At 44.4% G+C, this 130,067-nt stretch overlaps 1 protein-coding gene, 3 long non-coding RNA genes, 1 other non-coding gene and 1 pseudogene across 7 annotated transcripts; 5 read left to right on the top strand and 1 right to left on the bottom strand.

Annotated features, from left to right (window-relative positions):
• Positions 1–11,668: 11,668 nt before the first annotated feature.
• Positions 11,669–19,961, top strand: LOC125362360. The gene is made up of 4 exons (XR_007213063.1): positions 11,669–11,729; positions 12,456–12,527; positions 14,289–14,406; positions 19,863–19,961. It is a non-coding gene; the product is annotated as an uncharacterized LOC125362360 (long non-coding RNA).
• Kdm2a (lysine demethylase 2A) lies at positions 15,629–120,924 on the bottom strand. Of its 3 annotated transcripts, none has more exons than XM_048361190.1 (21): positions 120,115–120,924; positions 118,543–118,670; positions 79,971–80,109; positions 78,284–78,362; positions 77,076–77,122; positions 61,664–61,842; positions 56,003–56,109; positions 54,759–54,852; positions 53,506–53,659; positions 51,293–51,408; positions 42,400–42,526; positions 39,306–39,700; positions 30,641–30,724; positions 28,350–28,619; positions 27,656–27,787; positions 26,143–26,232; positions 22,617–23,329; positions 20,608–20,771; positions 19,957–20,115; positions 18,376–18,591; positions 15,629–17,942 (listed from the first exon to the last, which is right to left on the bottom strand). In XM_048361190.1, the coding sequence occupies exons 2-21, from the start codon at positions 118,582–118,584 to the stop codon at positions 17,761–17,763; spliced, it is 3,489 nt and encodes a 1,162-aa protein (XP_048217147.1). In that variant the 5' UTR covers positions 118,585–118,670; positions 120,115–120,924; the 3' UTR covers positions 15,629–17,760. The 3 variants fall into 3 exon arrangements, with proteins under 3 accessions (XP_048217147.1, XP_048217148.1, XP_048217150.1); XM_048361191.1 differs by lacking the exon at positions 120,115–120,924 and adding an exon at positions 107,853–107,974; XM_048361193.1 differs by lacking the exons at positions 61,664–61,842; positions 77,076–77,122; positions 78,284–78,362; ... (1 more) ...; positions 118,543–118,670; positions 120,115–120,924 and adding an exon at positions 53,926–53,969 and having other exon boundaries at positions 53,506–53,634.
• Positions 38,300–46,847, top strand: LOC125362361. The gene is made up of 4 exons (XR_007213064.1): positions 38,300–38,321; positions 42,161–42,166; positions 43,372–43,377; positions 46,662–46,847. It is a non-coding gene; the product is annotated as an uncharacterized LOC125362361 (long non-coding RNA).
• On the top strand, positions 67,376–67,488 carry LOC125362796 (annotated as a pseudogene).
• On the top strand, positions 79,278–96,282 carry LOC125362362. The gene is made up of 3 exons (XR_007213065.1): positions 79,278–79,289; positions 87,423–87,428; positions 96,069–96,282. It is a non-coding gene; the product is annotated as an uncharacterized LOC125362362 (long non-coding RNA).
• LOC125362840 lies at positions 116,399–116,501 on the top strand. Its single transcript, XR_007213140.1, has one exon. It is a non-coding gene; the product is annotated as a U6 spliceosomal RNA (small nuclear RNA).
• Positions 120,925–130,067: the final 9,143 nt, after the last annotated feature.

The following is a 130,067-nucleotide window of genomic DNA, read 5'->3' as shown; positions in this document are numbered from 1 at the left end:
GGACTTTCCTTCCTGGGCTGGCTTCAAACTGTGATCCTCAGGTCTCAGCCTGGTGAGGAGCTAGGATTACAGGTGTGAGCCACCAGCTCCTGGCCCAAGAAACTTTCTGACCTATCTAGATCTCAGAACCCCCAGGGTTGCTTCCTGGATGCAGGTTCTGGCCAGAGATACTGTTCTATCTAGATCTGATGAAATTACCACCTGCTTAGCTCTTAGCAGAAGTTCCCTAGGCCTTCTGGAGCTCCTGGGGAGGATCTGAGCTCTCAGCCTCTGCCGCTGAAGGCAGATTAGGAAAAGGCTCCTTAAACTGTAAGTCAAGGTTTGCATGACTGAGCCCTGCTCCTCGCTCTGGCTTGCTATCAGCGCCCCCCTCCCTCCCCCAATCCTTTCACCACTGCTGTTCCCTAAGCCTGGAAGTCCTTCTCTATGCCTTCTTCCCTGGCCAACTCCAGTTCATCCTTTCAGACCCACCTCCTCCAAGTCGCCCTCCCTGACTGCAACTGTGTGTGCTCCCTCCCGACCAGGAAGGATTGCCTCAGATTTGAAAACATCACTTGCAACATGAATTGTTGCAAGTTTGTTTTTGGATTTGAAACAGGGTCTTGTTATAGATTCTAGGATGGCTTTGAACTCAAGATCCTCCTGGCTGCCCCACCGTGCCTAGACTCACTGCAAGTTTTGACAGTGCCTCACCCCCCCACCCCCACCCCAAGTGACACTCCATTATACTTCTGCAGCAATTAGAGAACTCTTCCAGATGTCAGATGTGCTGACACATGGGGACAAAAGGTACACACTATGTCCTACTGTAACTGATATTCCCTGGTTCGACTCCCTTACTTCCTTTTTTATTTTTATTTTTCATTATGTACGTGTGTGTATGTGTGCGCACGCGTGTGCGCGTGCACCAGTCCTGGGTCTTGAGCTCAGGGCCAGGGCACTGTCCCTTGTCTTTTTCACTCAAGGCTAATGCTCTACCACTTGAGCCACGTTCCATTTCCAGCTTTCTGGTGGTTAACTGGAAATAAGAGTTTCATGGGCTTCCCTTCCTAAGCTGGCCTCAAACCATCATCCTCAGATCTTCGCCTCCTGAGTGGTTAGGATTACTGGCATGGTCACCAGCGCCTGGCACTCCCTCGCTCCCCCCCCCCCCCCCCGCCCCAGGGTCTCCTGATGTAGCTGAAGGTGCCTCGGATTTGAGATCCTTCTACTTCTACCACCCCTCAAGCAGTGAATGGATGGCTGACGCAGTGAATAGTGGAAGGTTGGGATGGAGTAGGGCCAGATGCCACAGCAAGACCGGATGCCTCTAACTTCCCCTCACGCCTGGCCTGACAGCTCCACACTGGCCTGGGTTTTCAGAAACAGCCCATATTGAAAAATAAAAAAATCTTCCTGAAGAACTTGTCAAACCGGAGTCTGCATGTGGGTTGGAAATGCCAGCCGTCCTACTCTGCACCAGCGGCCCTGCCTTTCCACCTGCAGCCCAGCTTTGCCCTGTGCGGGCCTCCTCCCGGGAGCTGGTCTCCAGGGCACCCCTCCTGGATTCCTGGAACCAGGGAAAGCCACAAGGGGTTCAGAGGACCGTGCCTGGCCTGTCCCCCGAGGGCTGGCCTTTGGGACAGTGCTGCCCTCTGGTGGCTCTTGGAGGCTCTATTGCAAACTTGACCTTTCAAGCCAGCTTCAGTCATTTCCTTTTCTCAACCAACCTTTGTCTACAGCCCAGACTGTGCTGGGCTCCAGCCGGAAGGCCGCCAGTGCAAGGAGGAGGGGAGCCCCAGCCCCAGCTGGGGGCTCCCGCACCTATCACTACTTGGCATCCTCACTGGGTGACTAAGAGGTGCTGCTGCAATCTCAGTGCAGCCCACACTGCGCTCCGGCTCCCCCGCCAGCTTTGGTCCAACCTGCTCCCCTCCCACCTCTCAGCTCAGACTCCTCGGATACCCCATTTTCCTTTTTCTCTTCTGGTCCTGGGGCTTGACCTCAGGGTCTGGGTGCTGCCCCTGAGCTTTTCTGCCCAAGGCTAGCTTTCTATCACTTGAGCCACAGCTCCACTTCCAGCTTTTTGGGTGGTTAATTGGAGGTAAGAGTCTCATGACTTTCCTGTTGGGACTGGCTTGGAACCTCAGTTCTCAGCCTCCGGACTAGATAGGATTAAAGTGGGAGCCGCTAACATCCTGTGAAATCCCGTCTTAAACTGTTTTTTTCTGTTATTATAAAGGTGATATGCAAAGGGGCTACAGTTGCAGAAGCAATCCTGTCTTTTTGGATTACTCTCTTCTTCCACCCGTCCTTCCTGAGCTGCACATTCCATACCCTGGCCCATCTGCTGCCCTCCGTGCACCGGCTGAGTCCGATTCTTAAGTATTCCCTGTCCTTTGCTGTGCTCTCGGTCCCCACTGCCTCTCTCCTGGGTACACACCAGCCTCCTCGGTAGCACGTTCCTTGAATCAAACCCCAGCTTCGGGTAATAGGCGCCTCCATAGTCCAAGCTGGCCTCCAACTCACAATCCTCCGGCTTCCTCTTCCCAAGCACTGGGATTGCGAGCATGTGCCACCATGCACAGCTTTTGGTTCATATCAGGACCCCAAGTGTTCATCTCAGGATCAGACCCCAAAAAGGGATCGATCGGTCAAGGCAGACCAAGGGAATGAGCTGTTGGGAGTGTGTGGCCTTTGGGGCAGAAGTCTCTTCTCGTTGTGGTTACTGCCGAGTCCATCACTGCTGGCATGAGGCCTGGCACCAAGGTGGGGCTACACGGAGAAACAGGATTCAGTGTTGACTCAGTCTAGAAAGAAAAGCATCTCCAACTAACCTGCCAGGAGCTATAATGAAGGAAGCAGGGCACTTAGCTCAGTGGAAGGGCAGGGGAGGGGAGGGCCAAGTCTAGAACATGATATTGTATGTATGGAAATAGGGGGGGGGCGGGGATTGACCCTAGAAAAGTACCAGGAAGGCCAGGCACTGGTGGTTTACGCCTGTAGTCCTAACTATTCAGGAGGATGAGAGCTGAGGATTGCAGTTCAAAGCCAGCCCAGGCAAGAAAGTTCTTGAGACTCTTATTCCCAATTAGCCATCAGAAAAGCAGAAGTGGCACTGTAGCTCAAAGTGGTGGAGTGCTAGCAGGAGTTCAGGATCAGGAGTTCTCTCCTGACGAACCGTTCCCCTCTTTCTTTTGCCTCTCTAGACTGGGCTTGGAGAGTAGGAAGGTGGCTCAGAGCTTCCATAGATTGTTCTGGAGAAACTCCTGCCTCCCATGGCCAGCGCCTCTCTAATATTGGTAACAGATGGTGACAGGCTCCAACTGGGCTGTCAGAGTTCCCTTCCTTCCTTCACCCATTTAAGATAGTTGTTGAACTCTTGTCACAAGCCAGGCACTGGTGTGTAGCCTTGGGGATCTAACACAGGAAGCGACTAAAGGAGCACTCTGTGGAGTAATAACCACTGACATTTAAATCCTGGTATGTGTAGGGTGCTGATCCTACTAGAAGCAAGCTGGTGTCACTCAATGCTCCAAACATCCTTGAGACCCAGGACAAGTTAGTCCATCCTGGAACCTCCTTCAGATGAGGTCAGGGGATCCTAAAGCATTGTTAGGGTGAAGTGCCAGACTTTGAAGTCAGGCCCCACTTTACCACGCGAACCCCACTTTACCACGCGAACCCCACTTTACCACGCGAACCTGAGATAAGCAGGCCCTGTGAGCAAACCCAGGACAAGCCCATTAGGGCCCAGTCGGTCTAGAACTCTAACCACTGGGAATGCTTAACTCTGACTGCCCCCAGAATGCCTCAAGCCCTGCGCCAATCAGATTTGTACCTATGTCCTAATCTTGCTTGCTTGAACACCTGATTGTTGTAACTTTGTTCTTTGCCTTTATAAGCCCTGTGCAATCGCAGCTCGGGGCTTCCTCCTAACCTCCACTGTGTCGGTGGGTAGGATGAGGCCCGAGTTGCAGCTCGCTTGAATAAAGCCTTGCCTTGCTTTTGCATTTCGGAATGTCTGAGTCTCGGTGGTCTTCTTGGTGGTCGTCTCGCGACTTGGCACAACATTGGGGGTTTCGTCCGGGATCGCCCCAGAGACCCCCGAGACTCCAGACTCTGAAGGTAAGGAAACAGCACTGTTCATTTGTTTATTTGTCTTGTCCTGTAATTTGTCTGTCTGTTTTGCTTTTGCTTATTTCTTAAAGGGGTTCTTTAAGGGGTTGTCGAAGCGGACGCACTTACTCGGCAATCCCGTGGGAGACTGGGGGACGCCCCAGATTCTCCACCACTACTGAGTCCACTCGGGTCCACTCCTCCTGCACCCTTGCGGGAGGAGGCTTGTGGGCCAACTTAGGAGATCTCCAACTAACTTTTCTTATTCCCAGGCCTGTGTGTTCTGTTTTTTTTTTTTTTTATTAGCCTTCTGAACTAAACATCTGATCAGAGCTATGGGTAACATTCTATCTTGGGGATCTCCATCTAGCCCCCTAGATTTGACCCTAGCTCACTGGAGGGAGGTCAAGGAGATAGCTCAGAACCAAGGTGTGGCCCATAAGGACCTGCAATTCTCAAGATCTCAGTCTCTGACTTGCTAGGTTTACTCTGTGCAAGTCAGAATGGCCCATCCTTGAGAGAGCTAATTGGCCACCTGAGGGGAGCTTTAAATCGACACCCCTCTTTTAGGCTATCTAGACCAGATTCCTTATATAGACACCTGGAGGGAACTAGTTGACAGGGACGCTCCAGCTTGGGTTCGGCCTTTCTTTTTTTTTTTTTTTTTTTTTTTTTTGGCCAGTCCTGGGCCTTGGACTCAGGGCCTGAGCACTGTCCCTGGCTTCTTCCCGCTCAAGGCTAGCACTCTGCCTCTTGAGCCACAGCGCCGCTTCTGGCCGTTTTCTGTATATGTGGTGCTGGGGAATCGAACCTAGGGCCTCGTGTATCCGAGGCAGGCACTCTTGCCACTAGGCTATATCCCCAGCCCCTCGGCCTTTCTTAAAATGTTTCAGCTGTGTCCTCCGCTTTGGAGGGTCCCGACCAGTCCTGGCGCCAGCAGCCCAGGGCACAGAGGCGTCGGCCCCGGCCCTGAGTCCTGACCGGCAGCCACCGCCGACAGGGGCAGACACGGGGCCAGCCCAAGCCACCCGCAGGCGGTGGGGAGTGACCCCACCGCGCAGCGCTGTCATCTGTGTTCTGATAGTCTCTTTTGTGTCAAACCTGCATGAGACGTACAGGCGACAGCCCACAATCAGTGTGAGTGTCCGCAAAAAAGAACTCTAGGGGGACCCCCACCCAGCCTTCTTAAACAGAAAATTATTTGGTGTGCTAAAATGTTTTACTAAGACTAAAAATGTTTTACTAAAACTATCAAGCCCTGGAAAATGAGGCTGGAGAATGCTAAAATCATTCGTTAAAGGTTTTTGTCTTAAAATGTACGGCCAACGCTTATTCTGCGCGCTGTAAGGTCTTTTGAATATGTATGTGTGTGTGCATGCGCGAGTGTGAACATGTTCAAGACTGTTAGTATGATGTAAAATTGAGTAAGTTTAAGTTTAAATTCAAATGGTCATCAAGTTTGGGCATTACCAAATGCTTTAAAGGATTATTGCATTGTTTTAAAGAGGAACTATAGTTAAAAAAATCAGAGCTAAGTGTCAGAAATTTGGATTTAAAAGGATATATATATTAAACTAATGGGGATAGAAGTAAACTCTCATTAACTCTATGTATGGAGGAAGAAATGGCAAAATGGGCCAATGTTTCTCACTAACTTATTGGAAAGCTGAATGGATAAGTATTTCTAATTGTAATTCTTGCATTAAGGAAAAATTGTCATTTGAGTTCAAAGGTCTTCATGCCATGCAGTAACTGGGACTGAAGAAAGAAAAAAAAAGAGGCTCTTTTGAAACAAGCAGCCTGCAGCAAAGGGCGGCACCTGGTTTCAGAATGCCTGTGAGCTTCAGTTTTTCCAATGCAGATAAAAGCTAAAGTGTTGTGTTAGTGTTAAAAAGGCTTTGGAAATCAAGAATACATTTCTAGATAAGAAATTTGGAAGTAAAATTGTCCTAAATAATTATTGCAAAGTGAGAAAAGGAGAATTATGGCTACCAAAATGTTTAATTGCCATTCCAGCTTCTTTGTAGGTTTTTTTTTTTTTGTAAGTTTCCAGCAGGCCCACAGAGAAGCACAGGTGATTCCTACAAGTTTGTCAAGATCTAATACTGGCCCTTAATAAGTTCTAGGTAAGAGCATGCTTAAAACTACTTCTGTGTGGACCACCTTGTTGCTTTAATTAGAGTAAAGTGGCCTCTTGTAAGACTCACTGATCTGAAATCTGCAGTTCGAAGCCAGCCCAGGCAGAGAAAGGTCCCTGTGAAAGACTTGTTTCTAATCAGCCAGCAGAGTGCTGGGAATGGAGTTGTGTGGAGCTCAAAAGTGGTAGGGTGCTAGTCTTGAGCTGGAGAGCTGGGGGACAGCGCTCAGGCCCTGAGTTCAAGTCCAGTGGAAAGTCACTCCTCCTGGGACAAAAGTGATGGAGCATCCAGAGGCAGTAAGCCACTGCTTGGATGGCAGAGATGGTGTCAGATCCGAGAGTCACTCCTGTTTGGCCTTTCAAAAGAATCAAAGCTGGGAAGTCCTAGAAGAATAGTTTGTAATGCCCATGTCTGTCTACTGGGCAGGAACTCGCCAGTCATCTGTGATAGTGGTTAGTAAGGGTAAGTTTGTCAAATGAGAGGATAGTTTAAAATCTCAACCCCCACATCTACTCAAAGTTCTGACTGGCAGTGAGAATTTTAAGCTGATACATCTGTTCAGGAAAGAAAGCTTGTAGACCTGAGATTGTGTCCTTATTGAGATCTGTTAAAGGCCTGCAAAGGTAATTCTTTTAGGTCATCAGAGATCAGTTCCCCAGCCAGTCAGGAAAAAGCTTTTACAAACTAGAATGTTAAAAGGCACAAATTTGCAGGGGCTGGGGATATGGCCTAGTGGCAAGAGTGCCTGCCTCATATACATGAGGCCCTGGGTTCAATTCCCCAGCACCACATATACAGAAAATGGCCAGAAGTGACGCTGTGGCTCAAGTGGCAGAGTGCTAGCCTTGAGCAAAAAGAAGCCAGGGACAAAAAAAAGAAGCCAGGGACAGTGCTCAGGCCCTGAGTCCAAGCCCCAGGGCTGGCCAAAAAAAAAAAATTGTAAACCTGAAGTCACCTTTCTGGGCTTCATATTAAAAGAGGGCAAGCGTTGGCTGTCAGATGCACGTAAAGAGACTGTGCTGAAAATCCCTGTGCCTAAGTCAGCCAGACAAGTCAGAATTCCTGGGAACAGCAGGCTTTTGCCGGCTGTGGATACCTGGGTTCTTTGAGATGGCCAAGCTTCTATATGAAGCCACCAAAAACCTCGAATTTCATTGGACTGAGCAGATGCAAAAAGCCTTTGAGGCAATCTAGAAAAGCCTTCTGGAAGCCCCTGCCTTAGGCCTACTTGACATGAATACCAAGAGAGGGGGCTACTGACAGCCAAAGGAAAGGCCATTAGAAACAAGCAGGAGATTTTAAGCCTCATCCGGGCCCTATGGGAACCAGCAAAGATTGCCATTATGCACTGTCCGGGTCATCAAAAGGGAGTTGATTTGGTGACTAGAGGGAATAATCTGGCCGACCAGCCAGCCAAGGAAGCAGCCCTCCAGCCCAGAGCAGAAGTATTGACTCTAGTAGACCCAGGGCCACGAGCTCTGCCTCCTGTGCCCCAGTATTCCCAAGAAGACTTGGAGTGGATAAATTCCCATGGCCCACAAAACCCCGGACAGAGAAGGAAACAATGATTGGTGGGAAACTTATCTTACCACAAGGGCTGGGTAAGGGGATCCTTAAGAGAATCCACCGAGCCTCTCACATGGGAACCCGAAGAATGCAGGACTTGCTCCGACACTCCAAAGTGAAAATTAGACAAGGAGATCAACTTATTGAAGATATTGTTAAAAATTGTAAGGCCTGTCAGCTCACCAATGCCCCCAATCAACAAGTTACTAAAGGAGCTCGCCAGGCGTGTATTGGGAAGTAGATTTCACAGAAATTAAACCTGGAAAATTTGGATACAAATATTTGCTAGTTTTTGTGGACACCTTTTCAGGATGGGTTGAAGCCTATCCAAAAAAGCATGAGACTGCGAATGTAGTGGCTAAGAAGATCCTGGAAGAAATCCTACCCAGGTATGGCTTCCCATCCACCATTGGGTCGGACAACGGACCGGCCTTCATCTCAAAAGTAAGTCAGGGAATAGCCGCTGCACTGGGGACGGATTGGAAATTGCATTGTGCTTATAGACCCCAGAGTTCAGGACAGGTAGAGAGAATGAATTGGACTCTAAAAGAGACCTTAACTAAATTGGCCTTAGAGACTGGCACAGACTGGGTGTCACTCCTTCCTTTTGCTCTGCTTAGAGGAAGACATTCTCCCTATCAGCTTGGCTTTACTCCTTTTGAAATGATGTACGGGTACCCTCTGCCCGTTATCCCTAACCTTCAGACTGAATTGCTTGCTGATTTGGATGATGCTGAATTTTTGTGTAAACTTGATTATTTGCAGCTCGTGCACAAGAGTATGTGGCCCCAACTTAAGGTATTATATGATTCTGCTTCTGTCCCTACCCCCCATTTATTCAGACCAGGGGACTGGGTGTTCGTCCGGAGGCATAACCCCAAATCCTTAGAACCACGGTGGAAGGGACCCTACGTAGTGCTACTGACTAAGGTAGACGGCATCGCCACGGGTCCATTGCTCCCACGCCAATCCAGCTGACCCCTTTGCCCTGGACGACGACTACCGTGGTGGAACATGGGAGGTCTCCAAGCACCCGACTCAGCCGCTTCGCCTTCGCCTCAAGAAAAGAAACTTAGACTGAATATTGTTATAATTCTCTTTTTGCCTTCTTTCCTTGCTACCCTGGCTAATGTTGACGTTAACCCTCACCAGTCTTTCTAGTTATTTTGGCAGCGCACTCCAAAGTGGGGTGACCCCCTTATTTTAGCAACTAAGGAAGCCCCCTTAGGAACCTGGTGGCCAGACTTAGTAGTAGATTTATGTGATCTGGCCACAGGCAACTGGGATGTGCCAGATCACTTGGACCCGAACCTGAATAAGCGACTTCCCGAGTGTGATGAGAGGAGTCCTGTCCAGTGTGATGTGTGCAGTCCCTTGGTGAAGTAGACTAAGGTTATAGGCTCCTGGCTAGGTAAGGTCAACACCCCTGAGTCAGCCTGAAGACGTTACAGAAGATGGATGATCTTCACCCATCAGCCCCCCTTTAAAACCGAGGGACCAGAGTTGTTTTTGGGAAGATGAGGCAGGATAAGCTAGAGGCATGCAAAACAGAGGTACAGACTGTACTTGTGAGAAATGGTGACAGGCCCTTTGGTTACTACTTTGGGCCCTACTGGCCCATGCCTTATCTCTATATCATCCCCTAGATGTGCAAGCCATTGAAATGGACAGAATGGAGCCATGATTGGCTCCCAAGGTATCAAAGAGAAAAAGGGGGAAATGAAGTGCCAGACTTTGAAGTCAGGCCCCACTTTACCACGTGAACCCCACTTTACCACATGAACCTGAGATAAGCAGGCCCTGTGAGCAGGCCCTTTTGCTCAAGACTATTTAGCTTTGCCACTTAAGTTCCACTTCTGGCTTTTCTGGTAATTTATAGGAGGTAAGGATTTCAAGGACTTTCCTGCCTGGGCTTGTCTTTGAACCGAGATCCTCCTCAGTAGCTAGGATTACAGGTGTGAGGCCTTACTTAGAAGAAGTCCCTGGGGCTGGGAATAGGGTCTAGTGGCAAGAGTGCTTGCCTCATATATGTTATGCCAAGTCGCGAAACAACCTCCAAGAAGGCCACCGAGACTCACACGTTCCGAAATGCAAAAGCAAGGCAAGACTTTATTCAAGTGGGGCCGTGGCCCGGGCCTCGTCCTACCCACCGACACAGCGGAGGTTAGGAGGGAGCCCCGAGCTGCGATTACATAGGGCTTATAAAGGCAAAAAACAAAGTTACAGCCATCAGGTGTTCAAGCAAGCAAGATTAGGACACGGGTACAAATCTGATTGGCTCAGGGCTCGAGGCATTCTGGGGGCAGTCAGAGTTAAGCATTCCCAGCGGTTAGAGTTCTAGACTGGCTGGGCCCTAATAAGCTTGTCCTGGGTTTACTCACAGTTTAAACAGACAACAAAACGGGGGTTGCCTGAAAATGGGGTTTACTTTAACTCTTCATTTCCCCCTTCAATATACATGAACCCCTGGGCTCTATATAGAAAAGGCCAGAAGTGGCGCTGGGGTTCACGTGGCAGAGTGCTATCCTTGAGCAAACAGAAGCCAGGGACAGTGCTCAGGCCCTGAGTTCAAGGCCCAGGACTGGCAAGAAAAAAAAAGTCCCAAGTGCACGGTGCCAGGAGCCCTCCGTGACCTTTCAGGAGGTTACAGGGACCACGCTCAGGAAGGCTTAGCTCAGACAAGAGCTTTCCCTTCGGGCCTCCGCAGTCCCCGCCCGCAGCCCCGCCCCCAACACCAGCCCCGCCCCCAGCCCCGCCCCGACACCCGCCCCGCCCCTCCAGCCTCAGCACCGCCCTCCGCCCCGCCCCTCCACCCCGCCCCGCCCCTCCAGCCTCAGCACCGCCCTCCGCCCCGCCCCGCCCCCACCCGCCCTGCCCCCCAGCCTCAGCACCGCCCTCCGCCCCGCCCCTCCACCCCGCCCCGCCCTCCAGCCTCAGCACCGCCCTCCGCCCTGCCCCGCCCCTCCAGCCTCAGCACCGCCCTCCACCCCGCCCCGCCCCTCCAGCCTCAGCACCGCCCTCCGCCCCGCCCCGCCCCTCCAGCCTCAGCACCGCCCTCCGCCCCGCCCCTCCAGCCTCAGCACCGCCCTCCACCCCGCCCCGCCCCTCCAGCCTCAGCACCGCTCTCCGCCCCGCCCCGCCCCTCCAGCCTCAGCACCGCCCTCCGCCCCGCCCCTCCACCCCGCCCCGCCCCTCCAGCCTCAGCACCGCTCTCCGCCCCGCCCCGCCCCTCCAGCCTCAGCACCGCCCTCCGCCCTGCCCCTCCGCCCCGCCCCAGCCTCAGCACCGCCCTCCGCCCCGCCTCACCGCCGCAGCCTGAGCACCGCCCTCCGCCCCGCCTCACCGCCGCAGCCTGAGCACCGCCCTCCGCCCCGCCTCACCGCCGCAGCCTGAGCACCGCCCTCGCCCCTCCGCCCCGCCCCAGCCTCAGCACCGTCCTCGCCCCGCCTTCCCGTCCTTCTCCCACCCTCAGCTCTAGCCCCCGCCCCGCCCCACCGCCCCGCCCCGCCCCTCCGTCCCAGCTTCGGTCTCGCCCCGCCCACAGCTCCGCCCCCTCCAGCCTAAGGCGCATGCGTCCTGGCCGGGTGTCTGTGGCTTGCAAGTTTGCTGGTATTTGCTGTGGGTAGGGGGAGGTGCGGTGAAAGAGAGAGAGAGATGGAAAAGTCGGGGGGTGGGGTGTAGGGGTAGGGGGAGTGGAGGTGGGGGTGGGGGGGGTCTGTTCCCAGCGCCATCTTTTCCTGTTGTTGTTTTGTCTCTGTTGAGCCTCTTTTTGCTCAAGGCTAGCACTCTGCCACAGCGCCCACTTCCGGCTTTTTCTGTGTATGTGGTGCTGAGGAATCGAACCCAGGGCTCCATGCATGCAAGGAAGCACTCTACCACTGAACTCGTCTTTTTAGAGCGGGGCCTCATTGGATTGTGTTGATTAAGGTGCGTGAAGCCTTGGGCTGGAGGACAGCCTGCTAGGTAGCCATTGTCCCCTGGCGCATCTGGGCCTTGCTCGTTCCATTAAGCCTCCCAGCTCATGTCTTTGCCTTTCCTTTTCTGGTCTTCAGGGTGTGTTTCCTTCCCACTCCGCTGTGCTAGTGTGCTCGTGGCATATTTGGGTCAGTTCTCTTGCTCCTCAGCCTCTGGAGAGGAGGAGGCTAGGGGCTGGGTGACAGCCCTAGGAGGGAGTCAAACCTGGTGGGCTCTGCCTCCCCCTCTTTCAGAGGTTCCCCTCGGGGTGAAGGGGGCCGCTGAACTATGGCCTGGAAAGACAGTGGGAGAAGGCGGTGTCTCTGCAGCCTGCAAGTGCCAAGCCTGTGCTTGTTTGCCAGTCACCTAAGCCACACTTGGCAGAGGTGGCCTGGGATGCTGTCCCCACCCCCAGACCTGCTACGTCGTTAACATAAGCATGTTCTGTTCAGAAGGTGTTAAGTCTTTCAGAATGGCTGGAGCGGAGCTTAGGAATAAGCTCCAGGCCTTTCGCATACAGAACTGACTGCTCAGAGCACTTGTCCATCAAGCTGGGCCTGCTACTTCTCTCTCCCTTGACCCATTCCTCCCCCCACCCCAGCCATCTTATCTTTCCTCCTCCTCCCACCCCCCTTCCCTCCCCCTTCTCCTCTTCCTCTTTTCCTTCTCCTTTTTCTTCTCTGTTTTGTTTTGCTCAAGGCTGGCACTCTACCACTTGAACCACACCTCCACACCTGATTTTGAATGAAGAGTTTCTGATTCGCCTGCCAGGTAGGACTGGGTTCAGATCTGGATTCTCGGATCTCAGCCTTCTCAGCTAGGATTACAGGAGTGAGCCACTGTCGCCACATTGTCATACAGCTATCTAGAGTGGCTAAGGCTAGCACCGGCATCAAGGAAGTAGAAGTGCCATAGGGCGCAGTGTGGGCAAGCACGCCCCGGAACCAGGGTGCTCGGTAGAGTACATGAGATTGCCGTCAGGAATTTACCAGACTGGTCCTTTGTGCCCTGTAGGATGGGGTGGCTGCAGGTGAGACGGGGAGTCATGCTGACATCAGCCCCAATAGGGCAGATTCCAGAGCCAGTCTGTAGGTTTGGTTTGAGCTAAATAGCCCAGGCTGTCTTCAAACTTGTGATCCTCCTGATTTAGCCCCGAGTGGTTGGGATTAGTGGTGTGAACGACCACACCTGGCTGTCTCTGGCTTGACTAACCAAGTCATTTTGAGAAAACGGTTGAATGTGCAGTTAGTTATTTCTTTTTTCTTTTTTTCTTTTGCCAGACCTGGGGCTTGAACTGAGGGTCTGGGCACTGGCCTTTGGGCTACTTTTTGCTCAAGGCTAGCACTCTACCACTTGAGCCACAGCACCACTTCTGGCTTTTCCCGTGTATGTGGTGCTGAGGAATCGAACCCAGGGCTTCACGCATGCTGGGCCAACACTCTGTTTTTTTTGTTTTGTTTGTTTTTGCCAGTCCTGGGCCTTGGACTCAGGGCCTGAGCACTGTCCCTGGCTTCCTTTTGCTCAAGGCTAGCTAGCACTCTGCTACTTGAGCCACAGCGCCACTTCTGGCCGTTTTCTCTGTATGTGGTGCTGGGGAATCGAACCCAGGGCCTCATGTATACGAGGCAAGCTCTCTTGCCACTAGGCCATATCCCCAGCCCCTCACTTGCAGCTTTTTTGGTGGTTAATTGGAGATAGTCTCATAGACTTTCCTGCACAGGCTGGTTTTGAACTGCAGTTCTCAGATCTCAGCATGAGGTAGCAGACTGAAGAGTGAGGGTTGGGTGTGCAGGTATCCAAGCGAGCTACTTGCAGTGCTTCCTGGGCCCTGGTGATGTCCTCAGTTCTGAACCAGCTGATTGGCCTTGATGGTGAGCAAGACTGATCTTTGGAGTTCAAAGGGCAAATGAGCACACTGACCTTAGAGGCATCCTCAAGACCAAAGGTTCCAGAATTTTTTTTTTTTGCATTGGAATTTGAACTCAGGGCTTCACTCTTGCTTGCTCAGCTGGCATTCTACCACTTGAGCCATGCCTCTAACCTTTCTCTGTTTTTGGAGTTGGAATCCCCTCTCCCCTGCCCAAGGCTAGCACTCTACCACATGAGCCACAGCTCCACTTGGCAGCTTTTTTTTTTTCCCCCAGTCCTGGGCCTTGGACTCAGGGCCTGAGCACTGTCCCTGGCTTCTCTTTGCTCAAGGCTAGCACTCTGCCACTTGAGCCACAGCGCCACTTCTGGCCGTTTTCTGTATATGTGGTGCTGGGGAATCGAACCCAGGGCCTCATGTATACAAGGCAAGCTCTCTTGCCACTAGGCCATATCCCTAGCCCCTCACTTGCAGCTTTTTTGGTGGTTAATTGGAGATAGTCTCATAGACTTTCCTGCACAGGCTGGTTTTGAACTGCAGTTCTCAGATCTCAGCTTCTGGGGTTGGACCGCAGGCTGCAGACCGCTTAGGGCTGTGGCTTCCCTAGGGTGGCAGGGATGAGGCAAAACTGATACTTTCTGCCTTCTGTTAAACTTATCCATCAGCGAGAGACCAACGTCATCCCATCAGGTCATCCCAGCTCGGCCTCCTGCTGCTTTCCAGGATGTACAGCAGGACAAGCAGAGTGGCGTGTGACCAGCAAGCTCGCTCAGGCCCTCCCAGGTAGGAACTCACCTTCCTGGGACTGGGGGGAGGGGGCGCGTGGAAACTTGTTCTCCACCTGCCCTGCCAAACAAGAAATGCCAGCCATAGGGATGAAGTGGGGCAAATGCCAGGCACGGCTGGTCTGCAGCTTTACCAGGTTGCCTGGCCAGGGTGTGCCATGGGCGAGGCCCGGCCCCTTCTCAGGGGAGTGGGTCCTGGAGGCAGGGCCCCTTCTCAGCACCATCCTTCTTCTCTGGGAGGGGGTCCAGTAACATTTTTACAGAGTTCACCTGGATGAAGCAGGTGTGGTGTTTCTAGAAGTGTTTTTGGCTTTTTTGTCATTAAAAGAAGAAAAAGCTGGTAAGGAGCCATGGCTGTGGCCCGGACTCATTCTCAGACACACACGCCCACGCAGAAAAGGGTTCGTTTTTGTTTTTAAAGTCTTTTTATTTAAAAACAAAAACAAAACAAAAACCCAAATCAAAATATTTCCCATTGGAGGCTATTTCTTTTTTGTCTTTTAAAAATTTTATTACACAAATATCTCCCATTCCTATGTGTCAGAAGAAAGACATTCTTACTCTTTCTAAAACCCAAAGCGGAGAACTTTTAGAAAACAAAACAAAGTCCAACTAGCTTCCCTCCATCCCTGGCCCAAAATAACCCCAATGTGTTCAGATAATAAGACTTGTCCCCTTAATGCTTACATTTAATTTAAAAATTTTAGCACAACATTGGAGATTGACTCTAAATCAGCAACAAAAAAATATATATTTACAATATTTTTCCCCCAAAAACAAAACAAAAAAAACACAACCAAACCCTTTAAACATAGTGACTTTAGGAGTTTTATTTATGGAGCAGTTTTTTTTAAATCACCAAGTGATTTTATATTATTTATATATATGTATATATATATATAAATTTTCTTCCTTTCCTTTGTGGTTTTTTGCCCCGGTGCGTGGAAAGATGGAGGCAGAGGTCAGGCCCTACAGTCTGAGGGCGGGCTCTTCGGCACGGCTGGAGCTAAGAGCAGATGCAGGAATACGACAGAACTCCCCCGTTTCCCCGAGATGTCCTCTCTTCCCCACGGGCCACCCTCACCTCTTAAAACCATTCGTCCCTCACAGTCCCAGAGAAAGGGAAAAGCCAGCAAAGGTGTCGTCCGTCTGCCACCATCCTGGGCTCCCTTTTCGGCTGACCAATTTACGTGCACGGTAAAAATGCTTCCCCCCCCCCCCCAAACCAACCAACCAACAAACAGAAACAAAACCCAAAACAAACCATCAGTTTGGAAATTTCTGCAGATGAAATGTCCCAAAGTCAGAGGCACTCTCCCGGCACAATCCCTGCTCTGAAGGGGTCTCTCCACCTCCCCTCCTTTATAAAAAGACAACAAAACTTAGTAATTTTTTTCAGTATTTTCCACAGGAGCAACCAAAAAGGGAAGGGCGAGGGTAGGAAGTGTCCAATTATAGGTCATTGACGATAATAAGGTTTTTTGCTCAATACCCAGGGTTCTGTACACAAGTTCCCCTCACTGAGGCACTCTGGAATAAGTCACTGGGATCTCCTCAAGGTTCCGGCCCCAGAGTGCCAGGGCCTGGAGACCAATGGAAGGGGCGAAGGGGCGTGGGAGCAAGCGGCTGCTGTTCTTAAGGTGCAGCCAAGAGAATCACAGACTGGAAGAAACAGACACAATGCTACCAGTCCCAGTTTTCCCTAAAAATGGCTGTTTAATGCCAGGACCAAAGCTGGGCTGGGTGACAAAGAGGGGACCTCTCTGCTTCTATTGCTTTGGCAGTGGCAAGGGTGCAGATGGCATCTCTCCTCGGGTGCTCGCACTTCAGACCCCTGGTGCTGGGGCTCTGTCCCTCAGATAGGGCTTGGGAGGAAAACCGGAGACTGGGCTACAGGAAAGAGGATGGGAAGGGGCAGGACAAGGTTGTGCTATCAATCTCCTACAGATGGGGAGCAGAGTGCAAATTTGCTTCTATCATATAAACTTGCCACTGGCTGCTGCTACCGAGCATCTCCTCACACATTTAAATATTGACTCCAAATTCTGACCTTTCTTCTCCTTCTTCTCTTTCTAAAGTGCAAAAAGCTCTCTGCTGCCCTAGAGAGAGGATCTTTGGACAGGCCGTTCAATGCAAAGTACAAGAGGGCAGCTGATGGGGCTTGACCAAGGGTGGTGGAGTGGGGATTCCATGCTCCCCTCCCCTCTCCCTGTACACACACGCACAGCACACTCAGCCGCTCGCTCTCTCTCACACACACACAGAGGCACATGCACACCCCCTTTCCACATCTGCGGGCAGAGGGTGGATGACTGGCTTCCAAGCAAGACCCCTCTCCCCTCCAAAGGTAGCAGGTCAGCGAGCCGCTAGGCAATGCACAGACCTGCGCTCAGGGGCTACACTAAACCAGAGGCCCACAAGAGCCTGGCCTAGAGGCGGGTGGAGACTCGGCCACTCCTCTGCTCCCTTCACGGGGGAACAGGCTGCTCTCTCTGAGGACATGCATCCTAGGAAAACCCAATTCAGGCAGGAATAAGGACATGTGGAAAAGGGCAGTCAGTGGGAAGCAAGAGAGGGGGGACAAAGATGGTGCCTGTCTCCGAATCTGTCTGGGTAGCAGTGAGATAGGGGTTTCCCTGGGGGTGCAGTTCCATGCTCCTCTGAAGAGCTTCAACCCCAGTAAGTGCAACAAGGACCTCACAGAGACTGGTGGGAAGGCTGGGCGGGGCCGGTGGGAAGCAGGGAGCCACATGTGAATGAGCAAGGGTGCTACTAGTGCTAGACAGCATCAAGCTGAGGGACAGGAAATGAGGACGAGCACAGACATTGGTGCGAGGCTTCGGTCATCTGACAGCACCAGTGGGACCTGCCGGGCCTGGCATCCTGGGGCTGCCGGCCCCTCCTGCAGAAGCCGGGAGAGTGAGATGGAGGAGGCACGCACGGGACGCCATGAGGAGAACCTGGCCACAGGGGGCAGGGCCACTTTCTTCCCTAGAGTTTGCACAGAACCAGCCAATGCCGGGGACCATGGGTGGGAAAGTGGGGTCCTGGACCTGGTACAAGTGAAGGTTGCACAAACATCCCAAACTGAAAGCCGGGCCTCCAGACGGCACTGCCATGCCTTCCTCTTGGATCAACTGCTGTTCCTTTTTCCTTGGGAGGGAGAGGAGCAGGCGGGCGAGCCTGGCCGCCACCACTCTCTCTGCCCCACCTAGGTGAGCGGGGCTCAGGGCAGGCGAGCGGAGAGGGAGTGTGTCGCTGGCCTGGAGCCTGTGCAGGATCAGGGGAAGGCTCTCCTCAGTGGAAAGGCAGGGGAAGATTGCTTTCCTGATGAGTCCAGGCTGGCTGTGTCTTAGCTGATCTTCTGTATCAGCTTCTCATCAGACAGGCAGTACAGGCTGTTGATGGACAAGTCTGAGATGAAGTGCTCACAGGCTTTTCGAGTGATCTGCTTGCATCCTCGAAGGTCAATCAAGGTGACATTGGCTATGCGTCGTAGGTAGATCAGGGTCTGGTCTGTCAATTTATTGCAACCTGTGGACAAAATGGGCAAGAGAATCAAGTCACAAACGCACAGACAGATTCCTTCTTGCCGTTCATTTCCCTTAGCCTTCTCTAAAATGACAAACGCTTTCTCAGTCTCACAAATTCCCTTTCAAAGAGCAAAAGTGCTGGCAGCACTGCAGCCTCTGAAGGCTTCTTGCTGCCTCCTTTGCGGCACCATAGGAAAGCAGGCACAAGGACTGGTAGGCTAGATGGTACAGCTAGCTAGTGGCCACGCATAGGAGCACCTAACTGAATGAACTCCTCCAGTCTCAGCCTCCATCCATGATGTGAAGAAATGAGCTAACAGGGTTCGGTCAATTGACTCCAAATCATTCTGCTTTACTGGTCAAGTTCCAAGAATGGCTGGCTGGGTCTCCAATGAGCAGGGGCATGCTGAGCCTAAGCAGAAGCAGCCGCCTACCTGCCATATTGAGCTCTGTGAGGGAGTAACGTGTGGAGGACCCAACTGCGGTGAGGAGGTTGGAGGACTGGTCTGTAAGGTGGCTGCAATGGCTAAGGTCGAGTCGAGACAGGAGGGGCATATGGCGAATGATGAGCCGAAGGGTGGCATCCGTGATGTCAAGGCCGGCCAGCCGGAAGTCCGTCATGTTCCGAAGCTTGCTGCGATTGTCCTGACCTGCACAGGCAAGGAAAGAGCTTTGTGGTGCCAGTCCTGGGACTTGACCTCAGGACTTGGGCACTGCTCCTGAGCAGCTTTGTATAAGGCTGGTGCTCTACCACTTTCACCACAGCTCCACTTCTGGCTTTTTGGTGCTTAACTGGAGTAAGAGTCTCAAGGCTTTCCTGAGCCCAGGCTGGCTTCAGACTGTGATCCTCAGTTCTCAGCCTTTGGAGCAGCTAGGATATTAGGTATGGGCCACTGGTATTTGGCTCAAAACTTTAAAAACATTTGTTTCTTAGCCAGGCACCACTGGCTCATGCCTATAACCCTACTCAAGAGGCTGAGCTCTGAGGATCACAGTTCAAAGCCAGCCCAGGCAGGAAAGTCTGCAGAAAACCAGAAGTGGTGCTGTGGTAGACCACTAGCCTTGAGCTCTTCTGAAGAGCTCAGGGACAGTGCCCAGGCCCAGAGTTCAAGCCCCATGCCCCATGATTGATGCCCCCCCCGCCCCCCGCCAAAAAAGTGCCAGCATTGGAGCTTGAACTCAAGGCCTGGGTAATGTCCTTAGTTTTTCCATGCACGGCAACCGCTCTACCACTTAAGCTATAGCTCCCGTTCCAGGTATGAGGTGGTTAAATGGAGATAGAGAGTATCATGGACTATCCTGCCCAGGCTGGCTTTGAACCATGATTCTCAGATCTCGGCTTCCTGAGTAGCTGGGATTACAGGGTGTCCAACCTTTTTTTAAAGTGGCAAAGCAAATAGAAAGGAAATGTAGGCTCCAACTAGCTAGATGGCTCAAAAGCCAGCTTAAAGTAGGAAGAGCAAGAAGAGGAGAGAAACATTTCCTGCTCTCCAAGCAGGAAATGATAAAGACTCTAAAACTCTCCTGTAATCCAGCTCCAAAGCCCCAGGCCATCCTGATGAGGTTAAGCTGAATTGCCCATACCCAACTGTGCTCTAGGGAGTGAGCAATGTGTGGCAACAGCTTCTAGAAAACAAGAGGAATTTGCTTTCTTTGCAGCGCCAGATTATACCTCACTGACATGGCTATATGCAGATTGCTTCTTCCCTTCCCAGTCCCATGATTTTCTAGGCTGTCATTCAATGTTCCATCCAAACCAGCCTCATGAGAATTCTTTAGGCTTAGATCCTTTGGTCCTCAAACTCCAGTGACCCACAGATGGGCTTCATCCTTTGTGGCCATTATCTGCTCGTAAGTAAGTTATACTTGTGCACGGCCTTTTACTCGTATCTTCATCTTGCACGCTTCCCTTCTCCCACAGCTTCATTTTGAAATTACCTTGTTGTCAAGCAGTTCTGTCCCAAGACAAAGCTACCTTTCAAGACAAGCACGCAGAAGCCAGGCCCAGCGCATACCTGGTTTATCAGCTGGTGGAGCCAGCAAGTCTCGAATTTGAGGGTCCTTAATTCCTACTGCCCACCGAAGATCAAGGGTCCTGAGGAGGGGGCAGCTGGAAGTGCTGAGGGCAGAGACAGCAGACCAAGAACAGCCAGCTAGGAGGAGGTCTTTCAGTCCTGCAAGCAATGGAAACAGCGATGCAACACACTGTGTAAGAATACATTCAGAGCCTCAATAACCAGCTGATGTGAGTAAAATGAATAGTTTTCCAGTTTAGTCAAGTCTGAAGATTCCTATGGTATCCCACTTTATTACTTCTGCTTGGCTCCTTTCTGTCTGAGACCTCAAAATGCTCAAGGATTTACAAGGACCCAATCAAGGCAACATCTGACTCAAGTTACCTCTCCAGTGGCTAGGCTGAGGACAGAGGCCTACAGGGCTGGCAGCAACATCAGATCTTGTTGTCTACTGATTCCTCAAAGATGAGTAGTTAAGGTGGCCCAGGGTAAATCATGCCAGGCAAAAGGTAACAGTGACACGGGACCGCAGCCCTGAGCGGTCCGAGAGCAATGCTAAACAGTATTGCCAATGGATGGCCAGAAGCAACATTCCTCACTGGGCCTTTCTGGACCCTGGAAGGGCAGTAGCAGGGCTGGCAGCTCACCTACCTGGCAACCTATTGACCAGCCATGTCAACTGCTTTTTGGAGATGTTGGTCCAACTGAGGTCAAGACTAACTGGCTGTCTCTTGATGATGCCACTGAGAGCCTGGGGTACGATGGCCTTACACCTACTCAAGTCAATTTTTGTCCAAAGTCTCTTGTCACAGCACCTGTGACAGAAGGAAGAGAACGAGCTTTTAGTAACTTATAACCCTTGTCAGTGGAACTCCCATCACAGGCTGCTGGAAGGCTTCTGGAAAAAGCAGTTCATTTAGAAGGTTATTTTTAAGTTCTCTTATACAAATAGGAGGATCATACCGTGCAGAATAAACTGCCTTCATCAACTATTCTTTATAATAAATATACATTTCACAAACCCATATGTTAAATAGTGCATAACTTGACCAATAAACTTGGGACACACGGGGGCGTTACAGTATAAACCCTTCATTTGTATTAAAATGATACGGCTTCTATGAAGGATATATGAAAGAGCATTTAATAATTTCTGGACTTTATTGCCTGAAGCTACTTGGCTTGCTCTGCTCTCAGTCAGTCACTCATAGCTGAGAAAAATGCGGGGTGCTCTTTAGAACTTCCATAATGCACTCTGTCATAGCCAATTATTGTTTCAGGCCAAAGGAACCCACTCTATCAGGCCTAGAAGAGTCCTCTTCCGTCCTCAGTTTTCTGCATCAGCAGTAGCTTCACATTTTCTAGTCAGTCCGGGTCAGAACTGAAAGGAGAGGCTTGCCTTTCTACTGCAGTCTACAAATCCACATGCTACAGACAGCAATGCACCAAGCAAGCAAACTTCCATTTAGAATTGCACAGTCCCTGCCCCCAAACCTAGCTCAGTCTGCTTGGCAGGAGACGGTGAGATGCACAAAATGAGAATCTTATGGATCGTGGCCTGAAAACAAGGGGTAGAGGTAGACGGGCCCACAAACTATCAAAAGAATAGGGTATTCATTTAATGTCTGACAAAATTTGACCAATGGCACTTCAAATTTCTATGGTAGAAGAGCTTCTCCAACTTGAGCTCACAGCAGACCACTCAAAGAGGGCTTGGGAGTGTGCTATGGGCCTGCCCCAGAAACTGAGTCAGCAGGTCTGGGATGGGCTCTGAAAACCTCCACTTCTTTTCTTTTCTGTTTGTGCTGGTCCCGGGGTTTAAACTCAGGTCCTGGGGCAATGTCCCTGGGCTTTTCCCCCCCACCTCAAGGCTAGCGCTTTCCCACTTGGACCACAGCACGGCTTTTGTATTTTTGCTGGTAAACTGGAGGTAAGCGTCTCATGGACTTTCCTGCCCAGGCTGGCTTTTGCACTGTGATCCTTAGATCCCAGCCTCTTGAGTAGTTAAGCCTACAGGCGTGAGCTGCCAGTGCCCCACTGCAGTTCTTATAAGTTACCAGAGAGAATGTTCACCAGGGATTTCCTCAATGAGCGTCTGTTCAGCTTGAGAAGAAAATGGTTGGATTCATCAAGGACAATTAAGTCTTGAGAGGCTTGACAACTGGACCCCACTGGATGGAGGAATATTGACTCAGATTTTGGGGGATGAGAATTAAAGTTGTGGAGAATTATGAACATCTTCAAATTCATTTAGAAAGCATGCCTACCATTGTGGAGGGTGGAAAAATGACTGAGGCAGGGGCTTTAGGTGTCCCAGGCTCTCAATGAGTATGTGATATATTTAGGTAAGGGAGAGGTTTCCAGCCTGCAAGACCCTGAAATTTTAGCAGGAATTGCACAAACCCACCCTCCAAGTCAGTTCTCCTCCTTCCAGCACTGGTGGAGAAGCATATAGCAGGAAGGGGAGGCAAAGGCCCCAATTCCCCTAATGGCATCTTCGGCCACAATGGGCCACATCTTTAACAAGAGCCAGTCTGGGCCGCTCTGCTCCTTACAGGAACCCACAAGCCTTCAGATGCCAAGGTACATGCCACTTTTATGTGGAAGACCTGGCACCTATTCCCATGCCCCTACATCTGAACCCCTGTATCCCCGCTCACCATTTATACCACGTCTTGCACACTCGCATACATTCACAAAGTTCTCTGCGGCTGAGGTAGCGGAAGACAGACATCCAGACCTCCCGCTGCATCCAGCTTTCGTCTCCATCCTGAGCCCAATTGCCCCGGCCATTCAGCCTGGCCGCACCCCCCTCCTCTGCACTGTCATCTTCCTCCTCCTCCTCCTCCTCCTCTTCCTCCTCTCCCCCCAGCCCCTCCTCATCCCCACGTTGGGGCGTTCGGGCTGGGCAGTGCTGCACTAGCACGCGGGGGGAATGGCGGAGGTTGGCAGAGGAGGCCGTGATGGCCTGCAGCTTGGGCACAATGGATGTCCCGTGGAGCTCTTTGGTGGGCCTCTGTAGCGTGACAGTGAGGTACGATCCCCGGATCTTGGCTTTCTCAACTTCAGACAGCTCCTTTTTGCCGCTGGGATTGTTCTCCTTTTCCCGTACCATGGTGCGCTCTGTGGCCTGCAGCCGCAGCAACTGCCGCCGTTTGAAGCGCTCATCGCGGCTGGCACTGTGATGGTCGCTGGGGCCAGCCCCAGGGGACGACCGAGTCACTGTACCCCGGGGAGAGGCGGGGTCGTGGATGAGCTGCAGCATGGAGGTGGGGGAGTGAGGCGGGGGAGTGAGAGGCTCCTCGCAGCTCCGCAGGGGCCGCAAGACTTTGGCTTGCACAGCTTCTTCATCCGTTTCTTCCATTTTCCGCTTCTATAAAACACACCCAGAAAAGCAACATCAGCACTTCCTTTTCCCCAAACTTTCCAACGTGACAGGGTGAGCCTGAGAGAAGATAGGTTGCTGCTGCCAGAAAGGACAATTTTCTCAGAGCTCGTGTCTGTGCCAGAGAATCCCACTTATGGAACAAAAATCAGGTCACTAAGAAACTGATGTGTGACAAAAAGGTTTGTGTCCAAGTACGGTAAAGTGAAATCCAAAATATGAGCTGCTTGGTTTTAGACCCTGGAGCCAAGTTAAAAAACTAAAGTCCGGTCTCTTTAGATGCCGGGGTGGCTTTGGCCAATCACCATCCGAGAGCACGGCACCATGAGGGCCCTAAAGTGTTTCAGCCCTGAGACTGCCATTCCAGACTTTAAAGATGAAAGTCGGGCTAAGTGTACACCTGTAATCCCAGCACCCACAAGGCCGAGGCGAGTTCTCGTTTCAAAAAAGAAGAAGAAGAAAAAGGAACCCTGTCTCTCACACACACACCAAAAAAAAAAAAGGAAGGAAAAAGTTAGATTTTTGTCCCTGGCTTATTTCACTTAGCACAATTCCTTGTTGTTGTTGTTATTATTTTAATTAAACAGGCTACCAGCCATGCTCTGGTGGCTTATGCCTGTAATCCTAGCTACTCCAGAAGCTGAAATTTGAGGATCACGGTTCAAAGCCAGCCCCCAGCCTGGGCAGGAAAGTCCCTGAGACTCTTATCTCCAATTAACCTACTAGAAAACTGGAAGTGGCTCTGTGGCTTAAAGTGGTAGAGCATTAGTATTGAGCTAAAAAAGCACCCAGGCCCAGTTCAAGCCCTATGACCAAAAAAGAATAAACAGGCTACCAACCCAACTCCCGTGTAACTTGACCGTTGCAAATCTTGTCTCTTTTTATGGTCAGTCATGGGGCTTGAACTTAGGGCCTGGGTGTTGTCCTTGAGTTTTTTCTGCTCAAGGCTAGTGTACTACCACTTTGAGCCAAAGTACCACGTGCAGTTTTCTGGTGGTAATTGGAGATAAGAACTCTCCCCAACATCCTCCTATGATCCTCAGATCTCAGCCTCCCGAATAGCTAGGATTAGAGGTGTGAGCCACCAGTGCCTGGCCTCAGTTGGCTCTTTCATCCAAGTGATATGTCTGTCTGTGCCTGGTGTTAGACAAACCCAAGGGCCTGGGCACTGTCCCTGAGCTTTTTTGTGCTCAAGGCTTGTGTTCTTCCATTTGAGCCACAGTTCCACATCTGGTGGTTTTTTTTTTGTTTTTTTTGAGTAGTTTATTGAAGATAAAGAGTCTCCAAGCCTGCCCAGCTGGCTTTGAACTGTGATCCTCAGATCTCAGCCTGCTAAGTAATAGCTAGGATTACAGCCATGAGTCACTGGTGGCCAGCTTGAGACTAAAACTTTTAACTCAGTTCCCAAGTAGAAGAAATAAGATAAGGACATTTTATTATATCCACTTCCCTACTCAAGGGACACTAGGGTGGCCACCTCCTCTCTCAGCAGATCTTGCCTTGCCTATATCAGTAACCAGTCATTCTGGCCCATTGTCATTACTGGACTTAGACCAACAATTTTGGTTTACCTTGGCCAAGGTCACAGAGCTAGAGTCCCTACCTCCTTGGAGGCGGACTGTCTTTGAATGGCATACTGGAGCACATGGGGTAGGCAGGTCTTTTGTGAGGCCAGAGAGGTGAAGATGACAAAAATGTGAACTGGCTTAACTGGAATCTCTAGCACACATTCTGGACAACATCAGCAGCCTGCTTATATCAGTTACCCTCAAGAGAGAGCCGTGCATATTACCTACTTTTCCTTCTCAACAGCCCAAACATGGTTCCTCCCTCTAGGGCCACACAACATATGACAAGGACCTCAGGTATGTGTAGAACCCAGGTTGAACAACATTTAGTAATATAAAAAGCAAAAACTAGAAACTCTTAATATTTTGGTGGTTCGCTAAAGGTAAGAAACTTTCCTGCTCTGGCTGGCTTTGAACTGTGATCCTTACATCTCAACCTCCTGAGTAGCTAGGATTACAGGCATGAGCCACCTGTGCCTGGCTAAAAACTAAAAGCTCTTAAAAAAGATAAACAGAGGGCTGGGAATATGGCCTAGTGGTAAAGTCCTTGCCTCATATACATGAAGCCTTGGGTTTGATTCCTCAGCACCACATATATAGAAAAAAGCTGGAAGTGGCGCTGTGGCTCAAGAGGTAGAGTGCTAGCCTTGAGCAAAAACAAGCCAGGGACAGTGCTCAGGCCCTGAGTCCATGCCCCAGGACTGTCAACAAAAACAAAACAAATGAAAAACAACAAAAAAAGATAAACAGAAACACTACCCCCCTAAAACATACAGACAACAGTCAGGCTCTGGTAGCTCAGGCCTGTTATCCTAGCTATTCAGGAGGCTGATATCTGAGGAATGCGGTTTGAAGCTGGCCCAGGCAGAAAAGTCTCCAGAAGACTCTTATCTTCAATTAACCACTCAAAACCCGGAAGTGACACTGTGGTTCAAGTGGTAGAGCACTATCCTTGAGTACAAAGAGGCTTGCTCAGGGAGGATACCCAGGGCCTGAGTTCAAGCCCCCATAACTGACAAAAATAAATAAACAAATGACAACAAACATACAAACAACAAAAATCCCAAAACATCAAAAGAAACCAAAGAGAAAAATAATCAAATGAACAAAACAAACCTAATTTGCCTGCATCCCAGAACCCTGTGAATAGCATTAGAAAGGTAAATGCTCAGCAGCCCCCAAGCCTGATATTTACTTTTGTGTCACAAAGACAGTGTGAATACGGTCCTTTACCTGGGATTTCTCTGAGCTGTCCTCCTGGTAACACTTTGGACACTCCCAGCAATTTGGCAATTCCTCATTAAGCAACCCTTCTCCATCCATCTATAGGTAGATAGGGATGTTATAAAAAAAAAAAAAAAGTCAGTTTCTTTTGCCTTTACGACACAGCAACACAAAGTAGAAAAGAACTGGAATAGATACCATTTTGGTCCCCAAAGGAGGACAAAGTGAGAGCTAATTATCTCCAAACACCCATTAAGACCCACTCCCAGACACTAGGAAACTGGCCACTCTCAGCCAGCTTCAACCTTGGTTATTTGACTAAAATTAGGCTTCATGAAGAGACTTCCACACGCCTGTGTCAATCTGTGGTCTTCTCTCCTGACAGATTCTCTTGGAGGTCTATACCAGTGGCTTCAGACCTGATCTTAACAGTCAGATATATTTATGACTGCTTGACTTTAGCGACTAATGATCTAGTCTCTGTAAATCAGTGTTCTCAACTATACAATTGGGATACATGTAACAATGTACCAGCTCAATTGTTTGGGACATGACACATATCATAGTATAGGATTGTGGTAAGGATTAAATCATGTTGTATAAAGTGAACTAAAGTGCTTGGCATTTACTAAATGCTTTGTATTAAGCAGTCATCATACATTCTTAGAAGCATATCCATCTATACATCTATCTTATGTGATTCTCAGTTTTAAACTCAGGGCCTTCTTTTTTGTCCGTCGCGGGGCTTGAACTCTGGGCCTGGGTGCTGTCCCTGAGCTTTTCAGCTCAAGGCTAAAACTCTATCACTTTGAGCCACAGTGCCACTTCCAGTTTTCTGGTGGTTAACTGGAAGTTAAGAGTCTCATAGACCTTCCTGGTCAGGCTGGCTTTGAACTGTGATTCTTGTATCTCAGATTCCTGATTAGCTAGAATTACAGGCATGAGCCACAGTTGCCAGGCCATCATTACTTTTTTTTTTTTTTTTTTTGCCAGTCCTGGGGCTTGAACTCAGGGCCTGAGCACTGTCCCTGGTTTCTTTTTGCTCAAGGTTAGCACTCTACCACTTGAACCACAGCAACACTTCCAGCTTTTTCTATATATGTGGTGCTAAGGAATCGAACCCAGGGCTTCATGTATACAAGGTGAGCACTTTACCGCTAGGCCATATTCCCAGCCCTTCATTACTACTTTTTTAACAGTTCAGTTGTGTCCCAAACCTGATATAGACAGTTAAAACTATTATTCTCACATTCTGCAGGAATCAGCGTCCAGAGACATACTGAGAGATATGGCAAAGGCATCCTTAAACAAGAACCTGCAGTTTCATATTGTTTTATCCTCAAAGGTCTAGTACAGAGCCTGACAGTAGATATGTGAATTAAAGGGCAGGTGTTAGACCACTCTACTAAGAGACCTCAGAGTACAGGGCCCACAGTGGAGATGGCAGCAGCATTTCATGGCACATGTCCAATCCTCCTGTTATTCCAGCTGAGGTTTCAGAAGCCTTTAGGCCTTTCCTCACCTGCAGGCAGCCGGGATGCACGATCTCATTGCAGATACAGCATTCCATAAGTTTTTTCTCAAAGTCCTGTGTCTCTTCATTTTGATCTACCTCTCCACACAGGGAACATGTGACAGAGTGAGGCAATCTGGGCTATAAAATGACAAAGAAAAAAAAAAAAAAACAACACAGAACAGGCTAGATCCTTCTTACTTCCACTTCCCTTTAACTGAAGATGGGAAATTTGATTGCTGTAATTCTCTATTACAAACATGTGAGGAGCATGGAAACAGGGTAGAGAGGAGAGGTTTTGGTAGAAAACTAGGGAAGAAGATGGAGGACTCAGTTGTTTGGGAATAAAAGACCAACAGACAAGAGAACGACAGACCGATAAATCATTTCATTTGTCCTTGGACTATTTCTTGGCTTGTCTTTCGTCTCACAAGCCTCTCCTGGTCTACTTAAAGAGGGTACAGAAGGCAGTGAGTTTCTCTTCAAATGCTGGTTTGTGTTTGAAATTAAGTGAGGAAGTCTAGAAAACTAGACTATTTTCACTACAAGGTACCTTCCTGCGCCCAGGAAGAGGGGGACAAAATGAAGAAAGCCAAAGCATGACTGCTTCTTAACTCTGCAATCACACTCTCCCAAGTGTATGCCAGTTCATGCAGCACAAGGGCGCCCCGTCCCCTAAGTCTTTGCCCAGAACATTACTCACTGCTAAGCACTGTCGAAGGACACAGGACTGCTTCATGCGTCCAGGGCCCCCAAACTTCTTCATGTCCCTGCAGTAGTGGCAAACACCACATTCCCCCTGCACACAGGCTTTGCATTTCCGACAGCGCACTCTTCTCCGCCTGGCTCCTGACACAATGGGAGAGGCAGCTGCAGGCCGAACAGGTGTTAGCCGTGGAGCTGGCTTCATGGTGTGAGGTTTTGTGATGGGGATGGTAGGAACCCTCACCTTTGGCCTGGTGGGGAATTTAAGCTGGAAAGAGAAAGCAGTGAGGTCAACCATATCAGGTTGTTTGAGACTGGAGAGGATAGAAGATTACATGGCAGTGCACCTAGCCCAGGATTCCACAAACTCTGGTCCGTGAGAAAATCTGCTCATTACTTGTTTTAATCAATACTATTGGGACACAGCCGTGCTCATTTGTTTATGTATTGTCTATGGCTGCCTTTCATGCTATGGTAGATCTGAGAAGTTGTGGATATGTAGAGGACCAAACCTAAAATATTTACTATCTCAACCTTCACAGAAGTATCTGCCAGCCCTTGTCCTAGCCTGTGGACCTACCTACTTCAGCCATATCCTTTTCATTTTGTAGAGTGGTAAGATCTGACCCTTCCTGAAGCTTGCTGGGTAATATAATATAGTGAAGTCAGTCCAGGAGCTGGTGCTCCAATATTTCCTTATTCTGACTACTCAGAATCTACTCCAGTAGTACTGGACATTTCAGTAGTACTTGTCCATTTCTTATCATTCCAAATCCCAGCACAGGACCTGGCACACAACAAATATCCAATAACTTTTAAAGACTAAGTCTCTCAGATATATATTTATAATGTGGTACTTGTATTTACCTTGCTAATGACCTTTTCAAGGACAAGGACCATATCTTCTGCTTCTTTAATTTCTCACCATTTCTTAACACTTTCTGACACAAAATATTCAACAGCCATAAATGACTGACTTGTTTTGAGGTAGTCCCACGTGGCCAAGTGGGACTCCTACACCTGGGAAAGGGGAGGAGGTTCTTTAAAAGACATCATTCCACTCCAATCTGCCTCAGCACTCCTGGAATTAGGATGGTTTTCCAAGTTTCAACTAGGAAACTAAAATTAAAGAGGAGACTAATTTATCTACCAAAACCATGGCTAGAATCAGAAAGCTACCAAAGAGTACACTAATCAGGACAATAGGGAAAAATATACTAGCTGATAATCCTTCTCTTTTCAGTTCCACACAGAAAAGTCCCAATTAAGAGGAATCTTATGAACAAGGTTACAACAATAAAACCCTCTGGTCTCTCCACTATTTATGTACTTATTTTAATGAGTTGTGAATGCTATCTGTGAAGATAATTGACTCACTTGGGTCAGAAGGATAAGAGCTGCTCCACTATGGTCAGCCAATCAGCCAATTCACAATTTGGCATCTGAACTTGGAGGGAGGCCTACCTCCCAGTGTGACAGTCCTGTTAAGAAAGTCACCTCCAACACTAGGTATTGTATATATGCTTATCTGAACTAGGGAAAGAAAAATGAGGGAGGGTGTAACAAATAAGAAATGTACTTACTATCTTATTATGTAACTGTACACCCTCTGTACATCACCTTGACAATAAAATTTAATTAAAAAGAAAGTAAGTCACCTCCAGGGGCTGGGAAGGTGGGCTAGTGGTAGAGTGCTTGCCTAGAATACATGAAGCCCTGAGTTTGATTCCTCAGCACCACATATACAGAAAAAGCCAGAAATGGCACTGTGGCTCAAGTGGTAGAGTGCTAGTCTTGAGCAAAAAGCAGCCAGGGACAGTGCTCAGGCCCTGAATTCAAGCCCCAGGACTGGCAAAAATAAAATAAAATAAAATAAAACCATCTCCAAAGATAGTCAATTGCTCTGACTTAAGAGTCAGGACAGAACTAAGTGGTGATCTGCTGTTAGTTTGTGGTAATGTACCAAAGGCTGTCTGTCCTTAGTTGTCTTTTTCTTTTTTCTTTTATTTGTTTTGTTTTTGTTGCCATTCCTGGGGCATGGACTCAGGGCCTGAGTGCTGTCCCTGGCTTCTTTTTGCTCAAGGCTAGCACTCTAGCTCTTGAGCCACAGCGCCACTTCTGGCCTTTTTCTATATATGTGGTGCTGAGGAATCGAACCCAGGGCTTCATGTATACAAGGTGAGCACTCTGACCACTAGGCCATATTCCCAGCCCCTAGTTGTCTTTTTCTTCTGGGAATGGTAATAAGTTGGCAAAACAGCCTTGAGATCAAGCAGAAGAGTTTCTTACCTTATCCCTTTTTGGCCACTGTACTATAGGAACTCCAGTCAAGGCTAACTTGGGGTCACTGTTGGCAAGCTCCTCCAGCAAAATCTATGGGTAAGACAGAGGACAAAGAAAAAGCAGGACACGATGAAAGAGAGCTTACTCCTCCCACAACATCCAGACTCAGCCTAGGTCCCCTGCCTCTACCAGACTAGCAACTGTCTGCACTTTCCTTCATATATTCATTACAAAGCAAGTAAATCAAAGATGAAACAAAAATGCAGGCTACTATAGTACAATCAAGACTTCAGGGGCTGGGAATGTGGCTTAGTGGTAGAGTGCTTGCCTAGCATGCATGAAGCCCTGGGTTCGATTCCTCAGTACCACATACACAAAAAAAGCTGGAAGTGGCGCTGTGGCTCAAGTGGTAGAGTGCTAGCCTTGAGCAAAAAGAAGCCAGGGACAGTGCTCAGATCCTGAGTTCAAGCCCCAGGAGTGGACAAAAAAGCAAAACAACAACAAAAAAAAACAACTTCAATTTTTATCTGAAGAGTTTTTTTTGTTTGTTTGTTTTCCTGGTCCTGGGGCTCGAACTCTGGGCCTGGGCACTGTCCCTGAGTTTCCTTTTGCTCAAGGCTAGCATTCTACCATTTGAGCCACAGCGCCACTTCCAGCCTCTTCTGTTTATGTAGTACTGAGGAATCGAACCCAGGGCTTCATGCATGGTAGGCAAGCACTCTATCACACTTAGCCACATTCCCGCCCCCCGCCCCCAGGCAATATTAGGAAATGAACTCAGGGTCTTACTAGGCAGACATACTATCACTTGAGCCACAGTTCTAGCCCCAAGACTTCAAACTTATCCTTGCTTCTAACACATTAAGTGCATGTTCCTACTAACGCATCAAAGCAACTAGCTATTGCGGCAGGTGTTACTTGTCATGCATTTCTGTACAGGACAGTAAAACTTTATACTGTTTCTTCACTTTTCTATGCCAGCTGGTGATTTTGTCTTCATTTTGTAGATATTAGCAAAGGGGCTTCAAGGTAACTAGCTTAAAGGCTGGCACCATCACTCAAGTGGTAGAGTACTTGGTCAAGTGACAGCACCACCAAAAAATCAAAACAACAAAACAACCAAACAAAGATTGGCTAATACTGCACTGTATTAATAAGACAACAGCAGACCTTAATGTCTTGACTCAACACTGTTCTACGGCTGAGTACAGAAATAACTATAACCTGTCTTTCAGACAGACAGACAGACAGACAGACAGACACGCGCACACACACACACACACATTCAGCTATTTGCCTTTAATAATTATGCAGGAACAATCTTAGGTACAAGAGTTCTTATAACTTTAACTGATCAACTGATGACTTAGAAAATACTACAGTATGAAACTGTCATTTAAGGGAATTAATTATATCTTCAACTTGGGACAAATAATTTTTTTAATGCTAATACTGGAGTTTGAACTCAGGGCACTGTCTCTTAGCATTTTTGCTCAAGGCTGGCATTCTTCTGCTTGAGCCATAAACTCCAATTCTGGCTTTCTGCTAGTTAATGGGAGGTTAAAAGTTTCAGACTTTTTTTTACCTGGGTTTCCCTTAAACCATGATCCTCAGATACCAGCGTTCTGAGTAGCCAGAATTACACGCAAAAACCACTGCTTAATTGACTATATATTTTTAAGTTTTTGTAATTTAAAATATTCATTTACTTTTGTTAAGTAGTTATACAAAGAACTTTCAATTCCAGGATTATTTTTATCTTTATCTAAAGACCCTTTAACATCCTGAGAAGCTCCTTTACAAGATCTCCTTCCGCCAAGCCTCCAGATGTTCCCATGTTCCCCCAAACCAATCCCATTTACAGCCGTTTTATTTACTTCAAGTTGCTATGGTATCCTACTCTGGAGCCTCTGGGTAGCGCCACACTGCACAGGGGTATAAAGGCAGGGTGTGGTAGCATGTGGGACAACATTATCATCCAGGCTCCTAATTTCCCTGAAGTGAAAATTTCAGGTTCATTTAAAATGTGTGCCGAGTGCATAGCTCCCCTCCCCCACTTTGCACTGTGTAGAGTAGGACTCTGCCCATTTCCTCTGTCGGAGAGAACCGAGCTGTCCCCAAACAGGGACTTTCCACTTTCAGCCAAACAGATTACACAGAAAGATCTGTGATTGTTTGAGAGAGTAGAAAAGGAACTTCACTGCTCACCAAAAGCTGTCTAATAATTCTACCTGCAAGACTTTTTTTGGGGGGGGGGGCGCGGTGCTCAGGGAAAGGTAGGCGGAGAAAAACTGTGTTAGCAGCGTGGGGGGGGGCAGCTGTTCACACATGCACGGCTCAGTTACTGGGGTTATGTGTGGGAGTGGAGGGAAATGCAGATTTCCTTCCAAGCCTCATTTTACTGGGGCCATTCAACCAAGCACACTGCTTTCATCAAAAAAGGCAGACTCCAGCTGAGGCCCTATGAGAAACCATATAAAGAAGCCACCAACCTTCACCAGGGGAGGTTTGGGATGGGGGAGCATGGGTGGAGTGTGGAAACGCTGACGCCCAGTTAGGCTCCAGGCATTCGGGAGAACATTCAAACACAGGCCCACACCCCATAGAACACAGAAAAGGAAAGAGAACTGAGGGCGTCAGGGCAGAAGGGCGGGGGGAGGATTCCCCAAAGCCAAGCGACCCAGTTCCAAAGCACATCCCACCAGCGAGGGAACAAGTGCAACGACAGCAGAGCAGCACAAGTAACACTAAGTCCTGGACTCGCCTAGCAGCAGCTCTTCCGCCTCTTTGCGGAGACAAAGTCCCTACAGTTATACACACCCCAAAACCAGAAAGGGTTTGCCGACCGCCCGACCGCCTGACCTTGTGTTTCTCGTCGCTCCGGAGCTTCGGAGGCTCTTGGGTGAAGTTTCCCCAGCGTCTTTGTTTTGTTTTCTACGTTGGAAGTTGTACGGAAGGAGTTGGGTTTTCTGCCTCTAGGTAAATCCTGATTTACTTCAAAATCCTAGAATCTCCCAGAGCACCTAAGGCAGGGCAGTCCGGCTCTAACCCCTAAGGGTGCGGAGAGCAGCGTGCAGCGCTCGGAGCTCCTTCCCAAGCCCTTCAGCTCAGTCGCGGCTTCCTGTGCCTGTGAACAATGCTGCTGCGTCACCCACATGCAGCTCCCAGAAATGCTTTGCAACGGAAGACGGCAGGAGGGGGAGCTGAGCTTGAGGGAGCCAGCCCGGCCGGCAGAGGGCCCGGCCGTTCTGCTGCAGCACCCGGAGTGGGTGTGTCCAGGGTCTGCTCTCCTCCTCACCATTGGAGGAAGTACTGCTGAGGGAGGGAGCTTTGCTACCCCGCCTAGGCTCCCTCCCTCCAACACCGCAATAGGAGAACCCACAGCCAGTCCCCTGGGTGCTCCCCATAGCCAACTTAGAAGGCGCCAGCGTAAGCAAATGCTTTAACCCAGAGTGCCAGTTAAGCGTAGGCACCCTAGCCCATATCTGTCCTTGTCTCAGCCCACACCCTACTCCTCAGGGTCAATTCGAGTAGAAGCCCAAGCTCTCCCGTTGAATAGCTGCTCCCACACTGTCAACACAGTTTCTGTGCATACCCTTCACTGCATATGAACACACATGGGCTCGTGTGCGTGTGCGCTCTTTCTCTTTTTATTTTTTATTTTTTGCCAGTCCTGGGCCTTGGACTCAGGGCCTGAGCACTGTCCCTGGCTTCCTTTTGCTCAAGGCTAGCACTCTGCCACTTGAGCCACAGCGCCACTTCTGGCCATTTTCTGTATATGTGGTGCTGGGGAATCGAACCCAGGGCCTCATGTATATGAGGCAAGCTCTCTTGCCACTAGGCCATATCCCCAGCCCGCCCCCCTCTTTTTCTCCCTCTCAGCAAACACCTGGGATAGATAGCTCAGTTAGAGCTCTGAGGAGGAACCAGGCAGTAGGCCCAGCTCTCCTGGAGTTCTCTTATCCTGAATACCACTGCTTTACATATATGTTTCTGGAGAAAAAAAGAACCCTTCAGAAATAGCACCATTAGGGCCAATGCTGAGATAATAATCTACAACAGATGCCTGATTCAGATCTAGAGTAAAGCCCATCAGTATTCAAGATATGCTTTTTTGCTATTATCAGTGTTTGAACTTAAAAGCCTCAAACTGGCTCAGATGGTGTTTCTGCCACTTGAGCCACGCCTGAAAACTGGCTTTTTGCTGTTTATTTTTTTTTTAATTTTTGTCGGTTGTGGGGCTTGAACTCTGGGCCTGGGTACTGTTCCTGAGCTCTTCAGCTCAAGGCTAGCACTTTACCACTTTGAGCCACAGCACCACTTCAGGTTTTCTGGTGGTTAATTGGAGATAAGAGTCTTACAGACTTTTCTGCCTGGGCTGGCTTTGAACTGTGATCCTCAGATCTCAGCCTCCTGAGTAGCTAGGATTACAGACATGAGCTACTGGCACCTGGCAAGAATCTTTCTTAAAGATAAGGACTGTCTTGTCTGGGTTGGCTTCGAACCTCAGTCCTCAGATCTCAGTCTTCTGAGTAGCTGAGGACTACGGGTGTGAACCACCAGTGCTTGGCTTAAAAGTTTGGTCTCTAAAAGCTGGCTTAATGGCCAAGTATAGTGGCTAAAACCTATATAATCCTAGCTACTTAGGAGGCCAGCCAGGCAGAAAAGTCCATGAGACTCCATCTCCAAAACAACTAGTAAAAAACAGAGCTGGCATGGGTTAATTGGTAAAGCATCAGCCTAGAACACCTGAGGTCCTGAGTTCAAACCCTAATACCCCCCACCCACCACGGCTAAAAGCAGATTATACAAGGTTTTCTATCAGTCCTTAGTGTCAGATGAAAATTCTTGATTTTTTTTTTTCCCTTTGGCCAGTCCTGTGGCTTGGACTCAGGGCCTGAGCACTGTCCCTGGCTTCTTTTTGCTCAAGGCTAGCACTCTACCACTTGAGCCACAGCGCCACTTTCAGCCTTTTCTGTTTATGTAATGCTGAGGAATTGAACCCAGGGCTTCATGCATGCAAGGCAAACACTCTACCACTAAGCCATATTCCTAGCCTCCTTGATTAGTTTTTATAGATACTTGCAACCATAACTCTTTTTGCTTCAATCCTGTCATACTATTGGAATGGAATATAGAATAATTTTTAGATCATAATTAAAAAATAAAATGTTAGGATATTAGATAAGAGTAGCACAATGAACAACTAATTTATAAGTTGAGAATTATTATTATTCTATTTTTTTGGCCAGTCCTGGGCCTTGAACTCATGGCCTGAGCACTGTCCCTGGCTTCTTTTGCTCAAGGCTAGCACTCTACCCCTTGAGCCACAGTGCCACTTCTGGGCATTTTCTGTATATGTGGTGCTGGGGAATCGAACCCAGGGCTTCATGTATATGAGACAAGCACTCTTGCCACTAGGCCATTATCCCCAGGCCCGAGAATTATTATTTACATAAAATTATACCAAGCAGTTTATGTTATCTACTGGGAACAGAGAAGACCAAAGCATCTCCTTCCCTCTGCACCCTTTCAGAGTAGCTGGACTCTGCACCCTTTCAGAGTATTTGCCTTGTGCCCTGTGTCATGCATGGCAAATTCAGACTCACTTCCTTAGACCACTTAAAAGCTTGCTCTACCAGTAGACTATGAGGCCGTGGAGTATGAGTGGAGTATGAGACCGATGCTACTGGCATAATTTCCCCAGTACTCAGTTTGGTCTCTAGCACAAAGAAGGCAGGCTTTACTCATAGTAGTGGAATAAATTAACTTCATACATTTGTAATTCATTGCACTAGTGCTAACGATTATTAAGTACTTTACTAATATCACTAGGTTTCTGTTGTTTTGGGCTGGAGGCATGTGATTGGCTAGCAAGAACAAGGCCTTGAGGTCAAACCTTAAAATTTCAGCCAAAAATTAAATAAACAAATGGTGCCTCCCACTTTCTTTTGATGCTGGGAATCTAAAACCTTGTACTGGGCTAAGCATATTTTAGTCCTTATTATTAACTTCCAAGATATTTTTATAAAGGACAAAAGCAGGCTTTCATATATCTAGTAATTTGCCACAACTTACGATTGACAAGACTTATCAAAAAACTTATTTTATAAACATGAATGTATGCTAAGAATTCCTTTATTACCAAATTAGACACAAACAAAGACCAATGAAAATGTAAGGCCCTAAATTCAAACCCCAATACCACCAAAACAAACATCCCATACTTATTCAAACAAACCCTAGCAAGGCACTAGTGGCTCCTGCCTGTAATCCTAGCTCCTCAGGAAGCTGAGATCTGAGCATCAAGGTTCAAAGCCAGCACGAGCAGCAAAGTCTGTGAGAGTCATCTCCAATTAACCATCAAAAAGCCAGAACTGGGGGCTAGGGATATAGCCTAGTGGCAAGAGTGCCTGCCTCGGATACACGAGGCCCTAGGTTCGATTCCCCAGCACCACATACACAGAAAACGGCCAGAAGTGGCGCTGTGGCTCAAGTGGCAGAGTGCTAGCCTTGAGCGGGCCGGGGACAGTGCTCAGGCCCTGAGTCCAAGGCCCAGGACTGGCAAAAAAAAAAAAAAAAAAAAGCCAGAACTGGAGCTGTGACTCAACTAGTAGAGTACTTTGCCTTGAGCAAAAAGAGAAAGCTCAGGGACAGAGGCCAGGCTCTGAGTTCAAGCCCCAAGACTAGTAGCATGAGCGTGCGTGCGCACACACAACACACACACACACAACATACACACACACACACACACACTGCTCAGGGACAGTGTCTAGGCCTTGAGTTCATGCCCTAATGCCTGAACAAAAAAAAAAAAAAAAAAATCTCGAGCAGAAGAGGCCTGCTTCCCACCTTCAGTACACTGTGTTTCAGGAGTTGAGGTTACACCCTTTCCAAACAGATTTCATCTATCCTGATTCATTCTAGCAGTAAGTCAACAACTTTTATTCTATTATTTCTGCTTAATCTTCTCCTAATTTTATATTCTATGCTTCTTTTTTTTTTGGCCAGTCCTGGGGCTTGGACTCAAGGCCTGAGCACTGTCCTTGGCTTCTTTTTGCTCAAGGCTAGCACTCTGCCGCTTGAGCCACAGTGCCACTTCTGGCCATTTTCTGTATATGTGGTGCTGGGGAATTGAACCCAGGGCCTCATGTATACAAGGCAAGCGCTCTTGCCACTAGGCCATATCCCCAGCCCTCTATGCTTCTTTCTTCAACATTGTTAAAAAGGATCTTCCAAGTCCCTCTCCCCACCCTGTCCCCCCCTTTTTGTACAATCCTTAAGACATTACAATAGACTTTGGGTATCAGCAGGTATACCATTTTGAGGAGCAAGTGAGAATGCTCAGGATACATTGAGTTTAATGCTAAACTGCGGATACATAATTTTTTCCTGACAGTACTATCTACTTTCTTTGAAGACTAGTGGAGAAATCTCACTACTTTTACAGCTTTCCTTTTACTTTCAAATAAACCTACTGCTTACCTAAAACAAACAAAAACCATATAGGCTGTCATTCAAAATCCTCTCACCCACCAAAAAAAGGGGAAAAGAAATAATTAACTCTTTGGGTTTGGAGATATGGCTCTGTGGGCAGAGACTTAGCCAGTAGGAGAAACCATTAGGTATCCCCACAAAATTTATTTATTTGCTGATTCTAGGGGCTTGAACTCAGGGCCTGGGTGCTGTCCCTGACCTCTTTTTTTGCTCAAGGCTAGCACTCTACCATTTGAAACACAGCTCTACTTCTGGCTTTTTGAAGTTTATTAGAACTCATTCTCATGGAGTTTCCTGCCCAGGCTGGCTTTGAACTGCAATCCTCAGATCTCAGCCTCCTTACAGGTGTAAGCCATCAGTGCCCAGCCAGATACCAAGTTTCAGTTCTGGTCTTGGACAAACAACAACAAAAAACAAATTTTCACTATGTCACTTTAAGTACTTTGTTTGTATGTACACAACAGTACCGGGGCTTAAACTCAGGGCCTTTGCTGTCACTTGGCTTTATTGCTTATGACTACTATTCTACCACTTGAGCCACAATAACAGTCTGTCATTTTGCTGGTTGACTGAAGATGAGTCTTATAGATTTTTCTGCCCAGATTGGTTTTGAACTGAGATTTTCTAGGTCTAAGTCTCCTGAGGATTGCAAAGCGTCAGCCTAAAGAATGTGCTTTTTTTTTGTTTGTATATTTGTTTTGTGTCAATCCTAGGGCTTGAACTTGGGCCCTGAGCTTTTGTGCTCAAGGCTGCTAGTGCTCTAACACCTTGAGTCACAGCGCCATTTCCTGTTTTGTTTTGTCCTGGGCACTGTCCCTGAGCTTCTTTTGTTCAAGGTGAATACTCTAACACTTGAACCACAGCCCCACTTCCAGTCTTTTCTGAGCAGTTTACTGGAATCCCATGGACTTTCCTGCCTGGGCTGGTTTTGAACCACAATTCTCAGATTTCAGCCTCTCATCCTCCTGAGTAGCTAGGATTAGAGGTGTGAGCCATTGGCCTTAAGTCCTCATTAAAGACACAAATCCCACTCTAAGAACCAAAACACTGAAGGGCTAGCAAGCACATACACAAATTAACTTCTCTAGTTAAACCAAAGACTATTGTAAGTTTTCATACTTTCTCCTTCCAAATCCAGAAACCGACCATCCTCACCAAGTCAACAGTTGCTTACCTTTACATCAGCAATGAGAGCATCTTCATCTTCTATCCCTGTGGGTACACACTTCTTGTGCAGTGGAAGAGACTCCAACTTATCTACAAGGCAGCGAAGGCCTTCAAGCTCAAAATGGGTCAGATGCACTTGCCTGTCCTTTCGGGGACTACACTGGTGATCCCACACTTGGCCATTGTGGGAGCCCCGACCTGAGTCAGAGGAAGAGTCTCCAGACAACGGTTTCTTCAGACTTGGAAGACTTCGGCAGGTTTTGCCCAGTCCATCATAATCCAGGTTGATTCCATTAGGTACAGGGCTAGTGAGAACAGAGCGCCTACTGTTCAAGCGGCGGGATTCTCGATCCATTCCTTCCTCATCTCCATTCCCAGACTCTAATCCATTTAACTCCAAATCTACCAATAAAAGACAAAAATGCAGTGAGAGCATACCGGCTGGCCATGTGACAGTATAAAAATTGCCTTGGGGCTGGGAATATGGCCTAGTGGTAGAGTGCTTGCCTAGCATGCATGAAGCCGTCAGTTTGATTCCTCAGCACCACATAGATAGAAAAAGCTGGAAGTGGCGCTGTGGCTGAAGTCGTAGAGTGCTAACCTTGAGCAAAAAGAAGCCAGGGACAGTGCTCAGGCCCTGAGTTCAAGTCCCAGGACTGGCAAAAACAAAAACAAAAAAAATTCCCAAAACTAAGAGCAAGAAGCCTTGAATACAAGTCCCATTCCTGGCACTGGCTGGTACACACACACACACACACACACACACACACACACACACACACACGCGCGCGCGCGCGCACACACACACGCACACACGCACACTGAAGTGGTAAATTGCTAGGAAGAAAGGGAGAGCTCAAGTTCAAGCCCTGATACTGGAAAAACAAAACAAAAATCTATCAAGAATAAGGCCAGGAATGTGACTTAGTAGTAGAGTGAGTGGTTGCTGAGCATGGTGAAGCCCTATATTAGATTCCTCATATAAAACTATATAAAAAAGAAAATGCCGGAAGTGGTGCTGTGGCTTAGAGTGCTAGCCCTGAGCAAAAGAAGCTCAAGGACAGTCCCAGGCCCTGAGTTTAAGTCTCAGAACTGCAAAAATAAAAATCCAGGGCTGGGGATATAGCCTAGTGGCAAGAGTGCCTGCCTCGGATACACGAGGCCCTAGGTTCGATTCCCCAGCACCACATATACGGAAAACGGCCAGAAGCGGCGCTGTGGCTCAAGTGGCAGAGTGCTAGCCTTGAGCCGGAAGAAGCCAGGGAGAGTGCTCAGCCCCTGAGTCCAAGGCCCAGGACTGGCCAAAAAAAAAAAAATAAAAAATAAAAAAATAAAAAAATAAAATAAAAATCCAATAACGAAAACTCTGCTTATTTTAATCCATTTGTCAATTATAGAAACCCAAGCATGATTCTTAGTAGAAATATGATCACGGGCCAGTTGCTGGTGGCTCATGTCTGTAATCCTAGCTACTCAGGAGGCTGAGATCTGTGGATCACAATTCAAAGCCAGCCCAGGCAGGAAAGTACATGAATCTATATTTCCAAATAACTACTACCAAAAACCCAAAAAGTGGAGCTGTAGCTCAAGTGGCAGCCTTGAGTAAATATGCTCAGGGACAGTCCCCTGTCCCTGTGTTCAAACCCCAAGACCCGAGTGGGCGTGTATACACATACGCACACACACAGGCACACATATATGACAATAAAAGTAGGATCTTGTTTTTTTAAACTTTTTTGAGATGGTGTCACTATGTATTCCAGGTTGGTGTGTGTGTGTTCTGAGGCTCTGGGATTATCCCTTAGCTTCTTCACTCAAGGATAGTACGCTACCATTTGAACTGGAGCTCTACTTCTGGCTTTCTGGTGATTAACTGGAGAGAAGAGTCTCACAGACTTTCCTGCCCAGGGTGACTTAGAACTGTGATCCTCAAAATCTCAGCACCCTGAGTAACTAGGATAGAGGTGTGAACCACTGGTATAGCTGGCCCTGAATTCTTGATTTTTCTGTCTCTATCTCCCCACTGATAGGACTACAGAGGTTCAACTGGCGTGTGTGTGGGGGTGGGGGTGGTGGTAGTAGTAGTAGTAGCAGTAGTCGGGCTTGATCTCTATCTCTCCACTGATAGGACTACAGAGGTACAACTGGCTCAATTGTTGTTGTTGTTGGTGGTGGTGGTGGTGGTGGTGGTGTGTGTGTGTGTAGGTAGGTAGTAGTTGGGCTTGAATTCTAGGCTTCAAGCTCTTGCTCAGCTTTTTCCCTCACAACTGGTACTCTACTTCTTAAAGAAACACTGTCACTTCCAGCTTTGGGCTGGTCATAAAAATCTCCTGGGTTTGTCTGCCCCAGCTGGCTCCGGACATTGATTTTTTTAGATTTTATCCAACCAAGTAAGAACTTTAGGTGTGACCAACCAGCACGCCTGGCTCAAGTGGCAGAGTGCTAGCCTTGAGCAAAAGAAGCTCAGGGACATGAGAATTTGATGTATGTAAACCTTTTATTATAGTGCCTGGGAGAGTTATTTTGATGGTACACTTTTAAAACTTATTAGACAAGTTATTAGCTTTCTTGTTTTCCCTTCCCTCCTTCCTTTCTTTCTTTGTACCAGTACTGGGGCTTGAACTCAGGATATGGGTGCTGCCCCTGAGATTTTTTGCTCAAGGCTGGCACTTCACCACTTGAGCTGGCTTTTACTTTATTTTTTTGTGCTAGTCCTGATGCTTAAATTCAGGGAGCTTTTTTGCTCAACGTTAGCATTTTCCACTTAAAGCACAGCTCTACTTCTAGCTTTTTGGTAGTTAGTGGGAGATCAGAGTCTCATGGACTTTCTGGCCCAGCCTGGCTTTGAATTGAGATTCTCAGATCTCAGTCCCTTGAGTAGCTACGATTATAGGCATGAGCCTCAGGTGGCCTGGCTTACAAGTTATTAGCTTTCTCCAGGAGCTAAGTATTAGCAACCTAGATAAAGATCAGATCTACAGTACTTCATATGGTACTTCCAAGTAGGCAAGTAAAACCCCAAAACATAACTACTAAGCAACAATCTCCTGAATATTCCTGGGCAAGGGTTTCTTGAAAGTTCATGTAGGCAGAACACTTACCCATGCTGAGGGATTCTTTCTGAAATTCCTTGGTTAGGTGGGAGCGGTTGGTTATACAGTACACATAGCGCTCCAACACGTACCAACACATCTCATAGTAGAATGGATAACGGAATTTATTTGGAACCTGTATAGGAACAGAACAATGAAAGAAACAAGAAAAAATTATATATTTTCCCTTTTGTTGTCAGTATTGAGGCTTCAATTCAGGGACGTGAGACCTCATTCTTTTTTTTTAGGTCCAAGATAGAGACAAACTGGTACTTGTTGCTTTCACTCACTGATTAGCATTGTACCAACTGAGACATGTTTCCAACCCCTCAATCAGTGTACAACTTGAGCCATGCCTCCAGCCTGGCATTTTTAAAAATTTATTTTTATTGTAAAGGTGATATACAGAGGGGTTACAGCTACACAGATCAGGTAATGAGTACATTTCTTTTTGAACAGTGTCACCTCTTCCCTCTAATATGGCATTTTTGCTACAGATGAAGTTTCACAGACAAGTTTTGCCTGGGCTGGCTTTGAACTAAGATCCTCCAAGTCTCAGCCATCGGTAGGTAGATTATAAGCATGAGCCATCGGTACCAACTACGCAACTCACAATTTTCAAGGAAAGAGAATAAGGGCAAACTGAATCACTAAAATAAGACACTCAGGAAAAAACGTTTTTAAGTCAACATGCAAATTCAAGTTGGCATCTGAAGCAAGACTTTATTAACCTAAGAGAATGCTGGTCTTGAAAAATAAAAATAGACAATACATAAAAAGTCCTTTGGAAAACTATTCAGAGCCAAGTTTCAAAAGCTTAGCTTTTGAGATAAGGGTAAAAAATGTTAAATTAGATATTAACAGCTCAGAGTAGTAACACACACTTCCAGCTGTTGGAAGGCAGAGGCAAGGGGATTTTGAATTTAAGGGCAGGTTAGTTTGGCCTACAGCAAAACCATGCCACTAAACATAACAGGCTAGGTGCCAGTGGCTCACATCTATAATCCTAGCTACTCAGGAAGCTGAGATCTGAGGATCCAGGTTCAAAGCTAGCATAGGCAGAAGATTCCATGAGACTCTTCTGTCCAATTAACTCCAAAACTAGAAGTGGAGCTATGGCTCAAGTTGGTAGAGCACTAGCCATGAGTCCAAAAGCTCAGAGAGTGTCTAGCCTCTGAATTCAAGACCCAGGACCTGCACCAAAAATAAAAAACAAAAACAAGAAAAACAGAGTCTTTCCCCCACTATGCATCCTCCATTTCCCTTCTATGTATCATGTTAATGTGATTTATCAGCTACATACACACTCATGTGTATGTATGTGTATATATGTAGACACACACATACACACATATGAAATGTTATTGGGCTGGGAATGTGGCTTAGCGGTAGAGTGCTTGCCTAGCATGCATGAAGCCCTGGGTTCGATTCCTCAGCACCACATATACAGAAAGGCCGGATGTAGCACTATGACTCAAGTGGTAGAGTGCTAGCCTTGAGCAAAAAGAAGCCAGAGGCAGTGCTCAGGCCCTGAGTTCAAGCCCCAGGACTGGCAAAAAAAAAAAATGGTGGTGGTCATGGGGCTTGAACATGGGAGGGGGGAGGGTAAGCCCTGGGCACTGTCCCTGAGCTCTTTTGCTCAAGGTTAGTACTCTACCATTTGACCTACAGCAACACTTCCCATTTTTTTGGTGGTTAATTGGAGATAAGTCTAACAGACTTTCCTGCCCTAGCTGGCTTTAAACTGTGATTCTCAGGTCTCAGGCTCCTGAGTAGCTAGGATTAAAAGCATGAGCCACCAAACCACCAGCTTATTCTTTATTTTTTGCCAGTCCTGGGCCTTGGGACTCAGGGCCTGAGCACTGTCCTGGCTTCTTTTTGCTCAAGGCTGGCACTCTGCCACTTGAGCCACAGCACCACTTCTGGCCATTTTTTATATATGTGGTGCTGGGGAATCGAACCCTGGGCTTCATGTATACAAGGCAAGCACTCTTGCCACTAGGCTATATTCCCAACCCCAGCCTATTCTTTAGTTTTCTATTTCCTCCCCCCCAAACAAACAAAGAAACAAACAAACACCCAAGAGTTTTCTTCCTACTCTCCCCACAAAGAGCATTTTCAAAATCACTCCAGCTGAAGAACAATAAACGCATACCATAAACATGTCTTTAGATCTGCCATAGACAAGGGAAAGTCATAGCATGGATTAATCAATGAGGAAGATAAACGATTTTGCTACATTTGTTTAGAGGTCATTATTTCAAAAGCCAAATACTTCTAAGACTGTTTTGAAATCTGTTATTCCTGAGGATGCTGCAAATCTCTCACTGTGTAGTAAAAACTTCACTTGCCCCTTTCCAGAGCCCTCAACTGAAGTAATCTTTCAAATCCCCTGACCAGGTCACAGGGTCACAGTATCACAGTGGAACAAGATCACCTTTTCATAAGAAGGCAGGACAGGCATGTGCTTTTCATAATCAACCCCAATTAGCTTTCTAACTTGAGTACTCAAGCCTGAATCTCACAGTCTCATGTGCTTACAGCTTTAAAGTCAAATACATTTATTTCTGGAATAGGAGATATCCAGATTTTCTGTTTACACACATCTATCTATCTATCTATCTATCTATCTATCTATCTATCTATCTATCTGATTTATGTCATATGTCAGTTGTGGGGCTTGAACTCGGGGCCTGGGTGCTGTCCCTAAGCTCTTTTGCTCAAGGCTAGTGCTCCATCACTTTGACTTTTTGAGTGGCTGATTGAAGGTAAGAGTCTCACTTATGCCCAGGCTGGCTTTGAACTGTGATCCTCAGATCTCAGTCTCCTGAGTGGCTAGGATTACAGGTACGAGCTGCTGGCACCCAAATTCAAAATGACACATCAAGCTGGGCACAAGTGGCTTGCACTTATAACCCTAGCTATTCAGGAGGCTGAGATCTGGGAATCAATGTTCCAAGCACGCCAGGCAGGAAAGACTATAAGACTTTTTTTTTTTTTGGCCAGTCCTGGGGCTTGAACTCAGGGCCTGGGCACTGTTCCTCCTGAGCCGTTTGTGCTCCAGGCTAGCACTCTACCACCTGAGCCACAGTGCCACTCCCGGCTTTTTCTGAGTAGTTTATTGGAGATAAGAGTCTCAAGGACTTTCCTGCCTGGGCTGGCTTTGAACCACAATTCTCAGATTTCAGTCTTTCAGCCTCCAGAGTAGCTAAGATACAGGCATGAGCCACTGGGCCAGGCTCATGAGACTGTTATCTCCAATTAACTACCAAAAACGTGGGAAGTAGAGCTATGGCTCAAGTGGTAGAGCACTGGCCTTCACCACAAAGCTCAGAGACAGCATCTAGGCCGTGAGTTCAAGCCCATGACACCTGATGTTTCTCACTTGCCTTTGAAATGTGTTAACACTTTTGTGTTAAAAACTGGAAGAACCTTTAGGACTTGAGGACAACAATAAATTCTAAAGCCCTTTGGAAATCTGTTGAGAAATCAGTAATAGTGACAGGAAGAAGGAAGGAAAGAATGAAAGAGAATAGGGGAGGAAAAGGAAAGCTGAAGAGTAGTAAAACTGCACACTTGTAATCCCAGATACTTGGGAGGTAGATGCAGGATTGTGAGTTAGAAGCCAGTCCAAGCAATGACAGTTAAGACCCTATCTCAAAAGCAAAATAAGAACAAAGGGCAGGAGATGCCCCTTTGGCACAGTATGTTGCCGAGCAAATGTGAGGCCCTGGGTTCAATCCCCAGAATCATTCAAAAAAAAAAAAAATGAAGCCATGTGCTGATGGCTCATGCCTATAATCCTAAAGATTGAGGCATCCTGGGGAAGGCATCCTGGCTTGTATCACCAAAGTGTAGGAAATGGAGCTGTGGCTCAGAGATACCAACCAGGTTCTCAATTCAAGCCCCATGGGAAAGAAGGAAGAGAGGAAGAGAGGACAAGAGGAAAGGAAAGGGGAAAGAGAAAAGAAAGCGAAAAGAAGGTAAAAAGGAAAGGAAAGGGGAAATAAAAGGAAAGGAAAGAGCAAAGTGGGAAGCATGAGAAGAAAATGATATTCAACTTTATTTTTTAACAAGGCATGGTGTACATGCATGTAAGTCTAGATTACTTTGGGGCTAAAGGAGGGGATCCCTTGAGCCCAGGACTAGCCTAAACAACACCAAAATCTAATCTCCTGAATAAAAAATAAATTTATAAAATCCCTTTTTGGTGCCAGTCCTGGTATTTGAATTCAGGGCCTAGGTGCTGTCCCAGTAGTTTAAAGCTTGAGCCACAGTTCCATTTCTGGCTTTTTTTTATTTTTTGAGGGAGGGGGTGATTAACTGGGGATAAATCTTTTGGGTCTTCCTGCCCCCACTGGCTTCAAAGGATGATCCTCAGATCTAGGCCTCTTGAGTAGTTAAGATTACAGGTGTGACAATTAACACATTTTATGTTTCTTCTGTAAAGCATCCTCTGTACCTCTTTTTAAATTAAATTTTGTAGGCTGAAAGTAATGGGCTGGGAATGTGGCTTGGTGGTAGAGTGCTTGCCTAGCATTCACGAAACCCTGGGTTTGATTCCTCAGCACCACATAAACAGAAAAAGCCAGAGGTGGCGCTGTGGCTCAAGAGGTAGAATGCCAGCCTTGAGCATAAAGAGGGAACATGCTCAAGCCCTGACTTCAAGCCCCAGGACTGGCAGAGAGGGAGAGAGAGGGAAGGAGAGAGAAGGAGAAAAGGAGGGTGGGGGAGGGAGGGAGGGAGGGAGGGAGGGAGGGAGGGAGGGAGGGAGGGAGGGAGGATTATTAACATTAAATGGGTGACAGGTTGTTACTGGCAGATAAAGGTTAGTATAAAAAGCAATAAAAATTGTGTGTGTACATATATATATGAGATTCAATGATATTTTATACACAGATTTGTGAAATGAAGGAATTATTCCATACTTTAAAAAAAAAATAGAAAAATGGGACTGGGAATGTGGCTTAATGGTAGAGTGCTTGCCTAGCATGGCATGAAGCCAAGGGTTCGTTTCCTCAGAAAAGCCAGAAGTGGCGCTGTGGTTCAAGTGGTTAGAGCAGTGGCCTCGAGCTGAAGAGCTCAGGGACAGTGTCCAGGCCCAGAGTTCATGCCCCATGACCAACAAAAAAGAAGAAAAGAAGACAGTTAAGATCTAAAAGCTGACATTTGTAATAAACATGGTCTAGGAATTACATCAAGATCAGTTTTTACTTATCTTGTTTTTATTGTTTATTTTGTTCTTTGGTGCTGATACTGGGCTTGAAATCAGGGTTCTTGCTCAACTTTTTCCAACTCAGAGCTGACATAATACCATTTGAGCCATATTGCCACATCTGGCTTTTGCTGGTTAATTGGATGTAAGAGTCTCAGAGATTTGTCTGCTTGGCCAGATTTTGAACCTAGATTCTCAGATCTCAGCCCTCAAGTAGCTAGGATTATAAGCATAACCTTAACAGCACCCAGTTTGACCTTGTTAATTTTAAGAGCTTATAGGAAATTTTACTTATGTTATTGACTATATTCACTTTCTTCCTGGTAGCAAATCAACTAAGTTCATGATACAACAGTCATTTTTAGGTGCAAAAAAGGGCATGTGCTCAAAAATATAATTATCAGAATAACTCTTACAACAGGTGGTTAGTATTATGTCTTAGAATGGTTAAGAGCAAGGATATTTTACTACAGAACTACAGGATTTTTCTTTTGAAATGTCTTATAATTTTAATCTAAATACCTTTACTATAATTTCAAACTTACCAAACTACTTATCTCGTGTAGTTTCATTACTTTTAACAAACAGGCAGAAATTTACTGGTCATAAAAGTTATTTAAAAAATTGATTCCTGTTGCTCCAACAGTAGTATCAATTTTGTGTATAAACCAAAAGAGATCAGTATCTTTCCAAAATAGGAACCAGTAAGGGATCAACTTTGACTACATGGCCAATGTGACCACATTAAATAGGTCAATGCTCAGCCCTTATAAAAGTTACAACATCTGCTTACCTATCAAGCACAAGACCCCCAGCTCATCCTCTAGTAGTAGAGAAAACAAATAATAAGTAATATTAAAATTGTAATGCTTAAAAAATTAAGTTTCAAGAACAATATTTGGAATACTTCCATGCCATTCTCTGCAATTTACCAACTATGAAGTTTCTTGCATTTGCTAATCTGCATTCATATATGCTGTTAATTTTAGCAAAAGCTGAACATTACAACATCTAAATACCCTAGAGTTTAAATTAAGGTCAATGCTATTTGTACTATATAAAATTCAACTATAACCAATCAGAGTTCTGCTAAAAAAAAAAAAAATTTAAACCCTCATTTCCTAACATATGGGTAACCCAGAAAGTAATAGCTAGTAAATTTGATCTGCTGTATGTTCTTGTGAAGCTAATAAATGAAGAGGGCTTTTGTTGCTGTTCTTGTTTTGTTTTGTTGCTGATTCCGGGGCTTGAACTCAGGGCCTGAACTTTTTGTTCAAGGCTAGTAAATTTTTCCCCCATAGTTAATTGGAGATAAGAGTCTCAGGGACTTCCTGCCCAGGCTGGCTTCAAATCATAATCCTCAGATCTCAGCCTCCTGATCACAGATGTGAGTCACCAGTGCCCAGCTGTATTTTTTATATTTTTAAATGGTTGCAAAAACAGGAAAGACCTAGGGCTGGGGATGTAGCATAGTTGTGAAGTATTTGGTAGGCATACTTTAACTTGAGTATTTCATATTATATGGTAGGGTTAAAAAGTTACAATAAACTGGGCACCAGTGGCTTGGGCCTGTAATCCTACACAGGAGGCTGAAATTTGAGGATACGGGTTCAAAGCCAGCCCAAGCAGGAAAAGTCCATGAGACTATTATCTCCAATTAATCACCAGAAAACCAGAAGTGGTGCTGTGGCTGAAAGTTGTAGCACTAGCCTTGAACAAAATAAAATAGCTCAGGGACAGCAGTCAGGACCTGAGTTCAAGTTCCACAACCAACAACAACAAAAAGTTAAAACAAATACACTATGGTCCACAAAGCCTGGAATATTTACTACCTGGTTCTTTATTGGTGGTATTATTGAACTCAGGACTTGTTAGGCTGGTACTCTACCACTTGAGGCACAGGAACCAGTCATTTTTGCTTTGGTTACTTTTTGAATAGGATCTGCTATTTGCCTATGCTGACACAGGCAAATCATTTAGATCACAATCATCTACCCTTCTCTCCTAGCTGGGATGATAAGCACATGCCAATGTACCCACCTTTTTATTGGTTGAGATGGGGTCTTGTAGACTTTCTACCTGGGCTAGCCTTGGATTGGACTGCAATCTGAGTAGCTAGGATTACAGGCACTAGCCACCATGTCCAGCTGATTACATATATCTATTTTCCCCCTGCCAGTCCTGGAGCTTGAACTCAGGGCCTGAGCACTGACCCTGTTTTCTTTTTCCTCAAGGCTAGCACTCTACCTCTTGAACCACAGCGTCACTTCTGGCTTTTTCTATATATGTGGTGCTGGGGAATTGAACCCAGGGCTTCATGCATGCTAGGCAAGCACTCTACTACTAAGTCACATTCCCAGCCCTTGATATATATATATATATATATATATATTTTTTTTTTTTTTTGGTATACATTGTTACCCTTCCATATATATCCAATGTACCCAGATCAAACTCATCTTTTTATCTCTTGGCCTCATCCCCTTTCCTGTTCTTAAAAACAATTTCAACAGGTTTCACTGTTTCATTTTCACACATGCATATATAGTATTTCAACCATACTACCCTCATTCACCCACTTAGTAGCCTTCACCCACCTGATGGTACCTGCTCCTCAACACAGTCTGCTCTGCTTTCTATGATTCTTTTTTTAATGTTTCATTCTGGGAATCAACACGTGAATATATTATGCTGTGTCAGATTTATCTTAACTATTGTTCTCTTTTGCTATTCCTTCAACTGACATTGCATTTTCACCCCCCAAAAAGACTAGGAGCTAGGTGGGTGCTGGTGGCACAAGCTACTCAGGAGGCTGAGATCTGAGGATCGCAGCTCAAAGTCAGCCTGGGTAGGAAAGTCTGTAAGAATCTCCAGTTAACCAACAGAAAACCCGGAAGTGGCACTGTGGCTCAAAGTGGTAGAGCACTAGCTTTGAGCAAAAGAGCTCAGGAATAGCGCCTAGGACCTGAGTTCAAGCCCCATAACCTACCAAAAGGAAGGAAGGAAGGAAGGAAAACAGACAAACTAGGGTTTTTTTTTTTTTTTTTTTTGGCCAGTCCTGGGCCTTGGACTCAGGGCCTGAGCACTGTCCCTGGCCTCTTCTTGCTCAAGGATGGCACTCTGTCACTTGAGCCACAGCGCCACTTCTGGCCATTTTTTGTATATGTGGTGCTGGGGAATTGAACCCAGGGCCTCATGTATACGAGGCAAGCGCTCTTGCCACTAGGCCATATCCCCAGCCCACCAAACTAGGGTTTTGACAAACTATTATGAACTTCTTGTAACTACTTTTTGTTTATCAAGACAGAACCCTGAAAAATAAAAACGTAAGGTTGGAAGTATGATGCAATAGTAGAACACCAGCCTAATAAACACAGGACCCAAGTTCAAACCCAAGTGCCACTAAAAGAGAGAAGGAAGAGAGTAGAGAGGGGGAAGAGGAGGAGGTGGAAGACAAGGAAGACTGGGGGTAGGGGGAGAGAGAGAGAGGTGTGGGGGACAGAAAGAGAGAGACAGGGCTAGGGCTGGCTACGTAACCTAAATTGTCCTAACTCTCAACCTTTCTTCCTCAGCTTCCCAGAATACTGACTGAGATTACAGGCATACCTCCCCATGCCCCTACTAACTTCTACCTCATAAAATGGGGTAACCCCCCTTTACACCCAACTGTTACATAAAATTACTTACCCGTGTCCGATCTTCAATGCTGTATATCTTTAACTGCATGGGGATGTTAAAGCTGTGTAAGAAATTGCCTCCGAACACTAATGTATCTGTAGGAGTATACACAGCATGAATCCAGCCTAGAAGAAATGGAAGGGAAACAGGAGCTAAAGTCACACATTGAAGAATGCTTTTTCTTTTTGCCCAAGACTAGGACTTAAACTCACTACCTGGTGTTTTCACTCAATGGCTGGTGCTCCACCACCTGAGCCATGCCTCCAAGCTCTAAAGGATGCTTTTGCAAAGTAACAGCACAATGCTCCTGGATCATAGCCTTTTTTTTTTTTTTTTTTTTTTGAGACAAGGACTCATTATAAAGCTCAGGTTGGCCTCAGGCTCTTGAAGGCTGGCTGGGATTACAGGCATGTCCAAACATGTTCAGTTTAGATTATATTCTTTACTCTGACTCTGCTCCTTAGTGATTGCTCAAATTACATATCTCTCATAGCCTCAAATTTCTCTTCAAAGCCAGGACCTATTTTATTTCATATGTCAGTTGAGAAAACACATGTAAGAAACTCGTTATTGCTCTTTTTTTTTTTTTTTTTTTTTTTTTTTTGCCAGTCCTGGGCCTTGGACTCAGGGCCTGAGCACTGTCCCTGGCTTCTTCCCGCTCAAGGCTAGCACTCTGCCACTTGAGCCACAGCGCCACTTCTGGCCCTTTTCTGTATATGTGGTGCTGGGGAATCGAACCTAGGGCCTCGTGTATCCGAGGCAGGCACTCTTGCCACTAGGCTATATCCCCAGCCCATTGTTATTGCTCTCTTAACCAAGCTGATGATGAACTTGCGTACTCAAGTCATCCTCCCCAGAAGCTGGGATGCACCACCACACTCAGCATGATGAATTTTTTTGTCTGTTATTGCTGCCTAAACCCAGAGCCTTGGGCATGCAAAGAAATGACAAGTGCTCTAACCCAGCTGTTCTCCCGTCACTGCTGCCTACGAAACTGTGTGTGTGTGTGTGGGGGGGGGGGGGTGATGGTGGTGGCAATGCTGGGGTTTGAACTAAGGGTTCATGCTTTCTACTCTACCATCTGAACAATTCTGACAGTCCTGTTCCAAGAAACTTTTAATAAATACTGCTATCAATTATTAGAGTATCAACTATAAACTAGCTCAGTATAAAATAATTTACTCCTTACAACAAAATAAAATACAGATTAAATATTTGACCAAAGTAATACCTAGCAAGTAAATGCACGGTCAAAATTCTCAAAACAGTATGGTGACTCCAAAATCTGTGCTCTTCTTTATAAGCACTTACTTTGGAACTGGTGATTGTCAAGGACAATATCCTTTACCACTTTAGCTTTACAGTCAGATCGTTATCCAGCAGAGGTCTGGTGTATCCCCTACAAATCAGGTCCCTTCTGTAGAGATTCTCAACTACTTAGGCTAATATCAGGTCCCCAAACATTCTTTCTTTTTTTTGCCAGTCTTGGGGCTTGAACTCAGGGCCTGAGCACTGTCCCTGGCTTCTTTTTTGCTCAAGGCTAGCACTCTGCCACTTGAGCCACAGCGCCACTTCTGGCTTTTTCTATATATGTGGTGCTGAGGAATCGAAACCAGGGCTTCATGTATGCGAGGTAAGCACTCTACCGCTAAGCCACATTCCCAGCCCCAGGTCCCCAAACATTCTTAGCTTATAAGTCTCATGAGAACACATAGCAGACCAAGTTTACTAGCTATTACTTGCTAGGTGATCCATGTATATCTTTTGAAAAGCCTCCACTGGTAATTCTGACAAATTGTTAATTGAGTTTTTTTCTTTTTTCCTTTCCTAGGTCCAAGACTGGGGACTGCTTTCACTCACTGGCTATGACTCCACCAACTGAGCCCATTAAAAAAATTTATATTCTTGGGGGGGGGGGGTGGGATTACTGGGGGGAAGAATGGTGAGAGAAAGAAGAAGTAAAGGGTAACAATGTTTGACAAGAAATGTACTTATCACCTTATGTATGCAACTGTAACCCCTCTGTACATCACCTTGACAATAAAATTAAATTTCAAAAAACAAACGAAATTATATTCTCAGTATCTACTCCATAACAGTAAGAAAGGGTATCCTTGTTTGTTTCTCAGCTTAACATTATAACCAGTGTGGATCCATTATTTTCCTTATCTTTAAGAAAAGAAAATGGCAAGCAACAATCTACTTTTCCCTTCCTTGCTTACCTGAAGGAATGACGAAGGTATAGCCCTGCTTGAGCTCAATGCGTTGGCAATCTGACACCCGGTCACCCAGAAAGATGTCTCCCTGTTTCCCTGACAGCAGCCAATTCTCGTACAGCTCCAGGTTGTGGGCTGTAGGGGGGATGAGCCAGAAGACCTGTGAGTTAAAAAACTTCAGTCTGTTAACAGCCATTGACATGACCCAGTCGTCTCCCTCAACTGATAAACAGGTACAAAGTTAAGATCCCTAGGCAGAAGTCAGGCAAGCAATTCTCCCAGCCTACAGAATTTGACTATCTGGGTAACTCTCAGGGCTCAAGAAAGTAGATCTTTCTCATCAACCACGTTACCAAGACTTCTTTGAGGTGTAGAACCCAGAACCCATCCACAACTCAGAGAGAAAAGGAGCCTAGGGCTCATTACCTGGACAGTTCCTTATAAGCTCTGGATATCTTGCTTCTGGAGTCCTAAGGAACACCATTATTTAGGTTCACTACCTTCAAGAGACTGGCCTGAAGCTGCTTTGCTCCCAGGTAGTAACTAAAACTAGTAGGACAAGACTTAACATCTAAAGTAAACAAAGTGATTTTGAATTTGGATATATTGTAACTGTAGATTAAGACCTCACATTTAAAGCAAAACAAAATGTTTCCCATTCCACTTCTACTTTTGCACATAATGCATTCACATCTAGTAGGGGAAAAAAAACCTTACATGAAAAAGTTGACACATTATTAATTCTATATTTCATTCTCACATAGGTTTCAGAAATACTCTGAGAAGCCAATTTTCTTCCACAATCTATTTTTATCTTCAAAAAGATGTAAGGGCTTTCTTTTGCTACACCTCAGACTCAATACCTCCACACATAGGTAAAGTTAGTTTGTACTCTTATTTGCTGATTGCATTTGTGCTCCCTTCTACTTCCTATTATACTTCAAAGTACAGAAATTATGTTGCCCTCCTAATCACCTCCTTGACTTTCTTTGGAAAACTTTACTTTGGGAGCCTAAAAACAAAACTGTTAAGATTTCTTAAGAATTGGGCTAATACTGGCTTAACAGTGGGCAAGATAAATGCTACAACTCTACTGAACAATAGTCATGAAGGTAAATCAAATAGATAAATCTCTTCAGATGTGTATAGGGCCAATTATCTAGTAGATTCATTACTAGGATATAATAAGCATGCATTAATTGAAGTGAAGCTATATATAAGTCAACTTCAGATTTCAACCCGCACAAGTATGACCATACCTTTCCACCTTGGTGGATGTGATACCAAACAGAAGTACCACCAAAGTCCACATGGAAGTCAGTATAGCAGCCTCGAACACTCATTAGACAGTACCTGACCAAAAGAAAAACAGCAGCATTAGTGCTCTGATGGATAAAGAGAACCAAGCCACTCAATACCACACCCCTCCCAGCCTACACTCCCATCTTCCCTCTGATCCAATCCTAGTAGAGATTGAAGGAAGACAATTCTAAGTCATCATACTTTTCCTGTCCTTAACTCAGGGGATCATTAAAGCTAGGGCATTCTGTATGGCAAGAGGTGTCTTCTTTGAGGAGGTCTCTTTACTGACCAACTGAAGTATAGACTTACTGCATGGGCAACACTCCTCCCCCTCACTGCATGAACCCGAAAAAGGTGTACAGAGCCAAGGCTCCAACATTCATTGTCCCTCTCTGTGCTCAAGGAGTTCAGCACCTGGAGAAAAAGATCTATCCCCTAAGCAGATAACAGAGAAGATAATGAAGGAACAATTGGTCATAGCCTTGGTTTTCCTCAAAACAACTGTGCATATTTATCTGCACAAACATCTTCACTTTGAGGGGGAAAAAAAGGTGGTAGACTCCTATTCCCTAGACTACCTGCAGGAGTCTCAGGAATTGGAAGAAGAGGCAAAAAAAAAAAAAAAAAAAAAAAAGCTATGTGCTGGTACTTGGATTTAGCCAGGCTCCTCGAGTGCCTCATGCATGTCCCAGGCCCCTGGGCCCTAGCCCCTTCCTGCCCTGCAGCCTGCAGTGCCAGCTTGCAGATACCTTCACCACAGGGTTTGGTTTTGCTGGCTTGAAGACAAATGATCTTAGATTTCACTGAGACCCATAGCTTCCTATGGCTGTTCCAGCCCCACTTCTTAGCATTCTTACTATTCTGGGGTTAATGTCAGCATCTATAGATGATAGACTATTAAAAAAAAATCACCTTTTAAACAGGAAACGGAAGGCATTTGATGCAGAATTTTTGCATGATGACATAGAAATAATTTAAAACTAGTGTTTGTTCTGAATGTTGATAGAGCTTTCATAGCTTTGTTACGATGAAACCTTGAAGATATTTAATAAAATAACCTTTAAACAGTCAAAAAAATCATCTGTAATTCATCCATCTTTCTGATGATTTAGAACACAGCAAAACTTGAAAGGGAGGAAGTAGTCCTTGCTATCACTTAGCTAACATATAGATAGCAAGAAATATAGGGCAAGTCACTTACTTCTGCACTTTAGGATACTGCATCTCTAAAATGGCATTTGTTGATTCCGTCTGACTTTCCTTCAAATGCCTTGGCCACATGTTGTCTACCCAGTCAATGAAATCCACCTTTAAAGAGGAGGAAGAATAGCCAAATGAAGGAATCAGTAAAGGTGTCCAACAACATATAAAAGGACAAAGAAAAGACCTGATCTAGTTAGACTGCACATTACAAAACAAATGCAGACAAGGCTAAAGCCTCTTTTGTTGATGCTTGGGATAGAATACAGAGCCTCACACATACGAGACAAGCATTCTACCACTGAGCTCATTACTGAGCTCACTGGTTCCCCAACCCATCTACCGTCATGTTTTATCCACCTGGTTTTGCTAGAAAGGCAGGAATAAATGACCAATTTTCTCAAGCAAGACATCCAAATTTATGCTTGCTGCTACAATGGGCATGCCCACCTTACTTTTCCACAATTACTTAACCTACGCTATTCCTTCTGCCTATAATTCTAGTCTTTCTTTTCTTTGTCTCCTATTTACTTTGTATCAAGCTTAGGGGTCATTTTCTCCAAAGGGCTTGTACCTATTCTGTTCCAGCTTAGATTGTACAGTCCTTCCTAAATAGTAGGTATCTATTCATTCTTTTTCCTCTAGCACTTGTGGTTGAACTCAGGGCCTCATGCATGCTAGGCTAAATACTCTACCTCCTGAGTAGCTAGTATAACAGATGTGAACCACCAGTGCCTGGCCCATACTACAATTTATATAAATAAAAATGTATAGTTTTTTTGTCTTTCCTCTTTATGAATAAGCTTTTTTTGTTGTTGTTAGTCATGGGGCATGAACTCAGGACCTGGGCACTATCCCTGAGCCACTTTGTACTCAAGGCTAGCACTCTGCCATCTGAGCCACAGCTCCACTAGCTCCACTTACAGCTTTTGGGGGGTTAATAGGAGATAAGGGCCTCACAGACTTTCCTGCCTGGGCTGGTCTTGAACTGTGATACTCACATCTTAGCCTGTAGCTAAAATTACAGGCATGAGCACCGGGCATTCTCCTTTTTATAAAATGATTTTTATCATTAAAACTAAAAACACAGTGAATAAGCTCAAGATGGTACGAATTAGAGGATTCATATATGAATAGTCATACATTTCTAAATCCTAATAAAAAGGTTTGGCCTAGATAATTTTATATTTATAGCAATGTTATTAATTTTATTTATTTATTTATTGTGTGTGTGTGCATGCGTGCTGGTACTGAGGCTTAAACTCAGGGTTCTGCACAACTTTCTTTTTGTTTGGTTTTGTTTTTTTTGCCAGTCCTGGGGCTTGAACTCAGGGCCTGAGCACTGTCCCTGGCTTCTTTTTGCTCAAGGATAGTACTCTGCCACTTGAGCCACGGCACCACTTACAGTTTTTTCTATATATGTGGTGCTGAGGAATCAAACCCAGGGTATCATGTATATGAGACAAGCACTTTACCACTAGGCCCTATTCCCAGCCTCACAACTTTCCTCTTTGTAGATTGTGGGGCTTGAACTCAGGGTCTGGGCATTGTCCCTGAACCTCTTTGTGCTCAAGGCTAGTGCTCTACTATTTGCAACACAGTGCCACTTCCAGTTTTTGAATGGTTAAAGAGATAAGCTTTACCTCTTGAGCCATAGCACCAATTCTAGCTTTTTCTGAGTAGCTTATTGGAGGTAAGAGTCTCACAGGGACTTTTTTCCTCCAGGCTAGCTTCGAAATATGATCCTCAGATCTTAGCCTCTTCAGACATGAGCCACCAGCACCCAGTTTGCTTATTTTTTTTTTTTTGCTCAAGGACAGTACTTGACTACTTGAGTCACACCTTTACTTCTGGCTTTTTTTTTGGCCAGTCCTGGGCCTTGAACTCAGTGCCTGTCCCTGGCTTCCTTTTTGCTCAAGGCTAGCATTTTGCCACTTGAGCCACAGTGCCACTTCTGACTGTTTTCTATATATGTGGTGCTGAGGAATCAAACCTAGGGCTTCATGTATACGAGGCGAGCACTCTTGTCACTAGGCCAATATTCCCAGCCCTACTTCTGGCTTTTTGATGGTTAAATTGTAGGTAAGAGTCTCTCAGATTTACTCTGGCAGGCTTGGAACTTCAGCCTCCTAAGTAGCTAAGATCACAAGTAAGAGCCACTGGTGCCAGGCATTATTAATTTTAAACTGAAAATCTAGAATTTTAAGAAAATATATTATGAACAGTTACTATAATTCTAATATTTCTTCTTCTTTTTTTTCCCAGTCCTGGGTCTTGAACTCAGGGCCTGAGCACTGTCCCTGACTTCTTTTTGCTTAAGGCTAGCAGCTAGCACTCTACCCCTTGAGTCACAGCGCCCCTTCTGGCTTTTTCCTATATATGTGGTGCTGAAGAATCGAACCCACAGCTTCATGTATATGAGGCGAGCACTCTACCACTAGGCCATATTCTCAGCCCCATATTTCTTCTTTTATTGAATTATTTTTAGAGGCATGGAAGGGAATACTGGGGATTGTTCTTAGTAGGGCCTTGCTCCTAGTAGCTTGAATTTTTAATTAAGTAGACTGTGTTTGGCCATTACAAAGACTAATTATATCAACATATTATTAGTGATTATAATTAGAATTATAGATATTACAAGCAATTATCACATTTCAACTTTGAAAGTAAAAAGGTACAACTAGGATTTTAGCGGAGATATAAGAAAAATACTTAGAGCAGGTGAGTGAGTGAGTGTATGTGTGTGTGTGTGTGTGTGTGCGCGTGCGTACAGGTCCTGGGGCTTGAACTCAGGGTCTGGGAGCTGTCAAGGCTAGTGCTCTACCACTTGAACCATACCTCCACTTCTGGTTTTTTGCTGATTAACAGGAAATAAGAGTCTCATGAACTTTCCTGTCCAGGATGGCTTTGAACCATGATTTCTCAGATTGCACCCTCCTGAGTAGCTACAATTACAGGCGTGAGTCAATAATGCATGGCAAGATCATAATTTTTTTTCCCTCAGTTGTGGGGCTTGAAGTCAGAGCTGGGGTACTTACTGACCTTGAGCTTTTTTCTTCAAGACTAGTGCTCTACCAGTTTAAGCTGCAACTCTACTTCTGGTTTTCTGGTGGTTAATTGGAGATAAGAGTCTCACGGATTTTCCTGCCCAGGCTGGCTTTAAACTTTGATCCTCAGATCAAAGTCTCCTGAGTAGCTCGTATTATAGGAGTGAGCCACCAGTCCCCAGCTTACCAACAGGATTTGTTTTTTTGTTTTTGTTTTTTTTTGTGAGTCCTGGGCCTTGGACTCAGGGCCTGAGCACTGTCCCTGGCTTCTTTTTGCTCAAGGCTAGCACTCTGCCACTTGAGCCACAGCGCCACGTCTGGCCATTTTCTTTTTCTTTTTGGCCAGTCCCGGGGCTTGGACTCAGTCAGGGCCTGAGCACTGTCCCTGGCTTCTTCCCGCTCAAGGCTAGCACTCTGCCACTTGAGCTACAGCGCCACTTCTGGCCATTTTCTGTATATGTGGTGCTGGGGAATCCAACCCAGGGCCTCATGTATACGAGGCAAGCACTCTTGCCACTAGGCCATATCCCCAGCCCCATCTGGCCATTTTCTGTATACATGGTGCTGGGGAATCCAACCCAGGGCTTCATGTATACGAGGCAACCACTCTTGCCACTAGGCCATATCCCCAGCCCCCAACATGATTTTTATAAATAGACTAGAACATTCCAAGTTCTACTGTACTAGAGAGGATACTGACTCAGCTGAGTTCTCTTGTTGTTGTTGTTGGTACTAGCACCAGAGCCTGAATTCAGGAATGCCTGCTCTTGTTAAGCTTTCCCACTCATGGTTGGTGCTCTTCCATTTCAGCCACATCTCTAGTCTGGCAAGTCAGTTTTTTTGGTTTTTCGGTCAGGCTAATCTCGAACTCATGGGCTCAAGTGATCCTCTTGTTACAGAGTCTTGAGTAGAAGGCATTACAATGCCGAGTCCAAATAAATGGAGGGACTTTCCCTCAGAAAAAGAAGCATCCCTGATAGATAGCCACTACTTGGCCAAAAGATGGTTAAAATTAGTGTTTACCTTTAGAAGAACTCAAAACAAATGAAAAAAATACATGGAACTTACTTTATATTAGATGGTTTGTCAATCTAATATCACTAATCGCTAGATCCTATTCGATTAACAAATCTTATGAAATTTCTAACCTATGATAGAAATTTCTTAAGTAAATTTTCCCACCAACAGTTATAAAGACTGAATACTTGGGCTGGGGATATGGCCTAGTGGTAGAGTCCCTTGCCTCGTATACATGAAGCCCTGGGTTGGATTCCCCAGTACCACATATACAGAAAATGGCCAGAAGTGACTCTGTGGCTCAAGTGGCAGAGTGCTAGCCTTGAGCAAAAAGAAGTCAGGGACAGTGCTCAGGCCCTGAGTCCAAGCCCCAGGATTGGCAAAAAAAAAAAAAAAAAAAGACTGAATACTTAAGATTTTTCTCCATTGCATGCAAAGGCCATTATTCCTAAACTAAGTTACTTATAATACAAATCAGAATGATTCTGAAATTGATAAAATTAAATGATTCTGGAAGATTCATCTAAAAATGTTAATTTTGTCAAGAACACTTTACACATTCAGCTTAATCTTGGTATATGCAAAGATTTATACCTCTTTCCCAGTATAAAAACAACCCTGATGGTTCACGCCTGTAATCCTACCTACTCGGGAGGCTGAGATCTGAGGATCACGGTTCAAAGCCAGCCCAGGCAGGAAAGTCCATGAGACTCTTATCTCCAACTAACCACCAGAAAACTGGAAGTGGCGCTGTGTTTCAAGTAGTAGAGCACTAGCCTTGAGCTGAAGAACTCAGGGACAGAGCCCAGGTCCAGAGTTCAAACCCCATGACTGAAAAAAACAAAACAAAACAAACAAAATCCTGGGTTGAAGGCATAGTTCAGTTGGTAGAGCACTAGCTTATGAGTGAGAGCCACAGGTACCAAGTTTGAGTCCTGGTCTAGGACAAGGAAAGGGAAGGGGGAAGGGGGAGGGGGGAAGGGGGAAGGGGGAAGGGGGAAGGAAAGGAAAGGAAAGGAAAGGAAAGGAAAGGAAAGGAAAGGAAAGGGAAAGAAAGGAAAGGGAAAAGAAAAGGGAAAGAAAGGAAGAGAAAAGAAAAACAATCCTGCCAGGTATTGGTAGCTTACATTTGTAACTCTAGCTACTCAAGAGGCTGAGATCTGAGAATCATGGTTCAAAGCCAGCCTGGAAAGTCTGTGGGACACTTATCTCTAAGTAAGAACCCAAAAAAGCCAGAAGTGGAACTATGGCTCAAGTGGTAGAGCATTAGCCATGAACAAAAGAGTGACCTGGTATTATGATTGGCATGAAAAAGAAAAACACAATCCTTAGCTGAATGCTGGTGGCTCATGCCTCTAATTCTGGCTACTCAGGAGGCTGAGACCTGAGAATCATGACTCAAAGCCAGCCTGGGCAGGAAAGTCCATTAGACTTTTCTCTCCAGTTAACCACCAAAAATCCAGAAGCAGAGATGTGGCTCAAGTGGTAGAACTCTAGCCTTGAGTAGGCCCTGATTTCAAGCCCCAAGACCCGAACAAAAACAACAACAAAAATCATTTAGGCAACCGTGACAATATGGAGTAAATGACTAGACTAACCGTGGAAGGCCTCTGTACCATGTTCTCCAGCCTGGTATGGCTAAATTCCAGGCTGATAACATTATAGAGTTTCTCTCGCTCTTCTTCTGGTGTCTCATAGTAGCGTGTCCACTGAGCCATGGTCATTTCAATGCCTTTTTGTGTGTTCACATCCATAACATCCACCATCCGACGACTCCCTGTCATGAGAGAAGCATTCATCATCTCCACTGATACTCTCAAATACAGTAAGAATATAAAACACAAGTAGAAGAAAACAAACTATCCTTTCTTATTTAGACAAGGAAAAAGGTCTTTACTGGAGATGGATAAGTATAATCGAATTTCAGGAAACAAAAAGGACAAGAGGTACAGTTAAAAATGACAATCATTTCTTATGCTACATTTAATACATTGTCAAGTACTGAATCTTTTATTCAATATCTAGCTTAATCCTAATAATTCTAAATGCTAAGTGTCAATCAATATCCATTTTATTATAGGTGTCGGGTACCTTGCAAGACAAAGTAGGACAAGAACCTTGGCACTGACTCTAAACTCTAAAGTAAATGCTCTTACCCAGTGAGTTCTATTCTTATGACAGCCTTGAAAACTAAGGTAATCTCTCCTGCAATTTGAGTAAAGGACCTACTTCTCTGTGGATACCAGGTGTTAAAATTGAGTGTGTGTGTTGTAAGTGCCAATCCTGGAGCCTGAACTCTAGGACTGGGTGCTGTCCTTCGGTTTTTGTGCTCAAGGCTAGTACTCTACCACTTGAGCTACAGCTCCACTTCTGGCTATTTGGTGGTTGAATAGAAGTAAAAGTCTTGTAGACTTCCCTGCCTGGGCTGGCACTGAACCACAATCCTTAGAGCTCGGCCTCCTGAGTAACTAAGATTACAAGTGTGAGCTACTGACATAGAGGAATTTGTCTATTTTTAAGTTTAAGCCCTTTCCCCCATCCAAACCTGTCAATAATTACTTCTAATATAAAACCACTGGGCTGGGATGTAACTCAATGGCAAAGCATTTGCATAGCAAGTGCAACATCCTAGGTTCAATCCTCAGTATCAAAAAAGAAAAGATAAAAATAACTAATCCCACAAATATTTGCAATCTGATTAGGACATCATGATAGACACAAAGGCCTATATACAATTTTCCATCAACTATAACAATAGCAACAAAATGTAGAATGTCATTTATTACTAGGGGAGAAAAACAATAGCTCTGTATCTAAAGATAATTAAGTATATATCTCAGCTCCAGTACTACTTGAGAAGACACTTGACTGAGCCCAAATGTCCCAAAATACAATCTTTTTTTTTTTTTTTTTTTTTTTTGGCCAGTCCTGGGCCTTGGACTCAGGGCCTGAGCACTGTCCCTGGCTTCTTCCCGCTCAAGGCTAGCACTCTGCCACGTGAGCCACAGCGCCGCTTCTGGCCGTTTTTTCTGTATATGTGGTGCTGGGGAATCGAACCTAGGGCCTCGTGTATCCGAGGCAGGCACTCTTGCCACTAGGCTATATCCCCAGCCCCCCAAAATACAATCTTGAGGGTTGCTGTCAATGAAGTAAAATGTTTAGAACAAAGCATATGATCAATGAAACCATAGTAAAAATGAAAGGAAAGTTTCCTGTTTCTACCATGCTGAATAGAGAAGGATTTAAGTAAAAAAAAAAAAAAAAAAAGAAGAAGTTAGCTGGGACCTGGTGGCTCATGGCTGTAATCCTAATTACTCAGGAGACTGAAAACCGAAGATTGCAGCTTGAAGCCCATATGGGCAGAAAAGTCTATGAGACTCTAAGGCCAATAAACTACTCAGAAAAGGCCAGAAGTGGCACTGTGGGTCAAGTGGTAGAGCACTAACCTTTGAGTAACAAAATCAAGGACAGTGCTCAGGCCGAGTTCAAGCCCCAGGACCAGCAAAAAAAAAAAAAAAAAAAAAGGTTGAAGGATAAACAGAAGTCTAATGAGGGAAGAATTATACAATAAAATCTTATTCACTTACTCAATAAAATTTTAACAGAAAACTTCCCCAATTTTAAAAAGAGAAAATCTAACCCATATAACAGAAGCATACAGAACCTAGTAGACAGTATCCTAGAAGAAACAACTCTAAAACACATTATAGTAAAAACATTAGACTTGAGTAGCAAAGAGCTCATTTTAAACGTGGCAAAGTCAAAGAAGGAGCTATACTACAATGGAAAGATTAGAATCACTGTGGACCTTTCCACATAAACTATCAATGCAAGAAGAGCCTGGAAAGGTACTATCCAAGCCCTGAAGGACAATAAATGCTAATTCAAACTGATATACCCAGTGAAGTTAGAATTTACAATTCAATGGAGAAACCAAAACTTACCATAACAAAGAAAAAATAAGGGAATACATGAATAGGAAACCAGAACTGCAAAAAACATTAAGAGGAGGACTACAACCCAAAGAAAATATTCAAGACCAAGGGACCACATCAGATAGAAGTCACTAAGGGATCAATTTAGTAAGCACAGGTAAAAGAAACAAAAACCAGGAAAGCAAATAAAATGACAGGAAACATAGCACATCTCTCTATAATAACCATAAACATTAATGGACTCAATTCTCCAATCAAAAGAAAAAGAACTTCAGAGTGGATCAGAAAACAAGATCCATCCATCTGTTGTCTTCAAGAAACCTATCTCATAACCAAGAGAATATCACAATCTTCAACTTATATTCACCAAATAATGGATCACTTAAGTATATAAAACAAATACTCTCAGACCTACAGAGTAATTTAGACCTAAATACAATAGTAGTGGGAGACTTCAACACTCCACTCTCACCAAAGGACAGGTCAACCAAACAGAGGATAAGCAAAGAAGTCCTGGACCTAAATGATACCATATCTCAAATGGAACTAACAGACATATAGTTTTTCACCCAACAGCGGCCCAAGGAACATTCTCCAAAATAGACCACATCATAGTTCACACAAGGAACTTAAGCAAATACAAAGGGATTAACATAATCCCTTGTATCCTATCTGACCAGAGCAGACTCAAAGCATACAACAGAAATTACTCAAATACATGGGAGGCTGAACAGCACACTACTGAATAACACCTGGGTCACAGAACAAATTAAAGAAGAAATTAGAGAGTTCCTACAAATCAATGAAAATGAAAATACATCACAAAGGAACCTCTGGGACACAGGAAAAGTAATGCTGAGGGGCAAGTTCATGGCCCTAAACTCATACATCAAGAAAACATAAGCAGGTGTAATCACAAGATTCTAGGTTTAAACCACAGTATTATTTTAAAAAATTAGAAATGTGACCTCTCAGTGGATCACAATATCTCAAAAGCTATGTATGTATGTTCATATAAGACAAGGATAAGCAAACTCTGTTGTTGACGTTACATTTAAAGTCCTAGGTGAATTTCCTTTGGCGTAGGCCATGTGGCTACTGTATATGTTTTTGGTACACTGTGTATTGTATATATGTCTACCTGACCTAGGGAAGGGAAAGAAAAACAGGGTGTAAGATATCACAAGAAATGTACACACTGCCCTATTATGTAACTGTACCCCTTTTGCACAACACCTTGTCAAAAAAAAATTAATTAATAAATAATAAAAAAAAAAAGAAAACATAAGCAGGGAATGCAGGGGAAGAGGAACCCTTCTCCACTGTTGGTGGAAGTGCAAACTAGTACAACCACTTCGGAGACCAGTATATGGAGGTTCCTCAAAAAGCTCAGCACAGACATACCCTATGACCCAGCCATACCACTCCTAGGCATCTATCCTGAACAACAGGTCTCAGGATACCATAAGAACATCTGCACATCCATGTTTATCACTGCACAATTCACAATAGCCAAAATATGGAAACAACCCAGATGCCCCACTATGGATGAATGGATCCAAAAAAATGTGGTACCTGTACACAATGGAATACTACATAGTGACTAGAAATGATAAAATATTAGTATTCGCAGGGAAATGGTCAGAGCTTGAACAAATAATGTTGAGCGAGACAAGCCTAGAACACAGAGAACAAAGGAGCAAGGTCTCCTTGATATATGACTGGGGGGACCGGGGACGGCGGGAGAACAGTAGAGACCGGGTCTGCAAAATAACAAACTCCTTTTCAAACATTATTTCCACATGTTTGAGTCAGTCAAGTGACTTTACATTATGTATCTAAAACTAAACAACTACTAAACACAAAAAGGTCTAGAATAGACCTATCAGTGGATCACAATTAGCTCAACAGCTATGTACACATGATTATATAAGACAAGGATAAACAAAAACAACTCCAAGAGAAGGACACAGGAGGATTCTATTGTTGTCGTTATGTTTAATGTTCTAGGTGAATTTCCTTTGGCGTATCCTACGTGGTTACTGTATATGATTTTGGTACACTGGATATTGTATATATGCCTACCTGAACTAGGGAAGGGAAAGAAAAATGAGGGTATAAACAGATATCACAAGAAATGTACTCACTAACTTATTATGTAACTATACCCCCACCCCTTTTGCATAACATCTTGTCAATAAAATTTAATTAATAAAAAAAGAAAACATAGGGGCTGGGGATATGGCCTAGTGGCAAGAGTGCTTGCCTTGTATACATGAGGCCCTGGGTTCAATTCCCCAGCACCACACATACAGAAAACGGCCAGAAGTGGCGCTGTGGCTCAAGTGGCAGAGTGCTAGCCTTGAGCAAAAAAAAAGATGCCAGGGACAGTGCTCAGGCCCTGAGTCCAAGCCCCAGGACTGGCCAAAAAAAAAAAAAAAAAAGAAAACATAAGCAACTCAAGTCAATAATCTCATGATACAACTAAACTGCTAGAAAAGCAAGAAGAAATTAAATCTAATGCTACTAGATGGAGAGAGATAACAAATATCAAGGCAGAAATTAATGAGATTAAAAAATTTAAACTATACATAAAAATAATAAAACAAAAAGGATTTTTTAAAGAAAAATCAATAAAATTGACAGACCTCTCACAAGATTAACAAAAAAAAAAAAAAAGAGGAAACTCAAATTAATACAATTAGAGATGCCACAGGACAAATTACAACCAATACCCAAGACATCCAAATGATCTTAAAGAACTATTTTCAGAACCTATGCTCACTAAAGAAGGAAAACCTTCCAGAAATGGATGCATTTCTAGAAAAATACAAATTATCTAAACTGAACCAAGAAGCTATAGATTAACTAAATAAGCCAATAACATACAATGAACTAGAGGAAGAAATCAAAAGGCTTATAATAAGGAAAAGCCCAGGCCCAGATAGACTCACCACAGAATTCTACAAGACATTTCAAGAAGAATTAATACTCCTCAAGCTCTTCCGTGAAATAGAAGCAGAGGGACTTATCCCAAACTCATTCCATGAATCCAATGTCATACTCACCCCAAAACCAGGCAAAGAGCCAACAAGAAAAGAGAACTACAGACCAATCTCTCCAATGAACACAGATGCAAAGCTCCTCAATAAAATATTAGCCAATAGAATCCAGAAACAAAAATTTAAAATCATACCTTATGACCAAGAAGGCTTCATTCCACAGATGCAAGGCTGATTTAATATATATAAATCGATAAACAGAATTCACCACATCAACAGAGCCAAGGTCAAGAACCATATGGCTATTTCAGTTGATGCTGAAAAAGCCTTCAACAGAATATAATACCCATTCATGGTAAAAGCTCTGGCAAGGATTCTTTTCCCGTTCACAAGCATGATGATTGGGTTCTCATGTACTCGCATGACATATGGACATATGCCTCCCTCTAAACCTTGTTACAACGTGGGCACATTACCTGTCTGCTATGGGGGGGGGGGGGGAACAGAAAAAAACTCTGGTGAAAATAGGAATAAAAGGAAAATTCTTTAAAACAATAAAGGCCATATATGACCGACCAACACCTAATACAATACTAAATGGGGAAAAAACTAAAGCCATTTCCCCTAAAATCAGGAACAAGACAAGGATGCCCTCTCCACTCTCCTCTTCAGCATAGTTCTGGAATTCTTACCCACAGCATTAAGGCAAGAAAAGGACGTTAAAGGGATCCACATAGGGAAAGAAAAAATTAAGATATCCCTATTTGCAGATGACATGATCTTATACTTGAATGACACCAAAAACTCCATTCCCAAACTCCTAGAATTAATAAAGCACACAGACAAAGTAGCAGAATACAAAATTAATCCACAAAAATCAGTAGCCTTTCTATATGCCAACAATGTACAACCAGAAAGGGAAATCATGAAAAAGAAACCCATTTGCAGTAACCTCAAAAAGAATAAAATATCTAGGAACTGACCTAACCAAAGATGTAAAGGCCTATTTAATGAAAGCTATAAAAACTGAGAGAGAAATCAAAGAGTACACCAGGAAATGGAAAGACAATCCACGCTCATGGATAGGCAGAATCAATGTTGTAAAAACAGCCATACTGTCAAAAATGATATACAAGTTCAACACAATCCCCATCAAAATCCCAATGGCATTCTTCAATGAATTAGAGAAAACAATCCAAAAATTCATATGGAACAAAAGACCTAGAATAGCCAAAGCACTTCTAGGCAAAAGAAGCAATGCAGGTGGTATCACAATACCAGATTTCAAGCTCTACTACAGAGCCATAATAAAAACAGCTTGGTATTGGCACAAAAATAGACCCAAAGATCAATGGAATAGATTAGAAGGCCCAGAAATAAAACCAATCAGCTGATTTTTGACAAAGGAGCCATAGACATACAATGGAAAAAAAACATACATAGCCTCTTCAACTATTGGTGCTGGGAAAACTGGGCAGCCACATGCAGAAAACTAAAAGTGGATCCAAGCCTGTCACCAAGCACTAAGATCAACTCAAGACGGATTAACATCAGACCTGAAACTCTGAAACTATCTACAAGAAAGAGTAAGAGAGACACTAGAACTTATAGGCACAGGCAAGAACTTCCTGAAGAGTCCAAGGGACACAACACATAGGAGAGACTTGACAAATGGGACTATATTAAAATAAAAACTTTCTGCACAGCTAATGATATAGCTACTAGACTAGAAAGACAGCCAACCAACTGCAAAGATGTTTACCAGCAATGCAACAAAGGCCTAATATCTATCATATACAGGGAGCTCAAGAAACTAGCTCCTTCTAAACCTAATAAACCAATCACTAAATGGGCAAAGGAACTAAAGAGACACTTCGCAGAAGAAGTGAAAATGGCAACAACAACAACAACAACAAAAACCCACCACCAACAAAAACACATGAGGAAATGCTCAACACCCTGGCCATAAAGGAAATGCAAATAAAAACAACACCGAGATACCACCATACTCCAGTCAGAATAGCCTGTATTCTGAACTCAGACAACGAATGCTGGTGGGGATTTGGAGAAAGAGGAACCCTAATGCACTGCTGGTGGGAATGTAAACTAGTACAACCACTCTGGAAAGCAGTCTGCAGGTTCCTCAAAAAACTCCTAAGTATCTATTCTGAGCAACAGGAACCAGGATACGACAAGGACATCTGCACCTCCATGTTCACTGCTGCACTGTTCACAATAGCAAAGATATGGAAACAACCCAGATGACCCACCACAGATGAATGAATTTAAAAAATGTGGTACCTAGATACATGGAATTTTACATTGCCATCAAAAAGGATAAATTAATGGCATTCACTGGAAAATGGATGGAACTAGAACAAATCATGTTGAGCGAGATAAGCCAAGAACAGAGAGACAAGGAGCATATGGTCTCCCAGATATGCAGGTGTCAGATTTAAAATGCAATGAGATAGAACAAAGTAAACAGGACTTAAGATACCAAAATACAGTGAGAACAAAAGAGGATAGATAGCCTTGGGAGAAAAAGCTCCAAAATAACAAGATCCAAGCGCCTCTCAGAATCCCAAAGACAAGGAAAGAAAGGTCTTCATCTGAACTGTCCTATTATTTTTAGATGATTCTATATTCCCAACCTCATATATGGAATATACACGAGCACAACCAAGAGAAGCTGGGAGGAGGGCACAGAATGATTTGAAAGTGGGTGAAAATAACAATAGTAATAATAACAATAATAATATAGCAGAGGGACCATCAGCTACATCGGACACTGATGAAAGTGAACTAAGCAACTCATGGGTGGGGATGGGAAGGAGTGAAAGAGGGAACAGATGTTAATAAACAAAAGGAAAGTAATGTACATACCACCAGAAATGAAAGAAATGGTTTTATTGTTAAAAGTTCATAAACTTTGTATTGATAAGCTATATAGAATAGAATAATTTGCATCATTGTAAAGGTTAAAATGTGTACTGTGAAATATATGCAGTAACTTAAACTAAAAAACAAAACAAAAAAACCCACCACTAGATAAAAAGATAAGCCAGGTGCCAGTGACTCACACCTGTAATCCTAGCTACTGAAGAGGCTGAGATATGAGGATTGTGGTTCAAAGCCAGCCAGGTCAGGAAAGACCATGAGAATCTTATTCCAACTAAGCACAAGAAAGAATCCAAAGTCGAGCTGTGGCTCAAGCAGTAGCGTGCTAGCCTTGAGCAAAAATGTTCAGGGACTGTGGCCAGGTGGGGTTCAAGCCCCATAAGTGGCACAAACTAATAGAAAGGATAAAAAGACCTAGGTACAACAGGACAAACCTGTAATCCTAGCTCTTTGGGAGGCATAAATCAGGGATTCACAGATCCTAATTTTTTTTTTTGTTTTGCTTTTCATTTGAAATGTACCCTGCCTACTTTATTTTTTGCTGAATAATCGTTGATCACATTTTAATTCCAAATCATACTACAAACCAATAAACATTTCACACCCTTCTCTAAAACAAACAAAAAACCTGAATATATTCTGATTTTTTTTAGCTTTTTTATTTTAATTATTTTTATTTATTTATTTATTTATTTTGCCAGTCCTGGGCCTTGAACTCAGGGCCTGAGCACTGTCCCTGGCTTCTTTTTGCTCAAGGCCAGCACTTTGCCACTTGAGCCACAGTGCCACTTCTGGCCATTTTCTATATATGTGGTGCTGGGGAATCGAACCCAGGGTTTCATGTATATGAGGCAAGCACTCTTGCCACTAGGCCATATTCCCCCCATAGTCTGATTTTTAAAAATTACTCCCAATAATAAGACACCTAACAAAAAGTCAATACAAATAATATAAATAAAATTATTTGTTTAATTCATGTTTAAGCTCACATTTTTAGTAGGAAGGTTGCTACATTTTTTTATAGGATGAAGATGAAGTGCAAAACTTTTGTCATAGACACGCTACTGAATAAAATGGTTTTTTTGGCTTTCTGAAATTTTATGCTTAAAATTACTTGTACATCACATTTAAATGTTCATGTATCCATATATGTAACTAAAATGGCAAAGGTTGTACTGATTTCAAGTTTATTGATAATCTGAAGATCAATTTCTTAAGCAGCATGAACAAAATATGAGTATTTGCAAGTTTTTAATCAAGGAAATAAAGAGCTGAAAAACAGTAATATATTGTGTCATTTATACAAATTAAGTTAGTTTTCACACTATCACCAGATATGAATAAAATTTTAACTAAATATCTCTAATAAAATGAAGTTTAAAAAGTAAATGAGAAAGGTAAGACTGATGGCAAATAAATAACCCAATCCCCTGGGGCTGGGGATATGGCCTAGTGCCAAGAGTGCTTGCCTTGTATACATGAGGCCCTGGGTTCAATTCCCCAGCACCACATATACCGAAAATGGCCAGAAGTGGCGCTGTGGCTCAAGTGGCAAAGTGCTAGCCTTGAGCAAAAAGAAGCCAGGGACAGTGCTCAGGCCCTGAGTCCAAGCCCCAGGACTGGCCAAAAATAAATAAATAAATAACCTAACCCCCAAGAATTGTGCGCTTGCTTGCTTGTGCACACGTGCTCTTTCTCTCTCTCTCACACACACACACAGACATACACACATAGAGTAAACATTGACTAAGAAAGCAAGAATGGCTGAAAGCAAATAACAAATTTCTCTTGATGTTCAGAAAATAAACATTAGGGATCTGAAATATGAATCCTGGAGAAAGGAGGCAAAACACAATGATTATTTATAAAAAGCTTAAAACATTAAACTTTTATTTGATTCTTGCTTCTACATTTCAGAATTTGTAAGATAACATGTTAAATGAAGGCAAAAAACTCAGAATTAGTCACATTATTTATTCACTTAACACAATATTAGTAAGAACTAAACAAATACACCTGCAAGACAATTCTCTGTACAGAGTTGAATGTGAATTAGTGCATATGTGAAGCAAAATTTACTAAAAGTATTAAAATCAATCTAGTTGAAGTTACTTTATATGTAGGGTAACTGTTTCCATTATTTATTATGAATAAAATCAAGAGGACATGTTTTTCCTCCCAATATTCCTCATCTTCCATACAATTCTTTCTTTTTAGTGTTGAGTCAACACCAAACACACAGATCAAAGTCACATATCCCCTATAAAAAGACAATTTTAGAGATAGAATAAATATTTAACCATCATTAATTGGAAATTAACCATTAGAATTAGGGTCATATCTCATTTCCTCAGAAGATGTATATAAATGAATATTTAAAAATTAGACAATGTACTGTTTCATTTGTACTTTATAGTATGGTTTTTCTTTTCTTTTTTTTTTTTTTTTGGCCAGTCCTGGGCCTTGAACTCAGGGCCTGAGCACTGTCCCTGGCTTCTTTTTGCTCAAAGATAGCACTCTGCCACATGAGCCACAGCGCCACCTCTGGCTGTTTTCTATATATGTGGTGCTTGGGAATCGAATCCAGGGCTTCATGTATGCGAGGCAAGCACTCTTGCCACTAGGCCATATCCCCAGCCACTTCATAGTATGTTTATATTTTCCATATATGGAAAGGCAGTACAGTTAGGATTCAGAACATGGTGATCAAGAAAAAAAAGATAGTTATCAAATATAGTTGTGAAATATAGCCCCACCTTGTAGGAACTAATTATGTACTTGGCCTTCTTGATTGTTCAGGTAGTATTAGGACATGGTGCCCTGCATTCAAAACTTATAGAAGGGAGCTGGGAATGTGGCCTAGTAGTAGAGCGCTTGCCTAGCATGCATGAAGCCCTGGGTTCCATTCCTCAGTACCACGTAGACAGAAAAGGCCAGAAGTGGCACTGTGGCTCAAGTGGTAGAATGCTAGCCTTGAACAAAAAGAAGCCAGGGACAGTGCTCAGGCCCTGAGTTCAAGCCTCATGACTAGCAAAAAAAGAAAAAAGAAAAAACTTTTATAAAAGAGATATTAGATAATAAGTAAGAGAACAAGTCATCCATGAAGAAGATAGAGGCTAGGAATATGGCCTAGTGGCAAGAGTGCTTGCCTCCTACACATGAGGCTCTTGGTTCGATTCCCCAGCACCACATATATGGAAAACGGCCAGAAGGGGCGCTGTGGCTCAGGTGACAGAGTGCTAGCCTTGAGCAGGAAGAAGCCAGGGACAGTGCTCAGGCCCTGAGTCCAAGACCCAGGACTGGCAAAAAAAAAAAAAAAAAAAAGAAGGAGAAGAAGGAGAAGAAGGAGGAGAAGGAGGAGCAGGAGGAGCAGGAGAAGAAGAAGAGGAAGAAGAGGAAGAAGAAGGAAGAAGGAGGAAGAAGGAGGAAGAAGGAGGAAGAAGGAGGAAGAAGGAGGAAGAAGGAGGAAGAAGGAGGAAGAAGGAGGAAGAAGGAGAAGGAGAAGGAGAAGAAGGAGAAGAAGGAGAAGAAGGAGAAGAAGGAGAAGAAGAAGAAGAAGAAGAAGAAGAAGAAGAAGAAGAAGAAGAAGAAGAAGAAGAAGAAGAAGAAGAAGAAGTAGTAGTAGTAGTAGTAGTAGTAGAAGGAGCAGATTTTTCATTTTAAAAAAAAAAAGTCAGGTGCTGGTGGCTCTTACCTGTAATCCTAGCTAGAGGCTGAGATCTGAGGAGCATGGTTTAAAGTCAGCCCAGGCAGCAAAGTTCTTGAGACTTTTATCTCCAATTAACCACCAGAACACCACAAATGGCGCTGTGGCTCAAAGTTATAGAACTCTAGCCTTGTGTGAAAAAGTTTAGGGACAGTGCCCATGCCCAGGGCTCAAGATCCACGGCCAACTCCAAAATAGGGTAATGGACTAAATAACCCTACTCTTCATATTTTTCAAGAAAAAGCAAATGTCAAAACTACCATTTCCAGAACCTCTACTCACTAAAAAACAATAATTTTACAGAAATGGATCAATTCTTAGAGAAGTATAAACTGCCCAAACTGAACCAAGAAGAAATAAATCAACTAAATAAACCAATAACTTACAGCAAGATACAGGGGGTAATCAAGAACCTCCCAACAAAGAAAAGCCCAGGCCCAGATGGATTCACCAACAAATTCTATAAAACCTTTAGTGAGGAGCTAATACCAATACTCCTCAAACTCTTCCGCGAAATAGAAACAGAGGGAGAAATCCCAAACTCATTCTACGAAGCTAATATCATACTCATTCCCAAAACAGGCAAAGACCCAACAAAAAAAAGAGAACTACAGACCAATATCACTAATGAACACAGACGCAAAGCTCCTCAATAAAATATTAGTTAACAGGATCCATAAACTCATCAAGAAAATTATTCATCATGACCAAGTAGGCTTCATCCCACAGTCACAAGGATGGTTCAACATCCGTAAATCAATCAATGTAATTCACCACATCAACAGAACTAAAATCAAGAATCACACTGTTATCTCAGTTGATGCCCAAAAAGCCTTTGACAAAATACAACATCCATACTTATTAAAAAGCTCTGGAGAGAACAGGAATAGATGGAACATTCCTCAAAACAATAAAAGCCATATACAGCAGACCAACTGCTAACATCATATTAAATGGAGAGAAACTTAAATCATTCCCCCTAAACTCAGGAACATGACAAGAATGCCCACTCTCCCCACTTCTTCAACATAGTGTTGGAATCCCTAGCCATAGCAATAAGGCAAGAAGAGGACATCAAAGGGATCTACATCGGCAAGGAAGAAATCAAACTATCCCTATTCGCAGACGACATGATCTTATATCTGAAGGACCCAAAAAACTCAGTCCCCAGGACTGGGGATATAGCCTAGTGGCAAGAGTGCCTGCCTCGGATACACGAGGCCCTAGGTTCGATTCCCCAGCACCACATATACAGAAAATGGCCAGAAGCGGCGCTGTGGCTCAAGTGGCAGAGTGCTAGCCTTGAGCGGGAAGAAGCCAGGGACAGTGCTCAGGCCCTGACTCCAAGGCCCAGGACTGGCCAAAAAAAACAAAAAAAAAACAAAAAAAAAAACTCAGTCCCCAAACTCCTACACCTAATAAACCATTTTGGCAAAGTAGCAGGATAGCAGGATACAAAATCAATCCACAAAAGTCAGCAGCTTTTCTGTACACCAGCAATGTACAAGCAGAAAAGGAAATTATGGAAACAATTCCATTTACAGTAGCCAAAAAAAATAATAATAATAAAGTACCTAGGGATCAACCTAACCAAGGACGTGACGGACCTATTTAATGAGAACTATAAAAATCTAATAAGGGAAATCAAAGAAGACACAAGGAGATGGAAAGACCTCCCATACTCATGGGTAGGCAGAATCAATATAGTGAAAATGGCCATATTGCCCAAATTGTTATACAAATTCAATGCAATCCCTATCAAAATCCCAGTTACATTCTTCACTGAAATAGAGAAAGCAATCCATAAATTCCTATGGAACAGCAAAAGACCTAGAATAGCCAAAGCATTTCTAGGCAAAAAAAGCAGTGCAGGAGGTATCACAATACCAGACTTCAAGCTCTACTATAGGGACATCATAACAAAAACAGCCTGGTATTGGTATAAAAACAGACCGGAAGACCAATGGATCAGAATTGAAGATCCAGAAATAAAACCACACTCTTACAGTCAGCTGGTATTCGACAAAGGAGCTAAAGACATACAATGGAATAAACACAGCCTCTTCAACTACTGGTGCTGGGACAACTGGGCAGCCATATGCAGAAAACTCAAAGTAGACCCAAGCCTATCACCATGCACCAAGATCAACTCAAAATGGATCAAAAACCTCAATATCAAACCTGAATCCTTGAAACTACTGAAGGACAGAGTAGGAAAGATGCTAGAACTTATAGGCACAGGAAGGAACTTCCTGAATATAGTCCCAGTGGCACAACAAATAGGGGAGAGACTCGACAAATGGGACTACTACAAAATAAAAAGTTTCTGCACAGCTAAGGACATAGCCACCAAACTAGAATGACAGCCAACCATATGGGAAAGGATCTTTACCAGCACAGCAACAGACAAAGGCCTAATATTTGTCATCTACAGAGAACTCAAAAAACTAAGGCCCTCCAAGCCCAAATTAGGAAATGGGCAAAGGAGCTCAAGAGAGACTTCACAAGAGAAGAGATAAAAATGGCAAAGAAACATATGAGGAAATGTTCAACATCCCTGGACATCCCTGGTAGTAAAGAAAATGCAAATAAAAACAACCCTGAGATACCACCTCACTCCAGTAATGGCCTATACTCTGAACTCAGGCAACAACAAATGCTGGAGGGGGTGCGGGGAAAGAGGAACCCTTCTCCATTGTTGGTGGGAGTGCAAATTAGTACAACCACTTTGGAGAACAGTATGGAGGTTTCTCAAAAAGCTCAATATAGACCTAACCCTATGACCCAGCCATTCCACTCCTAGGCATCTACCTGGAACAGCAGTCCCCAAGATATCAAAAAGACATTTGCACTTCCATGTTTATCGCTGCACAATTCACAATAGCCAAAATATGGAATCAACCCAGATGCCCCTCCACAGATGAATGGATTACAAAAGTGATGTATAGTCAGGAATTGGTGGCTCATGCCTGTAATCCTAGCTACTCAGAAGTCTTGAAATCTGAAGGTTATGGTTCAAAGCCAGCCAGGGCAGCAAAGTCCATGAGACTCTTATCTCCAACTAATGACCAGAAAATCAGAAGTGGCGCTGTGACTCAAGTGGTAGAGTGCTACTAGCCTTGAGCTGAAGAGCTCAGGGACAGTGCCCAGGCCCAGAGTTCAAGCCCCATGACCAACCACAGCAACAAAAAGTGATGTACAAAGGGGCTACAGTTATGTAAGTCAGGTAAAGAGTACATTTCTTTTTGGACAATGTCATCCTTTCTTTCCCTCTCTCCCAGTTTTCCCCTCCCATTCCCATCCACAAGTTGTATAGTTCATTTTCAACAAGTGTCTAGTAAGTACCAACCATTACTGCATTTGTTCACCTGAAACAGTACTTTCTAATCAAGTATATACTTCAAAGGTCCTAAGCCTTAAATGTCAGTCTCAAAATTACAGAGGCCAACGAAAGCTTCATACTTACCCACACACATTTTGACGTCATTCACAGTGAAGTCTGGATCAGGCATTCTATGAAACAAATACAGTAAAACTAAATTGAAAGCACAATTTCTCTAGTTGTTTTCTTATATTACTGGGAACTTCCCAATTAGACACATCAATCTTCACATTTACGTTTAAAAGTACATGCATCAGGGGCTGGGGATATGGCCTAGTGGTAAAGTGCTCGCCTCATATACATGAAGCCCTGGGTTCGATTCCTCAGCACCACATATATAGAAAATGGCCAGAAGTGGCGCTGTGGCTCAAGTGGTAGAATGCTAGCCTTGAGCAAAAAGAAGCCAGGGACAGTGCTCAGGCCCTGAGTTCACGTCCCAGCACTGGCAACAAAAACAGAACAAATAAAAAAAAAATACATGCATCAAGCCCTGGGTTTGATTCCTCAGCACCACATAAACAGAAAAAGGCAGAAGTGGCGCTGCAGCTCAAGTGGAAGAGTGCTAGCCTTGAGCAAAAGAAGCCAGGGACAGTGCTCAGGCCCTGAATTCAAGCCCTGAGACTGGCAAAACAACAAACAACAACAAACTTTCTGTAAAATGTTAACAACATGATAACTGAGAATCACAAAGGGGGAAAAAAAGGTTAATTGATCTGGATGCTGTCCCTGAGTGTTTTGTGCTCAAGGCTAATGTACTACCACTTGAGCTACAGCTCCACGTCCAGCTTTTTGGTAGTTAATAGGAGATAAGAGTCCCACAGACTTTCATTTCCTAGGCTAGCTTCAAACCACAGTCCTTAGATTGAAGTCTCCTGAGTAGCTAGGATTACAGGTGTGATCCATTCACACCCAGCAATGGGTCACTGCTTATTAATACAACTAATAAAATACTCAAAAATATATGAGCTCATTTCATATAGGAAACAATCTAGAAAACTACCTTTCTTTTGGCCAGTCCTGGGCTTGAACTCTGGGCCTGGGCATTATTCCTGGGCTCATTTTGCTCAAGTCTAGCACTCTGCCCCATTGAGCCACAGCATCACTCCGGGCTTTTTCTGAGATTAATTGGAGATAAGGAGTCTAACAGACTTTCCTGCCCCGGCTGGCTTCCAACAGCAATCCTCAGATCTCAGCCTCTTGCGTAGCTAGGATTATAGGCATGCGCCACCAGCTACTTTTTTTTTTTTAAAGTAACTGGGATTTCAATATCAAGTCAGGCCCACAGCACTTACTTTATTCCAAGTCCATCAGAATTCTTGAAAATCAGAGGATCTCTTAAGCCTCCCCGTTGTATGTATTCAACATTAAAATCTGTCAACATAAAAACCAATTATTACAAAGACTTGTGATAGCCCTGGAAAAAACAAACTAAAATGATCATAAAAGGATCTAAGTACAGACATTTGGTATTCTGTGCATACAGTTGTGTGCTATAATGCTAAATATATGTTCCTCACTAAGAAGCATCTAAGAAAGAGGGAGAGCACACTGAGAAACAGGGCTTGAGGGTTTAACACTTAAGCAACAGAGGGAAGAACAAAAAAATCCTGACCACTAAAATACAAATATTATCTTTGTTAGTTAGCTAAGGATCAAAACTTCATGATACATGAGGAATCCTACCTATATTTTAGTAGGCATACAGGCATAAAATTTGAAACTTTATAAGGTTAGAACTCAAGGGCCTCTTGCTTGCTTTGTCACTTGAGTTACTCTATCGGCCCTTCTGCAGTGGTTATTTTCAAGGTAGAGTCTTGCTTTATTGCTCAGAAAGCTTGGGATCCTTCCTGATGCTGCTGGAGATAACAGGCACCCAACACCATATCCAGCCATTGTGCTTCCCATGTAGCTGGGATAACAGGTACTTGTTACTATGCCTAGCCACTGGTTGAGACAAGTCTTTTGAACTTTTTGCCCAACTTGACTTCAAACACCTAGTCTATGCCTCCAAAGTGGCTAGGATAATAGGCCTGAGTCATTGCATCAGGCTAGTATTAGTTATTTTTTTTGAAATAGGGTTTTACTTTATGCATGGGCCCTGCTCCTTCTATTTTTTGTGCTTCCCTAGTACAGCTGGGAAGGCATGAGTATTACACCATACTCAATCATTGGTTGAGATGCAACCTCATCAACTTTTTGCCCTGAACTGTGATTTCCCCTATTTATATTTCCAGAGGCAGGATCTACCAGTGTCCAACCCTGTACTTTTTCTTGTTTTGGGGGAGAAGGAATCACTTGGTTTGCTTGTTCAGCCGGCACTCTACCACTTGAGCCATGCCTCCAATCTAGCTCTGTGCTGATTATTATGGAAATGGAGTCTAGTGGACTTTGCCTGGGCTTGAGAGCAAATCTCAATCTTTTGGCTCTCAGCCTCCTGAATAGCTAGAATTATAGGCATGAACCACTGGCACACAGTCTATTATACTTTTTTTTTTCTTTGACAGTTGTGGGGCTTGAACTAAGGGCCTGGGAGCTGTCTCTGAGCCTCTTTGTGCTCACCATTTGAGCCACAGTGCTACTTCCAGTTTTCTGGTGGTTAACTGAAGATAAGAGTCACAGGAACTTTCCTGCCTGGGCTGGCTTCAAGCTGCGATCCTCAGATCTCAGCCTCCTGAGTAGCTAGGATTACAGGTCTGAGCTACCAGCACTAGCCTGTTGTACTATTTTTAATTAAAAACAAACCAAGGGATGAGAGAAGAAAACAGCCTTAGAGGAAAATACGCCCAACAACATTCCTACCCTAATAAAAGACTACTACAAATAGAGAACGTCAAAGGTAGGAGAATGAGAGAAACATGTACAAGTGGCTTTATGTAACAAAAGGAAATAATAAACAGTAGTTTAGCTGCATAGACACTAAACTATTCTGACTGCACACTCTTATAAGGGGCAAGAGAGATGAACCAAAATTATACTGACCTTTTCCCTCCATAAAAGTAACAAAATTAGCATTATATTTGTTGGTGTGGAGTTTCTCTTCTAAGTCAAAGGTTCTTTTTCCTTCAATTTCATCATCTGAAATGCCATCATCTTCATATCGTCGTCTCATGGTGCCACGCTGAGAAAAAAGGAACATAAAGATGAAACTGTGTAGCTTGATGCTTCTTTAACAAGAGGTCAGTGTTCTCTACATGTACAAAGTGCTTCTTTCAATCCCAGACACCATGTCAAGCATCAGTTTTCCTTGTTTTATGGACCTTTTGTTTTTCTCAACTCAAGACCAACTGATGTTCTCAGAAGCACTGGTATAACCAAGTTTTAATGAGCCACTGGTTTTCCTACCTATGAATTTTACTCATTGCCGGTAACTCTTAGCCTAGAGATATACATCCATAATGAAAGCATACCCAAATAGGATCGATAATCTTTTGTCAAATGATGATAAACTGCCTTAGTCGATATTCAAGTGAAGATATACCTTAATCAATATTCAAAAGAAGATACAAATTATAATTGTTCCTGGAAAAACAACTGTATTTAAGGTTATATTTGTAAAACAACTTCACACAGATAATAAACTGCCCCAGGGTGGTGGCTCAAACTAAAAAGCCAGAAGTGGAACTATGGCTCAAGTGAGAGACCAGCAGCCTTGAGAGAAAAAGCTAAGGGACAAAATGTAGTTAAAGCCCTAGTACCAGCATACAAAAAAAAAAAAGTTAATCCAAACATTAGCACAACAGACCACCAATACAAGGTTTAAAAAGATGTGTATCTCGGCTGGGAATATGGCCTAGTGGCAAGAGTGCTTGCCCTGGGTTCGATTCCCCAGCACCACATATGTAGAAAATGACCACATATACAGAAAATGGCCAGAAGTGGCGCTGTGGCTCAAGTGGAAGAGTGCTAACCTTGAGCAAAAAGAAGCCAGGGACAGTGCTCAGGCCCTGAGTTCACCAAGACCCAGGACTGGCAAAAAAAAAAAAAAAAAAAAAAGAGATGTGTCTCTCCTAAGTTATATAGTCAATAGTAACTCACACAAAAAGATGTTTTGCTGGGCACCATCCAGTGCCCCTAATCCTGACTACTCAGGAAGCTGAGATCTAAGGATAAAGGCTCAAAGCCTGCCCAGGCCAAAGGTCTGTGAGACTCTTATCTCCACTAAACTACAAAGAGTAAGAAGTAGAGCTATGGCTCTACCCCACTAGTCCTGACCAGGGAGTCTGAGAGCTTCCACATACCCATCTCCATTAAAAATCAAGAAATGTTCCCATATCTCAGATTGCCAGATGTTAAAGGCATTTTCTGGGGGGAGGCATAAGGTGTCAAGGAGGTAGTTGTGTAACGTGTGAAAATGTTAACATACTTAAATCCATCCCCGATATATTATCCTGTCTACACACAAGGAAAATGAAGTTGCCCAGAGTATGAAAGAATTGATGTGGGGCTGGGAATATGGCCTAGTGGCAACAGTGCTTGACTCGTATACATGAAGCCCTGGGTTCAATTCCCCAGCACCACATATACAGAAAACGGCCAGAAGTGGTGCTGTGGCTAAAGTGGCAGAGTGCTAGCCTCGAGCAAAAAGAAGCCAGGGACAGTGTTCAGGCCCTGAGTCCAAGCCCCAGGACTGGCAAAATAAAATAAAATAAAAAATAAAAAAATAATTGATATGGCTGTGATAGAAATCTAGTCACTTAGGTTCTAGAGCTAACAGTTCTAACCACTTTTCTATGCTACTGAGATCTGTTTAAGAACAAAATTTCAGCTGAATTAGTAGCCTGTAGCAACTGGCACAAACTGTCACCTACAACAAGGCATGAAGAGCCTGGCATTGGTGGCTCACACCTGTAATCCTAGCTACTCAGGAGTCCATGATCTGATGATCCTGGTTCAAAAGCCTGAGCAGAAAAAGTCCATGAGACTCTTATCTCCAATTAACCACCAGAAAACAGGAAGTGGTGCTATAGGCTCAAGCTATAGGCTCTAGACTTGAGCTGAAGAGCTCAGAGACAGCACCCGGGCCCAGAGTTCAAGTCCCTAGACCAACAAAAACAAAACAAAACAAGGCATGAGAATGAAGACAGGCCTGCCCGGATACCTAGCAATATCCTAAGGAAAGAAAAAGGGGGAAAAGGGAAAAAAAAAAGTGTAAGGATGAGTGAGGCAAAAAAAGTTGCCAAAGGAGACATCTAATGGATGAAATGGTTCTGGCAGAGAAAAATGATGAAGGGGTTAGGGTCTGTTGGCAACACAGGAAACTATCTTTTTTTTTTTTTGCCAGTCCTGGGCCTGGGACTCAGGGCCTGAGCACTGTCCCTGGCTTCTTCCCGCTCAAGGCTAGCACTCTGCCACTTGAGCCACAGCGCCGCTTCTGGCCGTTTTCTGTATATGTGGTGCTGGGGAATCGAACCTAGGGCCTCGTGTATCCGAGGCAGGCACTCTTGCCACTAGGCTATATCCCCAGCCCACAGGAAACTATCTTTGAGAAAGCCGTGCTTTACAGAGAGTTAACAATGGATCTACCTGAGAGGGAGATTACTAATATTTACTAAAGGACAGTATATTTCTAGTGCTGCTTTTGTTTAATATTCTACTATTCCTTATTTTTGTATCTAGCTTTTACTTGACAAATTCTTTTGATGATCATCCAGCTATTGTGGCTGAGAAAAAAATGCAATTCCTACCCAAAGGCCTTTCTATATATTAAAATGTTTTAAACTCAGATATATGAAAATATTATACCTCATATTTGTACTTCGTGACATTTATATAGCTCCTAAAACAATTACAATATTAATAGTTGGTTTTTTTTTTAACCAAGATTTCTCCATCTCTATATTTTGTCAGGAATTAAAAGATTCTGCTTTAACTCCACTCCCAGAGAGCAGTTTTAGAGTCACTTGCTGGTGAAGATATAGGAAATCAAGTAACCATGGTGGCTTCATGTCTCACATTTTGAAACCACTTTTCAAAGTCTTAGCGGCACAGCCTTACTGTGTACTTCTACATTTTTTTTTTCCTTTTGGAGATTGGATCTTGCTATGTAGCCCAGTTACCCTCAAATTCACAATCTTAAAACTGTAGCCTCCTTCCTGCTGGCATTAGAGATACACACCACCAAACATGACCCTTTCTATATTTTAAAGGAAGATGCAAGCAAGCCCTAATACCATACCTCACCCTCAAACCTATGAATGTTTAAATAGCATATGTAATTAAATAATGCAACTTTAAAATCTTGTTCTCATTTTGTTTGCAAGTTCATAATGCAACTTTACTTCAAGATCACGTTTTGGGGCGGATAGACAGATAGACACATACTAATCACTGTCTATCTCCCTCTGTGCTAGTCTCATGTAAAATTACCTGAATACATTGTCATACAAGTTGTGCTGAATATGGAATAAGCCAGATACTTGATATACAAAAATAAAGAGGCATAGGTCTTAGCACTTAAAGAGATTGTTGGCTAACGGGGGAGAAAAACATGTAAATAAGCTATTGTTCTTTATTGACAAAGGCTCCACATCAGAGAAGGCTCCACATTTAAAAAGATGTTTGTTCATTTATTGTAACTACTGAACATCTATGAAGTCCCAAGAGCTATGAATATAATATACTCTTTTGCTCTTCTATCAAGTAGAGCAAAATACTTCTCCTCACTTACTGGATTTCTCAGTATTTTCTTAATAACACCCCCCCAAAAAAAAGATTATGAAGCCATTACAAATTTGATCAATTAGAGGATCATTTATTAGTACAAAAGCAGTGACAATTATGGATTTAAAGTGCTGAACCTTGGGCCCACATTTTTTTTTTTAAATAAAGATTTATTTATTTATTTATTTTTGCCAGTCCTGGGCCTTGGACTCAGGGCCTGAGCACTGTCCCTGGCTTCTTCCCGCTCAAGGCTAGCACTCTGCCACCTGAGCCACAGCGCCCCTGCTGGCCGTTTTCCATATATGTGGTGCTGGGGAATCGAACCGAGAGCTTCATGTATAGGAGGCAAGCTCTCTTGCCACTAGGCCATATTCCCAGCCCTGAGCCCACATTTTTACCATTGTATCAAAATAAGAGGCTTGATCGAGCACATGGAAAAAAAAACATGTTAGATTTTAATGTAATTGCTTTATTATAAAGAAGGTATACTAATGAAAGTTAAAATTTTGGCCATTATGTATCTTCTGAACAAGTGAGATAAACTTTCATAAAGACTGACGATACATAGGAAGGGTCCCACACATGAAAAAATACTAGCAGATAACAGCAATTCCAACAACATAAAATAAAGGCATCACCTATACATACCTATACATTTTGGCAATAAGCTTATATATAGTTGTTTCTTCTGAACAGAGACAGGGAGGGAAGGAGGATAATAAAGCAGAATGCTCAAGGAAGAGGAATATAGATAAAATGAAGCTTTAACCTAAAAGATGTAGGCAGTAGGGTAAAGATGTTCAAGGTCAGCCTGGACTATGTAGCAAAACCTAATCTTAACACAGAATAAGAGTAGAGTGCTTGCCTAACATGCAAGAAACCGTGGGTTCAATCCCTCAGTACCACATAGACAGAAAAAGCTGGAAGTGGCACTGTGGCTCAAGTGGTAGAGTGCTAGCCTTGAGCAAAAGAAGCTCAGGGACAGTGCCCAGGCTCTGAGTTCAAGCTCCATGATGACTGACGTTTATTTTAAAGCTAAACCTAGCTGCCAAAGAGGCTGAGATCTGAGAAATGAGATTCAAAGCCAGCCTGGGCAGACAAATCCAAGACTCTTATGGCTAATTAACTAGAAAAAAGCAAGAACTAGAGATGTGGCTCATTTGATTAGAGTACCGGTATAAGTGGAAAACCAAGTGAGCAGCAATGAGCTAGTGTACAAGCCCTAGTACCAGTGTACATACACACAAACACACATACACACATGCACACTAAAGAAATAAGAATGAATAAGGGTGACCTTTTTTGGCCATCTACAAAGAACAGAACTACAAACCTGAAAAGACAACTTGTCCTAAAAAGCATTAATTGTAGATATTTGCTTGATAAGTGGTATTACCCATGAATGTGTCACACACAGGCTGCTTCTACATCTTTAGGTGAGATCAGGGAAATAACAAGCAGTCACTAGAAACCGGAAGATAGCATGTCAGTGTACCCTGCTACTTCCCATTACATTAGGGTGCTTTCCTCATAACAATTCCCTCTCTCTGGAGCTGTGATTAATGTTTCCATTCACAGACAAAAGTTAATCTCTTAATCAAAATTATGATCTCTTCTGAAATTGAGGTTCATGAAATTTCATATTTAGGAGTTAAGGAAAGCTTTAGAAGGAACCAGCCTAAGACCAAAAGCATGTTTTGTAAATTAGTCTTCACAAGCATATACATTCCTCCCCGTCCCATCAACATATCAAAATTTCCTACAAGATCTCTTTCCTTCTAAACAGTCAAGTTCCCTCATTTGTGACAACAAAAGTTAAGGCAGAACCTAGGTTGCTCTTGCCAGTAATCCTGGCCAGTCAGGAGGCTAAGATCTGAAGACTGGTTCAAAGCCAGTCCAGATAGGAGAGTCTGCAAAACTCTGGACCTGGGCACAGTCCTTGAGCTTTTGTGGTTAAGGTTAGTGCTGTACGACTTGAACGACTCACAGCTGCAATTCTGGGCTTTTTGGTTTTTTTCCTAATTAATTGGAGATACGAGTCTCACTGACTTTACTACCCAGGCTGGCTTTGAACCATGATCCTCAGACCTTAGCCTCCTAAATCACTAGGATTAAAAGCGTTAATCACTGCACCTGGCACCTTTGAGGTTTAATAGAGAATACACATTCAGGTGCTTGCAAATAATCTTGTCTTATAAATGAAAAAGCTACTGCAAAATACGAGGGTATATTTCAGTCCAGCATTTTGCTGCATGACTAGAGATAAGAACCTCAGACTTTTATGGCTTTGCTGGCCTTGAAATCCTCCAGGTTTCAGCCTCCTTGAATAGCTAGCATCATAGATGTGAGCTACCAGCACCCACTGTGAAACTAAATTTATTTTTAGTATCCCTGATTTTAGAACCTTATTTTTCCGAAGTTGTGCTCAGTAAGTATTTATTACCTGGCCACTGAGTATTTCTGCATATATCCTGGTTAAATTTGTATAAGTGCACAGCTTCTGTAGACTGTATAGATTGTAGGTACATATGGGGCTTTGTGTATGTAAACTTGGGGTTTTTCTGAGTGGGCAGTTTTTTAAGATGGCGGAGAATGTTACAGGTCTACTTGACATTTGTTACTGTATGTATGATTACAGGTTCTGCAGACTACGCATGTGTTGCTGTAATAGTTTGGCACATTTGACAGGAAAATAATGCCGGTTTTAGAAAAATTTCCAGATACTTAGTCATTGTCTGTTGTTACATGGGAAAATACTGGTATCATCAACTTCAATGAAGGTTTCTTACAGTAGCCGTGTACACAGGTAGTCAATCTTGTTAAAACGTGACTTCCGGTGATTGTAATAAAGGTGCCTGGCCATTTTGATGAAAAAAAAAAATACAAGGGCATTAGCTGGGCACTAGGTGCCTCATATTTGTAATCCTAGCTACTCAGAGGCTGAGATCTGAGGATCAAGGTTCAAAGCCAGCGCAGACAGGAAAATCCATGAGACATTTATCTCCAATTAGCCACCAGAGAACAGGAAGTGGAATTGTGGCTCAAGTGGTAGAGCACTAGTATTGAGCTGAAGAGCTCAGAGGCAGCGCCCAGGCCCAGAGTTCAAGCACCATAACCAACAACAACAAAAAAAAATGAGGGGGGGGGGGGGGAAGGCTGGGAATGTGGCTTAGTGGTAGAGTGCTAGCCTTGAGCAAAAGGAAGCCAGGGATAGTGCTCAGGCCCTGAGTTCAAGCCCCAGGACTGGCAAAACAAAACAAAACAAACAACAAAAACAAGGACATGACTGAGACTTGGTTTCTGGGATCAAATCCTGCCTCACACTGGGTGCCAGTGATGCATGCCTATAATCCTTAACAATTTCAGAGACTAAAGGATTTAAGAACTACAGGATTTCATTTCAAAGCCACCTGAGCAAAATAGTTCCTGAAGGCTCTTATCGCCAATTAATTAGCAAAATACCAGATTGGAGGCAAGATTCAAATGAAAGAGTACCATCTGTCAATGAAAAAGGTGAGTGAGAATACGAGGCCTGGAGTTGAAGCCCTGGTACTGACACTTACACACATAATCCTGATATGGACTCTATGTATTGTATGACCTACTTAATTATAAAGACAAAAAAAGCAACTGCCTAGAATAACATGAGGATATAAAACATAAAGGTAAAGTTCAGTCACACTGCTCAAACTATATCTGCACTTGTGATTCTGAGCATGAATTAAGACTGGACTACATTATCTTCTGAAAAAGAATGGCCTATGTAGCTAGAAACAAGTTCTATCCCACATGCTTCTTCTCAAATATCATTAACAGTCTTCTCCGGGGGCAAGAATGTGGCTTAGTGATAGAGTGCTTGCCTAGCATGCCTCAGTACCACATAAACAGAAAAGACCTCAAGTGGCATTGTGGCTCAAGAGGTAGAGTGCTAGTCTTGCTCAAAAAGAAGCCAGGGACAATACTCAGGCACTGAGTTCAAGCCCCAGGACTAGTAAAAAGGAAGAAAAAAGTCTCCTCCAATACTCTCAGCAATAGGCTTCTAATGTTTTTTGAGTACATACTTTTTATGAGGAGCATTTATAATTCCATCATCTCTAACTAACAGCATACCACATGCCCAGTTCTCAGGATAAAATTTTTTCTTTTTTTTTTTTTTTTGGCCAGTCCTGAGCCTTGGACTCAGGGCCTGAGCACTGTCCCTGGCTTTTGCTCAAGGCTAGCACTCTGCCACTTGAGCCACAGTGCCACTTATGGCCGTTTTCTATATATGTGGTGCTGGGGAATGGAACCCAAAGCTTCATGTACGCGAGGAGTCAAGCACTCTTGCCACTAGGCCATGTTCCCAGCCTCCAGGATAAAATTTTATTATGTGACAGTCCTGTGGCTTGAACTCAGGGCCTGGGTACTATCCCTGAGATTTTTCTTTTCTATTCTTTGGCCAGTCCTGGGGCTTGAACTCAGGGCCTGGGCACTGTCCCTGGCTTCCTTTTGCTCAAGGCTAGCACTCTACCACTTGAGCCACAGTACCACCTCCAGCTTTTTCTGTTTATATGGTACTGAAGAATTGAACCCAGGGCTTTATGCATGCTAGGCAAGCACTCTACTTCTAAACCACATTCCCAGCCCCATCTCCCAGCTTCTACTGCTCAAGGCTATAGCTCTAACTCTTGAACTACAGCTCCACTTCTGGCTTTTTGGGAGATTAGTTTACTGGATAACAGAGTATCACAGACTTTCCTGCCCACACTGGTTTCAAACCATGATCCTTAGATCTCGGCCTCCTGAGTAGTTAGGATTATAGGCATGAACCACTGGCATCTGGCTTAGGCATGAAATCCTCTGCAATTGCACAATATTAGCAATTAAAGATGAGGTACACAGCTCCACAAAGTGTTGGTTAAAGAGAAGTGCCTGTTCTAAGTGTTGCTAACACTACTGTTGATCTGTGCTGAGAGCATGAAGGAAAAGGTCAAACACAAGTTGGGGATGTGTAGAGCACTAAGATAGTATACCACCACTGCCCACCAGCACCAGGCTTTTTTTTTTTTTTTAATCTAGTCTGCCAAGATTGGTGTGTGTCTTACACTCACATCTCAAATCAGACTAGTTCCTTCTCCCGTTTCACATGTCCCCAAACCATAGGTGAGGGCTGGGAATGTGGCTTAGTGGTAGAGCTCTCGCCTAGCATGCATGAAACCCTGGGTTTGATTCCTTAGTACCACATAAACAGAAAAAGACAGAAGCAGTGTGGTGGCTCAAGTGGTGGAGTGCTAGCCTTGAGAAAAAGAAGCTCAGGGTCAGTGTCCAGGCCCCGACTTCAAGCCACAAGACCAGGAAAAAAATAAAACATGGGTGGCAAGTGGCTGCCATACGGACAGCACACAACTACTGAAAGCAGCAGCAAAACCGGCTGGGGACTGGTGGCTCACACCTGCAAACCTAGATTCAGGAAGCTGAGATCTGAGCACCAAGGTTTAAAGTTATCCTCATCAGGAAAAAATGAGAGACTTCCATCTCCAAAAATAACCAGCAAAATGCCAGACTGGAGGCATGGCTCAAGTGGTAGAGTGTCAGCCATGAGGCAAATAAATCCAAGAAAGAGTGCAAAGCCTTGGGTTCAAGCCCTGGAACTGGTACACATGCCCATGTATGTGTGTGCATATACACACACAAATGCAAAAGAACCAATGCTGAGAAAATCAGCCACTGGTAAGACAATTTGATATACATAAATTTGTGGGAAGGCAACATATAGTGAAACTGTGCTATATTTTTGGAAGTATAATCAGCCAAATGTATACTTATAACTTACAGCTAACCCAACGTTTGCTTCTGGTATCCTCCAAGACATGGTCCCAGCAAAGGATGGCTTGTTTGGGGCAACAGGTGCTACTACATATTCCTTCCACTGAGTGAGGGAGTTTTGCCCTTTGGCATCATCATGTAAGTTCAGTCTACAGTCCAGGATGAAAGAGGAAGAGCTGAATCTTCTACTCTTCTACCACCCTACCTAATCCCCCAAAAGTAAGAATTAACACATTATCCTTGGACATTTTCCTTTATCTGACTGTTCTAGTTTTCTTAACTAACCTCTAATTCTGAGAAGAGAGATCATGTAAAATCCACATTCAAGTTCTTGTGTGTGCTGGCCTGGTTTTGAACTCAGGGTGTAGGCACTTTCTCTGAACTTCCTTTACTTAAGACTAGTGCTCTACCACTTGAGCCACAGCTCCACTTCTGGCATTTTGGGGTAGTTTATTGGAGACAAGTCTCACAACTTTCCTGACCAGGCTGGCTTCACTGTAATCCTCCAATCTCAGCCTCCTGAGCAGCTAGGACTTACAGGTATAAGCCACCAGCACCTAGCACCCAACTTTTAAATCCTGTTCCCAAAGGAACAATGGCCTCAACATTCTGTCAACTGGAAGCAAAACTGTCTCAATAAGTGGCTTTAGGACTAAGATAAATATCCAAGTCTGGAGATGTGACTCAAGTACAAAACCAAGAGCACTGAGTTCAAACTCAAGTGTCACAAGGGTAAAAAATAATCTCCTTTGCTGAGTGCCCTGGGACCCATTCTCAATGTGCACATATTACAAGTAAAATACAAAACTACCTTAAGTAATTACAAATATAATTTAAATATACTTGAGAATCAATGAAATCTGAAGAGTTGTTTCAATCCACTCCTTGCCTCATAATTTTTACTTGTTGGCTAAGAAATAAGTGTGACCCCCTAGATGTGGATTTTAAGGTAAGCAGAGTAATGGATGAATATTGTCTGATTTGTTTATTGGCAGAAAAGCAAATATGTTGCTCAAAAGCTGAAGCTATGTTTCTTCTTCTCATTTTTTTTCCTTTAATTAAACCATTCTATGCTTGGAAATAACTATAATTTAGTGTAAGGTAAGTCAACACAAAACAAACTGTTGAATTTTATCACTCTTGGTTACTCGTCTATAAAATACATAATATTAAACTATTTTATTCTTGGTTGTGTATGTGTGTATAAGTAAAATATAAAGAAAAAGACATGGAAGGAAGCCTGGTGCTGGTGGCTCACACCTAATCCCAGCTACTCAAAAGGCCGAGATCGGCTGGAAACATGGCCTAGTGGCAAGAGTGCTTGCCTCATATACATGAAGCCCTGGGTTCGATTCCCCAGCACCACATATATAGAAAACGGCCAGAAGTGGTGCTGTGGCTCAAGTGGCAGAGTGCTAGCTTTGAGCAAAAAGAAGCCAGGGACAGTGCTCAGGCCCTGAGTCCAAGGCCCAGGACTGGCAAAAATAAGTAAATAAATAAATAGGCTGAGATCTGAGGATCCTGGTTCGAAGGCAGGCTAGGCAGATTCTTAGCTCCAATTAATCACCAAAAAGGTGGAAATGGCTCTGTGGTAAAGCAAAAAGAGCTCAGCCTAGGCACTGAGTTCAAACCCCAGAACCAGAAAGCGGGGGGGGGGGGGGGGGGGGGAGAGGTACATGAGAAGGTAAACTCATATAATAGTTACTTATGGTGAAGGCATTGTGATTGGGGAGGCCAAGGGTGCTCTTTAGCTATATTTACAATATTTTAATTCTACACAACAATGAATCCATGTTAGCTGTCTAGTTTAAAAAATCAGATCTGGAAGACATAAAACTTCTATTTAAGCTTTGAGAATTTTAACAGATATTTATTGAAAGTTGATTATGAGCAAAACAATCTACACTTTCTAATCCATATAACCCTCAAAAGGTAATTATTGGGCTGGGAATATGCTAGTGTGCTTACCTAGCATGCATGAAGCCCTCAGTTCCATTCCTCAGTACCGCATACACAGAAAAGGCCAGAAGTGGCACTGTGGCTCAAGTGGTAGAGTGCTAGCTTTGAGCACAAAGAGGCTCAGGGACAGCACCCAGGCCCTGAGTTCAAGCCCTAGGGGGTGGGGTGTGTGTGTGTAGGGGTGTGTGTAGGGGTGTGTGTGTGTGTGTGTGTGTATTTATCCCTCTACCAGACCTTTTGGGACTGGGAATGTGGCCTAGTGGTTGAAAACAATAACTCACTCAGTACCAGCACCCATGCCTTAGGATTGCCAAAAAATAAAAAAGACTGGTTTGGTCAGCTTGCAGTCATTTTTACAGTCCCATGAGGACTATATGTATTGGGTATATATATGTATGTGTTTAGGAAGATATATTCTCCCATGTACAACCAAACCATCTATTATTTCCGAACAACAATAATATGTTCTTACCAAGTTGCCAACTTTATAAGTTACTTTTTAAGAAATCATCTACTATTAAGTGCTTCCAGTATCAGGCAGTGTGACACTGTGGGCAAACAGGTTCTGTAGCACGGCAATGGCTAGAACTGGTGGGCCATGCCCGCTGCCATTAATTAGAGAGAAAAGCTGCCTGCTTACTAAGACATCAGTCAGAGGGCCCAGACTGGCTGGCCATTAAGGGGTCAGTCACTAAACTATGTATTCCAGGGGAAGCACCATGTTGTGTCATCTTTGTCCCTCCTGCTTCTAGTAGTGTTGGGATTCAGAAGGTATTCAATAAATGTAGGTTGGCCAGCCACCACTGGCTCATGTCCGTAATAAGCAACTGGACTTTATGCTCTTATGACACACATCTTTTGATTGCCACTGTCACCACTGCAGCACAGAACTTTTCTGGGGAAGTTGGAAGAAAAACAAAGACCATCTTAGAGGAAGCAGGTTGCACTTTGGTGACCTAAACAAGCTGTAGGTTTTAGGCCTAGAAGCAATTCAGTAGATCATAGAGCTCAAGGGATAGAACAAGGTTTTTGTAGACAAAATGGCCATTTCATAAAATAGCTGGTGGCCTAAACTGAGCTTTTTGTAAAGAAGCTGAAAGTGAAAAGATGAAGGCCAATGGTGCTTGAGACTTTCTCAAATCCATGGCAAAGTAGAGAGTAGCCTAACAGCAACTTCAAGCACAAATAGTAGGGAGTGGGAGGGGAGGGAGGAGCTGGAAGCCATAGCTCATGCTTATAGTACTAATACTCAGGAGGCTGAAATCTGAGGATATCACTTTGAAGCCAGCTCTGGGAGAAAAAGACCATGAAACTCTTATCTCCAATTAACAACCAAAACGCTGGAAGTGTAGATCAAGTGGTATGTGCTACCCTTGAAGGGGGTGGGGGGGAAGCCAAGTGAGAGCACAGGCACTCAGTCAAGCCCCAGAACCAGCACTAAAAGAAAAAAGAACAATATATAAATATAGCTGGAAAAGCACCAAGTTGAATATAAATCTGTGTAAACTAAGCTGGGCACTGGTGGCTCATGCTCATAATTGTAGCTACTCAGGAAGCTGAGATCTGAGGAGCGCAGTTCGAAGCCAGCCCGAGGTTCAAAGCCAGCCTGGACAGTGAAATCCATGACACTCTTACCTCCAACAAACTACTCAAAAAAAAGCTGGGAGTGGTGCTGTGGCTCAAATGGTAGAGTGCTAGCCTTGAGAACAAAGAGGCTCATCAGGGACAGTACCCAGGCCCTGAGTTTAAGTCCCAGGATTGGCCAAAAAAGACTCAGATTTTCCCGCCCAGCTTGCTTTGAATATCGATCCTCAGATCTCAGCCTCCTGAGTAGCTAGGATTACAGGTGCGAGCCACTCCTGCCAAGTTTCAAGTGTCATTTTGTTTTGTTTTGTTTTTTTGGCCAGTCCTGGGCCTTGGACTCAGGGCTTGAGCACTGACCCTGGCTTCCTTTTGCTCAAGGCTAACACTCTGCCACTTGAGCCACAGCGCCACTTCTGGCTGTTTTCTGTATATGTGGTTCTGGGGAATCGAACCCAGGGCCTCATGTATACGAGGCAAGCTCTCTTGCCACTAGGCCATATCCCCAGCCCTCAAGTGTCATTTTGAATTTGGATAGAACAGAAAAAAAAATGGAAGTGGTGCTGTGGCTCAAGTGGTAGCCTTGAACACAGCTCAGGGACAGCACTCAGGCCCCAAGTTCAAGTACCTGGGCTGGGCCAAAAAAAATTTTGTGTAAACTAGAAGCAAAACAAAACTACTTTATAAACTTTTTATTTTTTAGGAATGAGTTGAAATTTTTACATTTTTTGTACACACACACACACACACACGTGTTGGCACAACGGAATTCACCAAACAACAAAGAGAAAAACATATGGAAACACAGGCAACTCTCCAAAGCTTAATATTAAATGAAAAAAGCCCCTTATAAAAGAGCACATGCTATGATTCACTATATATGATAAACAAAACTTTTCTCTGATATCAGATGCAGGGATAAAGAAGACAATAATTTGAGGGGAGATGAGGAAACTTTCATTGGGGATGCATTACTATAGTCAGTATCTATCTTGTTTTGAACAATGATAATGCCATCAAATTCATCAAACTTAACGTGGGAGATCTCTGCATGTTACTACTTATATGCCCGAGGAGGGAAGGGAGACTGTACAGGAGACAAAGCTTGTAAGTGCCTCATACATGCTAAGCAAGTACTCTACAACTGAGCTATGTTCTCTACCCCTTTATTTCATTTTTTTAAATTACTTTACAAAAAAAAAAAAACAGGGAGGTAAACTATAGGTCAACAAAGACTTGGTAAACATTTAGATATTTGTCATATACAGTAGGTATGGATGGTTTCTGACCAACCAATCACTAGAAAAGAGACAACAATTGGGAGGAATTTAAACAATGAAAGATAATACGGTACTAATAGTAATGTGTTTTTCTTTTTTGTGTGCTAGTCCCGGGGCTTGAACTGAGGGCATTGGCACTGGTCCCTGAGCTTTTTATGCTCAAGGTTAGTGCTCTACCTCTTATACCACAGCTCAACTTCCAGCCTTTTTTGGTGGAAAAAGAACCTCACAATTTCTTACTTGGGCTGGCTTCCAACTCAAGATCTTAGCCACCTTGGTTGCTAGGATTACAGGCGTGAGCCACCTGGGTCTGGTTATGACTATGTTTTGTTGTTTTATTTTTGACAGTTTTGGGGCTTGAACTCAGGGCCTGGGCATTCTCCCTGAGCCTCTTTGTGCTCGAGTCATAAGTGCACGTGTGTGTGTGTGTGTGTGTGTGTGTGTGTGCGCGCGTGCACATGCATGCACACAAGAAATTGGGAGTTTGGGCTGGGGATATGGCCTAGTGGCAAGAGAGCTTGCCCTCGTATACATGAGGCCCTGGGTTCGATTCCCCAGCACCACATATACAGAAAACGGCCAGAAGTGGCGCTGTGGCTCAAGTGGCAGAGTGCTAGCCTTGAGCAAAAGGAAGCCAGGGACAGTGCTCAGGCCCTGAGTCCAAGGCCCAGGACTGGCCAAAAAAAAAAAAAAAAAGAAATTGGGAGTTTGAACTTAGGACCTTGTGCTTAGCTTGGCAGATTCTCTACAATTTCAGCCACCCAGGATGCTTTTATCCCTCCCCCTGCTCCACTAGGTTCTCACTTTTTTCCCAGCTTGCCTAGAGATGTTTCCTGAATATCTGGGATGACAGGTACCCACCACTATACCCAACTTACTCGTTGAGAAGAAAACTCCCCAACATTTTGCTCAGGCTCTCTATGAACAGTAATTCTCCTGATGTCAATCTCCTAAGTAGCCAGGGAAACAGGTATGAACTACTGAGCACAGTTTAAGAGTATGTAAAGCTAGGGCTGGGAATATGGCCTAGTGGCAAGAGTGCCTGCCTCATATACATGAGGCCCTGGCTTCGGTTCCCCAGCACCACATATACAGAAAATGGCCAGAAGTGGCGCTGTGGCTCAAGTGGCAGAGTGCTAGCCTTGAGCAAAAAGAAGCCAGGGACAGTGTTCAGGCCCTGAGTCCAAGCCCCAGGACTGGCAAAAAAAAAAAAAAAAAAAAAAAAAGAGTATGTAAAGCTAGACACCAGTAGTTCATGTCTATAATCTTACTTAGGCTAAGGGCTGAAGATAGCAATCCAAAGCCAGCCTGGACAGGAAAGTCCATGAAACTTGCATCTCCAAATAACTACCAAAAAATACAAAAGTAGTAATATTACAGAGTAAAACAGATGAATCTTGCAATACTGACTTAAAGGGAAAGTAGACACAAGGGATACAAAGTATTCCTTTTCTTGGGGGAGATGCGGTCACAGGAATTGAACTCATACTTGCTAGGTAGGTGCAGGTGCCTTTACTGGGGAGCCTTGCCTCCAGTCATGATTTCTGCCTGCTTTGTTTTGGGGGTTTTGTTTGGGGGGGGGGAGTCCTAGGCTTGAACTCAGAGTCTGAGCACTGTCCCTCGCTTCTTTTTTGCTCAAGGCTAGCACTCTACCACTTGAGCTACAGCGCTACTTCTGGCTTTTTCTATGTATGTGGTACTGAGGAATTTAACCTTCATGTATAGGAGGCATGCACTCTACCACTAGGCCATATGCTAGGCAATATTTCCAGCCCCACCTGTTGATTTTCAGAGTTTCACTTTCTGCCTACACACACTCCAGGAAGCAACTTGCCTGTTTCCTATGTGGCCAAGATAACAAGAACATGCCACCTCACTAGCTCTGTTGAGAAGAGGTCTTCTAAATTTTTTTGCCCATGTTGTCCTTGAACTAGTATTTCCAATGTCAGCCTTCCAAGTAGCTAGGATATGTGTGAGCCACCAACACCCAACTATTTTTAAGTTTGAAACTAGTGGGGCTTGAACTTTAAGTCTGAAACTAGTGGGGCTTGAACTCAAGTGCCCAGATACTGTTCATTAGGTAACTATGATTATTAACACAGGCATTGCTATATAGCCAGGCTAGCCTCAAACTCACTATCCTTCTGTTTCAGGTTCCCAAATTCTAGGATTACAGGCATGGCATGTACCTCCATCCTCATCTTGCATTTTTGCTGGGCACCAGTGGTACCTGTAATCCTAGCTACTCAAGAGGCTGAGATCTGAGGTTCAAAATTCAAAGCCAGCCTGGACAATAAAGTCTGTGAGACACTTATCTCCAATTATATTAACTACCAAAAGGCCAGAGGAGGGGCTGGGAATATGGCCTAGTGGTAAAGTGCTCATCTTGGATACACGAAGCCCTGGGTTCGATTCCTCAGCACCCACATATATAGAAAAAGCCCCAAGTGGCACTGTGGCTCAAGTGGTAGAGTGCTAGCTAGCCCTGAGCTAAAAAACTCGGAGAGTGCCCAGACCCAGTGCCCAGGCCCGGGAGTCAAGCCCCAGGACAAAAAAATAAATAAATAAAAGGCCAGAGGAGGCGCTGTGGCTCAAGCAGTAGAGTGCTAGCTAGCCCTGAGCTAAAAAAAAAACAACTCAGAGAGTACCCAGGCCCAGAGTTCACACCCTAGGACTTTGGGGGGGGGGGGGGGTTGCGAGTATAAAATGTGAGTAAAATGGGGCTAGAGGTATGGCTCAAGCAGTAGAGCACTTGTTCAGCAACTACGAAGCCCTGAATTGAGAGCCAAATATAACCAAAAAAAAAAACAAAACAAAAAAAAAAAACGGAGAGGGAGGACTCTAAAAGAGAGGAAAAAAAAAAAAAAGGTACAAGTTATCAGTACTTCACATGTCAAAAGACTGATTAGCATGGAAATACTCTGATATTACCAAGGAAAGTAACTTATTTTGATATATTTCAAATCCTTTCCATTATCACATTTAATTACAGATTCAACAGGAGTCTTTTGTGGGTTTCTTGGTCACATTGGGGATTGAACTCGGTATCTCCTCTTTTCTTGGTAGGTACTTTACCACTGGAGTCACTCTCTAAGTTCAATTGGTGTCTTTTTAAATATTGTTAGTCAACTAGCCAGTAATACAATTTTTTAGAATTTAATAGCATATAAAAAAGAATTTCATCCAAAGCAGATTCTCCTTGCCAGAAATTGAACATGAACTATTACACACTTTCTTTAAAATTCTGCAGCAAAGACCCTATCACAGCTTATAAAATTAACAGACTGTCATGCAAATGGACATGTAATCTTGCTAATAGTAGCTGAAATCAATAAATTTTGCTGGTATGGGTAGGTATATATACATATGCCAAAAAAAAAATTACAGGGCTGAGAATATGACTTAGCAGAAGCATGCTTGCCTAGCATGCATACATGAATCCCTGGGTTCCATTCCTCAGCACCACATAAACAGAAAAGGCTGGGAGTGGTGCTGTGGTTCAAGTGGTAGAGTGCTAGCCTTGAGCAAAAAGGAAGCCAAGGACAGTGCTCAGGCCATGAGTTCAAGCCCCAGGACTGGCAAGAAAGAGATAGAGAGAGAGAGACAGAGAAAGAGAGAGAGAGAGATTACAACAAAATAAAACTGAAAGTTGTATTAATTGATCCATCAATTGATTGTGCTGTGTTTTCCTTTAGCTTTTACTCCCCTCCCCTCAAGATTAGCACTCTACCACTTAAGCCACAGTTCTACCACTGGATTTTTGGTAGTTAACTAGGGATTACAGTCCAACAGACATTCCTGCCTGGGCTGGTTTCAAACCAGATTCCTCAGATCTTAGCCTCCTGAGTAGCTAGGATACAGGCATGAGCCAATGGTGCCTTACTAAGACTAAAAATTTCTAGACAATAGTTCTGCTTTAAGACAGGTTTTAGCAAGTCTGTTCTTGACTTAAGGCGATGTAAAGTGATTTTTTTTAAACAATCTATGAAAAATTAGTTTTTTTTAATCAAGATAAGAGAAATTTAGAAATTCAATGCTTCTCTGACCTACAACTATAAATGACTTTACATTAGACTACAATGCCTGAAACTCTACTTTTTAATTCTATGTTCATTGATTCATGGTTGGTAACTGACAATGGCACAAGGATCAACAGGAACTATCCTGAGTGTGTTCTTACAATGTCCAATATCTTCAGAAAGGAGAAACTTTTACAATTTAACTTACATTTTCATAAAATATAAGATAAAATGTAAGCTAATGGGACAGTGCCCAGGCCCTGAGTTCAAGCCTTAGGACCAGCACAAAAATGAACAGAAGATAAAATGTCATACTTGTCCAAACACAGAGATGAATAACTAAGACCTCAGGGGGCTGGGAATGTGGCTTAGCAGCAGAGTGCTTGCCTAGCATGCATGAAGCCCTGGGTTCAATTCCTCAGAACCACATAAACAGAAAAGGCTGGAATTGGCAATGTAGCTCAAGTGGTAGAGTAAGTGCTAGAGTTGAGCAAAAGAAGCTCAGTGCCGGGGTCCTGAGTTCAAGCCCCAGGACTGGCAAAAAAAAAAAAAAGAAGAAAAGAGCTCACAGGATAAAGAGTAGTAGCAAACAATTAATTCTCTAGTAAGCAAAAATGAGATGACAGGCCTGAAGAAAACAAAGTAATTGATGTAATTAAAATATGATTTCTGCCAGCGTGGTAGAATACCATCTATAATCCCAGTCCTCAGGTTGTTGAGGCAGAAATATTGAGTTACACACTAGCCAGCATTACATAGCCTGTTTCAAAAAACAGTATATTTGTGTGTGTGTGTGATTTCTGAATTAGTGCTACCTAATGTTAAGTCATCCAAACCTACCTTGATGCCTCATGACATCAGAGTAATCTGGTAGGATTCTTCATAAAGCAGACTAAATAAATGAGTTAAATATGCTAATAGAGATGTAAAGGCTAATATTAATGAAAGTAAATTCAACCTTAAACAAAGCACAATATTCTCTCTCAATTAGGGACACCACCCACCAATCAGGAACTCAAGAATCCAGGACTCATTCTCCTTTCCTGAGTACTTAATAGGGCATAGGGTCACAAAGTCCACTCTATTCCAAAATGCCTCAAGTGACTGCTCTAGCTCCACGCTTAGTGGCAAGACTTTTAGTGACCATAAATTCTTACCCACATTTACTGGTCTCTGCAATCCTTTCCTCACTAGATTCTCCTCCACAATATCCTCTAATGTTTTTTTTTTTTTTTGCAGAAATATGATTATCTGAGCAGGGTTGTGATGAAAGGTATGAGAAATAGAGAAAATATGATAAGGTTTACTAAATCCTGGAAGTGCTCAATCAGGAAACATCACTCCATCTTAACAGGTCTTTTTTTAGAAACTCCATTTCTAAAAGGTTTCTTCTATTTTACAGAGTAAACTTGAAAACACCAACGCTGTTAAGCCAAAACAGTAGTGGAAGTAAAGCTCTTACATATTGCCAAGCACAAAATATGCATTTGATAAAAATTATTACTAGGGCTGGGAATGTGACTTAGCGGTAGAATGCTTGCCTAGAATGCATGAAGGCCTGGGTTCAATTCCTCGGCACCACATAAATAGAAAAGGCCAAAAGTGGTACTGTGGCTCAAAAAGTAGAGTGCTAGCTTTGAGCAAAAGGAAGCCAGGGACAGTGCTCAGGCCCTGAGTCCCAAGCTCCAGGACTGGCAAAAAAAAAAAAAAAAAGAAAAAAGAAAGAAATTATTGTTTCCAACAGTTAAGTGTGCAACTCCCTATACAGGAAATGAATGAGTAACAATAATAATCAGCACTTTTCAGTCCACACAGACAACTTGTATGTACCACAACGAAGCAAACATTTTGTTATTGTTGGTGGTCAGGGGCTTTTGCCTCAGGGCCTGGTGTTGTCCCAGAGCTCTTTTGATCAAGGCTACCTACCACTCTACCACTTGGGAGTTGTGTCACTTCTCACTTTCTGGTGGCTACTCAGTAAGAGTATAAAAGTGTCAAGAACTTTGCTGCCCAGGCTAGCTTTGTGGCTCTGAACCTCTATCCTCAGATCTCAGCCTCTTGAGTACCTACAATTATAGGCATGAGCCACCAGCACCCCACTGAAGCAAGTATTTATTGCTAAGAAAATTCCTTACTTTTAGGGCTAGAAATGTGGCTTAAGTAGTAGAATCCCAGGCTAACAAGTACTGGGTCCTGAGTTCAAATCACAAAATGAAAAAGGTCTCCATTTAGGGATATGTTTGTCTGCTGAAAAAAAGAAAAAAGAAAGGCAACCTTTACTTTTAATACTTTGTACTCCAGTCTGTTAATAAAAGGCCTGACTTTACCTTTATTTTTTCTCATTATGGAGAAAACATTCAGTGCTAGAAACAACAAAAACATCCAAATAGGTTGGGAATGTGGCTTAGTGGTAAAGTGTTTGCCTAGCATGCATGAAGTCCTAGGTTTGACTCCTCAGTACCACATAAACAGAAAAAGCCTAAGTTGTGCCATGGCTCAAGCAATGGAATGCTAGTCTTGAGCAAAAGAAGTTCAAAGACAGTGACCAAGCTCTGAGTTCAAGCCCCAAGACTGGCAAAAAATAAACATTAAAACCCATATATGGGCTGAGAATATGGCCTAGTGGCAAGAGTGCTTGCCTCATATACATGAAGCCCTGGGTTCAATACCCCAGCACCTCATATACAGAAAATGGCCAGAAGTGGTGCTATGGCTCAAGTGGCAAAGTGGTAGCCTTGGGCAAATAGCCAGGGACAGTGCTCAGGCCCAGTCCAAGCTCCAGGACTGGCCAAAAAAAACACATATATGCTAGACAAACATGGACAGAAATGCACACATTCCCATATATTGCTTTAAGAAGCATTAAGAAACTACTGGATAGGAGAAGCTAACAAGTTTGGTAAGAAATGTACTCACTGCCTTATGTATGAAACTATAACCACTCTGTACATCACTTTCACAACAAATAAACTACTGAATATATTGTCTCTGATTCAAAAATATTGTAGCTACCTATGTAACTATAATCAGACTATTTCTTTTTTTCCTAATCCTTGGGCTTGAACTCAGGGTCTAAGTATTGTCCCTGAGCTTTTTTCCTAAAGGCTAGTGCTCTACCTCTTGAACCATCCACTTCCAGCTTTTTAGTGGTTAACTGGAAATAAAAGTCTCATGGACTTTTCTGCCCCGGCTGGCTTTAAACTGTAATCCTCAAATCTTAGCCTCCTGAGTAGCTAGGGTTACAAGGCATGATCTACTGGCACCTGGCAGTAATTTCTTATGTCAGCAAATTAGAATCCTAAAAAATATTTATGAAGTTCGTTGCTTGTTTGGTTTTAGTTTTCATTTGAGATGCGTTCTTGCTATGTTGCCCTGGTTGGTCTCGTATTTGTAGACTTTAGTGATCTTCCTGCTTTAGCCTCCTAAGTAGCTGGGAATATGTGGACACCATTTTACTGCAAAAGTTTTTTTTTTAAGTAATTTTAAGACATAAAGTTTGAAATTAAACTAGTTATTTGCAGCTATTATTTCCAAAAGAGAAAAACAGACTAAATTTTCAATAGTTCACAAATTTTATTATCATATACCTCAGTGGTAGAGGGCTAGTCTATCATGTCTAAGAATCCTTAGGTTCAAACCCTAGAACTACACATGAAAGAAAGAAAGAAAAGTAAGGAAGAAAGAGGGGGGAAGAAAGAGAGAAAAAGACAAAGAAAGAGGGAAGGGGGCACTGGTGGCTCACACCAGTAATCTTAGTTGCTCCGGAGGCAGATCTCAGTTCAAAGACAGCCTGGGCAGAAAAGTCCACGAGACTCATCTCAAATTAACCACCAGAAAACCAGACATGGCACTGTGGCTCAAAGTGCTAGACTACTAGCCTTGAGCAAAAAGAATTCAGGGATAGCATCTAGGCCTTGAGATCAAACCTCACACTAAGGAAAAATAAAGAAAAAGGAAAGCAAATGAGAGAGAGAGAGAGAGAGAGAGAGAGAGAGAGAGAGAGAGAGAGAGAGGATGGGGGGGAGAGAAAGGGAGGGAGGGAGCTGAAAGCATGGCTGAGGTGGTAGAATGCCAGCCAGTGAGTGAGAGTCAGTTATAGAGTTCTCAGTATCAGGGAAGGGAGGGAAGGGGAAAAGGAAAGGAGAAAAGGAAAAGAGAAGGGAGGGAAGGGCCGGAAGTGATACTGTGGCTCAAGTGGTACAATGCTAGCCTTGAGCAAAAAGAAGCCAGGGACGGTGCTCAGGGGCTGAGTTCAAGCCCCAGGACTGGCATTAAAAAAAACACAAAACAAAACACGTCAGATTAACAGTAATATAATCTAATAATTACTTTTTTTCCTGCCATTCCTGGGCTTGAACTCAGGGCCTAGGCACTATCACTGAGCTTCTTCTGCTCAAGGCTAGCACTCTACCACTTGAGCCACAGTGCCACTTCTGGCCTTCTGCTTATGTGGTACTGAGGAATCAAGCCCAGGGCTTCATGCTGCATACTAGGCAAGCACTCTACTGCTAAGCCAGATTCCCAGCCCTAATCTGACATTTTTTTGTCTCCTTTCAAGTTCAGAGGAGAGATCTTGATAAGCCAGTACTCAACTCTGCAAGACAAGGGTCTATCAATTAATTTGTTCATGGTGCCTTACACTATGAATAATCATGCCACCTATCAGGAAATTACATTTTCCATTATCAAGGAACCAAAAGATCAAACTTATTATGAAAGTAGCTGGGTGAATAAGGACAAAGGTAACTGGGGGCTAAAGGTGCAGCTTCGGTGGTAGATTGTCTGCCTTGCAAACATGTAGCCCTGAGTGCAATCCCAGCCCTGCACAAAAAAAAAAGTAACTGGATGATGGACTCTTCTTCTAATGACTAGAAGTAGGCCAAGCAGATATAGCAAATTCATATTTCTTGGCACTCCCCTCCTTCTCTGACTGATACCCACCCGCTTTTCTGTTATTGGTGGTGGTCATGGGGCTTGAACTCAGAGCTTGAGTGCTGTCCCAAAGTTCTTTTGCTCAAGGCCAATGTTCTACCATTTTGAGCCACAGTTCTACTTCCGGTTTTCTGGTGGTTAACTGGCAATAAGTCTCATGAACTAGTATCTAGCCTGGGCCTGCTTTGAGCTGCAATCTTCAGATTTCAGCCTCCTGAGTATCTAGGATTACAGGTGTGAGCCACCAGAGCCCAGCAACCACCCTCTTAATAATTACAGTATTGGAAAGTGCTTGCCTAGCATGCATGAAGCCCTGGGTTCCATTTCTCAGCACTACACACACAGAACTATGAGCACTATGGTTCAAGAGGTAGAGTGCTAGCCTTGAGCAAAAAGAAGCCAGGGACAGTGCTCAGGCCCTGAGTCCCAAGCCCCAGGACTGGTGTGTATGTGTGTGTGATATATTAATATATATTATAAATATACATTATATAATTATATATTTATCATTATTATTATAATGTTACTATCAGCACTTTAGCACAAAACAGACTAATTTTTATTACATTCTACTTTGTTTTCATGAAACCATGCATTCAGTTAACCAGTCAATACTATGAGTCTTGATGATACAAATGATACCATACTATGTATGTACCATGGAAGAGTAAAGCCCAAACCTAAGCCCCAAATCAGGTATGGTGGTGCATACCTGTATTCCCAGCTACGCAGAGAGCACAGATAGGAGATAGGTAGGCAAAAGTACAAAACCTATCTGAAAAATATGCTAAAGCAAATAGGCCTAAGTATATGGTTCAATTGGCAGAATGTTTGCCTAGAAAGCACAAGATCCTGAGGTTTGGAGACCAGCATGACAACAAAACAAAACAGAACACCTACTACTACCACCAGCAAACCACTAATTAAGCTTGGTGGGCATAATGGCCCATTCTTGTTAACCCCACCATTAAGAAGAGAGAAACTAAAGGATCTCTACTTCAAAACCAGACTGGTGCTGGGTACCAGCAGCTCATGCCTATAATCCTTGCTACTCAGTAGGATGAGATCTGAGAATTCCAATTTGAAGCCAGCCCAGGCAGTAAAGTCCATGAGACTCTTATCCCAATTAACCACTAGAAAACTGGAAGCAGTACTGTGGCTCAAGTGGTAAGAGTGTTAGCCTTGAGCACAAAGAGGCTCATAAACGGTGCCTAGGCCCTGACTTCAAGTCCCACAACTGACGGAAAAAAAAAAAAAATCTCAGGGACAACACCCAGACCCTAAGTTCAAGCCCCAGAACTGGCAAAACAAAACAAAACAAAAGCCTGGGCTACATGACACTTTCTGTCAAAACAAAACAAAATCTGAAAGAACAGGCTATTACAAGGGTCCAGACAAAGGAAGGGTTAGAACTAGGAGTGGTAGCAGGAACTACAAGAGGGTAAGTATTAGAAATCAACTCGTCTCAGCAACAACTTAAACCTGGAGACTAACAGAATCAGAGCAGTATATACCTAATAATGCCATAAACAAAAAAAGTATGCTCTCCCACCTTAAAGCAAAAACTTCATAACAGCCTTTTCTGGATCTTGTAGCTTCTTATACTTAACTTTTAGCTATATAACTTGCTCCTCCTCATCTTCCTCCTCCTCTTCCCTCCTTCACTCAAGCCACGCTTCTTTGAACTTGTTCACTTACCTTTTTTTGCCAGTACTGGGGCTTCAACTCAGGGCCTGGGCACTGTCCTTGGGCTCTTTTTGCTCAATGCACTCTAGCACTTAAGCCATAGCACCACTTCCGGCCTTTTCTGTGTATGTGATATAGAAGAATGGAACCCAGGGCTTTGTGCATGCTAGGCAAGCACTCTACTACTATGCCAAACTCCTGGCCCCTTGTTCACTTATTTTTTGGTATCACATTTATTCTGAAGAATATTTTTTTGCCCCAAAATGGCACTGTCCCAAAGTCACCAATAACCTCTATGCTTATAAATCCAATGGAAACTTCAGTCTTACTAGTATATTCAACCTAAGCAGCATCAACCTCAATGAACCACTCCTTCCTGTTTGAAAGACTAGCAGGACGCAGGGAATATAGCTCAGTGATACAGCACTCGAATGCTATGCATGAGGCCTTTGGTTTGATCTAAGAAAGAAGGAAAAGGAAGGGTGGGGAAAAAGAAGATAAAATTATAGTTGACATTAAATAAGCTGGAAGCTGGGCTGGGTGGCATACACTTGTAATCCCAGCCTTCAAGAAGCCTAGACAGAGGGATAGCAAGTTCCAGACCTAGACTGATTACACAATGAGTCTCAAGAAAAGAAAAGAGGTAAAGAGCAGAAGGGAGGACAAGGGAGGGGAATACAATCTAGAACCAAATGGTCTAAAAACCAACTTCTCACCAAATGCCAATGGCTCACACCTATAATAATCAATACTGAGAAGGTTGAGATCTAGAGAAATTTCATGATTAGGAAGATCATGACTTGAAACTGGTAGTGTGACTCAAGTTATACAGTACCAGCTGTGAGTAAAAAAGCAGTGAGTTCAAAATCCTGAGTTCAAGCCCCAGTACACTCACAAAACCAAACAAAACCCAATGGGTGGGGGATACCCACAACAAATTTAACTACCTGGTAATCTTAGACAAGGTGAATAGTGTCTTATGGTATTTTCTTCATTACTATTACAAAAATAATAAGTATCTGGGCTGGGAACATGGCCTAGTGGCAAGAGTGCTTGCCTCGAATACATGAAGCCCTGGGGTCGACTCCCCAGCACCACATATATCGAAAATGGCCAGAAGTGGTGCTGTGGCTCAAGTGGCAGAGTGCTAGCCTTGAGCAAAAGGAAGCCAGGGACAGTGCTCAGGCCCTGAGTCCAAGGCCCAGGACTGGCAAAAAAAAAAATAAATTAATAAATAATAAATATCTATTTCAAGGCTTATTAGCATTAAGTGAGTAAAAACATACAGAACAGCTAGGATTATAGGCATGAACTACCAGCACCCGGCTTAGACCAGTTCTTGATGTGTACCATAGATAGATTCTTGGCTTCCATACATAACTCCCCTCATTTTCCTCCTTTACGCCCTTTGCAGAGCATCAGTGTCTACCCTATACTTCAATTACATACAATCATTGGGCTGGAAATGTGGCTTAGTGGTAGAGTGCTTGCCTAGTATGCATAAAACTCTGGGTTCAATTCTTCAGTACCACATAAACAGAAAAAGCCAGAAGTGGAGCTGTGGCTCAAACAGTATAGAGTGCTTGCCTTGAGCAAAAGAAATTCAAGGACAGTGCGCAGGCCCTGAGATCATGACTAACCAACTACATTATTTATAGGTCCAACTCCAGGGTTTCTGTTTCCATAAGTTTAAGGTAAGACACAAGTATTTATACTTCCAACATGTGTCAGATATACAGAGAATGGATGCTGATGATGATATTGTACTCTGAGAATCACTGCCTTAAGAGTTCAAGTAACTTCAAAGGATACCTTATTTTTTGACATTCTATAGTCTGGGACTTGAAGCTACCAAAATTATCCCTAGAAAATTCCACCTTAAGCCATAGCTGGGTGTGATGGCATACATGTATCTGTAATTCGTTTTCAGGAGATGGAAGCTTAGAGACAGCTTCATCTAATTCAGCCTAGGTTACATAGTGAGTGAGCCTATCGCAAAAAATAAAAAATAAAAAGCACCTTTTTTTGTGTCAGTGCTGGGGCTTAAACTCAGGGCTTAGGCATTGTCCTTTATTTAGTGTTTTTGATCAAAGCTATAGCAATCTGCTACCTGAGCCACAGCTCTACTTCTGGCTTTTTGGTGTTTAATTAGAGATGACTCATTGACTTCTGCCCCAGGTGGCTTTGAACCTTAATCCTCAGATCTCAGCCTCCTGAGTAGCTAGGATTATAGACTTGAGCCACCAGCTCCTGGCTTGGAATAACATTTTAAACTTTAAAAGGCTTTTCTGGTGGGAGCTGGTGGCTCAAGCCTGTAATCCTAGCTACTCAGGAGGCTGAGATCTGAGGATCACGGTTCAAAGACAACCTGGACAGAAAAAAATGGATGATTAATCAATTAATCACTAGAAAACTGGAAGTGGTGCTATAGCTCAAAGTGATAGAGCATTATCCTAGAGCCAAAGAGCTCAAGGACAGAGTCCACACCAGGAGTTCAAGCCCCATTACCAACAGAAAAAAAAAAAAGTTATTTCCAGAGGTGGAAGCTGGTGGCTCATATCTATAATTCTAAGGACTTGGGAAGCTAAATTTGAGGATCTCATGTCAAAGCTAGTCTAAGCAACAAAGTCTGTGAGAATCTTATCTCTAATTAATCTACAAAAACCCGGGAAATGGAGTTATGGTTCAAGTGGTAGAAAGCTAGCCTTGAACTCAGGATCTGTGTCCATGGCCTCAGTTCTAGCCACAGTACCAGAACATACATACATGAAATGTATTTTGACATTATTATCTGTGCCTCCCAAATACACCACCTATTTTAGTCCTACAATTCTGATATCCAGATGATACAGACTTTACAGAACCCACAGTAATGCTTACACTGTTTGTTGTCTTTACAACTTGAAAGGCAACCCACTTCCCTCCTCCTCTCTACCTACCTGCAGGAGGCCTTCACCACTGTATTTGCCAAAACCATTCGTTTGGTCACTATTTGCTGCCTTTTATCTTTAGGGTTTAAGTTTTTACCAAATACTCATAGACAGAGAAAACCCCCAAGAACCTAAAATTTAAAACAGAAAACAAGGATATGAGTGTCATGCATAAGTTAAAAGCTTAACATACAAAATTTAAAAGGTTAAGTACAGTAAGTTCAAAGTTATTTTTTTACTGTGCCAGTTTATTTTAAACAAAATCTAACACTGGCTATCAAGTATTTATAACTAGATTTGTATGTTTAGATGTTTACCACACAGTTGTTAGGGAAGAAATTTTAGATGTAGCCTCAAACCACAAGTTCAAGACTAGCTTGAACTACATAGTGAGACTATGTTTCAATGACAGTGGCTCAAGCCTATAATCCTAGCTACTCAGGAGGCTGGAGATCTGAAGATCAAGGTTCAAAGCTAGGGCAGGTAAGAAAGTCTTATCTCCAATTAATCGCCAGAAAACCGAAGTGGTGCTATGGCTCAAGGTGATAGGGTGCTAGCCTTGAGCAAAAAAGCGCAGGGACAGAGCCCAAACCCTGAGTTCAAGACCCAGGACTGAAAAAAAAAAAAAAAAAAAAGACATAAAAAACCCAAGACTAACAACACAAGGTGTTATATATTGGCTCACATCGGTAAACCCAGCTACTCAGAAGCTGAGACCTAGAGGATCATCTTTTGAAGCCCCACCAGAGAAGGAAAAAAAACAAAAACAATTAACCAGGGAAAATGGCAGGCAAGAGGCATGGTGAAGGAAGGGAGGGAGGGAGGAGGGAGGGAGGAGTGAAGAACTAGGGATGGGGCTGGAAATGTGGCTTAGCAGGGTAAAGTGCTTGCCTAGCATGCATGAAGAAGCCCTGGGCTTGATTCCTCAACACCACATAAATAGAAAAAGGCTGAAGCAGTGCTGTGGCTCAAGTGGTAGAGTGCAAGCTTTGAGCAAAAGAAGCTCAGAGACCGTGCTCAGGACTGGCAACAAACAACAACAACAAAAAAGAAGTAGGGATGTTGGTCAATGTGGAGAACTTATCTAACATCCATCCAACAAGGTCCTAGGCTCAATCACCAACACTGCAAAAACAAATAATTAGCTAAAAATATGGGCTATTGAAGTCAGGCACTGGTGATTCATGTCTGTAGTCTAGCTACTTAGGAGGCTGAGATCTGAGGACCTATAGCTTCAAAGTCAACCTGGGCAGGAAAGTTCATGGGACTCATCTCCAATTACTCACCAGAAAACTGAAAGTGGAACTTTGGCTCAAAGTGGTAGAGTGCTTGCCTTGAGCAGAATGAGGCTCAGGGACATCACCCAGGTCCTGAGTTCAAGCCCCACTACAACCCCCTCCCCCCCCCAAAATAGTATGGGCCATGCACCAGTGGGTCACACCCATAATCCTACCTACTCAGGAGGCTGAAGATCTGAGGATCAAGGCTCAAAGCCAGCCTGGTCACTAAAGTTAAAGTGAGACTCCAATTAGCCACTCAAAAACCAGAAGTAGCACTGTGGCTCAAGTGGTAGAGTGCTTGCCTTGAGCAGAAAGAGGCTCAGGGACAGTGCCCAGGCCCTAAACTCAAACCCCATGATCTAGGGGGGAAAAACGGAATGTGGACTAGAATGTGTGGCTCAGTAGTAGTGTTAGTTTTACCAAGCATGAGTTTGATTTCTACTACCACCAAAAAAATAAATGTAGTCTAAACACCAACCAAAAAGACAAGTACTGAAGCCTACAACTAACTACAGTGAGAGTGGGTATTGTTTCTTTCCTATGTCACAGGATAGATCAGATGGTATAAAAAAGATACAGGGCTGAGAATGTGGCTTAGCAGTAGAGTGCTTACCTACCATGCATGAAGCCCTGGGTTCCATTCCTCAGTACCACATAAACAGAAAAAAACAGAAGTGGTGCTGTGGCTCAAGAGGTAAAGTGCTAGCCTCAAGCAAAAAGAAGCCAGGGACAGTGCTCAGGCCTTGAGTCCCAAGCCTCAGGACTGGCAAAATAAATAGTTTTTAAAAATGCAAAGATTTATATTAAGGGGACCTAAGTTTAAGATTGAATCCAGCCAGGAGCCAATGGCTCATGCCAATAAGCCCAGCTACTCAGGTGGCTGAGATCTGAGAATCAAGTTTCAAAGCCGGCAAGGGCAGAAAAGTCCATGAGACTCCTATCTCCAATTAACCACCAGAAAAATGGAAGTGGTGCTATGGCTTAAGTGGTAGAGCACTAGCCTTGAGCTGAAAAGCTCAGTGACAGCACCCAAGGCCCAGAGTTTGAGCCCCAGGACTGAAGAAGAAGAAAAAAAAAGGTTGAATCCGCCCTTACTAAGATCCCTCCTTGAGCCACTACCATAGTAAAAGTTTTATGGTTTAGGCTCAGTAAGGTGGCACAAGCCTATAATCCCAGGTAATGAGAAGGCAGAGAAGAGAGTCAAGGCTAGTAAACACAAAACCCTGAATTCAAATCTCCCATCAATTAAAAAAAAACGTGTTGTGTGAGGTTGGCAGCATGAACAATTTTTTTCCTTTTGTGTTTGTACAGCTTTGAACTCAGAGCCTCAAGCTCTTGCTGGATGCACAGGTGGCATTCAACTACTTTGAGCCATATCTACAGGCCAGCTTTTTTGCTGGTTAGTTTGAGACAGTATCCCAGACTTTTCAAACCACAATCTTCAGATCTCAGACTATAGAACAAAGAGGATAACAGGTATGAACAACTCTAAGATGTGTTACACTCTTATAATCTCAGCATTCAAGAGGCTAAAACAGGAGGGGTCACAAGTTCTAGCTGGTCCTGGTGGCAGACATAATCCTAACTATTAGGAGGCTGAAATCTGAGGATTGGATCAAGGTTAGAAGCCAGCCAAGACAAGAAAGTCCTGGAAACTCTTATCCCCAATTAACTATTCAAACAGAAGTGGGGAAGTAGCACTGTGTCTCAAGTGGTAGACTAGCCTAGAGCACAAAGAGGCTCAGGAACAGCTCCCAGACCCTTGAGTTTAAGCCCCAGGACTGGTACCAAAAAAAAGGTGTTTTTTTTTTCATAGATTGGCTAAGTAAATCAATTTAATGAAGCTTAATGGAAGATTTCCAAAAATATAAAAGGATATATAATAGCTGAGCCCCAGTGGCTCACACCTAAAATCCTAGCTACTCAGGAGGCTGAGACCTGAGGATGGTGGTCCAAAGCCAGCCTGGGCAGGAAAGTCTGTGAGACTGTTATCTTCAATTAACCACTCAGAAAGAGCTAAAAGTGGTGCTATGGCTCAGGTGGAGGGGCACTAGCATTGAGCTGAAGAGCTCGCTTGGGACAGTGCTCAGGCCCTGAGTTCAATCCCCACGATCAACAACAACCACAACGACAAAGAGTATGTATATTAGAGCTTTCCACAATTTCAACAAGTACTGACTGACTCCACTTGCTGTTGGAGGCACTCAGTTATATTTATGTACCAAGTACAAAACATTCTAACTCTCAAAAAGTTTACACTAATGGGAGGCTATACCAAACAAGCATAAGTGCAGTAGTAACTAAAACAAGAGAAAGTGATAGGGCTTAAATATAGTCTTTTTTACTGGGTGCCCAGAATACAGCTTAATGTATAGGAAGTTCTCTAGACTACATTTTGAGCCATACAAGAATGAGCAACAAGTGTCTCCTACATCAGGAAGGAAGCTGTAACAATCAGAATAGTGTACTCTTCCACTACAGACAAAATTTTATGAAATAATTATGAATAAAGTGCAATTTTTTCTGATTGTTAACAAGACTTCACTACTGCATTTTGCCTAGCCCATCTCAATCAGAAAGATCTTAGACTAGATCAAAGCATTTATTAAAAAAAAGAAAGAAAAAAGGATAACCTGTAAACTGCTGAATCTGAAAATGACAATTTTAAGGATAATCCAAGGAAAGATGGGAATACCACTATGACTGTGGTACCCAAGTCCCTAGCAACAGATTAAAAAAATGCTGAGATAGTTTACAGAGAATCATATGCAACTCCTCTTAGCAGAATCAAACATCCAATAGGGGAATAGACTTCAGAAAAAAATTCTTAATTTCATCAAGCTTGACAAGCAAAATGAATTCTCGAGTATATCAACACTTTACTACCACCACCCAGATAATAGGTGAAAGCAAGAAAAATCACTCAGTCTATGTAATTTTACTCTCAAGTACACTGTATTTACTTTCTTTCACATAGATTTGCATTTTCATTTATTTCTACTGTTACCATTGGCAGGAGCTAGTAAATCTTTTCCACACTAAATGTAAATATATGTGCAATTTCCTAGACAGACTGGAGGCAGATACTACAATTGATATTAATATATGTAACATAGGTCATTTTTCCAACAAAAATAAAAATAGTTCCAAGCAAAACCTGAAACTCAGGCAGGCGCTGGTAGGTAGCTCATATGTAATCCTAGCTTCTCAGGAAAGGCTGAGATCTGAGGATTGTGATTCAAAGCCCAGCACAGGCAGGAAGACGCATGACACTCTTATCTCCAATTAACCACCAGAAATCTGGAAGTGGCCCTGTGGCTCAAAGTGGTAGAGAACTAGCCTTGAGCAAGAAGCTCAGGGACTTCACCCAGGCCAAGTTCAAGCTCCACCAAAACAAAAAACAAAAAACAAAACACTGACAACCTGGACAGGAAAGTCTATGAACCTCCTATCTCCAATTAACTACCAAAGTAGCCAGAAGGAGCTGTGGCTCAAGTGGGAGAGCATTAGTCCTGAGGAGGAAAAGCTCAAGGGACAACGCCCAGGCCCTGAGGTTCAAGTATGTGTACATGTATGTCTGCACGTGCGTGCATGCACACACACTTTAAAGTCACTACCCCACTATAAACCTCACACATTTACTTTTTTTTTGGTGGTGGTCTATAGGTTTGAACTCAGGACCTCTTGTTTGCTAGACAGATACTCTCTTATTTCTTAACCTATACCCCCACCTCTTTTTTTTTTTTTTTTAAACTAATCTCTTACAAAAGGTCTACCTATTTACACCTTCCACCTAGCTAGGACGAGAGGCACATGCCACCTTAACCAGCAACTAAGATAGGGTCAAACTTATGCCTAGACTGGCCTGGAACCATGAACCTCCTGATCACAGCCTCATGTAGCTAGGATGTCAGGTGTACATCACTGCACCCCACTACTGACAAGTCTCATGATATACATCTACAGCCTGGATTGAGTTAAAACTTCAAACCTCCTGATATCCATCTGCCTCCCAAGTAACTAGGATTATAGGCATGGGCCATGGGTGGCTGGTCTATGCACTGACTTTTGATTCATATTATTTAATTTTTGGTTTTTCTAGGAAATGAAAGAAATTATATAGGATAATTATTTAATCCCTGAAGAAAGTTGGAAAAGAAGCTATGGTTCAAGTGGCAGAGTGCCAACCTTGAATGAAAAAGCCAAAGGACAATACCCAAGCTCTGAGTTCAAGCCCTAGTACTAGCACAAAACAAAAAACCCTAAGTATTCATTTAAGCAAGTCAGAGTTTATTCCCTTTGTCATTTCCTAGCTATTCAACTCCAACAGTACAAAATAATCATTCTAGTTCAAAAAAGTAGTTTATGCCCTAAAACTATCCCTCTATCCATCCATTCGCCTATCCATCTATCCATCCATTCATCCATCCACATCTCCTTCAAAGATAAATTATTTCCCCACATCTAGTATGTTAAAAAAAAATTTAGTTGGGTGGGAGTGGCTCATGCCTATAATCCTAGCTACTCAGGAGGATCTGAGGATCTGAAAATCACAGTTCAAAGGCAGCCTGGACAGGAAAGTACATGAGAATCTTCTCTCCAATTAACCACCAGAAAACCAGAAGTGGAGCTGTGGCTCAAAATGAGAGTGCTAGCCTTGAGCAAAAGAGCTAAGGAATAGTGTCCAGGCCCTGGGTTCAAGCCCCACAACTAACAAGGGGAAAAATGGTCATTTCTATACATTACAGACATAGTGGTGATAATCATATAACTCAGTGGTAAATCATTTGTCTAGCATACATAAGGCTGAGTTTGACCCTAGCACAAAGGGGGTTGGGGGGAAGCACATGATGTTAAATATATACACATACACAGTTAATTAATATGAAAATAAGCCTGTATTACCAGGTATCAGTGGCTTATGCCTGTAATCCTAGCTACTCAAGAAGCTGAGATCTGAGGATCAAGGTTCAAAGCCAGGCTGGGCAGGAAAGGCCATGAGACTCATCTCCAATGAACTACTAAACAGCCAGAAATGGAGCTATAGCTCAAAGTGGTAGAGCACTAACTAGCCTTGAGCACAAATGCTCAGGTATAATGCCCAGGACCTAAAGTCAAGCCCTAGGACTGTCACTCCCAAAAGAAAAAAAAAAAAGCCTAAATCTTAAGGAACTGTTTCTAAGTATTTTTATTTAATGGAAGTTCTTTGCCTTGCCTTTATGTATTTGTTTTATTTACTTTTGTGTTGGGACCATGGCTTCAACTCAGGGACTGGGTACTATCCATGAGCTTTTTTGGTCAAAGCTAGTGCTCTACCACTTGAACCACAGTTCTACTTGCAATGTTTTGGTGATTAATTGGAGCTAAAGGTCTCAGGACTTTCCTGCCCAGATTGGCTTCAAACCATGATTCTCAGATCCTAAGTAGTTAGGATTACAGTCGTGAGCCACTGGTGCCTGGCCCAGACTGTGTGACTTTTAAAGCTCCACAAATAAGACCTAAATTAATAAAGAATTCTGTGAGTGATAGCAGCTCATGTCTGTAATCCTAGCTACTCAGGAGGTTGAGATTTGATCATTGCAGGTCGAAGGTAGCCAGGCAGCAAAATCCCCGAGACACTTAGCTCCAATTAACCACCTAAAAACCAGAAGTGAAGCTGTGGCTCAAGTGGTTTATTTAACATTAGCCTTGAGCAACAAAGTTCAAGGACAGTACCCAGGCCCTGAGTTCAAGCCCCACAATGGACAAAAAAAATTTTTGTAATATCAACACTCACTAAAGAGACTATATAGAGACATTGCCAATCAAGTATGTTATAACATGCTCTCCTACCAAAAGTTATGTTACAGAAGGGATTTATGCTTAAAGTAGGCTTTAAATTTATGCTTTAAATGCAATCATAGAAAACTCAGTCACCATAAACTTCAAAATTACTCAAAACTCCAAGGAAGCTCCACCAAAATACATGATATACCCTTTTAAACAACACTGCAACAATAGCACATTAACCAAAAGAAAAAAATATACTAGATAGGGAAAGTTAATGTGTACAACGGATAGAAATTACTTTAAATAAAAGAAAGGCCAAGCACTGGAGGCTCAGAAGTGTAATCTTAACTACTTGGGAATCTGAGATTGGGGGAATCAAGGTTGGAGGCCAAGTAGGGCATACACTCAAGATCCCCTTCTCAACCAATACCTGGTTGCAATGCAACCTGTCATTCCAACTGTGCAGAGGGATGAAATTGGGAGGATAATGGTTCCAGGCCAGCAGAGGCAGAAAAGCCTGAGACTCCGTATCAATGTAAGAAGTGGAGTATGGTGGCATGCCTGCCATCCCAGCTACAATGAGGAAGCAAATAAAAAAGTGGATTACAATCCAGGTGAAAGACAAAAATCTGAAAATAACTAATGCCAAAAAAGACAAGAGGCATGGCTCAGCAGTAAGGCACCTACTCAGCAAGTTCTAGGTCTGGAGATCAAACCCAATACCCCTATATTCCCCCAAAAAGCAGAAAAATCTTTTCTTTTTTTTTTTTCTGTCAGTCCTGGGGCTTGAACTCAGGGCCTGGGCACTGTCCCTGAGCTGCTTTTGCTCAAGGATAGCACTCTACCACTTGAGCCACAGCGCCGCTTCTGTCTTTTTCTGTTTATGTGGTACTGAGGAATCAAACTCAGGACTTCATGTATGCTAGGCAAGCACTCTACCACTAGGCCACAGTCCCAACCCAAAAAGCAGAAAAATCTTATCAGGACAAAAGACCTTAGAACTCTTTTTTTTGTGTGTGCCAGGACTAGGGCTTAAACTCAGGCCCAGGGTGCTGTCTCTAAGCACACCTTTGCTTAATGCAAGCACTCTACTACTTGAGCCATGGCTCAGGCTTTATGTAGCTAAATGGAGATAAGAGTCCCAGATACTTTTCCTGCCTTTGCACCATAATCTACACATCTCTGCCCCCCGAATAACTAGGATTACAGGAATGAGCCATTAATGCCTGGACAGCCTTGGAACTCTTTATCACTATTTCCCTTTATATTGTTTTCTAAGAAAACGTCAACTTTGAGCTGGGAATGTGGCCTAGTGTAGAATACTTGCCTAGCATGCATGAAGCCCTGGGTTCAATTCCTTAGCACCACATAAACAGCAATAGCCAAAAGTGGTGGTATGGCTCAAGTGGTAGAATGCTGGCAGAATGCTAGCCTGGAGCAAAAGAAGCTCAAGGACAGTGCCCAGGCCCAGAGTTCAAGCCCCAAGATTGCCCCCCCCCAAAAAAAGTGAACTTATACTCGCTTAGGTAAGATTTGGACAATACAGAAAACATGAGCATTGCCCCTTAGCAATGATGACATTCCAATTCATGAAGTGATCCCTATTTTTCTTTTTAAAAAGGATGCTTGCATTCCAAGTTTCTTTAGATACTTATCAAAACAGTTCAACAATTCTAATTCTATAAACTTGACGTGATAAAAATGAATTCCATGTAGCAAAAACTACCTCAGAAGGGAGTTTTGCAGTACTGTCACTTTTCTGTTACCAAATAAAAGTTTAACTCAAGAAACGTCAAGCCAGACATCAGTAGCTCACACTTAAAATCCTAGATACTTAGAAGACTGAAACTGAGACTCCAGGTTCAAAGTCATCTTTGGCAGACAAATCTACAAGACTCTTATCTCCAATTAACCAGCAGAAAGACAGAACTAGAGGTGTGGCTCAAGTGATAAATGTGCCAGCCTTGAGTGAAAAAGCTTTACGAAAGTTCAAGGGCCAGGGGGGCAGTGGTGGCTCAAGCCTGTAATCATAGCTACTCAGAAGGCTCAGATCTGTGGATAGTGGTTCAAAGCTAGACTGGGCAGAAAAGTCCCCGATGAGACTCTAATCTCCAATTAACCACCAGAAAACTCAAAGTGGGGCTGCAGCTCAAGTCGTAGAACACTAGCCCCGAGAAAAAGCCAGGCCCCAAGTGCAAGCCCCAGGACCAGCCCCCCCCCCCCAAATAAATCTAAATAAAAAATAAATTTAAAAAGACAGTGAACATTTTCTCCAAAAGAATAAAGAGCATCAGACAATGAGCTAAAGGCTAGGAATGTGGCTTAGTGGTAGAGTGCTTCCCTAGCATACATGAAGCCCTGGGTTTGATTCCTTAGTACCATATAAACAGAAAAGGCCAGAAGTGGCACTGTGGCTCAAGTGATAGAGTGCTATCCTTGAGCAAAAGCAGCTCAGGAACAGAACTCAAGAGTTCAAGCCTTAAGACTGGCAAAAAGAAAAAGAAAGAAAATGGAAAGCGTAAAGGAACCACTCTTGGTCTCCAAACCCTGTGTAAAACACAGAACCGAATAAGACCATCACAATTTTTTTGTAGTTATCTAGGCCTTTTAGTTCAGCAAATTTCACATACTACCTATAATTCAGTGCTTTTCTTAATATCCCACTCTAAAAACACAAATTTAAATTATTTTATTAATAATTAATAATTTGTTATCAATACATGTATTTATTTTTAGGCTGGTACTGGGGCTTGAACTTGAACCAGAGAGCTCTTAGGTTTTTTTTTTTCCACCTCAAGTTTTTTTCCCCTCCACCACTTGAGCCACAGCTGGAGATAAAAGTGTCTCAGGGACTTCTCTGCCTGGGCTGGCTTCAAACTCAATTCTCAGATCTCAGCCTCCTGAATGAATAGCTAGGATTACAAGCATGAACCACTGGTACCCCAACACAAATATTTGAAATGAATGTAAGATAAAATGATTAGTTAAGTTCTCTGAATACAGAAAAAATTAGTTCTTAAATTCCAGGGACTAAAAGTATTTATACACATATACACATACATACACACACACACACACACACACACACACACACACACACACAGCTTACCCCTCCAAATAAGTAAAATATCTTTCAACAAGATATATCGCATACATTCTTTCCAAAATACAGAACCTTAGTAGCCTCTAGTACGCTATATGTCCTTAATCAATTCCCTCTACAATCCTCCAAACATACCAAAGTGCTAACTTGTTAAAATAATCCAGCTTCCTCCAGCCCAAAAATTTCAAATTCTGATACCACATAATCCTGAAAAACTATATAGAACTATCCCTACTCAGTTTTATCCTTAATAGTACTATTCTAATATAATTTATCCAACTAGGTTTATTATAACATCAATATGATAAATTTGGAATCACTGTCTTGTCTGAATCCACAAAACCCTTCGATTTACAATAGTTTCTACCCAATACAATAAATATTAAGGCTCTAACTACTTGGCCAAACCCAAATATTAATACATTTCCCCATTCCTCTGGTGTACAGAAAGCCACCTGAAAAGTTTAGCTAACACTAAATTCACAAGTGGAAACAAAATAATTACTTTAAAATAAGAGGGGAAAGAGGGAAAGGGGGGAATACTAACCAATCTCTGGCTGTAACGAATCCTTTCTTCTTCGGGTTCCATCTCTTACTCTTCTGTGGAAAGTAGTGTAATGAAACCACTCCAGAGCGGCTGCCTTCCTCTTTCTCCTTAGGAACCAGATTGCAACACTAGAGAATAATATGAGCAGAGATGAGAACTCTTCTCAAACTTAGGCTTTCTTTTCATAGAAAGGAGTATTTAAGATGTGTATTAAGTTAGAGACTAGGGCCGGGAATGTGCTGACCTAGTGGTAGAGTGCTTGCCTAGCATGCATGAAGCTTTGGGTTCAATTCCTCAGTACCACATACATAGAAAAAGCTGGAAGTGGCACTGTGACACTCAAGTGGTAGAGTGCTAGCCTTGAGCATAAAAAGAAGCTCAGGGATAGTGCCCAGGCCCTTAGTTCAAGACCCAGAACTAGCAGAGACAGAGAGAGAGAGAGACAGAGAGACAGAGACAGACAGGCAGACACAGAGAGACAGAGACAGACACTAGCCCAGAACTGACCAAAAAAAAATAGGGACTAGGAAAAATCAGGTTCCTCTTCATAAGTTTGAGACCTTTCTGCTCTCAGGCAAGTAGCTCCTTGTCATGTTCAACATTAACCAACACATTACACCGTTGGAGGCCTAGGCAAAAGTAAATGTTGGTTTCTGTTCCTTATGGACAGGCCACACCATTTACTTCTGCCCAGAAGACTGCAATTAGCAAAGCTCCCCTTCATGGCTACATTAGTCAAAAATAAATAAATAAAAATAACTAAGTTATATTTTTAAAAGTCTAGAACTTTTATCTCCAAAGAGCTAGCTGACCAGATGAACTGAACTAATCCGATCTTAAGCAAATTAGTTCTCACACAGTCAATTAGAAACTAAGTTGGAAAGAAGGGCAGACTTATCTATACAAAAATAAAGACAAGAAATTTAAGGAAGACTCCAAAACAATTACCCATACCCCTCCAGTAAGACTGTACACAATCCTCACCCTCCTCTCCCGGACTACCCTCCGGCCCAACACAAATGTGTACAACTCTGAAATAAATTTGAGTTGCAAATCAACAAACAAAAATATTGTCTGTTCTTGATAAAGTGAAAAAATGAAATGATTCGATCTATGAATGCGAGTAAACCACGCTCTTTCCAAAAACTAAAGAGTGTCACCGTCGAGCCACATCACCAAGTACGGATTCTCATTTTTATAAATATTCTCAGATAATGGCTTCCACTGGGAATGCAGTTTTTCTTTTCGTAACTACATTACAGCCACGATAACGGCATCCTTTCAGAACTGCTAGGGCTGAGGACCCGATGACACGGTTTGCGAGCAGTTCGTGGCACTGCCCACCCGGAGGAAGCCTGTCCTCACCCGCGGTCGGGAGGGACACTGTGTCTGCACCCCCTGGGCAAGGGCCACACGGGCTGGAGGGGGAAAACAACCCATCTCGCTCCGGTCGCGTTTATGCTTCCCTGGTTCTCCCTTCGCAAACAAGAAATAGAAACTTTGCATTGTCTTTGGGTTACAGAGAGAGAGCACCAAACTTCCCAAGGCGGGGGGGAGGGGGGGGAATCTCACCGGGGATTTGGCTCCTGACTTCTTGTCCAAGTGAAGTAAAAGCTTCCAACACCAGAGGAAATTTTAAATCCCAAACGTCTTCTTTTCTTTTTTTTCTCCCCCCCCCGCCCGCCCCCGGTGAATTAATCCAGTATCCAGAGAGGGTCAGGACGACCCAGAAAAGAGAGGAAACAGTTGCGGAATCAAACCTCTTCTTCTTGGCTTCGGGGATCGGGCGTCGGAGGCGTCAGGCGCGGGGAGCGCGACCCCTCTGCGCCGAGCCCGGGGCGCCCCCGCCTCCCCCGGGCCGGCGGTAGGCAGCTGGGGCACGAGCCGGGGCCGGGGCCCGAGCCCCGGGCCACACCGTCGCGGGAGCGCCTTCCTCGCGGAGCACTGGGCCGGCCGCCTCCGGAGCCCGGGAGCGGCGGCCGATCAGCTGAGACCGGCTGGGCCGAGACTCCCCGCGCCGCCCGGCCCCCCGGAACGCGGGCCCCCGCCCCGGGGGGCGGAGAGGGCGGGAGCGGTGCGGCGCGCCGGCCGGGGGCCCGGGCTGCCCTCGCGTCTCCCCTTCAGCCCGGGCTCCGCGCTGCGGGACGAGCCCCCGTCTACTCCCCGGTCGCAGAGGGAACACTCCGGGATGTGGGCCCCCTGGCCTTGACCCTCCTCCCGGGGCGCCCCCTTCCCAGGGGAGGCAGAGTGGCGACAAGCCCCGGAGCCGGGAAGGTGCTCTGCGGGCCACAGCCGCCGCCGCCGCCGCCGCCGCCGCCGGGGAGGGGTGTTGTTTCCCTCACACAGGAGGAGCCGCCGAAACAGCCGCCGCCATTTTGAACCCGTCAGACTCTCACATACACACAGCTCTCCGCGGCGCACTGCGCAGGCGCCGCCCTCCTCCCCTCCTCCCGTCGCCTCTCCACCTCCCCCCGCCCCCACCTCCTTCCAGCCTCCCTGGGCTGCTTACCGCTCTCCCGGGCACACGTGAACGCGCACGCGTCACTCCCCTCCAACGCGGACACGCCGCCGGCGCGCGCACGCGCGGATGCGTCGGCCTCGAATCGCCGCGACGCCGACGCGACTCCCCGCTCCCCACCCCTCGAGTCAGCCCGCACGCCCTCCCGCCGGCCTCCCGCCCCCGCTCCCCGCCGGCCTCCTTCCAGGACTCGAGCCTGACACACTGTTCGCGCCTGCGCACCGAACGCGGTCCTCCTCCGCGCGCTCCCTCCCCCCACACCGCCTCGCCTGAACACACACTTCGCCTCGGTGACCCCGCCCATCGCCGGCCAGCTGCGCCGGCCGCCCTCCCCCACCTCTCCTGGGAGGGCGGTGACCCCCCCCGACCCCCACAAAGCACAACACCACCCCTCCAAGCACCGGGGAGCAGCGCCCCTTCCCCCCCCGGCCACCCTCGACCCCAGGTGGCCCTTCGCAGTCACACGGCCCGAAGGCCGCGCCGCCCGAGCCCGGCGGCCCGTTGCCCATCTCAAAGCGGGGTCCCCCCAGGTCAGGCCCGCTGGGCGCAGTCGGCCCGAGCCGGGGGCCCCACTCGGGCCCGCACAGAATAGGGAGGCGCGGGGAGCCGGCGCATTCTGCCGGTGGTGGTCCCTCGCGCGCCGGCCAGTGGGCCGAGGCCGGCCTGCCCGCCATCCCGGGGCAGGCCGCGGGGCCCCCCGCCGCGGGGCCCGGCCGCCCGGGGCTCGGTGGGCGCCTCGGTGCAGACGCCCGGCCCCGCCTCACCCACTCCTCGCCGCTCCGAAGGGGCAGGAACCAGGAGTAGCCTGTCTGTCCTGGGCTCGGCTCCCCCGGGGGAGCTCGGGGCGCTCCACAAGGGCGTCCACGGGTGCGGGGCGCGGGAGTGGTCTCCGCGACGGGCCCGGGGGCGGTGGCGGCCGGCGCGCCCACCGCGGGCGCCCCGGGAGGTGGCCCAGGAAGCCCCCGCTGTCGGCCACGCTCGGGTTTCCGCCGCGCCGGTGCCCCCGGCGGCCCGGGTGGGACGTGACCCCGCCCCCGGCGGGTCGGGGCGCCCCCCACAGTAGGGTCGGGGGGCCGCCCCCAGCCCCCGGGCGGACCCCGCCGCCCCGGGCCGCGGCGGGCGCGGGAGGCCCGGCCGGGAAGATGTCTCCGGTCGGTCCGCGCAGCTTCGCGCGAGGGTCAGCGACGGGGCAGCCGCGGCCCGAGCTGCGCCGGCCCTGCCCACGGCCGGGCCCCGGCGGCTCGACAGCCGCCCGACGGGCCAGCAGCGGGCTCCGGACGTCGACCGACGGGGCCCGGCCGGAGGAGACGGCCGCGCCATGCGCGCAGCCCGAGCCCGGAGCCCGACCGGGGCCGTTCCCCCAGCCAATCTCGTGCTCCGGGGCCCGTTTGAGCGATGAGCCCGCCGAGGACGCCGACTTGGGCATGGAGTCGCCCGGGGCCCGAGCGCGGCCACAGCCCAGCGTTGCTTCTCCCGGAGTCGATGAGTTTCGAATCCAAAAGCTCTTGATTGCTGGGAAATCGGGATGGCAGGAGAGAGGAAGGGCATGGTGAAACTCAGCCTCGGCCCCACTCGAGGAGGAAGACGCTCGTGAGAGCCAGGGAAAATCACGCTTTCTACCCCAAACCCAAAGGAGCGGCGCTTAGTACAGCACAAGGACTTTTCCCCAAGCAACTTAAACTTGGGGAGTTTCCCAGGCGCTCTCCGCGCTCATGACATCCTTGGCACACAGGCCAAAGTGCTTTTCGCGCCTTTGTTTTCAAGATTGACCATGGAAGTGTAAGGTTAAACAGCCGGCATAACGACTCCCGGGGAGCCAAGAGTCAGCCTCATCGTCGAGCTTTCCGTCACCGAGCCATGTCATTGTCTTGGTTATCAGTTATTTCCAGACTTCTTAGGTGTTGCAGAGCACTGATAGGGAGAAGATGATCGCCTAAATTTATCCCATCTGAAGCCCCTTTCAATCTTCCCATGGTCGTAAAATATACTTAAAGCCAGTGGTCAGTCATTTATACAGAGAATACTGGCTAGAAATGGCCCTATGGACACTGACACTATCGGACTACCAAAAACGTCAATAGCTTGCTTAGAAGAAGAGACTTTTTGTCACTGTCAGATTAGTAAATACTGGGCCTCGTTATTTGCAAAACATATAGCTCTATTTCTTGCCTCTTTCTCCCAGTTACTCATGGAATAGAAGGGGGGGGGGGTGTCTCTAGCAGTAACTTAATTTTGCCTTGCTCTTTCCTGTAAAGCCCAGAGCCCCTTCAACAAAAAATGTAAGGACCCCTTACAAGTGTTAAATAGGCAAACTGGAAGGAAATCAAGGAAGGCTCCTGAGCCTATAGTACTTACTTTGAACAGGACTGCAGGTGGAGCAAGATTTCTTAAATTGCATCTAGCTCTTTTCCAGTTGAAAACCATTTGTAACTAGTCAGCAGTAGGAGGAAAAGAGCATTTAAGCACATACGTGCAATGGCTTCTCCACAGGCAGGCTTTGTTAATATACCAAAGCAGATGTGCAGGGGGCGATTAGACCTAGGCAGATGGCTAGTGATAACCCCCACAATCACAATGGCTCTGATGGGTAAGGCTCACTGTTTCATCCTAAAAGAACCATTTTCAGCATAAGTAGAGCTTGGGAGATTCCTTAAGAAGGCCATTAGACCTAGGAACTATATAGCTTCAACCATGACTACAGTGAGTAAGAGTGATGTATGGGAAGAAAGAAAAAAAAATCCTCTTTAGAGGCATTGAGAAGACAGTCTGTGGCTAAAATACGGTGGTGTCTTGTTAATGTATAAAGCCATCTCTGCTTTTCTTTTTCTATTTTTTTAAAACATTTATTTTGTGGGTCGTAGGTCTTGAACTCAGGGCCTGAACGCTGTCCCTGAGCTCTTTTTTTTTTTTTTTTTGGCCAGTCCTGGGCCTTGGACTCAGGGCCTGAGCACTGTCCCAGGCTTCTTTCTGCTCAAGGCTAAGCACTCTGCCACTTGAGCCACAGCGCCCCTTCTGGCCGTTTTCTATATATATGGTGCTGGGGAATTGAACCCAGGGCTTCATGTATAGGAGGCAAGCACTCTTGCCACTAGGCCATATCCCCAGCCCTCCCTGAGGTCTTTTGCTCAGGGCTAGGGCTCAACCACGTGAGCTACAGTGCCACATTCGGCTTTTGAGTGGTTAATTGGGGATAAGAGTCTAATGGGGCATTTTCTGCCCTGGCTGACTTCAAACTGTGATGCTCAGAGCTCAGCTTCCTGAGTAGCCAGGATTACAGGTGTGAGCCACTGGCACCCAGCCATCTCTGCTTTTTTTGAAGACAACCCCAAAAAAGCTCACTGTCAAGGTCCAGATTGTCTGCTTGTTAGGGGAGATTTTAGCAGTGAAAAGAGAACTGGGTAGCCTAGTTAACTAAGTTAAGCTATTTCCAATTTCTCTTCAAGGGCTGAAGAGAAACAGAATGGCATAGGTCTGAACCAGAACAGAGAAGCTGGTCTTGAAGATTCCCAGGACACAGCACCATCAGTGGCTATAATGACCACTCTACTTGCTTTTGGCTTCTCCATGTTAATGAACTCCTTGACGTCTCAGATTTTCATCTATAAAGTGAAATGAATAATGTCTTAAAGCGTAGTGCCTGACACATAGTAACTAGTATTTATGAGCATCATATATATGATGTATACATACATCATATGAATACACAGAGTAGACTAATATGTATGCATGTATGCATGTATATATTATATAATATGTATACACACCTGTGTGTGTGTTTGGATTTTGAGTTAGAGTCTCACTTTGTTGCCCTCAGTTTCCTGAGCATCTGAGAACACTGTATACAGTCGTTCATAGGGCTTGAACTCAGGGCCGAGGCACTGTCTCTTAGCTTTTTTGCTCAAGGCTAGTGCTTTACTACTTGGAACCACAGTTCAACTTGCAGGGTTGTTGGTGGTTAATTGGAGATAAGAGTATCATGGATTTTCCTGCCTGGTCTGGCTTCAAACTATGATCCTCAGATCTTAGACTCTTAAGTTGCTAGGATTACAGGCATGAGCCACCAGTGCCTGACATCAGTTGTGTACTTTCTATGGGACCTCGGGTTTAAAGAACAGTTTTGAGAGCTGGGCACTGGTGGCTCACAACTGCAATCCTAGCTACTCAGGAGGCTAAGATCAAAGGATCGGGGTTCGAAGCCAACTTGGGAAGACTGATCAGGAAGTCTTTTCTCCATTAACCTGAAGTGAAGCCTGAAGTGAAGGTGTGGCTCAAGTGGTAGTGCACCAGCCTTGAGCAGAAAAAGCCAAGCAAGAAGACTAGGCCTTAAGTTCAAGCCCCAATAACCCCACAAACAAAACAATTTTAAGTAGAGATGCTTCAATATTTGAGTAAATTAGAGGTTTCACATTGTATGTGAACATTTACAGAGAGTCAAAAGTACCGATGTACGCACAGCTTCCGTTTCCTGTTTTAGCTCCTAGTGTCTCTTTTCTCCCCACCCAGGGGCTCTGGTCTCCATTTTTGTCTCTTCTCTTCCCCTCATCATCTCCTTCATCCTGAAATCAATTTCTATTTTTACTTTTTTTTTTTTGCCAGTCCTGGGGCTTGAACTCAAGACCTGGACACTGTCCCTGAGCTGCTTTTGCTCAAGGCTAGTGGTGTACCACTTGAGCCACAGCGCCACTTCCAGCTTTTTCTGTATACGTAGTACTGAGAAGTTGAACCCAGGGCTTCATGCATGCAAGGCAAGCACTCTACCACTGAGACATACTCCCACATTCCCAGCCCTCTGAGATCAATTTCTTTTTATCTTTTCTCTTTCTTTTTTTGTTGGTCATGGAACTTGAACTCTGGGCCTGAGTGCTGTCCCTGAGATCTTCAGCAATAGGCTAGTGTTCCACCACTCGAGCCACAGCACCACTTCCGGCTTTCGGTGTTTAATTGGACATAAGAGTCTCATGGGGGGCTGGGAATATGGCCTAGTGGCAACAGTGCTCACCTCCTATACATGATGCCCTGGGTTCGATTCCTCAGCACCACATATATAGAAAGAAAAGGCCAGAAGTGGCGCTGTGGCTCAAGTGGTAGAGTGCTAGCCTTGAGCAAAAAGAAGCCAGGGACAGTGCTCAGGCCCTGAGTCCAAGCCCCAGGACTGGCAAAAAAAAAGAGTCTCACAGACTTTCTTGCCTGGGCTGGCTTTGAACTGAGATCCTCAGATCTCAGCCTCCTGAGTAGCTAGGATGACAGGCATGAGCCACTAGCACCCAGCTTTCTATCCTTCTTTCAATCATTTTGCCCCATCCCCACCTATATCGATTTTCTCCCTCTTGACTGGACAACTTGTCTACTTCCCTTAATCATCTATTTTGTGTTCTTAATCATGAGTGCTTTAAGGCTTTGTTACTTAGTCATTTCCTTTTTTTTTTTTTTTTTTTTTTGCCACAGCGCCACTTCTGGCCATTTCCTATATATGTGGAGCTGGGGAATTGAACCCAGGGCTTCATGTATACAAGGCAAGCACTCTTGCCACTAGGTCATATCCTCAGCCACTTAATCATTTCCTGAACGTTTCCTCCACCTACCAAATTTGTGAGTAAGTACTGTGCCACGTTTGTATACCTCAAAGAACATTCCAAATCAACACTAAGAATAAAAACTGGGTGAGCTTTAAGTGACAGATATTTTCTGGAAGTCAAACAAATGTCTCAGAAAAAAAGAAAAAAAGCTAGAAACACCACAAATCCCCTACAGAGTCATTGCACATGAAGAGCACATGAGATCCTTGTAGATGACACGGAATGTGGTTGTACCTTGGGACCTAGGCCTCAGCCTTTCCCTGGCCCAGAGCCTCTTCCTGCCCGTATCTCCCTGCCTCCTTCATGCACACCTGCCTCTCCTGAGTTGTGAGTTGACTTTGGCTGTTGAGGGGGCTGCCAGCAGCATGTGGGATCCACCTGCTCTCTAAGCAGCCTTAGCTTTGCTGGGAGGCCAGGCTCTGCTCCTCACTTCTCATTTCTGCCCTGCAACAGACTGGCACTGAAAGATACACAGGGCCCCGGACCTCAGCTGGCTAGGAGGAAGTTTCTAGGATCCTGGGGTTTCTGAATCTGTTTTCAATCTTGTGCTTGTTAGCAAGCTTTGGTTGGTGACTGTAGTTGTTGGATGCTTCAGCCACAACCCCAAAGGGCCACTTGCCTAAGCACTCAGAACTGTGCCTAGACCCTCACAGCAAGTCAGATGTGTTGTGTTGTGTTTTGTTTTAAATCGTTTTCAGCTTTCTGTGAAGTCCAGCTGTTTTGAAAGGGGTATTTACCAGCTTTGGGGTATTAGCCTAGTCTGCTAACCCATCAGAAACTCAATTCTCTTAAATAAAACAGTGACTTTCTTTGTTTGTTTTTGTTTTTGCCAGTCCTGGGGCTTGAACTTGGGGCTTAGGCACTGTCCCCAAACTTCTTTTGCTCAAGGCTAGCATTCTACCACTTGAGCCACAGCACCACTTCTGGCTACTGCTGTTTATGTGATACTGAAAAATCGAACCCACAGCTTCATGCATGGTGAAGGTGAGCTCTCTACCACTAGGCCACATTCCCAGCCCCGTGACTCTTTTTTTTTTTTTTTTTTTTTTTTTTTGCCAGTCCTGGGCCTTGGACTCAGGGACTGAGCACTGTCCCTGGCTTCTTCCCGCTCAAGGCTAGCACTCTGCCACCTGAGCCACAGCGCCCCTTCTGGCCGTTTTCCGTATACGTGGTGCTGGGGAATCGAACCTAGGTCTTCATGTATGGGAGGCAAGCTCTCTTGCCACTAGGCCATATCCCCAGCCCGGCCCCGTGACTCTTGTCCTATAACTTCCTAGGATTGTTGCAGAGTCAGATGGACTAAAGGCATGAATGCCCTTACGAAAGCTAAAAGACAGGGCTGGGAGTATGGCCGAGTGGCAAGAGTGCTTGCCTTGTATACATGAAGCCCGGGGTTCAATTCCCTAGCACCACATACATAGAAAACAGAAGTGGTGCTGTGGCTCAAAGTGGCGGAGTGCTAGCCTTGAGCAAAAAGAAGCCAGGGACAGCCAAAGACAATATCGTTTAAAAACGATTGCTAGTCCTAGTTTAATGTTTTTCTAATCTGCAGTAAGCACCTTTCACACACAGTCTATCCTTTTAGCAACTTTTTTTGCAGTATAGAGGGACAAACTTCCTAGGGCAAATAACTCTACCACTAAGCTGACCTCTGGCCCTATCTTCTGTGTTTTTTTAATTTATTTATTTATTAAACAAAATTTTTGGGGCTGGGAATATGGCCTAGTGGCAAGAGTGCTTGTCTCGGGCTGGGGATATGGCCTAGTGGCAAGAGTGCTTGCCTTGTATACATGAAGCCCTGGGTTCAATTCCCCAGCACCACATATACAGAAAACGGCCAGAAGTGGCGCTGTGACTCAAGTGGCAGAGTGCTAGCCTTGAGCAAAAAGAAGCCAGGGACAGTGCTGAAGCCCTGGGTCCAAGGCCCAGGACTGGCCAAAAAAAAAGAGTGCTTGCCTCCTATACTTGAAGCTCTCGGTTCGATTCCCCAGCACCACATATATGGAAAACGGCCAGAAGGGGCGCTGTGGCTCTGGTGGCAGAGTGCTAGCCTTGAGCAAAAAGAAGCCAGGGACAGTGCTCAGGCCCTGAGTCCAAGGCCCAGGACTGGCCAAAAAAAAAAAAATTTTTTTTTTGACAAGGTGTTGTGCAAAAGGGGTACAGTTACATAGTAGGGCAGTGTGTACATTTCTTGTGCTATCTTACACTGTGTTTTTCTTTCCCTTCCCTAGGTCACGTAGACATATATACAATACACAATGTACCAAGAACATATACAGTAGCCACATGGCCTATGCCAAAGAAAATTCGCCTAGGTCTTTGAATGTAATGTCTACAATAGACAGTATGTCGACAATAGTCTTATATGAACGTACATACATAGCTTTTGAGCTATTATGATCCACTGAGAGGTCAATTTTTGACTTTTATATGTTCAGTAGTTGTTTGGTTTTAGTTACATAATGTTGGGTCACTGACCCAAACCTGTGGGAAATACCATTTGACAAGAGGTTTTTGGTTTCACAGACCTGGTCTCTACTGTCTCTCCGTCACCCCATCTTAACAGTCATATATCAGGGAGATCATGCCCCTTTGTTTTCTGTGTTCTAGGCTTGTCTCGCTCAACATTATTTGTTCAAGTTCTGACCACTTCTCTGCAAATAACAATATTTCACCATTCCTAATTGCTATGTAGTATTCCATTGTGTATAGGTGCCATATTTTTTAGATCCATTCATCTGTGGAGGGGCATCTGGGTTGATTCCATATTTTGGCTATTGTGAATTGTGCAGCGATAAACATGGAAGTACAAATGTCTTTTTGATATCTTGGGACCTGCTGTTTAGGATAGATGCCTAGGAGTGGTATGGCTGGGTCATAGGGTAGGTCTATATTGAGCTTTTTGAGAAACCTCCATACTGTTCTCCAAAGTGGTTGTACTAATTTGCACTCCCACCAACAATGGAGAAGGGTTCCTCTTTCCCCGCACCCCCTCCAGCATTTGTTGTTGCCTGAGTTCAGAGTATAGGCCATTCTAACTGGAGTGAGGTGGTATCTCAGGGTTGCTTTTATTTGCATTTCCTTTACTACCAGGGATGATGAACATTTCCTCATATGTTTCTTTGCCATTTTTATCTCTTCTCTTGTGAAGTCTCTCTTGAGCTCCTTTGCCCATTTCCTAATTGGTTTACTGGGCTTGGAGGGCCTTAGTTTTTTGAGTTCTCTGTAGATGACAGATATTAGGCCTTTGTCTGTTGCTGTGCTGGTAAAGATCCTTTCCCATATAGTTGGCTGTCGTTCTAGTTTGGTGGCTATGTCCTTAGCTGTGCAGAAACTTTTTATTTTGTAGTAGTTCCATTTGTCAAGTCTCTCTCCTATTTGTTGTGCCACTGGGACTATATTCAGGAAGTTCCTTCCTGTGCCTATAAGTT

This window comes from Perognathus longimembris, chromosome 13, assembly GCF_023159225.1.
Source record: "Perognathus longimembris pacificus isolate PPM17 chromosome 13, ASM2315922v1, whole genome shotgun sequence".
Classification (NCBI taxonomy): Eukaryota; Metazoa; Chordata; class Mammalia; order Rodentia; family Heteromyidae; genus Perognathus; species Perognathus longimembris.
Note: the sequence above shows the minus strand (reverse complement) of the source record. Positions and strands in the feature narration are given on the sequence as shown.

Bases quoted from the DNA above. Each gene is read 5' to 3' on its own strand.
- Kdm2a (XM_048361190.1), bottom strand. From the start codon at position 118,584: ATGGAACCCGAAGAAGAAAGGATTCGTTACAGCCAGAGATTG. The intron at 39,701-42,399 runs GTAAGTGTTCTG...TTTTATTGGTAG, and splicing joins GAAAGAATCCCTCAGCATGG to ATTTGGAGTTAAATGGATTA. The intron at 30,725-39,305 runs GTAAGCAACTGT...TCTTACCCATAG, and splicing joins CTCTCATTGCTGATGTAAAG to ATTTTGCTGGAGGAGCTTGC.